Genomic DNA, 122407 nt, shown 5'->3' with positions numbered 1-122407 from the left:
GCAGGGTTTTAATCTGCCTGTCTGTGTCCTGGCTGTGCCTTGGGACACTCCCAATGCCTTTGTTCCCCATTTCTCCTCCCCTGGACACATCCCTGCACAGCCCCCAGCTCTGGCATGGCTGTGACATCCCTGCCCAGCTGCAGGTCCTGGCTCCCCTTCAGGAGGATTTGGGAGTCCCTTCCCACCCGAGACATCAGTGTGGGGGCACAATTTAATGAGTAACAGAGGGCTCTGATGAACAGCAAGAGGAGCAGGGCTGTAAAGCCTGCAGGAGCATAATTCCTGTTTGCAGGGGTCAGGATGATGCTCCCAAGGACACGAGTGACCAGGAAAGTGGCTGATGACCAGTGGGAGTCCCCAGTATGAGAGAAGGAGGCTGGAGTCATCACGAGGGGAGCAACACGGATACCCATCGCTGCACTTCAAAAGGTACAGACAAAGCACTCTATTCCATGATTATAGTATTATTTTGCATTATTTACCAGTTTACTAAGGCTACTAAATGTCCTTCCCCTGATGTGAACCCCTTCCTTCTCTACTTGCTTATTAAAAGGTGGTATTTTTTTACCCTTGAAATAGAAGGAAGGCAGAGGTTACATGTTCAGTGTCTGCACAAAGATTGAGGGAGAGTAACAATTTTCCTCTTCCTTCTCTGGAGGACACAACCTACCAACCCACAGCAACAAAAAGGGCAAGTAAAATTCCAAACCTGGTCCCTGTATTGATTAGGAATAATTAAACAAACTCTCCAAGCAGCCCAGAACTTGATTGGATTAAAAAAAGTGTATTGGATGTCCAATACCAAATAATAAACATGAAGTTATTAAAAAAAGCCATAGAGGATACAGCAAATACTACAGAAAAGCAAAAAAAAATTGTACAGAAAGGTCGACGTCTACAGCAGCCCTCAAAATTATTCTACATGAGAATCATAAAACAATATACAGGTTTGGTTCTTTTTTTCCCCAAATGTCTGAGGGAAGCTGTCACTCAACAGCTTGACTATGACACTACAAGGATACACAATGTTCCAAATTTAAAATCACAGGATATGTAAGAAAACGTAGCATTAAAATGTGAAAAAGTGCAATACAGATTGTACACTGAATTGAATAAATGTTTTTTCTTTTTTTTTTTCAGTTTAACCTTAAAAAACCAACTTTGAACAGTTGTTTTATCATTAAAAATATTCCCCCTCCCCAAATTCAATGACAATATTAACATTCATGGTGTTATACATAAGGAATATTCACAAAGACCCCCCCCCAGCCAGGAATACTGTGTTTGTAGGATGGTATTTCTTTGGGTACAGGTAAAAAATAGGCAAAGGAAAAGGTTCACACCCTCCTTCCAGGCCAGGGTGTGCATTTTTATTCTTTCAACACATATTCTGTAGCTTATTTTGCCCTGAATTGTACTGATTAAAAGTCTAAACATCAGTTATCCAGGTGGCCCACAGTGCCCCAATTAATTTGATTCCCTCCCCTCCCTCAAAGAATAAATAAAGGCAGGAAATGTCCCAGAAATGACAACACAGAGTCCAGGAAAAGAAAGGAAGTGACACTACAGCACCATCCCAGCTGCTCTCCAGGTGATTCCATGGCTCTCCCCTCTCTTGGAGACCAGAAGCTTTAGTTCAGTTCAGTGGGGAACAAAGTAAAAGCAGCAGAACTCCTGTTTGTTACTGGAGCTGCAGCAGTTCCAGCATTCCCTCCTGCTGCTCCCACAGGCCCAGCCCTGGCAGAGCCACAGCAGGGACCCCAAAACACCTGGACCTGCCTGTCCCCGAGATCCCAAATCCCAGGAGGAACAGATTCCCCTCTGAACCAGCAGTAAGTTGGAGTTTCCTTTTGTTCTGGCAGTGGAATTGCACACGAGTTCATCAGGCACCTGGGGGTGGGTTTGGTTACTTTACTGAGCTACAGCCCGTTTCCAGGGAAGGGCAGAGCCAGGCAATCACACATGGAGAAAAGGAAAACCCTTGTCCTTCCCTTTGACCTTCCCTTCCTTTCCAGACAGATGTGTGAACAGCACCTGAGTCACTAATACTGGTTTTCTTTTTACATGGTTTTCCAAAGTGTAAAAAAATACATTTTTGCCTTGTTTCTGTCTCTGGGGAATACTCCAGAGCTGGCCCTTGTTCGAGTGGCCTGGGATGGAGACACTGCACTGGGGCTGGACGTGCTGCTGTGGGCAGGGAGCGTTCCCACAGGCAGGATGTGGTGTGTGGGGATGGAAGGGCCCACAGTTCCCTCCTTCTGGGAGCCCAGGGAGCTCCACCCCAGCCCTGGGGCCTGTGCTGAGCCCTCACTCTGCACTTGCAAGGTTCATGATGCATCTTTAGCTAACAACAACAAAACAGTTGCCAAAATAAGCTGCATGTAGTGTCATCTAAGCATAAGGAACCCCAATTTACAGGAGGAAGTTCTGGCAATGTTTCTAAATGAGACTCTCACTGCAGTTCAGTGACCAGAGACACAGTGATGCTAAAGGGACAAGGAAGGACGTTACAGAAGATGCTTCGTGTTCTTCAGTCTTTCCAGTCACTGGAGAAAGACATGAAAACAACAGGAATGACCCCTCCCCCTGGACCCCCTCCCCTTCCCCAGCTACTTTTCCCCCCACTCAAAATATTGAAACTGCACAAAAAGCGACAAACAAGCCTTTCAAATTACATTTCAATTCAAACAGACTGGTAATCTCACAGTGATGAGAGGAGAAAGTCAGGCTTTTAATAATTATAATATAAAAATAATAAAAAAAGCTTACAAAGAGCAGTGCAGCATCCCAAAAGGCCATGGATTAACTGCCAGAAGGGGACGTAATTGTACGCAGAATAAAAAACAAAAACAGAACAACCCACACTGGCAATGAATTTCCATACACAATAGAACAAGCAGTCAAACCTCAGCCTAGGCTGTGGAAAACAACAGTTTCTCCCTTTTTTTTTTTTTAATTACAATATTTTTTTCCTTTTTATAAAAAAAAGATAAAATAAAAACACAAATAAAATTGTACATAAATGCCAATGTCCAACACTGAAAAGGCAGGGCAATCACACCACTGAGACAAAACCTGACCAGAACAAAACTAACGGCGAGTCCGTTTGCTTTCCTTGTGTCTGGAGTCCAGCCTGGTGTGTCCCATCCCGCCCGGCCCACAGGGCACTGGAATTCACAGGGCCAAGACTTCCCTGCAGGACAGTGACACACAGGTCCCCTCTGGTTGGTTCCTCTCCTTCCCACATTGCTCTCATGTGCTGTCCCTCTTTCTGGTTTGTTGTTTGTTTTTTTTTTTCCTCTTTTTTTTCCTTTTTTTTTTTTTTCCTCTGTACAATTCCTTGCGTTCCAAGGCTGAGTCCCACGACTTGCGGAGCGGTTTGGAGTCACGTCCCGGGGAGGTGGTCACGCCGTGGTGATGGCATTGAGGTCCTTCATCAGTCCTTCCAGGTGGGCCATCTCTTTGGTCAGCTCATCCGGCTCGTAGGTCTGGGGAGAGGGAGAGGGTTACACAGGGGGCCTTGGCTCTCCTTAGGGAGGGACAGGACAGGAAACACAGAGGAATGGTCAGGGACTGCTGTGGGATACGGCTCTGACTCAGGAATAACCACACGTGGATTGCATTTAGCCACAGTTACAGGAATTAATAGCCTTTAAAGAACACTCTAAGGAGTGGCTGAGCTGTGCCAGGGGAGGTTTAGGTTGGACAGTAGGAAAAGGTTCTTCCCCCCAGAGGGTGGTTGGGCACTGAACAGGCTCCCCAGGGCAGTGGGCACAGCACCAAGGCTGCCAGAGCTCAAGGAGCATTTGGACAATGCTCTCAGGGACAGGGCGGCATTTGGACCGATGATCCTTGTGGGTCCCTTCCAGCTCAGCATATTCTATTCTTTGATTCTATTTTCAGTGCAGCTCTTTGGGCAGTTGTGATTCAGAGTCCCACTGAATAAACCATGATCAGCTGATCTGTTTTCCTTGTCTCGACCCCTGAAGGGAACAGCTGCCTTTGAACCAGAGTAGGCAGTTTAGAAAAGTCTTCCCAGCTTAACTGGAAAGCAGGTCAACGGAATCACCTCAAAAGAAATGTTTTGAGAATTGTTACCCTCCCTGAAATCACAGTGTATTAGGCTCAGAGGTCCAGTTTCAGCTGCACTGATGAGCCATCACCTCTGTGATCAGTGCCTGTGTGCAGACACACCATGAACCACGGCAGCTCCAAACCTTTGCTGAACAAGTCCTTCCCAGTTCTGTGCAGTTTTCAACCCTGACCCTGCTCTCAGTTCCTTTCTTTCTAGAGACAAACCTTCTCCTAATTTAAATGGCATTGAACTTCCAGTTTATCAAACATCTGGACTGTACCAGAAAAGTCATCCCTGCCCTGGGTCCAACACGTTATCTGACAATGATAAACAGCAGCAGCTGAAAGTAAACTCATTCCTACAGGCTCTCATAAAAAAATAGAGTTAATTCAAATCACTACCTAACCCTAAACCCCTTAATTCAACTTATAATTTAATTTTCAAAACTCATACTTGAACTAGCAATTTAATTTAACTAGTATTTAGTGTGCTGACTCTACCTTGTACTAATTTATCAATGAACAAATTTATTAATGGCTCTATTTGAATATTACCAATTTATTGATGGATAAACTAATGAGTAAGGGTTTGGTACTGACCAAACAAAACAAATAAAGCAGGAGTGACACCTAGACAGAAGGGCAAAAGGGCACCAGATCAAGTTTCTAGACCAGCAAACGCAGAAAGAAAATCAAGAGGGCAACAAAAACATGTGACAAATGAAAAGGACAATGAGGAAAAAAAGTAAAATAAATTCAAAATAATCATTCCTGTAGCAGTGATCAGAGCTAATACCTGTGTGATACTGAAGACAGTATATGATTCTAGTGATCCAGTAGCTACTGGAGAAACTTCTTGGCTTGCAATTTGAAAGGAAAACAGCACTTCCAGCCTCCCACCCAAAACATCCTCAATATCCTTAATAGATACTCCCAAAAGCAGCCCAGCAGGTGGTTGTACCTTTCCCAAAAGTCAGAACACTTTCACAGGAGAGTCTACAAACATATTTGGGATGATGCTTAAAACACGTTGGCATTAGTGCCAAATGTTCCACGTGCAGTGACACTGGGAATGCTCTGCAGCAGCAGGGCTGTAACAGGACCCTGCCCTGTGCAGAAGGTGTTTCTCCTGTACTTTTTATATGGATTCACAGGCAATGGGGGTGTTGGAAGTTTGGAGCCTTGTGACCCTCTGCCTTTGAAAGTGTCAGTGCAGAATTCCTGAAGTTTCCAAGTGTGACACAAATAAGGAGAGACCTCCCCCCAGTCTGTGAGCACTGCAAGGCCAGGCCTGGCAGTGGAAGTACCTACGCTTTCCGAGTCCTCCAGCATCCGGGTGGTCTCCTGCACGTCGGGGGCACTGGGAACGACCACGGGCATGGGAGGGCGAGTCCTTCCCAAGGTCCCGATGGACGCGGTCTTCACCGAGTGAACAGGGTGGGTGGGAGCTGGAAACAATGGTCAGAGAGTCAGGGAATTGGTTCTTGGGCTTAATCAGAAAGGAAGAGAATAAGAACAGGGGGGAACTGCCTTAAACTGAAGGAGGGCAGGGTTAGATGGGATATTGGGAAGGAATTCTTCCCTGTGAGGCCCTGGCACAGGTTGCCTAGAGAAGCTGGGGCTGCCCCATCCCTGGAAGTGTCCAAGGCCAGGTTGGATGGGTTGGATGGCAGGAGTGGGACTGGTTGAGCTTTAAGGTCCTTCCAACCCAAACCATTCTATAATGATTCTATGATGAAGAAAGATGGTATTAGAGGAAAGTGAACACTTAAACTTTGGAGCGTTGGATCCGAATTTTTGTCCAATTTATTTACGTACAGAAAAAGGCCTTGAAATGACACCGACAGAACTCACTGCAGCCTCTGACACACTGCCTTGGATGCCCAACTCCACCCCCCGCCCCTCAAGGACCTTCCCTGTTAAAACCCCCCTGTTTTGGCAGCGTGTGCCTGTTTTCCCCTCACCTTGCTGGTCAGCAGGGGGGTGCTGGGCAGGGCAGGTCGTAGGAGGCCCGGCCGGGGGGAACCAGCGGGCAGCGCGAAGCTCTTGGAGCGGGTGTGACGGGCGGACGTGGGCAGTGGGCAGGCCCTGGGCAGGGTCCTCCTCCTGGGCAGTGCCCAGGTACGAGCCCGTGGAGCCCTCAGGGTCCTGGTGGTCGGTGCCCGGCGGGGCCGAGGGCGCCGGCAGCGTGTCCGTGCTGGGCGTGTTCCGGACGGACTCTGCAACACACACACTGCAGTTACTGCTCAGAAACGGCCTCTGGGGCACATGGAAACACAGCAGGCTACTGGGAAGCACCTCTTCCAGGGTCACTGTTACAGGTACGAGGGAATTTGGATATAACCCCAGTCCTGTGTGACTGCCCTGTTCTATGGTGAACGATGGCTGTCTGGTAATACAACGAGCTGAGAACTGAATGATTCCACACCCCCACCAAGAGCAAATCAACAGTTCTGCACTGAAACAGCTCCATGGAGTAAGTCCTCAGATAAACCAGCAGAGAACACAAACCTTCGTTCTCCTTCTGCCCTTGAGCATCTCATAGTACTGGCATTTGTAACCAAATCTGTAATTTAAGGTTCACACCAAGCACTAGTGCAGACACAGGAGCCTGAGTTTTTTCTGAGACAGGCTTGAAATCCATTTACCTGGAGTCACAGGATGGTTTGAGTTGGAAGGGATCTTAAAGATCATTTAATTCCATCCCCTGCTATAAGCAGGGACACCTTCCATTATCCCAGGTTGCTCCAAGCCCCATCCAACCTGGCCCTCAACACTTCCAGGGATGGAGCAGCCACAGCTTCTCTGGGCAACCTGTGCTAGGGCCTCTCCACCCTCACAGGGAAGAATTTCTTCCTAAGAATTTCTTCCTACTTGCCGAAAGCTCAAACTCAAGCTCAGATGAAATCCCAGGCTTGCTGTGTTTGCAGCAGGCTCCACGCTGACCTAAGAGAACAATGAGATGGTATCTTACATTCAGGGCGTCGTGATCCTACTTGGAGCACAGGCAGGGAAGGATCTGGATTGTGGGAGCTGTCACTTCACTGGTATAAACCTCTGCCTCTCACATATTGCCTCCCTGTGTCCTTGCAGCCTCAGGAACTGCTTTCATAAGGAAACAACACTTTTGGCTATGACAGCTTAGAAGGTTGACCTTAAGCTAGAAAAGCTCAGATTTCCCTCCAACTCGACATTTTACCCACGTGCAATTTAGCAACAGTGTGGCTTCAGAAATCTTCAGAGCACTGGAGATACTGCAGAAACTACTGCAATTCATTGTGCTTCAGGCCTGAAAATACTGCATGGAAATCACCCCCATTTTCTGTGTCCCTCAGGAAGGTTAACAAATGTCAGCTCTCAGTAGCTAAGTCTGGACCTTTCTCCTCTCTTGGTCTGAAATGGTACTAACCAGGGAAAAAGTTACCACATTAAGTAGCTCAGATTTAATCTGGTGTCTCAGGGCTGAATGCTTTAGCATAAGGAATCCTCCTGTTTGTGGCTGTGTATTAAACACAGAGCTTCCTCTTCTATCATGTGCCTCAAGGATCTGCACAAGTAAGCTCAGCCTATCCAGGATTTTGTCTGCACTTACACCCACGTCCTTAAACCTCGTGGAACACCACAGTGGGGACTGACCGAGTTTCAGGCTTTGATTTCCACATGTTTCGCTCCCGGTTCCATGAAAGCAACACGTCCCTGGTGGTTTGTGTCTCACCTGTGGAATTGGCCCTGTCTGAGTGGGACAAGGCTGTGCCCAGGGGCCAGGGGCTGGGCTGGTGGTGGAGGTAGCTGCGGGTTGGAGAGGCGAGGCTGCCGGAGTGGAAATGGTGGTGGGGGTTATCGAGTGAATGGATGGGATGAGCACTAATCACAGCTGTGGATGAACACAAGACAGAGAAACACTTAACACACACACAGTGCTTGTGGACTGAAAGGCACCACATCCCTCCCTTCCCCACACAGCCACTGCAGGGGAGCCAGACCCTCAGCTGGTTCACAATCCACCTTAAACTCCTGGGTCATCAGACCCAAGTCATGTACAGGACAAAACCATCACCTGATTACAGGCCAAAAAGCAGTACCAGCAACTTAATTCACATCAGGATGCACCGTCTGATTTCAAGGAAGAGAAAAGTTCAGATGAAGAATAGAGAGAATATAGATCTACTATCCACATATAGTGTGTGTGTTAAAAAAGAAACAGCCCTTTGCTTCCTCATATCCTTCCAAGATTTTTGTATTTCAGTAGTCAAAGAAGGAGCTCACTTGGTACACACCATTACTGCAAATTATGCTAAAATGGAAGAGACTGAATTATCCTAAATTAGTACCTAGAGGTAAATAACTATATCTGAGTGCTCCAGTTGGGGGGAAGCCATGGGAAGGTGTCTGCAGGCTCAGAGTTAAACACACGGAATGGTCCTGGTGGTGCTTCCTGAGAAAGGGCCTCACATACCACTGTGAGCTTCCTGTGGAGCTTCTGCAAAGCCTAAATGACATTATATTAATGTTTCCAGTTACTATAAAACACAAACCTACTGCTGGAGGCCCTCAGAGCTCTTGAAAACAGGATAAAAACTCAAAGTCACTAAAACGACCTCAAGCCCTGAGGCACCAGCAGACCTTGCACCTCCTTCCTCATCCCACCCGCCCCAGCCAGCTGTGCCTGGGCCTGGTTTGTTCTCCCTGGGCAAGGCAATGGCTAAGAAAGAGAGGGAATCAGCCAGGCTTTTCCAGGGAACACAGCAGGACTGGCATCACAAAGGGCTGTCAGAGCCGGGGCTGCTGCTGCAGGGAAATCACATCCATGGCTCTATCTGCCACAATTATCACATCAGCCTGAACACAACCAGCAGGTACAACTGGAATTACTGCCTCCCAAAAATGTGTATCATCCTGTGTGGGACTGATACGTAGGTTGTTGAGTGTCTTTGCTGTGAGTTTTTCCTTTGCTACACTTTGCTACAGCTGAATTTTCAAAAAGGCTCCACTCCAAAGGTCAAATATTAAGCTGCTGCTGAGGGAAGGCTCTTGTATGGACTGAAAGATGGTTACAGATACAAAACCAAGGAAGGGGCTTGATGGTGGATTATCAAGACAGAGGAGAGTGAGCAGCAGATTCCAAGTAGCAGTGCCAGCACTGGCTTTTATCAGTTTTCCTTCTCAGTGAGCAGACATGGAAGCAATCAGAGAAATCTTCCCATTTGTCAATAATTTTAAGGTCTCTGGGGTAGGCAAATGCCATTCTGGTGGCCAGGAGCTCCAGAAGGGCCTCACAGGGCTGAGTGAGAGAGCAAAGATTCCAAGGAGCTCGTAGTAAAGTCAGAGGAGGCTCTGAGAATGGCAACTCAAGAGCTACAGGGGATGGAGCAGCTGCCTCATGAGGAGAGGCTAAAAACGTGGGACTGCTTGGGCTGGAGAGGAGAAAACCAGCAGCTGAGAACCTGACAGAGATGGAGCAGCTCTCTGCAGTTCCTGTGGGACAGCTGGGCACTGGCAGAGTTCAGAGGGAACGGCTACAAAAAGCAGCCAAGCCCACAGGCTCTCCCTGGGAAGCACCAGAGTGGGATGGACAGACACTGGACACACTCCTGACTCTCCTCCACTCCTCACCCCAGTGCAGCTGCTCCTTTTCCCCTTTTCCCTTAGTCTAACTCTGCCTTTCCCATAAGGGGCTCCGGGGCCTCCTCTGAGCTATTCCCACTGCAGAAAGGCTGGAATTGCTCAGGAGCAGTGAGCAGGAAGGTGTGGGTGTCCCTGTTTGTGGCACCAGTGTGGCTGGTTTGGGCACTCCCCACTCCAGGAGCAGGAATGGGGGGCTGGTGACTTACGCTGAGGTGGCTGAGAATCAAAAGGCATCATCATCTTGGGCCTCATCCCCCTCCTTCCTGCCAGCGTGGACATGCTGTCCTCGGACTCGTGTCCTGAGGGAGAGACACTGGGGTTACTGACCTGCAGCTCCTGGGGCACCTGAGCACTTCAACCCCCCTCTCTCTAGTCCTGTTTGCAGTTTTGTGAGTCACAACTGATAAAAACAGCTCTTTCATCCTCCACCAGGAGGTGAGAAGAGGACAGTTATTTGGTACTGGAGAAACTCTCCAGGCCCCAATACAAACTTGAACTTCTGGCACTGCAGCTGTGGGCTGAAAGGATGTCACACACAGCTCTCAAGAGTTCATTTCAAAACACTTGTTAGATGATGTTCCAATTACTAGCCAGTATTTACCAAGAGAAAATAATGATTTGACTCCTGGGCACTCAATTTCCTCACTACAACACGTGATCCATCCTTTTTAGGGAATCTTAGAAACTAGGAACAAACTCAATTCACTACTTGAAAAATGAGAACAAAAGAGAGTGACTAAGTAATATCTCAATAAAGTGATTTCACCACTCAGAGTCAAATGTATTTAACACCTCATGGCCAAAGCACTGTTGATCTCTCACCTCTGTAGGAATTCCGCCTCTGGTGGATATTGCTGTCCATGGAATTGTCAACTGGGGTGATGTCTTGGGAGTTGCGAGGGATTGGGGTGTCTGTCATGATGGGATTGGGATCTGGAGACTTATCAATGGGTTTGAGCTCCAGTCTCTCATGATGAATCCAAAGGTCAGGAGGCTTGACATCTTTGGAGTTCCCCTTGTACTTGTGGGAGCCATTCACTGATTTGCAGGCAGCACGTTTCCTGGGAGGGAAAACAAAGGAGATGTTCTCAGATGTTCTTAGGTGTCAGCCTCACCTGTTGAAAGGATTTCCCTCAGATCCTGTATCCCTGAGCAGAACCTTCCCACCGGCAGGACGCTCTGAACTCTGCACACAAGCCCAGCCGACATCTCAAAGCACGTCCTGCAACTCTGATGCCACGAATTTGTCCCCAGCGGCCCCACATCCTGCAGCCCAAGCCTGCACTGACAAAAACTGAATTTGCAGTGCTTGTGGTTGTTAAGAGAACATTCCAACCATGAAGTGAAGGTGCACCACGCTGTGCCCCTGCTCCGGGCTCAGCTCCAGCTAGAGCTGGAGAGGGAGGGTGCAAACAGCCAGTTATCCCAACAGGATGGTGAACACTGAGGATCAATGACAGGAACATCACTTTCAGCACTGCTCAGACTGAGGAGCTTTTCATGGCTGTTGAACAGCAGCAGCAGGAATCTACGGTGAAGCAGAGATTTGGGACAGTGGAATTTGGGAAAAGGAAAATGTAGGGTTCCAGCACTGCCCTCCACACTTGCTCCTCACAAAGATGGGGGAAGGTGTTCCCTCTGGGTGACCCAACTGCTAGAACTGGCTCAGATATGGCTCAGTACCAGCGGGCAGAGCCTCCCACGGAGGTGACTCCCAGCCAGACGTGCTCCCACGTCCTGCCCTGACCCAGCTGAGCCCCTGGCACACAGCAGGAGTGACTCACTGCTGGGGGCTGCTGTGTAAGGGAGGTGCCATTTAGAAACTGAGGTTTCACAGGGCTGTTTCTGCTCTTTGAAAATCAAATGCATCTCTGGGGCACAGGCCCATCTGCGCTGCCCTCTCCCAAGCACATCCCCCAGCTGCCAGACATTCCCACATCCCTGCTCCCTCTCCTGAACAACTTGCATTTTTGCAGGATGGTTCAGCTTCAGCAAAGCAAGTGGAGATTATCTTCCAAGCCTAGCTTTTAAAAATCTGTTTTGCATAACAGTATCTTTTCAAACTTAAAATACAGCTTTCAGCTCTGGTCTTTCAAAGAACTTGCAGAAAGAACCTTCAGGAGCCTCTAAGTGGGAGCACTGCTGCTGTGGGCTTGATTCAGGTGCTCTAAATGAGGGAAGAATTCAGGTACACACCTATATTATGGATTTTGGAGCACTTTCCTAAGGAGTCCAGCACCTGATTCAGATTCCACTCCAGTAATCTGTCTAAAAACTGGATATTATCATGCACAGCTTGTACACCAACTTCACACAGTGAAGGACACGCTGAGAGCAGGAGTGAGAAGCTGCCTGAGCTGTGGAGCTCTCCCAGCTCCAAAGAGATGGACTGGCTCCAGTTTGGAAACAATATTTTAAACAGCAGCTTCTCCTGAGAGAGGGGCAGGTGCAGGGACACACGAGAGCATTGCCCAGTTTGGGTGTGGACTCCTGATGCTTTGTAACTCTGGAACATGGATTAGGAAAAATGGACCTTCACCATCTACAGCCTGGAAGACTTAAAGGAAAAAACACTACAGCATGATCAAGAAAAGATGAGGTGCCAGGATGAGGTGGGACAGGCAGGGCAGGGCAAGGGCTGTTACTTTTTCTGGTGCGAGGTCGTGCGGCGGGTGCAGAAGACGGCGACGATCACCACGACCACGATGGTGATCACCCCCACGGACACGATGATCACCAGGAGCATGTTGCTGTCCAGGGGAGAGGTAGGACTTCCATGGGGACTGTTACTGCCTGTGAGGGTTTGAGATGGGAGAAAGGGGTTATTTATTCCATAGAAAAAGCAAGGAATGCAAACCAAAGGTGTCTGGCATCCTACAGATGGGCAGGATGAGATGGTTGGTCTGCCTGGATCTCTGGGAAGTGCTTATTTTTCTGTCATTTGCCACCTGTGCTTCTGTACAATTGTTGAGCTATAAGAGGATTTATAGATCCATTCCCAACCAGGCCTATCAAAACTTAAGTTCAGCCAACTCAAATAGTTACCATATAGAAATTCAACAGTTAGTCTAAGGAGAGTTAGTCTGGGGTCTTGCTAAAACCCCCATACCACAGGCACCCCCTTGGAGCCAGAAACCACCACACTCAGTATGAGAATCCTACAGGGGTCACTTTGCCCTGAAAGAATAATTTTATCAAACACTACTGAGCGTTACCTCAGGGCAAGGTGTCCCCAACAGCAACCAGGGGAAGGAGGAACAGGAGGGTTTTCCTTCCTAATACATTCCTACTGAAATAATTGTCCACTTGTGCACCACAGCAGCCCTTTAAAACTCCATGGGAAGCAGATCTGCTCATGGGAATGCCTGGAGAGTTTTGCCAGACACTCCAGGCAGGAGCACCAGAGCAGGAGTGTTACAGGACTTACTGAATGGGAACAACTGTGGAGAAAAGTTCTGGAACAGATGCCAGGAGTGTTTGCTGGGTGAAAGACCAAAGGGAAATGAAACACATGGACATGGAAAAGCTTTGCAGCAACACTCACCTCCAAGGGGGGGTTTGTAGTCTGGTCCTAAGTCCACGGGGCGACTTCCCTTCCCTGCAGATCCCGAAGCTGAAAAGGCCGGATATGTTGGAATGTTACACACACACACACACTTTAGCATCTCTACGTTTCTTTTAGAACTTCTCTATGCCCCCATGAACAGTTTTTCCCTCCTTTTCTCTCCCCACAACACGATTTGCCTTTGCACAGCACTTGCACTTCTCCAAGAAAAAAAACTTCTCCAGAAGAACTCTTCAATTGTTTCCTGAGTTATTCTTTTCCTAACTCAGCTCGGGAGACTCTACTAATAGTCATTTTTAAAATGATAAAAAAAATCATTTGCAGCAATGCACAGGTACATGTTGAGGCACAGGGCTTTGCCACACCTGGACTGACAGTTAATCATCCTGAAACTCGAATTGTCCACGTTCCCTTTCCTAACACCCCATTACAGCCAGTGTGGGAGACTGGAAGTAAGTGGAGGATCCAAAGCACAGTAAATGTAATATTAAGGCCCAACCTATCCATAAAAACCTGCTTTCAACCCCATTCTCTTCTGTTCACAAGTGACAACGAAGCCTCACAAAACTGTTTTTGGTGAAACCCGAGGAAACCAATTCATTATTTACATCCAAAACCTGGTTCTTTCCCTCTGTGCTTTCATTAAAATGCACTCAATGCAGAAATTGGTGAGAAGAATACTATAGTGGGGGAAACGTTCAGCAAGGTGCAAAGAACAACATTCCTCTGGTTACAGGAATCCAGAATATTTTGCACATTTTTACATTGTTCTACAAAAAAAAAAAACCCAAAACAAACCTAACCAAGAAGTCAGGCAATTTGGCAGTTTCCCAATCAGGAGAAGGATTTTTTCAGTTAAAAATCCCCTTTAATCAAGAAGTAATAAGTGTTAAAGGATGTGTAACAAATGGAAACTGTGAACTTCAAGTCAGAGCCTGTAAATTAGTCACTGAAATCAAGACAAATGGCAAAACCAGCCAAAGGGAGCAGCAGGAATTCTGATTAAACCTGGGCAGGGTAATAAGGAGGAATGTTCTGTGTGTACAGCAGGAGTTCCAGTCTATAATGATGGAAAAGATGTATTGCAGGACAAATGTGCCATGAAAAAGACACATTGCACTTGCCAGGGCAGAGAGGACCCTGCACCCAGTGCTCTCCTTTTGAAGCACTGCACTAATAATCCTGCAGCAGCAAGGACAGAATTTTACAGCATTTTAAACAGCTCGTGTTTGATATATTTGTGTCTGGATGGTCACAGAACCTGCACTGAAAAGATGGGAAAAAACCCTAAATGAATCCTCTGGATCCCTGAACCTGGCACTGAGGAGCTGCTGGATCTTCCACCCAGCTGTGGGAGAAGGGGGGAATAAAAATAACCAGCAGTATTTTAGAAGGACAATTAGACACCCTGAGCATTTCTAGTGCAGCAGCTGGAGCCTTAACACAGGTGAGACCATGGAAAAAGGGGTGGATAGGAGATGGTTCCTGCTTTATGCCCATCTTTCTGCTTTATGGAAAACAGGTATTTTCAAAAAACTAAATGTCAGACTATAAACATAGTTGGTAACAGTAATTATGGAGATATAGAATAATATACATAAAATATACTGCATTTAGGCTTCCCAAAAACATTTCACTGTGTCCTGTACAATCCTTTGTTAAAACAGCATCATAAAAAAGCAACATGGCACCCATTAACTGATAAGAATAAGAATAAGAATAAGAATTAGAATTGAAAAATCATTATTCATGAAGAACATTTCTAATGAGTTCTGCAAAGACCTGTGCTTGGCCAAGGGTAGTTCAATATCCTTAATAACACAAGCAAAGAGAAGGAAAGCAGGGAGAGAAAAAAACAGACAGAACCATCAGGGCCAGAGAATCAACCCATTGTAGTTTGGGTCCTTCCCAGTCCTGAGGAACTTGCTGGCTCTTTCCTGAGAGTCCCAATTCAGTGATGCTGTCACAGAGCAGCTCTTCAGCTCCTTTCCTGCATTTCCTCCACCTTCTCCTTTCCTACATTTAAGCTGCTGCCATGATTTATAATCTCTGAGTGTTCCAAGAGGAATTATGAAACAAAACTCTCCTGGCTTTTATGATTTATAAATAATGGGATAAGAATTAATCAAATTGTTACTAAAAGAACTAGAAGAATTGTTACTTTAGGATGGATGGAAGATTCTCTGCTGAAATGGGGTTAGAACAGGGCAGAATAGAAAACAGCAACTTTTCCCTAAAACCTTTTAACCTTCCCCAGTTCCCTCCCGCTGCACCTGGGCACGGATGGTGTCAGGGAGAGCAGCTGCTCACCCCCAGGCACCCCAGATCCCAGATCCCAGCTCCCACCTCTGGCACAGGGGCTGCATATGAATTTCCTCCCTAATCCCCTCCTATCAGCAGTATTTGGTGCACAGGGGTAAAAGCATATTTAATAAATTACTGCTAAGTAACAAGTTGCAGAGCCAAGTCCAACCCTCTCAGCCCCTTTAGGATCTCTTTAATTGGAAGTCTAAGCTGTTTGCCAATGGCCTTTTAAACTCATCCCTTCAGACTAATTCTTCCCTTTTTATTGGGCTTGTAGGTTATTTGGAAGAAAGCAAGAACAGCCCTGGGACATTCACCTTATAATTCCATGTAGGAAGCCTCAAAGCTCCCATTTTCCAAACAAACATTTGAAAGCCTGAAGGCTTTTAGGAGCCAATGCCGGGCTCCTCAGGAGAGTCTGGGCTCCAAAGGAGCTGACAGACAGAATCTCTCCTGCACAAAGCTTTCCAGAAGGAGCATCTTTGCCTTTCTTATGACAACAATCCTGGATGTGGAGCTCACAAGCAGCACCTGTGCTAATCAGAATCCGTTTGATCTCCACCCCCTCGTGCCGAGGTCCTGCAGCAACAGGCAGGGGCGGGATGGCCCATCCCTGCAGAAGGGTCCCCACCCACATGGCCCTTCATGGGACCCCTGACTACAGAGATCACTTTATATTCCCAACACCAGCCCACACACAGGACTCCCAGTTCTTCCACTATTAAAACCACAACAGGAACTCGCCCATTTCCAGTCAGAGCAGCAGATATTTGTTTCATTTAGAAAATGCAACAGTGCATGGACAGCAAAACCAGGATGGGTGAAGGATGGAGTGAAGAGAAATGTTGGCTGTTCATTTACCTTGGTCATTGGGCATTTTATCTGAGGACTCAGCTATGGGGCAAGCACAGGGAGGAAAAAACAAGAGAGATCACAAGGCTTGAAGAGTGAGACAGAATTTCAAGTTTCACACAGCACAGGCAGACTGGCTACAGCTCCTTTCTGACCACCAATACTCACGTGGAGAAGTGCCCAGGGCCAGGCTGGACAGGGCTAGGAGCAGCCTGGATGAGTGGAAGGTGTCCCTGCCCATGGGACTGGATGATCATTAAGGTTCCTTCCATCCCAGTTCTATGATATGTTTCCACAATGATAAACTCATAACTTTTTCTTTCTCCCCCCTGAGAACCTTTCTCAAGCTATCTCACATTTGTACTATTTACCACCTACCCACCACCATCAGTTCTTGATTCAGGAGCCTGCTGTGTCCCATGAGTTCCCCCTGCACCACCCCGGTCCCAGGGAGCAGATGTGACACAGTCCTGGAGTGTCACTGTAGCCAAACCTGGGTTTCTCATAACTAAGGATCCAAGAGCAGTCACAGCACCATGAACCAAAGAGCTGAGCACCACCTGCACAGGGATTAATTCCAGGCAAGAGCAAGACAACAGGGAGTTCTGCTCTAACCCAACTCCAGCCTTTCCCAGTCAGTGTAAGCACAGACTGCACGCTCCTGGTGCTCGTCCTTCTGGAGGAGCTGTCGGGATGCAGGTGCCACTTTACCTTTGGGGGTTCTGAACTGCACGGCCTCGGACATGGGCCCCATTCCCTTGGAGTTCCTGGCCTGGATTTTGAAGTAATAGGGCGTGTCCAGGGTCAGCTCCTGGATCTGGTGGGTCAGTCTGTTCCCCACGACCGGCTCGATGACCCAGTCGTGGATCTCGGCGTTCACGTCGGTGCTGTAGTAGATGATGTATCCTGTTCCCAGGGGAGAGCAGGACAGTCACCAGATCACACAGAAAATGAGGGTTAGGGGGTTGCTAAGGGTGTTCTCACTTTTCCCAAGACTAAGAATGCATCCAGCCACCAGCCACCCTTCCCATCTGTTATACAGCAAGAGGAAAAAAGCCCTTTAAAATATCAACATAATTTCTGAGCACTGTTCATTGCACATGGGAAAACTGCTCATTTCCACCTCTTTACCTATTTATAAGTAAAATAAGATCATGCTGTTGTTATCAAAACATTCTCAAAGTATTACTATTATCTTATTAATATATTATTATAATACATTATTTAAATAATGTTCAAACCACAAAACATTCTCATGCACAGCTCAGCAACATGTGTTCAGTAGTTTATAATTATTTTATTTTCAGTGTATTAACCAAGTGTTAATGCACAAAACAGTGTTTTCCAGTGCATTAACAAAGATGGCAATAATCTGAAGAGCACTGAGGTTGTCCTGCACAACCCAGGAAAAAAAGGTATGGGAGGAGTTTATGTTCTGTTATTGAAAAGCACTGCAATTGTAAAAATCAACATGAAGTAAAAGCTTTATAACTTTTTTTACATACGAAACACAAAGCCTCAGCATAAAATATATAATTGAACCAATATAGGTGTATATATATGTAGATATGATTTATTATTTATTATTTATATTGTCTATATGCTATATTACAATTATATAATATATTGTAAATATTATAAATTATATTATACTTACGGTGCATATTATATTTATATATTATTATTTTTATTACTTTATATTATTAATATTTATTTAGTATTTTACATCTATAATATATATTATACACACATATATTTAATATTTATATATATGTATGTAGTGACAGTTCAAAGCACTATAGTGGCACAAGCAGTGAGTTAACTTATGACTGTCCTAATTATTCAGCGGGTTTAACGATGCACATCAGGAACCCAGCCTGGCCCAGCTCAGTATTCCAAATCCATCCCAACCACATCCAAAGGGAGATGGCAGCTGCAAAGCCACATATTCCACAGACAGGCTGCCCAGGGCATGGAATGACATCATCCCTCGGTTTTTATGGCACTACTCAATGCACAGAGTTAATGACTCATTAGTTAATGACTCATTAGTGGAGCCTGGAGCTGTCCCTCAGCCGGGGCTGTTCCCACCAGAGGGCACTCGACCCCCACATCCCAAAAACTGCCTCATTCCCTGGAAAAGGGAAGCTCATGCTTGGTGCACTCAAACTTACCAGTTAATTACTATTTTATTTGATGTTTTAACCTGCTGTTTATGCACAAACTAATAAGCACTGGATGCTTTTGTTCAACCTATGTGGATAACTAAGGCTGCACTTCAGAGCAGACACTGCAAGGGCCTTTTTTCCCAGGAAAATGGGATAATTTTGCTCATTTACCACGTGCAGGTAAGTGCTGGTCTCTGTATGTTGTTCCCCGTCTCCCCTGAGGGCCCTCAGTGTCAGATATTTGTGCCTGCCCTGCCTGAAGGCCCCTCACTGGCCACCACCAGCCAAGTCCTTTCACCTGCACTTCAGATAAAGGCTCTTTTTTCTCCACTCAAACCTTCCTTCCCACAAAGAGGAAACATCTTGCTGCCTTTTCCAAGGGCTCTAATTCAATTCAGTCTCCTGTGCAGAACCTGGGCTCCAGTCCTGCCTAATCAGGTGATCCTGCACCGTGGTTAATTCTGAGCACAAACCCAAACCCACACACTGCAAACAATATGCCATTAAAATCTTATTTAAGCTTAAAACCTGGCATAAAAACAAAGAAAAACAGAAGTGAATTATTTCAGAAAGCCCTTGGAAATGGGAATCCAAACAGAAATTACGGACAGGAATCAGGAATTATCACTTTCTGTACAGTGATTTATCCTACGTGGCAGTGATGCACTTAAAGGCAAATAACAGTTTACTCCTAATGGTTCTGTCAGGGGACTAATAAACTGCCTTTAAGTCTGTTCTGTGACACAAAAACGCCACTAAGATGACAAAGAGCACTGGGATGGCTTCTCCTAAATAAACCACTGATGGGCCAGAGGCGTTATGGACAATTTCTGGAGGCCTGCTATTAGAACAGCACAATCTGAGGAAGGCAAAGGTTATGGAGATATTTAAACTTCCAATTATATTTCTGGTTCCACTCCAATTTCCCACTGCAGTTAGTTTTAGATCTTAATATATTTTTACGAGGTACAAAAGTAAATAATTAATCTGAGCGGCTACAGAGAGTGACAGAGCAGATACAGAGCTCTGGGCAGCCCTGGGCTACAGGGAGGGTGGGACACGGCCCCAGGGTCATGCAGCACCCCCTGGGCTGCCCCCCTGCCCTGCCCACCTGTGATCTTGCCGTTGGCCTCGGAGGGGGGCTGCCAGTTCACGATGATGGTCCGGGGCTTGCCCTCCTTGCTCACCACGGTCACGTCCTTGGGAGGGGAAGTGGGCACTGCAAACACACAGAACCAGGCTGTCAGACCCACGGGGTACAAACAACACCCTCAGCACCCTGGATTTTTGTTTTAGATGAATGCAAGTTATTTTGGTTTGTTCTCTTCGATGTTAGTTTTAGGAATCCACCACCTACTGTCGGGGTCTCACTGATTTACTCCATTCACTGGTGACCTGGAGTGCAGCACCTCCTTCCCAGATGGAGTTCCCCCTTCCCAAGGCACTGCTGTCACCACATGCTGTGATTCAGGACTGAGTGAGCCCAGGTGTTCCCAAAACCACGGATCTTTGGACAACTGAGGTCGCTGACTTCTCACCTGAATTTCTTCGGTCATCAGAAAAATCATACCAACTCGTGAAAGAAATACATTTTATTTAGGTAGGCACATGAAATATCTCCATATTTTCAGGTTTATGGTGGGACTGAGACCCAGAGGTTGTGGACTCCCCATCTCTGGAAGTGTCCAAGGTCAGGCTGGACAGGGCTTGGAGGAACCTGGGCTAGTGGGAAGTGTCTAGTGGGCTTTAAAGTCCCTTCCAACCCAACCCCTTTTGAGTTCTATGACTTCAGAAATGCCAATTTACCATTTAAATCCAAATCAGCAAAGTAAATCCACCAGCAATTTCAAATCTGCAATTGCTGACTGACTTTCCTGAAGGATTATTTGTGATTTGGAAGGAAATCTGCACCACGGAAACATCTGAAAGGAAGAAATATTTGCTGACCACAACTGTCCAACCTTTTTCCTTGGGTTAACTTGGAGTAAATCCACCTTGGATATTGGATATACTAATACAATAATAGTAGCCCTGAGTGCTTGCAGTGCTTCCTGCATTTCAAGAGCTTTATTTAAGTTACCAATTAGAAATTCATCCCTCCATTCCTCTGAGATGGGCACCTGGTATCCCTCTGTGAGGAATAGGTGGGAACCAGGACAGCCAAAGCCCAAAAGTTACTGTAAATATTACCCCAAATACATAAAAAGAAGATTCAGAGGAAGAAAGATCAGGAAATCACTAACACTCAGCCCAGGATCCCATATTTTCCTTCATCATTAGCTGAGGAGCAAGTCCTACACAATGCTGCTACTCATGATATTCCAAAATAATGAGCTCAGGAATTTGGCCAGTCATACAAATCACAAGACCTTTTATGAGAAAATATATTTAGCCATTTTTTTTTTCAATTTTTTTTTCTTAGTTCCCAAGTTTTTAGGTCACATTTGCAAATATTGTCTATAACCACTTCAACTTGGGATTTCCTATTTAAATGCAACGAGACCTCCTGCATCATTACTCGTGTGCTTCTTGAGGTTCAAATTCTCTGTTAAGGTCTTTATCTCTGCAAATTTTATAGTCCCTGCCCTTGGTGCAGAGTTATGGGTGAGGACTGTATGTGTGTCAGCAAAAATAGCAAAGAGAGTGTTTTAACCTGGGAATAGTCACTGGGATGGGAAAGGAGCCTCAGCCCAGAGCTGGTCCCACATCATGGAATTCCCTCCAAAAACCACAACAGTGTTTTCAAAAGCAACTGAAGCTCAAGAATGGTTTATGGGACTTCAGAGTAAGTTCAGAGATTTCAGATTTTATCCAGGTTTTGCTTTTTCTCATGCCTTGTTGCAGAACATTTGGGAGCTCTCACTAATTCTTTGCACGCTTGATTTTTTGGCTGTATTTTAATTTAGCATAAGAACTCCAGGCTCATTTGGATGGGCTTTTTGTCCTTTATAGTTCATCTAAAGAGAAACCTAAGCATAATAAGCAGCAAATTTAATTGCACAAAGTTCATTTAACACTGCAGGATAAAAAGAGCTAATGAGGGGCAGGTCGGGGGAGAGGGTCTGGCCCTCAGTTACTCCGTGGGCCCAAGGTTTTCCTTGGCAGCTATAAAACCTTTTCTGTTCTGAACAGGAATTTAGGGCTCATTTGGATGTCTTAATTCCTACTGTGATTTTTTTGTCTTCATTTGCCTCATGCACCTCCTCGCTCTGTCATAATTATCATCACACAGCAAATTTTAATTATTATTAGCTGAAGTATTTTCTTTGTATTTGCTATTAACGTGCTCTTTTTGAGACGTTTCAAGCACACACTTTATTCTCTCCTGCCCATGAATTGTGGTACATTATTCATCACTTCTCTGTAATTTGATGTAAATTCTCCTGCATGCAATCATCCCTTGGAATTTTGAAGTATGTTGTTGTTTTTTTAATCAGAATTTCTGACTAAACTATTCAGAACAGCCCCCCCCAGTAAGTATCATCAGCAGAATCATTTAAAAACCAGAAAGCTGGCAGACCTGGCTTGATTTCTTTCTGCTCAGCCCTCCCAGAAGCCCAGCAGTACCTAGTTCAAAGGTGGTCCCATGTGCTGTCATGCTCCAGGTGCTGGATCTGCGGCCCTTGGTCACCATCACCGAGAACTCGTACAGGGTGTTGGGCTTCAGCCCCGTCACCAAATAGCTCAGGGTGGTGGCATTGGCAGTCTGAAAGAAAGGCAAGAGTCAGGAACTGCTGAGCCATCAGTCACAGCTCTCAGGTGCCTCCAACATTTCCATAACCACAGCCATTAATTCCGGGAGGTTTCTCCTCTCTCATGTAAATTCCTCAATCAAGGATTAACGTGCAGTTGTTTTACCCTCAACTGGAGATTCTTCCTGCAATCAGCACGAGGTTTAATAGCAGTCAATTATAAATTAAGAAAGGCAATACAAGGTCCAGGGCCCACTTGTTATGCAGTGGCTAAATCACTGTTTACCTGGGGGGCTAATTTACAGCATTTCATTAACTGGGGAAAACAATAAGCCCAGCTAATAACAATCCTGATTGAAACCTGGAGCTGCCTCCCAAATTCCTGCAGAATTTTCAGGACATTCTTAAATATAATAAACAATCAACTAAAGATACACTAGAAAGACGTGAAGAGAACGAAGCTTTACTAATACATAGACTTTTTCCAGAACAAGATGGTTATCTAGGATCACACACAAAAACTACACATTTAATGAACAGAAATTTTAGAATTTCTAAGTAAGAATTTCTATAGAGAATTTCTATTATAGAAGATCTTACTAATTCTTTGCACACTTGATTTTTTGGCTGTATTTTAAAAAGAACTCCAGGCTCATTTGGATGGGCTTTTTGTCCTTTACACTTCATCCACAGGGAAACCTAAGCATAATAAGCAGTGAATTTAATTGCACTAAGTTCATTTAACACTGCAGGTTGTTATACATAAATAGTGGAATTTGTAACTCGGCCATTTTTAAATATCTGGTATTTGCTATACGTGGCTTGAACATCAACAGAATGCACTGGAGGCTGTGGGAAGAAAAAGGAAGGTGTATTTACAGATATGTATATTCCTTACCTTGACCTGCAGTGATCTAAACATGGAATTAAAGAGTTGTTTCAGTCTTTGACAGGGCCAACAACTGGGTACAGCCGCTGACTCCAGAAACAACACCTCCAGCTAATTAATTTTCAAGGTAAAGGCACATTTCTTGGGGGCTCTGTGAGTAATACAGTCCAAATTCTGCAGAGAAAACCCTGATTTGTCAAGTATCAGGGAGAGCCTTTTTCTCTTACGCTGGGTGGAAGTCCAGGAATTGTGATCCAAGGGATGACTGTGGTTTGTGCCAAGTATTTTGCTCCTTCACCAACATCACAGGGGTGGCCAGTCATCAAGGGCTCATAGAATGAATTAAAATTAAATCCTCTATTAACCTGAAACCTTCACTTGGTACACACTCTGAGTACCTCTGGAGTAAATGGATTGTGGCTGACGGGTTGTGACAAAGCTGGACTGGGCACAGCTCCCTGGGAAAGGAGGGAGCAAAGCCCTTGGCCTGGGACAGCGAGGGAATGACAAGTCCAGAGGAGAAATCTTGCATTCTGAGCTGCCTTACCCCCAAAATGCACACCAGCTCTTCCTCTCTGGAATGCCTGTGGGAATTCCAACAGCACTGGAACATTCCATAGTTTATAGTTCCTGGTCTCTCCCGGCTGCAGCCAAGCTCCTTTCACAGGTTAAGTTCTGTTTTTCCCTATGGCTCTGAATCTTGGTATCTTTTAGTCTCCCTGCACATCCCACTGGATGTAAATCACACATCAAGGCCCAGCTGGAGGCTCAGACTTCTCTGCTTTCTCCAGTTTTTAACACCACTCCCAGTTTTTAAGATCCCAGCCTATCCCATGGTACCAAACCCCACTCACTCTCCACAAATAGTACCCTGAACAATTTATTTCCCTAAAAGACCCGAGATAAGGTTTAATATTTTTGGTTCTGCTTAAGAGCTGACTGTTGGATCCCAGGGAGCTGCAGGACAACCCCAGTCCCCAACAAAGGCTCTTTGGAAAACTGATCCATGTTGGTGCAGCAACACAGTTCAAAGCACAGTGGAGCCTTTTAGGAACTGTATCCCATCTGTTCCTGTGTTTACAGGCTCCAGATTGACACAACTCCTGTATAAATAGAGGAAAAAAAGGTTCCTTAAGGTGGAACCACTTGTGTTGGGAGCACAGAGCTCCTTCAGCAGCAGTTTGGGAGTGCCAGTGAGAAACAGGGGGCAAAGGGAGAAAATCTGAACGGATGGCTCCAGCATCCATTGGGATGAGAGGGATGGATGAAACACCCTGTGCTGAACAGATGCAGCTCTGGATCCTGGAGAACAGAGGTTCTGTGCCCAAGGCTGTGGAACAGTCGCAGGATGTGGGTTCTCCAGACATCCTGGGTGCCACATGGTTAAAGCAAAGACCCTCAAACTTCTGTCCTTTCAGACAAATGCTTTCTACAGGGAGTGATTCTGAACTATATTCCATCATTACATATTGGCTTTGGTCCACAATAAAACTTATCACCCACTGGCCACCAGCACCAGGAATGGTGGGAATAGTTCTTTTACCACTGAGGGTGGGGTTTTTTTAAGCAATTAACTACAGAAACTGTAGCTTTCTTTAAATCACTCCTGAGACATCCTCTGCACATGACTCAGGAATGTGGGCTTGCCTTTAGAGGAGGAATACACTCATAATAATATCCTTTCATTTCAATAAAAAAAAAATAAATCTGGACCATAACAAGTCAGCTCTGCAGGAGCGTAAAGGGGACTCCACTGGTTGGGTATTTTAACAACCAGTTCCTCTGAGCCTCATTGTAAATGTGAAATTTGCAGTCAACACCTTTGAGGCCTCCAGATAACCCTGAAAATTAATAAAAAAATCCAACCAACCAACTAAAAAAACTGAAACCCCAAATCCAGTTTCCAAATCAAAACAGATGAAAATGGAGGAAGGTAGGGACATCATGAAGTTATTGTTGTGTATTTTGCATCCATTGAGTTCCCAAAGGAAAGGTTCGCTATCGACTCGGCATGAACAGAAAAGGTTGTAAAAGGAACTGAAAACCACAGGAGTCAATCTTTTCCCTGCAGGACTCACCCCCAAATTCAGGTTCTCTGCTGGCTGGGGAAGAGGCAGAGAGTCAGTAACACAGACCTTCCAAGTGTCCAACTGTCCCTGTGCCCCTGGCTCCAGAGCAGAACACCCTTCTGGAAGTGCTCTTCCATCCACTCCCACAACCCCCAGCTCCAGCTCTCTCACCCACAGAACACAAAACCAACCTGGAACAACCCTGCCCCTCCTGGCACAGCTCTGCAGGGTGTTCTTACCCTCAGCTGCCACCTCGGCACTCCTTGTCCCTGACCCCCAAGGCTGCTGGAGCTGCTGGAGCTGCTGGAGCCAGTACCTTGTACTTGGTGTTGGCCGGGATGTTGGTTTTCCAGCGCACTGTGTAGTACCGAGCGTCCGTGATCTTCTGGTTCTTGGGCAGAGAGTTGTCTGCCCACGTGATCCGGATGGTGTCGTGGCTCAGGATGGAAGCCTGAACTCCCACCGGGGGCATCATGGGAGACGGGTCTGGCACTGGAGTGTATGGAGCATTAATAACAAACAAATCAACCTCGGAAGTGTCTGGGGAATCGATGGGCAAGGAGTCGGGGATTACAATTAAAACGGGAGGAGGCGGCATTTTAATGTAAACCAAAACAAAAAAGGGGAAATGCAGGGTAGTGCAATGAGATGGAGGGTGAGGAATGGAGAAAAAGAGAGAAAAGCCAGAGTTAATAGGTGACATCAGACTGGTCAATAACATCACTCTTGCATCTCTTCCCTTCTATAGACAGTAAGACAACACAGACATGCTGGTATAATACTTAATGGTATTAGTGTGCAGTGCCCTCAACCATGGCCTGAGAACCCCAAAGACACAGCCATTTTAACTTCATTTTCCTCAGGATGTCCACTGAGTCCTCTTCCAGAAAACCACGAGGAGAACAAAGACCTGGACTCCTTCTGGATGGGGAAATGTCCCTTCATACACAGGGAGCTCCTAGCAGCTTTTAAAGCATGTTATGGGCATTGAGTCCCAAGTATCAGACAAATATACAGTAACTGTGAACTGCAACTCTATAAAATGTCTAAGGATTTTAGTCCTGCTCTCCAGGACTAAACCAAAGTGCTGCACCTACAGTAAACCCCTCGCTGGTGTCACCAGAGAGCACAGCGAGCCCTCACATGGCAACACCTCACCTGCAAACCATTTCCTCTGCTTAAACTCTTTCAAAATTAAAACTTCCACCAACTTTTTGGTGTAAGTGACAGCAGAGTGAGACTTAGATAAAGCAAACACACATCATATTCAACATCTCAGTGTAAAACACCAAAAAAGCTGTATTTGCCCCTAAACCCCAAAACAAGGGCTGTGCCTTTAGAACAGCACCCCCAGGCTCTGGGTTCACGTAATGTTAATGTTGGGAACAAGAACATCTATCAGCAGCTGACAGGTAAGTTCTGTAGCTTCCAAATGGCCCCAGTTTTAGGTGGTTTAATGTGAGACAAGTGAGGCAATCCCTGAGCAGTGAGGGCAGCCAGTTAAAGGGATGGGGAGCGCTGGGTGGCACGGACAAACCAGACTCTTCCATCCCACACCACCACATTCCAGCAGCTGTGCAGGACTGGGAAGAGCCCCTGCTCCTTACCGGAGTGGGGCCGGGTCACGGCGCTCTCGTACAGAGGGATCCCTTCCCCCACGTTGTTAAAGGCCTTCAGGGTGATCACATAGTGGGAGCTCGGGTCTAAAGGGAAAAAAGAGATTAGAATATCAAATGAATCCTATTTTCTGCTTCTCCATACCCTCTTTGTTCAGTATTTTAATTTTTAACTGAAATATATGAAATAATTTGATTTAATTTGAACTGCAAGTCTCCATGCAGACCTTCTGTTTGTGTTCCCAGAATCCCAAACTGGTCTGGGTCGGAAGGGACCTTAAAGTTCCTCTCATTCCTCTGCCATGGGCAGGGACACAACAGCTCTCATCAGTGGAAGTCTCTAGTCACAGCAAATCTCCCTTAAGTACAGCCAGAAGAGCAGTGAGGAAAAACAACTTAAAATGACCATTTTACGCTGCTCTACTACAAAATAACTCCAACCTCCGATTTTATGGAACTTCTCAATATTAATATTTCTTTGGCTTTCAGGCTATTTTACCCACCACAGAGAATTCTGTGGAGGGGTGAATCTATTTTCCTTTCCAAGGAGCTGCCAGTGAATCTTGGTGACATTTTAGCTCCTCTTTTTGCCTGAAGCCACCTGTTCTGCAGCTCCAGCTGGAGAATGAGGGGCCCCTGCTGCTGCTCAGCATGGAAGGGGTTGTGACAAGGGCTGCAGGAGGTGACAGGGGCAGGGCTGGGGATCCCCCTGGCTCACCCAGGTTCTCGATGGTGTAGTATCTCTGTTTATAGTCCACCTTGATGGTCTGGGCGTGGGGGGAGCCGATGCCGTAGCCGATGGCGTAGCCCCTCACCACCACGTTCTGGTTCTCCGGGGGGGTCCAGCTCACCACGATGCTGGTGACCAGGGGACGGACGTGCAGGGAGCTTGGAACCTCAGGAACACGAGTTTCTGTCAAGGAAAAATGATGGATTTCAAGGCTTTCTCTCAAATAAAGGTAATTCCACGAAGAATGTGAGGTGGGAGGGCCAAATGAAGCACTTCTACTCTGTGTGAAATGAGCACGTTCCAATGGAAGAGCTTTGGTGTCCAAGGGAGAGCAAAGAGCTCCAACAAACAGAGCTTTGGACACTTGTATTTAATAGATCCTCTCTTTAAAAGAAAGGGCAGTTGTACTGAAGAAAGTATCACATCTGCTCAGGGTAGATTTTCTGGATGGTTGTGCATCTTCTCACCAATTCTTCCAAGCATGCATTAGATTTATCCCATCCTTCCCCTCCACAAAGCAATCTGTTTCCAATTCCATCACATTCCTTACTTGTGGGCATTAAAGTAATTATACTGAAAATCCTGATAACGAAAAAAGGTTCCTGAGCTTGTTGTAGCATTAAATAGGATATTGCAAAGCTCTGAGAATGCACCCTGCATTTGTCCTACACTTGTTGCTGCCTAAATCCCTGTGTTCACATAATTCACAAAATACAAGCAGAAACTACACAGCCAAACTAAAAGATCAAAAAACAGAGAGTCTATATCAAATGGTCAAACCCTACCCCCAAAAAGCAACACAAATCTCTTCCCAACCCACGGAGAGATGAAATGTGGGTCCTTAAAACCAGGACTTCCCCAACATGCCACAGTAAGCCTCTCATGTTTTTACTATAAGGTTTTTCCCCTGCTGTTGATTCGAACCTAAAAGCAACCTCACAACTGTCCCTGCAGTGTCCACAACTTTGTTTTAACTTCTAGAGATTAAATAAGACTTTTGTCATCCCACTGGAGCTGCCGTGTGCCCACGGATTATAAACAATTCTGTGCAACAGCAAACTGAGCTCCCCACTCTAAAATAAAAACAAGGACTTCTGCTTCCTGCAGGGATTTAATTTTAATGAACATGCTGCATTTCTCTAAAACCATTTAATAAAGCACCACAAAAGGATTATTTGGATCATAATACAGCACTGCCCTGCCAGCCCAGGGGGTTTCTGGCCTCCAGCTGACACAGCCCATCAATTAAAGTTCACAAATATTAAACACAGCAAAGCTCCAAGTGCAGCCTGAGAGGTGACATTTTTAACTGCACAGAAGCTGGTGCACAGGGGATAAACTTTGTACAACTGTTTAACACCTCCTGCTCTGCACTCCTGGGGCACCTGCACCAACACAGGATTGTCACACTCCAGCTCCCCTGTACCTTGAGGAGACTGTCAGGTGAGTTATTTTCTATTTAAATTCAAAAAGCAGCCATAGGAATGAAAAGAAATTATGCCTTCCCTGCCTACTGAACCCGAGAAGTGCAAGATTAGCTGTAAATACATTTGCATGGTGTTAAAATTATCCACATGAGCTTCCTAAAGAAAGAAACTCAAAAACACACATCATCTCCCCAGTGTGCACATACAGAAAGTTCTCACACATGTACACAGAATGATCTGAATACCAGGTTAGGTTGTCTTAACTGTGAATTTTTTATTACTTTATTCACTGGAAAGAATATGCAGAAAGAAATTCAGATTTCCTGCAAGGACTGCAACATTCCAAATTTAAATGACAAAGTCAACAGAGAAGGAAAAGGTTCCTTTCTTCTCCCTCCTTCTGCCCTGTTTAAATTTAAATTTAATCCTGATGCTATCCTCTGGCAAAGCATTGTTAACTCTAATTCAGGGACCTTTTCATTACCTCCTGAAGTGCCTATTTACAGAGCTCTGCTCCAGTTTGGGGACCTCGTGGCTTCTCAAAGCTCCACAGTTGTGTCATATCCACTTAGGGGAAGACAGACACACAGATCAAAGTGATTTCAACTCTGAAAAGTCATTTGAAATATCTACAGACCTGAACTGCACTGTTAACACTGGAGCAGGGAGAACAAGGATTAAGTTGAGCATCAGCTTTGCAGAGCACAGAGACTGGAGCAGGGGCTCTCCAGGGCTTTCTGAGCCGACTGTGAAGGATCTTCCAACAGTGGAGAGCAAATATTGAAACACTTTCATTATTTCATCTTGCAGCTGCCAGGAAAGCTGAACTTGAGGCCACACAGATGTGAAAGACTCAGTTGGATCCTGTGGCACTGAGATGGAATGACCCTCTCAGCTCCTTCCACAAGGCCAAGAGAGAGTGGCCCCCAACAAGCAGAAGGGAACTTGGGTGCAACTAATTTTGGAAACGGGAGCAGTGCACCCAGAACCACCAGCTCCAGGTAGGTAGTTCCAAAGAGATTCCCCCCCAGCCATCCTTTAAAAATAGACCTTTCTTCCATTTTACTGGCTCTTGGTCAGATCTGGGAGATACTCACAAAATTGCTCCTTTGAATTCTGCCACAATCAGGTTCCCACTTGTAAATTATTCCACTGTAGGAAAGACCAAACGTCTGGACCAACTATCAGAGGTCAAAATTTGTCACAGAACATTTCCTACTTTAATTGTTAAACTCAACACTGGGAAAACAAGCTGTTACCATGGTTCTGTATATCACACATCATGAATCCATGGATTTGGTGGAAGAGACTTCACTGCTGATGGGAGATATGGTCTGAAAATTTAATCAATCTGCCTTTTCTCCTCAAGTGGCAAAATAACAGCTACTGTGGGTCAAAGAAAGCACAGCACCAATGAAATATGGGGGTAGGACTGCAAAGGGCTGTGGGGGACAACGTTTTCCTTTATTTATTTCTTTCCTATTGTGGCATCTCACTGTCACTCATAATGAGGTATTTTACACTTAGTGCCAACATACAGCACCAGAAAGTGTAGAAGCAGGGTTTGATTCCAAGCCATTTTGCTGACTTGGCAAGAATTTTCTGTTAAATTAGAAATCAATTTAATAAAAAATTAATCATAAATGAAACCCATGGTACAATTAGAACACGGTAAAACAGACGGGTTTCCCTTTACCAAAGGCAATGAAATTCCAGTGTGCCCTGCCCCTGAGCTGGGATGGCTGTGAGGCCCCTGAGCTGTGATGTTTGTGATGGTTGTGAGGCCCCTGAGCTGTGATGGCTGTGAGGCCTCTGAGCAGTGATGGCTGTGATGCCCCTGAGCTGTGATGCCCCTGAGCTGTGATGGTTGTGATGTCCCTGAGATGTGATGGCTGTGATGGTTGTGAGGCCTCTGAGCTGTGATGGTTGTGATGCCCCCGAGCTGTGATGCCCCTGAGCTGTGATGGTTGTGATGTCCCTGAGCTGTGATGGTTGTGATGGTTGTGATGCCCCTGAGTTGTGATGCCCCTGAGCTGTGATGGTTGTGAGGCCCCTGAGCCATGATGGCTGTGATGCCCCTGAGCTGTGAGGCCCCTGAGCTGTGATGCCCCTGAGCTGTGATGCCTGTCATGCCCCCCATCCCAGTGCTGCTCTCACCGTCCAGGTCGCTCTCGAAGGTCTCCGCTGACACCCAGTCGGTGGCGGGGCCGGTGCCGTTCACGGTCATGGCAGCCACTCGGAAGCTGTACTCGGTGCCTCGCTCCAGCCCTGCCACAGGGACAACCCCGGGGTCAGCACAGGAATTCCCACCACGGGCAGCAACCCCAGACCCGACCGACACACCGGGATAACCTGATGGAAACAAACCTTCCACCCACCCTGCCACCGGAGCGCCGTGAGGTCAGGGCTGGGAGGAGCCCTCAGCCAGGGGACACCAGGGAGGGGACACCCGGGGCTGGGATGGTCCACTGTCCCACAGACTGCTGGAAGGGACTCTGAGGTGCTGTGTACAGCCAGCTTTAATTCACAGCTCTTAATTAGTTTTAATTACTAATTACATCCACAACTAAACCTAGGGGTGGCACAGAAGCAGTAGGTGAGCAAACTGTGCAAACTGTTTAGTCTATGTAAGTGTCTATAATAAAAAATGGTAATAATAATAGTAATAATAATAATAAAAATTGAAGCAATGTGAAAATGCACTCAAAATTTGATATATGGAACATCCAAACACATATGGATATATGGAACATCCAAGACAGGCTTTGTTGTGACAAAAATATACTCGAGTTACAGGAACATCTCGGTTCTGAGAAGACTGAGACTTACTGTCATAGCTGGAATTTCTGAGAAAAAAAATCAGAACATCTTATTAAAAACTGCGTGTTCCTCCTCTAGAATTTCACTATTTCTTCTCTTTTGACCAACTGTTCATTTACAGAGATTTTAAAAACGAACAAAATGTTATCTTGCTCCTGATCTCACGCACTGCTCATTTCTGCTAAACAGGATTCTAGTTCTGGTAACAATATATAATTTACACTAAGTGATGGCCCAGACTGGATTTTTAAGTGTACAAAATAGGGGACGTATTATACATTCACGCTAGAAAGGAGGAGAAAGGTTGATTCCAATGAAAGTAGGTGGGATGATGTGCAGGGTGGATCAGGTCAGACACTCAGAGCTGGGTTATTGGTTATCACTTGCAGTACTCTCAGCTCCTGTTCCTCTGGAATCCTTCCCCACACGTCATTCCTGGCACTTGGGCAGATGCTGCAGGCAAACCCCATGCCTTTTATAAGGAATCATCCAATCCATTTAGCAAATCCATGGCAAAATCAGGTCAGCAGCCCTCAGTTCTCACCTGGAGCCCACGCGACCTCAGAACCCACCGACACCCGTCTGAGATGTGACTCAGTTTGACTCCCAAGGCAAGGCCCTACAGAACCCTCCCTCTGAGCCCTCTAAAGGCCCCTCCAAAGCCCCCCCGATGCCAGGCCCTGCTCACCCTCGATGAGCTGGGACAGTTGGGTGCCCCCCACGCTCTCGGTGACGTCGCTCTTGCGCGAAACCTTCCGGTAGCGGATTTTGTAGCCGGTGATTTGCCCGCTGTGGGTCCCTGTGGGAGGGGGCTGCCACTGCAGCAGGATGCTCTGGGGAAGGCAGCACAGGAAGGCATTGGGAAAGAAGTTTTTAGGAAAGGCTTCTAAAAAAAGTCTCCACTCTCAATGACCAAGTGTTTAATTCTCTCTTCTGAAGTGCCCAGGACACTGCAAACGTGTGTTGGTGAGTGCACACACTGTAAACAACAGTCAGTCAGCAGCAATTCAAGCTCTCCTCCTTCAGGCTTTTGTGCCTGATTAAACCCCTTTCATCAGGAGCCTTTGGTGCCCTGTCACTGTCTTACTGCATCCCATGTCCAGCCCACCACTGGATTGGAGCTCCCACCACTTCAAGCCCCACGCTCAGATATTCTCCTGCTGGGCAGCTCACACACAAAGAGCTCAAAAGCAGCGTGGGAGGAAAAAGACCCATAGCAGCCCTGAAATGTGGTCAGTCTAAGACCCACCAGCCTTTATTTACCCATTACCAACAGGAGATTTGCCACATCTTACCTTGGAATTCCGTACCTCCAGCGTCAGATTCTGTGGTGGAGCACTGGGGACTAGAAACATTAAAGGAATTACAATTCCAAAATTTTCAAATATGGTATTTCCATACCCAACCACTCTCTGCTCTCATTCATTATGCAAGTAAGTACAAACCCTTCTGGTTTAAGACACTTTATAAAGGACCAAATCCTCCCAGAGGTACTTTCTGACACACAGTGACTGGTTGAGGAGGGTTCTGTGTTTTCATCACAAAGAACTCTTTATTCAAGTCCTTACTTATCACAGCTATCTAAATAAAAAATGTTTTGTATTTAAAGGTTTATCTCATAAACTCTCAGAGATGAGATCTCATTCAGTACTTTCCCAAAGCAAATCTTTAATTAATACACTGCTTGATTTGGGGAACCCACATTTAGAATTCTGGCCATGGTTTTTGTTATCATGATTTTCTGTAACAGGAAAAGCTCAGTCACCACGTTCCTGTGACACTGAGGAGGGGAAGGACACGATATAAAGCCAAACTTTCCTTGCTGGTTGTTTGAGGCAGTTGGTGCCTGTGTTCAGAACAACCTTAAAGTCATGGGTTGCACAAAGAATTGTGAAGAATTAATGCACATATTGCCAACTTGGTGAGAGACAATCAGCAGGACACCAGAAAGGACCTGTGCATGTAAATGTAATCATAAAAATGCATCTCAACACATGCACGGTGCAGTTTGGCACAGAATGGTTTGGGTTGGAAAGGACCTCAAAGCTCATCCTTTTCCATCCCCTGCCATGGGCAGGGACACCTTCCACTAGCCCAGGTTGCTCCAAGCCCCATCCAACCTGGCCTTGGACACTTGCAGGGATGGGGTAGCCACAGTTTCTCTGGACAACCTGTGCCAGGGCCTCCCCACCCTCACAGGGAAGGATTCCCTCCCAACATCTCTTGTCAAACACTTCCATAGGAAAAGCATTGCCTGGTGCTGCACAGGACACAGAAACCAGGCAGGCAGGAGCACCAGGACACGCTCAGGGCTCAGAGACTGGGAGAGAAATGCCTTGGCCGGGCTGTGATGCAGAGATTACATTTCCAGCTGTAATCCCTGATCAGGAATTCCATGAGAAGCAAAGCAATCCTCACGAGCAGCACATAAACCTTGGTTTGAATGGTAATACCTGCAGAGCCACCCCTGCAACAAGGCACCAGAACAGATTAGGAGCAAAGACCTACATCAAAATGCAGATGTTGTTAAATCACAGCTAAAGGAAGCTTAGGGAGAAAATCCCTGCAGGGAACAAGAGATTGCTCATGGACACTGCAATAAGAAAACACAGGAAAAAAATGCACATCATTTCCTCAAAGATTTGGGAGCTTGCAGGGGCAGAGCAGTGTGGTTAAGTAGCAGGTTATGAGATTGGAAGAAGTAAGATGACATCCTTCAGAGAGCTTTAGAAAATAAATATCTGCAGGTTAAATGTGAAAACAAGATTTAGAAGAAAGAACTTCAGGAAAATGTCAAAATGACATTATAACTAATAATGAATTCTTCAAACAAAGGAGTTGGAAGCCCTTTAGAGAAATCAGAGTTAGCAAATGGTCAGGGTAGGAGAGAAAAAGACAAAGATAAGGCCACACAACTCTCTTTGCATTTGTAGTGTGGGAAAGGAGAGGCTTCCATGACATCCTTACATGGGACTCCCAGGGTCTCTCCAACTGAAATGTCAATATAAGGGATTCTGGAAGAGTTGGACGTGAGGAACAGCAGCATCTTGCCAGGGTGAGGTGCAATCCATCCAGGGTTTCTCAAGGAACTTGGGAATTAAACAGCTGCATGACTTATGTAACCTCTCCCAAGCTACCTTGATACTGGGAGATGGTCAGTGTGATGCCAGTACCACAGTGGGATCCACTCAAACTCCCAGGAGTGTCAGAAACCTCTGTGAGGCAAATAAACTGAAGCAACAATAAAGCATGAAATTTAGAGAGAGTAGGAGTAATAGGAGGAATAATAGTATGTATTTCTCACTTCTCCAAGGGAAATCCCACATCATAAACCTCCTGGAGCTCTTGAGGAATGAGGCAATGAGGGGATGGCACAGAAGTGCTCACCAGAGAGAACAGCTGCCTAAAATAAGGGCAGAAGCAGGCTGGAAGGGACGTGGTGGGAGGTGAGCTGTGGAGCTCCCGTGCCATGATCTGATGGTGAAGAACTGCAGAAGGACCTTGGGATGTTCCCACCTCAGGGCTCAGAAGCAGCCAAAGTCAGTCAAATGCAAGTAATGCCTCACTTGTATGTTTGATACCATTACAGTCCTCCCTACCTCCATACTTAAAAGTACACAGGAGAAAAAAAAGTTGGAAAAAGGCTCAGAAAAGGGCACTGAAGGTGGAAACAGCTTCCACAAGAGAAGTGGGTAACCATTCCTGTGACTTGGGAATCTGGAAAACGAGTGAAATGAGGGAGAACACGGCAAAGGTCCACAGAGGGAGGAGGGGGACAGAGGGGGCTGTGGACACTGGTTATTCCCCCTACTCAGGCAACAAGTAACACTAACACAGAGCAGGGACTGAACAGACAAGAAGTGGGGATTGTTCAGAGGAAATTTATCTGTAGAATCTTTGTCCACTTGATGTTGTGGATAAAAGCTGGTGTGGGTTAAAGAAGATGCTGACAGGGTTTTATGGAGGAGAAACTGAATTAACAAAACACAGAAATCACCAAAGAGACAAGAAGTGCCCCAGAAACAAGCTCAGGTCCGGGAGAATTCGAGATAATATGCCTCTCTGCTCCTCTGTTCTACTTCTGGTCATTCCTGAAGAGATGACTCCAGGCTCCACTTACTTTCCATCTGGTTGTTCTCATATACAAATAAACTTCTCTATAAAAAATATGGGCTAACATTAACTCTGATCACTCTACAGTTGCTTGTGTATCTCTGCTGGCTCACAGTACCTCTTGATTTGCCTTATAAAAAATCCTGGCACCAGGTCCTGCTTTCACCACTATATGCAACAGATTCAATAATACCTGTGCTGGAGTGCAAACAAAGACAGGCAACATTTCCCCACAGGAAAACAATTAAAATGAAAACACTCCAAAACCAGAAGTCTGCTGATATATAAAAATGTTGGAGAACCTAAAAAATAATTTGGAGCTGTTGCATAAATTTATTTGTTTTTCTGTCTGCTCTCAGTACTTCATAGACCCAGCAGTCCATGAAATAAACTGTGGATGCTGGAATGAAGAACACCATTGTTCCATAATCCCCATCCCAGATACTTTTGCAGGTGCAGCAATTTTCCTTCACCCAGTCTGAAAGGCCTCTGGGGAATTCTGACCAAGAACAGCCACACGCAACGACAACACTACTAATAAAACAGGGCAACAACGAGCAAAACCCATAAAAGTCTGGTTAAAAATTCACTGAAAGGAAATTGCCGGATAATTCCTGCAAAACCGACATGGAATAAGGAGCTTTACCATCCGAGAGGGTGCGGACGACAACGTCGTGGGTGGAGACGCCGGGGCCGTGCTTGTTGTAGGCGACCACCCGGAAGCTGTACTCGGTGAACTTCTTCAGCCCAGTGACCGTGTGGGACAGCCCTGCCACGTCCACGTCCTGCCCAGAGCAAACAGACACCCAGTCAAGCCCAGCACCAGGGCTGCAACTACCACCAGTGTCCGAAGAATTCCCGTGAAACACACGGGAACCCTCGGAGCAGCACCTGCAGATCAAACCCACACTTATGAACCCCCAGGACTTGTGAAGGTGCCAACCGTGAGTTTACAAGGGAGAATTCTCCCTGTTCTGTTTAAATCCTGGACACTGGCTCCATACATGGAAAGGGATCTGGAAACTTGACCATTAGCAAAAAATTAGGACTATAACTGGAATAGTGGGATGCAGAAGCAGAAAAGGCATCAGGTCTATTTTAAACTGATGCAAAAAAATATTTAAAGGCTAAGGAAAATGTATTCTACCCTTTGCTTTTTAAAGCTGGAATCATACTGATATGCAATGGGATGGGAAGGGGGCTGTGATGAGGATTAATCCTCACTATTCTCAGGTGGCAGCCTAAACTTCTACGGAACACATCGGATGCTTCGGGGGAATCATCAGAAAATTTAATCCATTAGATGCTCAGCAGCATCAAAATATCAATCACTGGATCCAAGACCTCAAGAAGTACGAACAGCTGAGATTAAGGATCATGCTAAACCCAATAGTTTACCTAATTTACTAAAAACCAGCCTATAAAAGTGTGCAAGCATCTTCTCTATCATCTGGACCAGAACTGCTAAATGATGACACAGCTGTAATTTGCCTTCTCTTCCTGAGGTATGATGGAATTCCCCAAAAACTACTTGCTGCTGATGAACCCACCAAAATAAGGCATCACACACACAAAAAAATTAATTCCAAGACATACACATTTCACACTGTAATTTTAAATTTAAACATTTCCGTGTTTGAGTCTGTCAGAAAACCAAACCCTTCCCACCGTGTTTCTAGGAGTTCAAGGTACACCCATCACACAGGCTGCTAGGGGTGGTGTATCTGTACCTGCTCGGTGTCCTGCCCCTTCTCCATGTAGTAGAGTTTGTAGTTCTGGATGTCCCCGTTGCCCGAGAGCGGCGTCTCCCAGGTGACGGTGACGGAGGTGGGGGAGCCGGAATACGCACGGATGTTGGGAGCCGGGCCGGGCAGTTGGACTGGAACACAAGAGTGGAACTCTGCTAGTTCTAGAGCCTGGCCAGGGATGGTTATTGCAGTGACAACCCCACTGTTCATCACCATGAGGAAGAGGTGGGTATTTTTCCCATCTCAGCACTACCCATGGATTCACCCGTGGAAAGGTGGGACCAAATGTCTGAAGGAGATCCTGCTCCCTGGGTCCCAGTCCTTTTGCCTGGAATGACCCTAATAAGTGAAAGACTTGACATTTGCCTAAAGTTTTCCCTTCTTCCTTTTTCAGCCACAGAATATTCTGAGTTGGAAGGGACCCACGAGGATCATCGAGTACAACTCTTAAGTGAATGGCCCATACAGGACCACGACCTTGGTGTCATCAGCACCATGTTCCAACCAACTGAGCTAAGTTAATGACAGTTTAAAAGTATTACTTTTATAACAGTTTAGAGAATTTAACAAGGAATGCCTCATCAGTTCCTCTTGATCGTGGCAATAAATCCAACAAACCCACCCGCCTGGAAAATCTTTGGAAACTATGGTCTGCAAGGGCAACTTTTAAGAGCATCAACTTCTTCTGGGAAAGGCCATGAATGGGGAAAACAAAAAAATTAAATCAAAATCAATCCCAAAGTGAGGAAAACTCCAACCATTCCAGCTCACCCTCGGGCTGCGTTGCCACCTTGAGCGGAGCCGAGCTCTCCCCGGGGCCGTGCCTGTTCTGAGCCACGACTCGGAACACGTAAACTGTCTCTGGCATCAGGTTTTGGATCATCACTTGTGTCTCTCCAGGACGACTCGTATTTTCAACGCGTTCCCTTTAGGAAGCAGAAGGTTTAGGCAGAGAGACAACCACTGATTAGTAAGAGGGGTTTGGAGGGGGAAGGAAGGAGTCGCCGTGTCCCGTTCGAGCGTATCCCCCGTGTTAGTGACGCGCTGGTTTACACCGTGCTCTCTGCACAGCACAACAGGAACGTGCCAAAACTGCTGCTGACACACTGCTTCGAATTTTGCAAACTTCTCTGTGCAAAAAAAACAAATGCAGTGAAGGAACAGAATAAATTACACTCGACAGCACCAAACCCTCAGCAGTTCTCTGCTATTCCCATAACAGCAAGTGATAATTCACGGTGACAGTTTATCCTGCAACTCTGAAGCCAAAAGAAAAGCTATTTAAGCAGCACAGTCTGGTGAGATTTGGGGCACTTCTGTTAATATCATGGGGCTGCTTTTTGTGTGTTCTTCAAAGGAGCTGTTTTAACGTGTTCTTGTTCCTCCAAACTTCACTGGGTTCCTCCCTGGTGTCTGGATTTGTTCAGGACACCCAGGGCACGGCCGTGGCACCCACACTGGATCCATACAAGGACTGGAGGCAATAGGAGGCAACCTCTCCTTCAGTGTGACCTGTGAGTGCCTCACACTTGTGCTGTGCACATGGAAGTGGCCCCTACTGAACCTAAGTGGATACTCCAACCTCCAGCAGCAGCAGGGAGGCAGATCCAGGCTACCAGCGCCCTGTTGATCTGAGAGCACCCATGAAAATAATGCACTTTGCATGGGAAGGGGCATCTCTGTCAGGCCAACACTTTGCAGGCTGGAAGCCATAATCCAGTCAGGAGAACACATGTTGTGTATGGAGGCAAGTGGAAGGGTCATTGCTTGGCCTTCAGTGACCCTCCACCGACCCCCCGGGCTCCCGGAGCCCAACACTTCCCCCTGCGGAAGCACCATCTCACCCGAATGTAGCCCAGGAAACTCCATCAGTTCTTATCAGGATGGAGGGGGAGATTAGAGCATTAATCATTAACTAATGACAGCCTTTATTTCCAAGACAGGCCGCTGGCACCTGAACTCTTGGAGCTGCGTTTCAACAACAACGGCTCCACACGTCCATCCTTCCCTGGAAAGGAGCTCCTGCTCCCTGAGAATGTGAACAGCAGTGCTACAAAAGGAGAAATCAGAAACTTCCCATTGAGAAAATCAGGGGGAAGGTGCCTGCTGGGAATTCAATCCTTCCCCTTTGGCCTGCCAGGCTCTGTTTGGCTCTGCAGGGACAATGACTCTCGTCCCATTGTCACCTCCCATTAAAGCATTTCTGATGCAGAAACCTGGGAAGAATCATTCCAGCGTCTCTCCTTCCCACCTCCCAGCCATCCTGCTTCAGTTTCTATCATGGAAATATGATGCCAAAATCCCCATTTTAAATTTATTTCTTCTTACATCAACCGGTGCGGTTGATTTAGCGTAACTTGGCTGAAAACATTTTGAAATCCCTGTTGATTTCTGCATTATTACATTGCATCTACAGAGAGGGAAACAATGCACTCACTGTAACTAAACATCTATTTACACTCATTTTCTAGAATGTTCCCCTCCATGAAGCTGAGTTAGAATGGCTCTGCATCAACAGCTGAATTTATTTCAGATTTTTATTCATTTTCATCACTAATTTTTCCACTTCTAGCAAAACGTTTTCCTGAAAGCACCTTCCCTGATGGAGTTTCCTTTAAGATGAGCCGTAGCTACAAGGATGGGATCTGAAAGCCCAGACTAAGTGCCAACGGATCCACAGCTGTGGAATGACATCCAGCTCCCACTGACATGCAAAATATTGCATTTTCTGCCTCAAGGGTAAGTGCACTCCCTGATTTTGTCCGGGGAAAAAAGATAATCAGCAAACCAAGGTTATTGTTTAAAATTAGAAGGAAAAAAAAAAATCAGAATTATTTTACTAGAAAGACTACATTTACCAAAAATAAATAGACACGTCAAAGTACTGCAATTTTCAGTAATAACTAGAAATGTGCCTTCACAACATTATGGTAAAAATATGGTGATATTAATCTAATTAAGTGCTGCATGAATCTCTCCTTTATGCCCTTTCCTGGGGAGCCTGGAGCACCTTTTCCAAGTGCTGCTGTGCCTGATGGGATAACAGGTACAGGGAGATGGGCTCCATGAGTAACTGCACTACCCCTGTTCTATGAGTCCAGTTTAGTCCCAGCTAAAGAGCTCTGTAAACTCCAGTTAAGGTTTACAGCAGCTATCAAGCACCTCAGGGGAGAGCCATCAGTTCAGCCCCCAAACACGGGTTTGTCTGGAAATGCCAAGTTTAAAGTTGCACTTCCTCATAAAAAACAACGCTCAGGGAATTATTAAAAAGAGGATATTGCCTGTGCCAGCCCTGTCAGCTGTGGAGCCTGGCAGGGAGCTCCAGAGACGTTCTGACAGTGTGATTACACACAATTAAACCCCATTTTCTGCCTTTGAAGCACACTACGGTGAACCGTGAATTTCACAGTATTTGAGTATCTCACACGTGTAATTTACCCTCTTGTACCAGCAACGTGCTGCTTATTTCTTTTATTTTTGTCCAAATCTTGAAGTCTGGAGTTCTTCTGCCCGAATGCTTGGCTAAAGTTTCACAGAATTCAACCTCCCTGCAGCACATTTCAATTTTCACACCCTTTCCAGGGTGGAATAAATCCCTAACATGAGGATGAAATAACTCTGTAACTGTGTAAGTTTACTTGGGGTCCTCCAGAGGTGTGACAGTAAAACCATGAGACACCACTCCACTCCCACATCACTGCCTCAGCAGGAGTCTCTCTGATGTCACCAAGCCAAGGTGGGACAAGGCACCGGCTGGTGACATTTGTGCAGCCAGAGAAGCAGAAACATGTCACCTCCACAGCCATTTCCACACTCTGAAATGCTCCTCTTGGAATCATGGAAGGGTCTGGGTTGGAAGGGACCTGAAAGCTCATCTTGTTTCCACCCCTGCCATGGGCAGGGACACCTTCCACTAGCCCAGGTTGCTCCAATCTGGCCTTGAACAACTTGGATATTCCCAAAGTAAGGAAGTAGTAAAAAACCAACAACTGGGAAGCAAAGAAAATGTTACTAATTGCCTCAATTAATTGCCACGAGCCTGGACTAGATGTCTATCCACAGAATTAAGGAAGAGCAAAAATTCCCCACTAGCAGCAGTGTGTTTTCCGTTCTCTTCCAATGACTTTGTTAACTTTGAGTCCCATGCTCTCCTCAGTAAGGAGACAGATAACTTTCCCTTGGGTAATAAATCTGATAAGCTAATTTGCAATTAATTAAGCACTGCTCCAAATGATTGTTAGCTCCAGCTTCCTCCAACTTATCACAACAATTGAACAATCCAACTTATCTCAACACTTTGAACCTGTAACGCTGAGCAGTAGATCCCGTCAGGAAGGGAAAGGGGTAGATCAATATTATCCACTGGGATAATATGTCAAAAGCTTATGACTGGGAGTAATTAATCTAATTTCTTTTTACAGGGATTATTAGGAGGGAATCAACATTTAACCAACACCTTCGATGGCATTCAGCCAACACCTACCACACGTCTGTCCCTGGGATCAGAGTGAATTCACGTGCCTGTCGCTCCCACCAGCACGTGGCTTCTGGAGGATGTTCCTGTGCCCACTGAGGTGGCACTGACAGCAGTGCCAGTGCTCCTGACGAGCTGTGACAGCCTCTGCTGCTCTCACCTTCTAACAGGCTGCTAAAAGCAGGTAGCAACTGTTTGCAGTCAATCAACCCGTGCCTGTAAAAATTCCTACGTGCAGCAACAAAGCCAATAAAACTCAGGGCGCAGGAGGGAGGGGAACACAACCCCTCCCATCGCAGGTTGGACACGTCGGGTTACAACATTTCCAAGCAAAACCAGAGTGAAGAAGAGTCTTTACCTGTTGATCCCTTCCTTGGTGTAGAAGATGGAGTAGGTGAGGTTGTCCCCCTGAGGGTCTGACACTGGTGGCCTCCAGGTGAGCCTGATGAAGCGGGTGGACACGAGGGTGGCCACGACGTCCCGCGGGGCCGAGGGCAGGGGTCCTGCTGTGGCTGGTGCTAGATGGTCATTAGTGGCACTGGTCAGTGAAGTGGGAGGCAATGTTGGGATGGCAACATCTTGTCATGTGCAAACATTGGGGAACATGAAGGGCAAACATCACCACGGTTTAAAAAAAAAAGAGAACAGGGGAAAAAAAAACACAAAGAAATAAACAAAACCACGATGGGAAACAAAAGAAAATGAACACACAAAAAAGGCCATTAAACTGAAGGCTGACATGCAGGCAGAGGTAACTACTGACCACTAATGGGGTATTACAGGACATCACTTGGAGCAAGCAGACCAAATCTCCATTGTAATGAAGTGGCAGGGGGGAGGGAAGGGTGAAACTGGGGATAAAATCCGACCTCAGGAGAGGACGTACCAGCAGCAAACAATACTGTCATTGCTTTGTAAACCACATGTGATACCACACCCTTAACAGCAAAAACCCAACTCGTATTAATTATTCAAACATACACCCAGTCCCAGTTTTGAACATTAGCTCATTAACATGCAGGATTCATTTATACTCTTCTCAATCATAAAAAAATGACAGACTGACACACCAAATTGCTTTAAGTGCAAACTCATTCAGGTTGTGCAATTAAACCCTGCAGTCATTTCATCTGTAGCTGCTTTCTGGAGTGGGTGGGTTCTGCCCCTGCCCAGAGCAGTGACAATCCCAGGGCACTGCACCCACAGCCTTTCACCAAGGGTGCTGCTTTCCTGCCACCAGCACTCCCATAACACCTCTTCCATCCTTTACAGCAACACTAACAACATAAACAGCTCTGGCTACGGATTATTCCCACCATCTCCAAACTTCTCAGCCTAAATCACGTCGTGTTCCTGTGCTGCTACTCCAAGCCAGGATAAATCCCAGGGATTACTGCATTAAAAGGTTGGGAGTTGACAGCACAAGCTGCACTGTACCAAGAGCTGCTCTCCAAATCCTATTAAAGCAATCCATCCAGTAAATCTAACACTGATACTCTGAGCAGCTGGACCCCAATTACCACCAAGTATTACAAGCAGCACAATTAGTAACAAAACCCCAAAGCTCAGGATACCCTGAGTTTTTATGGATTTTTAACTATTTATCAAGCTTAAGCCACCTGATGACTTTTTCCACACGGGAATCCACGCTGCCAAATACATCTATTCACTTATTAATTATGGGAACTAACTAAAATGGCTCTGGTTTTCCAGCAGAGCTGTTGCTGAGAGCTGCAGCATCTCCACCAGAACATGTGGACTTGTGTCTTGATACACAAGGAGAAAACCTCACAAACAACCTGACTAAAGGAGAAAACATTGTCTGAACGACCCAACCTTCAGGCAGACACACTCACGAGTCTTCCATCAACAAAAACCTGATTTTAAACTGTCAAAAACCCCTTGTCAAACCAAGCATCAGCTCACACGTAGGTCTGGAATTGGCAGGACTCTCATTTTTCCTCTTCTATTTCTTAGGCAACTCCTGACAACAACCTAAGAACAAACCCTTGGTTTTTATCAGATTTGCACCACACAACCACAGTCCACAGGCAGAGCTCAGACAGAGCCCAGAGCCAGGAACACACAGATTTTGGTATTTAAAATCCGGATCACACAGAGACACACTCAAGGGTATCTTCTTAATTATCCTTCCCACACTCTAATAGCTAAAGATCCCAATTAAGTATTCTCCAGCAGCCCCTCCCGATCAATAGACACCATTAATTTCACATTCATTGCAAAATCTATTTTTATCTAAAACCCCCTATTTTTATGTTCCATAATTAGATTTCCTGCAGAAATGCACCACATTTAGCTCTTCTGGACTTGGCCAGAGCCCCATTCCCCCAGGGCTCCCCTTGCTGGTGCAGATCACTCAGTAGAGCCCTGAGTGAAGGGCAGGGGATCTTCCAACAACCATCCCTGCTCCTGAACAACAGTTCCAGTGCCAATCCAGGACCACAGATGTGGTCCTGGTTACATCAGCCAAGCTCCTCCTGTGTTTAAGTCCCAGCCCATGTTAATATTCCCTTGGACTGGAGACCTCCTCCCTGCCCCAGCCATCACTCCTTGCACACTTTCCACAGAGGAACAAGGAACTCTGCAGAACCCTCCTGGTGCCCATTGTTTTCCACATTGTCCTTCTTGACTGACTTCCACTTCACTTCAAATTCCAAATTCCTGTTCACTTTATACTTCAATTGACTACATTTCCCCTGCAGACAGCTTTAATTTCCCACCCTTCTATTAACTAATTACATTCATAATATAATTTAAACCCATGAAAGAGTTTGAGGAATAATCTGTAGGGAAGCTGTTCTGTTATAAAAACAAACTAGTGTTTTCCAGCTGCATCAGCCAAACACCCTCTGAAGCACCATCTCCTGATCCATCCTGGCAGGATCTTTGATGCCTTCACACATTTGTTACCAATGCTTCACATACAAAGCCCCTCTGGTTTTAATAAGAAAGATACTCCAGCACAACAAATTCCTTAAGGCACCACTGCAGTTGCTCATTTTGACTCCAGAAGGCTGCAGGAGATGCATTTCTACTGTATGAACTTAAAAAGAACAAATCCCAGAGAACACCACCAGACAGTTCCTCAGGACAGTTGTGGCTTTTCAGAGCTTGACATGCCAACCACGTCATCTCCCACCTCACATTCAGACTTTATTTTCTCTTACCTATCTTGGCAATATTGTCAGGTGATCTGCTTCAAATTACACGTTTTTCGTGCAAAATGTGCACCTTACCCATCTTTAAAAATCGTTCCATTTGGTTACAGTGGAGTATTTTTTAAATTCATCTGCTGATCTAAAAGCCATCCCACACACTCGTGTATTTGTCTTCCCCTATAATGAAATGGATCCATCTTTTACTTAAGTGATGCACACACAGTGCTGAAGAACCTGCAGGCATCGAGATGATGAGTCTGGGAGAGCTGCCAAGATCTCCCAGATCAACAGACACCCAGATTTACCCTCATGCAAGGCTCGAACTCAGCAACGCTCCCTCCGACACCATTACAGGGAGAACAGTCACGGACCACAAAAACCTGACAGCTGAGAAAGAAACTGCGAACCAAACACAGCACAAAGGACCTGCAAACCCACCTGGAGGGGGGCAGTGACAGGGGGAACTCCCCCAAACACTGCAGGTAAATACCAGCTTGGCAGCAGTTTGGTGCTGGCTGATAATTCTGGGACTTAGTCAGAAGACTGGGTTGTTTCCTTGCTTTTTTCCCTGTTCTTGCTCAGAATGCCTGGAGTGCCGTCACTAACTGATTTGTACCCAGCCATGTGAGCAGAGTGCTCGGCAGTGCAGAGCTGTGTTAATGAGTAATTACACACAATTAGCTGTAACGCCAATAAGGAGCAGCTTTATTACCCTGAGCTTCCCAGCTCGGTGGAACACGGAACGTGCAACACAAGTCTCCTCTTTCTAATGGATCTTTCAGCACTTTTTAAAAAGTAACTCTGGAATACTCTTTGCAGAACTACTCCTACGCAGTTTCACATGAATCTCATGTTTAAAAACAGCATGTTCAGCAAGTGACATGTGGTTTGCACAGGAATTTATCTCTTGCTGTGCAGTAACTGGGACCAGAAGGATGTCAGAACTCCTGAAACTACAGGTAGTGGAGTTCCACTGCTGCATCCCCCCACTGCAGGGCAGAGTAACTCTCACTGCAGGGCAGAGCAATTCCCACTGCAGGGCAGAGCAATCCGCCCCAGAGGGGGCAGAAAAATGGGAATGAGAATTTTTTAACACCATACTTCCAGCCAAGACAAGCCCAGCAGGAATCCCAGGGATCCAAGGTAAGAGAACATTCCAATTGCTAATCCTCAAGTCCCCTCTGCCAAGCTGCTCTTTCCAGGGCTCCTTCTGAGCAGACATCAGCTATTGCAACTATTTTATCAAAGGATTTTGCAGGGTGTGCAAATACCCACAAGGATTTGGACTCAAATAAATGAGATTAGAGCAGGCCAAAGTTGTGGGTTTGATCCCTGTAAGGGCCATTCACTTATGAGCTGGACTCGATGATCCTTGTAGGTCCCTTCCAACTCAGAATATTCTGTGATTCTGAAATAAATACCATCAATAACTTCTCTAATTGAATCCCTCATTGGCAAAGGCATAAAGTTTTAAGGTCACCAGCACTGGGCTGGTGATGTGGAAGAGGCAAAGATGTTGACCAGCTGGATGCACTGGTGTGGTCCCAGCTTTTCATCTTACAGGAAAAGTGTCCCCCCGGTGCTCCCAGTGTAGTTCACCACGGTGGGATAACAAACAGCTGGAGCGTGCCTGGGGTGCTGCTCCATCATTATCACCTCAGGATGCTGATGGGATCTCTGTCCAGTGTGCCACACCTGAAGACTGCTCACTGGAATGCCCCACTTTTTAGTTAATTATTAGAAATATTTTCCATGTTGTCCAGCCCCTCCGGTTTAGATTTCCTGTTTCCTGTGGTACGTTATTGGCACAGTCAGGGCTTCCTCCTGTTTGGCAATAACATCCTAATTATGCCCCTGGCCACACCACACAAAGGAACAGGGATGTTATCTGTCATCTGCCCCGGCAGTGCTGCCCTTATCTGAGTGACCCGGGACAGTCCAGCTCCCCTGGGACCTCCCAGGGCACTGCTACCACCCACCTCGGGAAGGGGGTATTGGAATGCAGGAACTGGGATGCACAAACACTTGGAGAACTGGTTAGTGACCATATTTAGGCTATTCTTGGCCATATTCAAGTGTTTGCAAAGCCCTGGTTGCAGCCCCTGTCCAAGGAGAGCATCAGGGATTTGGGAACTGTGGCTGAGGCAGCAGGAGAGGCACCAGAGGGTGATCCAGGTGTTCTGGGAGCCCAGCACCCACATCAGAGAATTCCAGAATATGCTGAGTTGGAAAGGACCCACAAGGATCCTGGAGTCCAACCCTCAGCCCTGCACAGGCCCATCCCCAAGCAGCTCTTACCCTGAACACCCGACAGGGACCTGAGAGCACCTCCCAGTCCAGCTCCATTCCAAAGGCAGCAAGATCCAAGACCATCTGAGCAATGCAGGAGCAGGAATGGGTGGGAAGTCTTTCCTGATGGGAATGAACACTGTAGCTGCACCCTCTGAGGATGCAGATGATGCAGCAGAGGCAAACCTGGCCAAGGGCAATGAGCTGCTGAGAAACCTGGGGCATCAGTTAACACACACAACTGCAGGAGGAAAGAAAGTCCTCTTTGGAAGGACTTCAGAGTGGATTTTAGAGCTTTTAAATGTGAACAAGTCTTTGATTTCAGCAACGAAGACCTACCACAACTAAAACCAGCAAATTACTATTTTGCCAAAAAAACCTGTTAGAAAACACATGACCCAGGATATTCAAATCTCAACATCTTTAATATTTCAGCTGTATTCCATAAGAAAAATAATACCTCAGAGACACCACTATGCTTAATTTTGACTTGGGGTGTTCATATAAACCTGGTTACTCAATAAATAATATTTTTCCCATAATTCACTATTGATTCCAGAAAGGTAATCTAGACTTTCAAACTCTTTCTTTTCCCTAATGCACTTGCTCCTATGTATGGATCAGTCCTCCCCCTCAGGAACAGAAGGATTCAACTTGGATCAGAATTAAGGAGCTGTGATGCTTCAAAGAGTCAGACTCAAAAAACACTGATTTTTCTTACCCTCCTAGTATTTACAAATAACAGCAGCATTGGGCTGCAATGTAATATAACATTATAAAATAACAAAATTAGTAACTCCACACTATACACCTTCAAAACTTTGCTTCCTCTCTTGTTTTTCCCCCGTGTTTTTACCTGCATCAAATTGTAGTCCTTCTTCAAATGCCAAATTCACAACTTTCCAACAGAAGGGACATCACCTTGTCATTCCCAGCTGTTCCCTGTGGGATACCATGTTCAAAGAAAACCAAGTCACCTGGCCCTAGTAAGTTCTCACAGGACAAATGGCCACAGTGCTGAAGTTGATATCAATACAATCAATAGATCAGTTCTAATAACGGAATTAATTCCTTCCCTTGGAAAACCTAATTAAAAGAAGTCTATCAGACTCCTGTTCTTCCACTAAGAGGTGCTTTCAGGCAAAACTGAAACAGTGACTAAACAGTCATGGCAAGAAGAGTGTATTAAAGTGACTTCTCCTGTATAGAATGAACACATTTCCTGAATCCCCTGGAGTTCATAATGACAAGTACCCTGTTTACCTGTAAGACACAGATCTACATCTGCTTGACATAACACCCCCCCCCAAATTTAGTGTTTTGTAAACACAATTATGCTTCATGAAACAATTTAAACTGGAGAACTTTGTGTGTGTTTTTGCTACGTAAGGAAACGTGTCAGAACGAGAAACACGAGAACGCCTGGACCAACACCTCCAGGGAAGCACAGCTGGGCATGGAGCCATGTCCCTGGCACTGCTTGGGGGATTCAACCTGCAGGAACACGGAGCTGACCCACAGCACTGCTCAGTGTGTAACCCTGGTGTAACCCAGGGGCTCAGAAATCAAGCCCAGTTCTGCTGGTTTGTACCGCAGGGGTTTGGACATCACCGGCTGGGACCCACTGAAAATCCACCTAACCCTGACCCTTGTGCACAGAACCATGGAATCCCAGAGTGGTTTGGCTTGGAGGGACCTTAAAGCTCATCCAGTTCCACCCCCCATCATGAGCAGGGACACCTTCCACTAGCCCAGGTTGCTCCAAGCCCCATCCAACCCGTCCATCCTTGGACACTTCCAAGGATGAGGGGATGAGGCAGCCAGAGCTTCTCTGGCCATACTAGGCCAGGCCTGCACCACCCTCACAGCCAAGAATTTCTTCCCAATATCCCATCTAACTGCCCTCTGGCAGTAGGAAGCCATTCCCCCTTGGCCTGTCCCTACTTTTCAAGGAGGGACATCATTATCCTCCTCTTTTTTGTGCTATCAAACTTTTTGCTGCTATTCCATCCTGAATAAACTAACTCCTCTTCCACAGAAACATTTCACCTCGCTCAAGGAAGAAGCTTGAGGACAAGAACCCAACACAGCACTTGGAATCAATTTTGTCCCTCACAGACTTAGAAACCCAAACACAATCCCCCACCCAGAGGAATGGACCCTCCCCCAAACAACATCCCTCATATTCCTCATAAAACAAATCAGAGATGTTTGCTTATTTATTTCCCTATTCTGACACGTTCTGCCCGAAGCAGGCAGGCAAAATGCCTTTTTTTAATTTTTAATTGCCTTAGATTAATTTACATCACCACTGGGAATGAGAGCTGTTATTTACTCTTCACTCAGTGCACACTATTGCAAAAAATCCACTAAAAATACATAACAAGCGAATGTTTAACTAATACTCAGTGATTATGATTTTTAAGCATTTATTTGGTTCCATTTTCTGAAGTAAATGGCCACTGCTGGGCACTGAACAAATTGGGATATATAAATATAGTGATAAACACGTCCCGGCCGTGAGCCCGTGTTTGAAAGGAAGTCATAAAACCCCTCCTGATAACGAGCCCCCCTCCCGCTCTCATTTCACCATGAAATGCTTTGGTGGAGAGGAAGCAATTTGATTTTTTCCTGTCTCATAAAACAACCATTAAAGAGGTGTGATGGGCCTTGCTGACGCATTCCAGGGAGCCTCTCCCTCCCACCTGCCCAGGAACCCCCTGGCTCTGACCACATCCGGGAGGATGGACAGGAAAAAAAGCCCTGCATGGATTTTGGTCACAAGACTCAGGTTATAAAAAAAGAAGGAAATAAGCCAAACACACCTCTACCTGTCCCCCAGGAGTTCAAAACTCACTGCTTTGAACTGGATTTTGTTATCGGAAAGGAATTCCAACCATAACAACACGTTGTAAAACCAGGGATATAATCTTCAAATTCAGTGGTGAATATTCAATTTTTTAAGAATTCAATTTTTTTTTTAACAACTGCTCCTTGAGAAAGGAGAGTCAAAACCTCAAAACAAAACATACCTATAGAACTATAAAACTGCCTGGAAATGCACCCAAGGAACCCTGCCCAGGGTATCCTCTTACTGTAAATATTCATAAATTGAACTCGTATGCAGAATTAAGAAATCTCTTGAGAACAGCAGAGCCTGAAACAACCTGCTGTAATTTGACTTTAACAATAACAGGAAAGCAATGATTTTATTTCAAAAGCAAACGTGTTGTATTTGAGCAAAGCTCTTTATGGAGCAGTTATTAATAAAAACACCACGTGCTTTTGGACAGGGTTCGTTTTTGCACCAGTATATTTGAAGATTTTCCATATTTAAAGATTTCAAGATTCTGAAGTTTCCCTGGGCTTCTGCCAGTACCTCATCCTGTCACCTGGAGCAGGTCCCTTGCCTTCCCACATCTCCTTCCATGGGATGCACAGGGATGCTCAGTTTTCACTCTCTGTTTGCACACCCCAAGTAACGGGGCCATCAGGGCTGGAAACGCTACAAATATCCCCAATAATCCTCCAGCCAGGCAGGTTTAGGACTGAACCACTGCTGTGCTGGCAGAGCAGGACCAGCACATCCCTGGAAGTGTCCAAGGCCACCCTGGATGGGGTTTGGAGCAACCTGGGATAGTGGAAGGTGTCCCTGCCATGGCAGGGGTGGGACTGGAAGGGCTTTGAGGTCCCTTCCAACCCAAACCATTCCGGGATTCCGTGACTGTGACTCAACCAGGCAGGATGTATTTTCAAGGCAACAGGCTAAACTGAAATAAATGAACCCAGCAGACAACTCCTGCTGCTCGTGGATCGCTCTGACAACCCCTGATTTTCAACTGCAGTCCCTCATTTAAGTCACTGCAACGCTCCCTGGAGTTCCCTCGGGATCAGACACCCAGCTCCCTGGGTGGAGCCCCTGCAGGGCTGAGCCAGCAGCACACAGGGGGTTTTCTCCAAGAAATAACCTGGAGGTGGAAGGTGATTTCCCTCAGTTTGGGAGCTGCTGACACTTGAACAACTCGGCAGCACCAACTCTGGCAACCTGGAGGTGCAACAGATGAGGCTGAACAAGCTGTTTGTACATCAGAATTGTCCTTATTTCTGCCAAGCTCTCTATCAAACTTATTTAACTACTTATTAACTACTCATTTACTAATCATTTAACTACTTTTTTCTTATATGAACTCTATTTTTCTTCCCTTCAGGTTTATCTATCCACAATTATTGTTTTTTTAAGGGAGAGAAGGTTCCCCACAAACCCACCTTTCCTCTTCTGGTCTATAACCACACACAGGGCAACACTATTAGATGTGGTATTGGATTTTTTAATTCATTCCAACTGGATTTCTCTGCTAAAGGCCACATGTACCTCCTCCTTGCTCCCCATTTAGAGGCCACCTCAGACCCTCTGTTTTTACAGGAACTAGAGGAGGTGTCAGGATGTTTGGGAATTTATATAAATGACATAGAAGCCAATCTTACAAACTAACTTTTTTTTTTTAGTTTCTATTTTTAAAGCTGTAATGTGTTTTTTTGCTTCTCCATATTTCTAATTCTAACAGGAAGAGCAAACCCCATCAGAATCATTAAAATACAACTGCCTTCCCCAGCACAGAGGTTGGGAATTTGCCCTGCACATCCCAGCACATGGGAATTCGAGGTTATTCCCTGGATGTACATGATGGAATTTATAGCAAGAGATGCAACATTTTAGATGTGGATTACTGTGGTCATTTGACTACTGTTCAAAACACCTGAACAAGGAGATTTAAAAGCAGCTTATATGTAATTTGGTGCTGAAGAAGAGCAGGAGAGAGGACAGGGATGTTCCAAGAGGGAATGTCCATCCCCTGTGACCCAGACCTAGGTAGGACTTCCCTCCTTCTCCTGTATTTTCCTATAGTGCCTTCAGTGATGATCTGTCACCAGGAAAACCACACAATTAAAGACTTTGGACCCGTTAGTTTCTTTTTGGGGGAAGAAGGTGACAGGAGAGGGGAAACAACCAGGAAAAGCCCACACAGGCTCTTCCATCGCAGCGAGAACGGTGACATCCTGCAGCCAGTTCTAACACCAGACATACATTATTAAAAATGAGATTTCTTTGTTAGATTTATTCCATTTCCTTATGGTATAAACCCCATGAGCCTTTCCAGGTTATCTTGTCAAGGCTGCTGGGGGAATAAGTGACACCAGGAGAGGCTTCTCCCAGCTTCACATATTGGAGTGTACGAGTCCTATTACACATGTGACCAAACTGTAAACCAATCCTCTCCCTCTTACTCCAAATGGCATTCAGCTGTCTCTGCTATTGCTGTATAATTTAGCAACTTTGAAATATAAGCAACCAATTAAGGCCATATCCACACGTTTGTTCTCTCCGCTGGTGCGAGACTGACAAAATCTGATATTTTCCTTTTCCAACACGAGCCTGGGATCAATTACAAATTAAGGGTATTTCTGTCAATCTTCACAACCCTTGATATGAGGAATAAAGGCAGAGGAAATGCCTTGGGCAGGCGTGACAGATATCAAGCTACAGCTAATCCTGCCATTGCGCTCATCTAAAAACGAGAAAAGCACAAACCTCTAAAAGCAAACAGCCATCCAGATACACTAAAGCATCAAAACCCTGCAGTCAGTGCTCTTCCCCCTGATTATGTGCATTTTCCCCTATAACCAGATGCAGGCAGAGGAGCCATCAACCATCACTCAACAGCTGTAGCTGCTCCCACTGAACACACTCGTGTTTCCGGAGCGGCACCGCTTTGTTCCCAGTGAGCTCCCTCCTGACAATACACTGCCCAGCCAAGCTCCAGGAACACATGAAATAGGAGTGTAAGCATCACTGGAACTGGTGGGTTTGCTCAGTGATATTGAGGTAAGTGTATCTGCTGATATTACCCTTTCTGGTGGCAAAGAGATTTTTACTGGAGTGAGGAACTCTCTTGGGAATTCAGGATTAGCCAGAAGAGACAAAACGGACTCAAAACCTTCCAGCCTCTTTCCCAGTCGTTGCACAGCGTATACACATCCCACCTCCTTCCACCCACACAATGGGACAATAAATATGGAATAAATACAGGTGAAGGACAGAAAACACGGATTAATGTGTGTTGAATGTTTCTCATAACACCTGGAAGCCTTTTGCTCCTCCAGGTTCTTGCTCTGCCCTCACCCAACACTCCTTACGTATTATTCCTCTTCGCGACATGACACAGAATTTAAACCCAAGTACCTTTTAACTATTAATTCCCCTCATGAAAACCAAAATTACAGAGGTGACAGTCCAAGTGTTTCGAAGCTCAGCTGCATAAGTAGCATCACCACAACCCATATTTGTGCCAAGCAGACTTAAATTGAAGTCACGGCGCACACGATCCGGTGTGAATTCCATCAGGAGCTTTCAAATTTCTTTGCCAAGTCAACTGTAAATACAGTCATAAAACAAGAAATGAAAACTAATAAGCACAATCAAAGCCTCCTATAAATTCTGTTATGCCTTCCTGCAACTCACTGCACACTGGCAAACATTAATCTATTACTAATTTAATCTAAATTAGAGCAATTTATTCAAAGCTCATGCCAGCTTTAAACATGAATAGGCTACTGAGTGCATGATATGAGAACTGTTTAGTTTCTCGATTCATCAAGTTAAAATTCAGGAAGTTTGAGATCTAGGGTGGTTTAATCAGTTCAGCTTCTCAATAAGACTATATATAAGCAGGGCCCATAAAGAGGGAATAAATAAAGGTCATTTATTAAACAGGGATTGAGTCAAGAAATGCAACTTACTGAATTCAAATAGCTTCCAGGCCATTTTGAACAGACATGCCGCCATGAGAAACACAAATGCTGCCTTTCCCTGAGGAATAATAGCTAAGTAATGTAAATTAACATCAAAATTAAACCAGAAAAAAAACTCTTTCAGCACTAAAGAGGAGAACACACTGCTGTGTTTACAGAAAATTAGCAACCAAGTGTACACAACCAGCACAAAATATTCTCAGAGTTTGGCTTTGGGTTTGACTGTTTGAAGTCAGTTTGTGATTTCAGATGCTGTTTATGTTCCTGAAACACAACTCTACAAATGAGACTTCCAAGCTGTTCCTCCACCATCTGAGGCTGGTTTGATTCCCTAAGACTGGGACTGAGGCAGTGACTTGGGAATACTTTCACCTCCTGTGGCACCAGCACTGCCACTGCTCCTCAAACACTCCATTTTCAGTGGGAGGGTCAGAATTTTACATTTGTTGCTCTTAAAGCTTTTCAGGGACAAACCTTTACGTGTGCTGAGTGAAAACCCACGTGGATATTGTGGGCATGTGACAGACAGTGCAGAGAAGGAACTCCCCTGCTCCCCTTGTCTCTTATGATGCCCCTCACGCTGCATTTTCCATTCTCCTACTTATGGATCTTCCCCCCCTGCGAGACCAGCTGGGTCTCTCAGAGTTCCCCAGTTTGCAGTCCAGCAGAGCTGGGTGCTCTTAGCACAGACCTGTTGCCACAGGATGGTGTGGGTTGGAAGGGACCTTAAACTTCCAGTCCCAATCCAGGTCCATCACCATCTCCCGCTCCCCCGAAATCCATGATCCCTTTCCTTTGAGTGCTTTTACCTCTCGACAGAAAATGTGAATTTTTGTCTGCAAGGCTTTGCAGCCTCACTATTCACTTTTAGTCTACAAATCATTTCTTCCCTGGTGGACTCTAAGATTCATGAAAGCCACTCCTGAAAACCACAGGGACCTCTTTCCATTTTCCTTCCATTAAGACACATAAAATTGTACAAGACAGAAAGAACACAAAGACATTTCTGTCTGAGTGCAGAAACAGAAGAGTCTGCAGGAGGAACACCCAGAGTCCTTCTCTGTTATTCAATGAACTCTTTTTATCTTGCTCTGGCATTTCATCCACAACACCCTGCAGATTTGTCAAGTACTTCTATAGTCTCCAAGAACTCCATAGAATTCCATAGACTGAGAAGGTTTTTACTGGATTACCTTGACAACAACACTAAATGTCTTGATTCACAATATGTGACTCAAAGAAACACTAAAAAATCACCTCTGTCAGAAGTGGGAGCCCGAGAAGCTACATTTGATATCTGTGAAATCATCCAAAATGGGTCCTGAAATATCATGTGAAGTGTCAGCCTCGGGGCCTGACCCAGGCAAGGGTATCAGTTATATTTATGCAATTTTTTACATATGGCAAATACCCAAAAGTGTAACTGGGTTTTTCAAATCAGAGCACAAGCCTGACAGTGCCAACTTTTGGATTTCTTTCAGCAGAAGCCAAAATTCATCAAAAAGAACTTATCTCTGCCTCCTACAATGGAATAATGGAACTTATCATTATGGAAAACACAGAATAATTCATATATCCTGACTTAAATACGGCTTTTGACATCACATTTGACATCCAACTAGAGCTGGGAATCTTTTGTTGGCGTCAAGGTAGGGGAGCTGAAATTCCCTAGGTCCCATTCCCTATGTGTGGAATGGGACCCACGAATCTCCGAGTCTGGGTCAGCCTGAGGTGACCTCAAACAGTCCAGTGCCACTTGCAGGACAGAAATGACACATTTGCAGCACAATCTGAGCTGAAATGTGCTGGCTCCAGAACCCTCAGATCACATTTCTGATGTTCTCCACCACGCTGAGGGTCAGAGAAGCCCCCAGCCCAGCCCAGCCCAGCCCAGCCCTCCCCACCTCCTGCCAGTGCTCTGAGCCTCAAGACAGCTCACAGCCAAACCCTGACAGAGAAATACCCACAGAAAATGAAATTATTCATGCAGCAACGGGCCTGGACAGAATTCAATTGCACAAAGAAAGCACCAATTTAGGTCAATAAATGATGTCTTTAAAACTCCCTCAGAATTAGGATTCACGTAATGTAACTCAGTGGAGGAATTAATACCATACAGAGCAACTGAAGTGGTGTCAGACTTTAATCAAATGTGGTTTGTAATGTCCAATTGCCACCAGCACCAGACATTAATGTGTCTCCTAAGGAGATCAGTAGGAAATGCACACCACAAAATTGTCCTGATTTGGCTGTCACATTAAAAATACAGACACAGAGACAAAGAGGGTCCATCCACACAGTTCAGACCCTCAGTGCTTCTGAAACACAGAGGTCTGGAGGATCTCAGGAGTTCATCTGAACCCCTTGCTTGAGCAGAGCCACCCTTGACCAGGTCTCTCAGAGCCTTGTCCAATTGTGTCTCAAATATCTCCAAGGACAGAGATTTCCAACCTTCCCTGGGCAATCTTGGACCATCCTCACCGTGAAACCGCTTTTTCATATGGGAAATTCCCTTTTTTTTGCAGTCTTCCACCTCTACCTGCTCTGTCCCTCCACCCCTGTCTGAGCAGGAAGACACTGTTCAGGATGAATCAAACTCATTTCTCTCAGAGTCACAGCACATCCCAGTACATGGTTCCCAAATTTTCTTGGTAGGTCTCCACTGGCTCCACTATGCCAATGTCTTCCTTGTTGGGAATCTTAAAATTGTCCTAATGTGGCCTGGCCAGGGCCAAGAAGGGGAAAGAAATCACATCCCTTGAGCTCCTGCCCACCCCACTAAGTCCCCTTCCTGCTGGTTTCCAGCCTCTCCCACCACCTGGAGTCCCTCAGGGCTCCACATTTGTTGGGGCTGAACTGGGAAGTTCAGCCCAGTCCCACCTCCAGCCTGGCCCATCCCTCTCTGCCAGTGTACTGCTGCCCCCCCATTCCAGCAGGACCCACAGCCCTGCTCCAGGTGCTCCCCATCCCATCACTGGGGAAGACACGACACCTCCCAGTCCCAGGATCCAGCCCTGGCTGATACCCCATGGCCTGGGCTGCTGCTCATCCTTCCCCCCACTCCCCATGGCACTGGGAGCTCTCCACACATCCCAAAATCCACCTGATCCAGTCTGTATGTGCCCAGTTCAGCTTCAGGGATACCACTGCAAAGAGTGCCAAAGGCAAAGTAAACAATCTCCACTGCTCTCCACCACAGGGCCAATCATTTCATCTTAGAAAGCCACGGGAATAGTTGGGCAAAATTTGCCCTTGGTAAATCCATGCTGGATTTTCCCCACCATCTCTTTCATATGTGGCTTCCAGGGGGATTTGCTCCATAACCTTCCCTGTAAATGTTCCAGCTCCAGCTGAGCTTTGTCTTTCCCAGTTCTGGCCTGCACATCCAGGCAATATCCCTCATTTCTCTGCCTTTAGTTTCAAACTCTGTGTACTTTCTTTTTGTGTTTGAGCCCAGTTAGGAGCTCCTTCTTTATCCCTGCTGGTCTCCTGGACACACATGCTCCAACTCCTGCACTTTGGAGGAGACCATTCCTGTGCTTTGAGAAGACTGTCCTTCAGGAGCAAATGGTTTCCCTCTTGTCCATTCACACAGTCTCTCATGGGAACCTACCAAAAATATCCCTGAACAAGCCAAAACCTCCTGTCTGGAAGTTCCAGGCTGTAATTCTCAGTTCCACCTCCACTCACCAGCCAGACACAGGCAGCCTGCAACAAGGAATTCCAGCCTGCTCCCAAAACTCCTTCCCCTGCTCCCACCCCAACACACAGCACAGTGAAAAACCCACACACAAACCAGGACCTGCAACCTGCAGTTGTGTTAAAGAAGCTTCACCTACTCCTTGCCCTCGATGGTCTCCAGCAGACACACACACACTTCCATTCCCTGATCCCTGTGGAAAAGCTCCAGGCTGGCTCATCACTCCAAGTTGAAAGTACACTGGAGTCAACCCTGGAGGGTGACCCTCTTCCTTGCTTCCCTGCCCCCTCCTTCCTAAAGAACCTTCATCCACCCCTTGGAGTTCTCCCGAGATGTCTCTGCGATCCCAAAGGCCTCACAGCATTGTAACTACTAAAAACCTTCTCATTCCCTGTCCTAGTTTCCCATGCTGAAATCACATGCAGGATACCCTTGCTTGGACAGAAGCCTTTGTTCATGAAAAAGTTAAGTTTAAAGAAATGGACAGTTCCACCACAAACAAGCCCGACGTGGTGTCCTACAGGACACCAGCAGCGTATCCGATTCACTCCTTGAGATCTCACTCCTGTACAAACTCTCAAAACCTCACAATATATGGGGAAAAAAAACAACTTCTGCAGTATAAAAGTACAGAAACCCCACAACAAACCACACTTGAGAGTTCTGGAGGTGACACAGTGCATTCCAAATGATGTTTTGAAATTGTTCTCCACATAACTGGCATATTTGTTTACAGTCTATGATTTTCTTTACACAGCATTCAAGCATCACTCCTTTTTTTTTTTCTGAGTGCCTGAGTACTTGTCAGATGCCTTTCATGGGGGTGACAGGGAACCATCTGCCTCTCTCCCTATCCCTACTGCCACCTGTTCTTTTGCAGTCCCCAAAGGCAGTGCTGAGCAGTCCCAGATTCCCTGGATGGGGTTGGGTTACAGGGCCTGGCTCAATGTCCCCTCGTGTCACCAGCACTTCACCTCCAGCAGGGAACCCCCAACACCTCCACCACAGAGGTTTTCACAGACCACACACAGTAATGCTGGGGTAACATGACAAGAAATAGCTTTGCTATAATGGAGTGAGCATTGGTGTATCTGGTCCATAACTGGGCTGGCCAATGAGGACTGGAAGCAAAAAAAAGCTGGTTTTGTGTAAAAAAGGGCAAGGAGAGATTTGAGGGTGCTGAGAAAGTTCTTCCTTCTCACTGGGATATGCTGAGTTCTCCATGGGGGCATCTGCAGGACATCAAATCACTCATCTCTCACTCCACGAGGCAAAGAGAGGAGCAGAGACTGACAAAGTGCAGAGAACTTCCCTTCCTGGAGGGAGCTCTCAAACTCCCCCTAAAAAGCAGAGCCACAACTCCAGTGAGATTCCCAAAGAAACTGAGTGTCCAGGAGAAGGTCAGTATCTGAGAAACAGGGACACAACTTCAAATCCCAAAATATTTGGAAAGCTCTTCATCTCCCTTGCAGAATTCTACACCTGAAGTTCAGTACAGGGGATAAAGAGGATTTAACTCAGACCACTGACCTGAATCCTCCTCCCTCCTCCCCTCCCAACCTTCTCAATTACAAAGACTTGTCCTAGAAATCTCTCCTCTCAATGCCACAATTCTTTTACATACTCCTGAAAAAGCAAGAGTTGTGGACTCTGCACAGCCAGTCCATTTCCAAGTACAGTGTAAATTTATTAACAGAATTACCAAAGTTGAAAAGAAAAGCCCCTCCAATAAGCCTTGCAATTTAGCCAGTCAACTCTTTGTTCTGTATTTTCCACAAACAACTTTTGTATGTACTAAAAGTTTTTCAGAACTCAGTCCAAACCCAAAAAAGCCCAACCTAAAAGCAAGTTATGTCTGAACAAGGATTATATTAATCTTTTTGTAGCAGCTGAGAGTCACACACAGACTGGGCCGTGCCCAACACACACACACACACTGGGCACCAGGCAAATCACCAAACTCCTGCTCCCTGAATGCCAGAAATCTGCCCAAACACAGGAAACCTTTCCTGGTAGCAGGTAAATGCTTTTCCAAACTCCCTCGGGCTTCTCATTTCCATTTAACTCATTAGAGATCAATTTGATAAGCAAAAGGGCTAATGAGAAATAGGTTGTCAATAGGCAGAGTTTGCCAGCTCCAGTTGGGAAGGAGCAAACAGAACAGCAAGGGAAGGGATGCACTGCTAACTGGGAAGAACTTTTTTCACATTTAGTCAACAGTTTTTCACGGCAATTACTTTTCAAATTGACGAAGTTGGTATTTCTCATCACTAGGTATGAAATAAATTTTAAAAAAGCTTTCTGAATTAATGACTGAAATGTTCAGAATAGTTTTTGCTCAAATTAGTGTTTTGAATTTTCATACCAAGGTTGCTGTCACGAAAGAACTCCTACATGTGATACCTTCTCCCTTGTTCCCTGAACACTTTGCTGTTCATACACTGTGAGAAGGTAATAAAATATCTGTATTTTCTCCAACTGGAAATGCCAGTTTTCATGTATCACAGCTGAGACACGGCACATTCATTCCTCATTGCACTCCTTTTTATGCCACCACTCCACAGCACAACTCCAAGTACTTTCACAGCTGTCCCATGTGGTTTTCCCAGTGCTGGAGAACAACACCCAAACCCCCTCAGTGTCCCAGGGGTGCATTTCTAAGGCACTGCAGAGCAGGGAGCAGAGCCATACAACTTCAGGGGTGTCTTTACACCCAAATGAGAGTCCACCACTGATCCACATCCTTTGGCAGCATGCAAAAGAGAAAGGACAGCATTATAAGGCAAAGCCCTTCAGGATGGCAGGACGAGCTGCCAGAGCAGGACAGGAAGGAGAAACCACCGGGCAAAGGGCAGCAGAGGGAAGGGAAGAGGAGAGAGACCACAGGAACTCCAGGAATAACAGTAATAGTCATTTATAAACCACTGCTGGGAACTGGGTGCAAGTACAAGCCTGGGCAGGGCTTCAAAACCCAAGGCCATTAATTATTCAGTATTTTTCAAACGTGGAAAATGTGGAATAACGGTTCCGCTTGACAGACCTGGAAACCACTCAGGTGATTAACACAGAGCAGAAATTAAATCACTTTTAATAATTTTTCTGGTAACCTGATGACAGTGGAGCAGTGCTGGATCCGGATGCCTAACCCTGCTCAGAGCCTGGAATCCCAAAGCTCCATGGCATTAAAGCTGCTGAACCCAGGAGAGGGCACCTTGCATTCCCCAAATAATTGTGGGAAGTACCTGCAGCTCTTCAGCCAGCAATGAAACACACCCAGACCCAAACAGGAGTGGAGAAGGAGCTGTAAGAGCACAGCTACTCTACAAAACAATTAGAAAATAACTGGGAAATCTCTCCTTATGGCCCACTCCTGACAGCTTATTCTCTGCACAAACCCAGGGATAGCAGACTCACACCTGTTCAAATTCCAAGTGCGAGGTTCCCTCAGTCCTCCAACCACACCTAAGACTGTTTCTCCTAAATCCTCTCCATCCAAATAAGAAATAAATTAGAATTTTAAAACCATCCCCCCCAAAGGCAACATAAAAGTCCCCCTAAACTATGGGTTTAATGTTTTCTTGTCTGACTCGTCTTTCCTCTCATCCCTCTCACTCGGTTTTCTTCCTTGGGTTCTTAGAAATTATTTTTAAGAACTGTGTGACCTGAAAGAGCCAAACAAGCTGATGCCTTAGTAATGATATTTGTACTATCTTTCTTTTTGTCTTTAATCTTAATTACTCTCTTTCACCATCCCAACCATGCAGGGCACTGCAAGGTGAGCGTTGGCAGTAACTCCACTGACTGGAGCACAATAATAAATATTTATCTTAAGCTGCAGCTGTAACTCAACAAATGTGCAGCTGTAGTTTGCAGAAATGACAAAGTCAAATATTTTTTACACTCAAAGCAGAAAAAAAGCTTCTAACACTGGAATGACTTTGATGTAAAATACTTGATTTGGGGTGGGCTCCATAAGTGCTGCTTTTTCAGGTTTGTGATTTCAGGGTTTGTTTCATTTTGGCTATTCTGTTATTTTTAAATCTCAGCCTGCAGCCATATTTTAATGGTTTATAATTGCACTAAATATTTTCCAAAATACAGGGTGAATCCTACAGAATTCCTTAATTCCCCCTCAGTAACTTTAAGTGTACACAAGATGATGCTGAATCACTCACAGGATTTTAGACAATCATCCTGCTCTAGCTGAGTTACAAATATAACCCATCATGTGGAAAATGTCCCTTGGAATGTCCCTCCCCATCTTTTGGCTCTCTGCTGTCCCAGTTTATCTTACCAAGGTCAAGGATTATCAGCTGGGCTCCAGCCTGTGCATTCCCAACATCATTTTCTGCAATGCACTGGTAGAATCCTTCATCAGACTTCACCAGACCCAAAACTTGCAGGTTATGTTCTTTCTGAGGAGCAAAGGGGAAAAAAACAATGCTTAAAAAAAAGGGCTGCAATTGCCAAAACAATGGTGTCATTTGGGCATTTTTACTGTGACAGGAGGAACTTCCAACAGGAACAGGGTGTTTGGATTTCACCTCCTTTGCACTGAATCCTCAGGTTAGAGGGTATCCAAAGCAGCAGCAGCTCTCACTGGTGGCATCATTTTCAAGCATCATATTTCCCAGCCATTTTGGTGGTATTTTAAGCACTGACTGAAGTGCAGAGCTCCCTGTTTCAACCCCACAACCTCAGGTACACCCAATTATACAGCCATTAAGTTCTCAACTAGGCCTCAGTAATGACATGCACTACATCTAAAATTTCCTCTGGAAGTACCCGTGTGCCAAAACTCACGACCCACAGCTCAGTTATATTTGTATTTCACCTCCTGCTTGAAACTGTGATTTTTATGGAGCACAGACAATGCAGAACCCACAGTCAGTGGTCGTGGTGAGCCTGTACTGGGACAGTGCCTTTTGGCACTCTGTCTGTCTCCTGTGGAAAACCTCAGCTATAAAGACATCAACTCATACAACATAAGCAACATGCATCAAAGGTTTCAACAAACCATTTCTCTTCCAGGCCCTAAACATCAAAAGGGCAAAAGCAGGAAGCAGTTCCTATAAAAGAACCCAGTTTCCATGAACAGACGTAGGAGAACTAACAGGTCAAGAGCTTAAAAACCCACATAATGGACACAATTCACTTACAACAATTTTGAAGTAGTCACTGGGGATCACCACGTCTCCGTTCTTGACCCACTTCACGGTGGGGGTGGGTTTCCCGGTCACCTCACACTCGAACACGATGTCCATGGACTCGTGAGCGTAGATGTTGGCAGGTCGCTTCAGGAACTCGGGGGGAACTGCAGGGAAAGGGCAAGATGGAAAGGGGATGGTGTCAGCACCCAGAAGAACACACCTCACACACAGTCTGGCACACAGGGGTGGCTGTGGGGACTCCAGCAGCAGTAAAGGTTTGTAGCTCAGGGTTTGACAGATGCTGGTACAAACTCTGAGTTCTTTCACAATTGCATTTGGGCCAAGTTGGATGGGGCTTGGAGCAACCTGGTCTGGTGGAAGGGGGCCCTGCCCATGGCAGAAGGTTGGAATGAGATGACCTTTGAGGTCCCCTCCAGCCCAAACCATCCAGCCAATGGTTTGAATTTGGAATGGCCTCTTTGAGAATACAAGAAAGAAGAAATCAAACCAAGATGCATAAAGTGTAAAGTTAAATCTCAGGGAGTCCTCTGTTCTCAGTACTTAAGTCAACAGAAAAAAAAAAAGCTAAAATTATATTAAAAAAGACTTTTAAACATGAATGGACACAAAACTTAAGATGAAACTTTCCTCGGGCACCACTGCTCTGTGTTCCTGTGAAGAAATTCAGGTTATCAATCAGCTGCTGCTGCACTGATCCAAAGAGCTTCTTCTCTGGTGTGTGTAAGCCAAGGAGACTCCATGTACAGGTGCATCCCTGTGCCTCTGGCCCACACTGACAACACCTCAGACATCTGTGAGTGAAGCTGTGTATCTGGTAACAGCAGAACAGACAGGCCCTTCACTAACAACCTGCACCAAAGGTGGTGCCTCTGGGCCTTGGCTGCCTTTAACATGTCCTTAAGTCCTCAGAATGAGAACAATTAAATTCAAGACTTTTAAAATCCATAAAAACTCAGAGATACAGAACTGTTTGGCAACACGAGCCCCAGGTGACCAATGCAGAGACATGACAAAGGCTGTCTGTGAACACACATGTGCCTCCAGGGACCCTCCAGCTGCATGTGAGGCCTCTCCACTCCTTCACTCAGCAGGCCCTTACTGTGTGAGCATCCCCTGCTACGAAGAACACCCACCTATTTGTTTGTTTTCACTACACTTCCCGACACAAGGGCATTTGCTTCCTTGTGCTGGCAGCTCTGATGGTTGGAGTTCCAGGAAAGCCCAAAGCAGCCTTTTGCCCTTTAATATTTAGCAAAGAAAGTCAATATGGAAGGGCCATGGAGTTTAGACAAACAGTTTACACACTTGGCCTGTCAAGGGGATTTATTTCATGCTGAGATACGGAATCCTTGTTTTACTTCTTCCTTGAAATGATGGCAAAGGTCTGTAAATGGATTTAATACCTTATAAACAAAGAGATGGAGATGAGCAGCTCCCCAAAAATCCCTCAGTTTTGGATTATAAATTAATTAGGAGAACACTAATAAACAGAAATATTTATTTATAGAAAGAAGGTGGTTTAACTCTCAGATAAGAGTGTAAATTTACACAAAGCTGCTCAAATTCTCCCACAGGAGCAAAAATCTGGGGTTGAGCCCAGCTGCCTGTGACTTCAGACATGCACTTCACATCCACTTCCCCCAAATGTACCAAACACTCCATCAATCCCACCTTAATTCAGGTATTTTTGGGCTTGCTCTCCAATGGTTATCCCCCTCTACAACTCCGACACTGAAAACTCTCTTCTGAGTTTATTTGTCACAAAACTGCTATTATTTATTCCCTATGAGAATTATTTTTTATTTTTTTATTCCTCCCTGGCATTTATCCTCAGCATTTTTATTTATTGCCAGCTGCACCATTCCTCCCTCCCTTCCCATATCCCTTGATTTTGCCCGGCTCAACAAGTTGTGTTTCCTCAGAACCCTCTGCATTCATCTCCCAGCCCGCCGAGTTTCAATCATTTACATGTAATTTCAGATGTGTCTCACCAGTGCCTTGAAAAATGGCATAAATAGGGTGTCAGCACTACAGCAAATCTCTGCCCCAATCCATCCTGCTGCCTGTCCCTTCCCAGATGCATCATCCTGCTGCCAGCCCCAGACAGATCATTGCTCGCTCATCGTTAGCCGGTTTTAACTAATGAGTCATTTTGTTCCAGCCTGCTTGATCAATAGTTTATGTTCTCATTTCCTTTCCATCTCTGTCTCCACATGTATTCAGACACACACACACACACATATCGATTCCTGCAATGCTGGCAGAGCTGGAAGAAGGGAATATAAATATTGGAAAAGTTCGTTTTTCCACGAACGTACGAAATGCTTCTATTTTCATAACATTTGTTGCAGGTGGATTTTAATTCCTTGGCCACGTATTAAACTTGTCACAGGAACCCTGAGGGGCACAAGCCAGCAACATTCACTGTCAAAACATGAAACTTGTCTAGAAAACTCATCATGGAATCCCAAAATGGTTTGAGTTGGGAGGGACCTTAGAGCCCAGCCCATCCCACCCTCTGCCACGGGCAGGGACACCTTCCATCAGCCCAGGTTGCTCCAAGCCCCATCCAACCTGGCCTGGGACACTTCCAGGGATGGGGCAGCCACAGCTTCTCTGGGCAACCTGTGCCAGGACCTCCCCACCCTCACAGGGAAGAACTGAAACCCAAAACTGAACCCAGTAAAGTTCTGGGATGATTTCTGTTTTCTCCACTAATATTTAACTTGTAATGAAGACATTTGGAAAGTACTCAAATATCTCTGGCAACTGGTATGGCTTCAATCTGGGACATCATCCAGAAAGGGGCACTAATATTGAATCATAAGATTCACATTTTTTGCCACAAAAAATGAAAGTTAACTGGATATCCTATTACCTGCTCTCAATTAGTTTAGATTTAGGAGATTAAGAATTTGAAACACATTATTTTTTCAAAGTGCCTTTGCTTTTCTGGCTTATGGAGCAAATGCCAAGCTGCTTACAAAGGGATAATAACACAGAAGTGCTCGTTTTATCAATTACTTCCCAGTTAATGAATTAATAAATGTTTTTCAAACACACTTCCATAGTTTAGCTGTGTCAGTGTTTAGCATTAACACAATGCCAGTACAGATGTTTGTGGTAGAGAAGTTAAATTGATAACCAGAGAGCAAACGAGCCAATTACCATATAAAATAAGGTTTGCAAGGGAAGATCATGTGTTCTGTTATTAAACAATTAAACTTCAAAGACGACTTGGCAGCTCAGCCCCCTCTCCACGTTAGCAAACAACTACTGGAATGGCAAGATGCTGGCACAGAACTTCACACACCCCTAGAGAGCCCCTACCAGGAGTATCTGCCACCCTTTTATAGAGCAAAGAGAAAAAATATTTTAATCACAACAGTGATCAAAAGAAGAAAGGAAAAAAAAAACAAACAAAAACCAAACTACATCAGCAGTTGATTCAAACTTCTAAGCTACATCCCAATAAAGGTGAAATATTCAAAAAATAAAATGTTTTTTAAGCCAACTGGTCTAAAATAAAGAGAAGGGCTGAGGGACTACACAGGAATTGCACCCAAAGTGATGTGGGAACAGGAGTGGATGATGGACGTGGATCCCATTCCATGTGCGCAGGTGATCAGAAGGAAATGGAGATGGATTCCAGTGCTCAGCAGCTCCTGCCTGTTCTCTTTCATTGAGGGAGAAATTCTGAGCCTTTCAGGGGGCACTTGAAATAATGTTTCAGTTCAGCTTTCGGTGCTGCTGCAGATGAGACAGAAATTCAGGACATTCCTCCTCCCCATCTCCAGAGGAGGAGCTTCCCTCCCAGTCCCACAACCCCTGAGGGAAGAACCCAGGTCTGTGGTTTCCCAACCCCAAACCTGACACTTCAAGCTGAGCTGTAACTACACATGGAAAAGAAGAACTCAAGTTTTTCATCATTAACTACTCACAACTTTCACCCTCCTTAGTTACAACACAGTGAACCTGCTCCTACAGCAACCGAATGAGAACGCTGCTGTTCTGGATCAGAACTCATTTAATGCACATGAACCTTTCCCAAAAGTCAAATTCCCTCCCTGCTGTTCCCCAGAAGGAAAACCCCAAAGCAGAGACTCCTGGTATCAGACTTGAGCCACAAATCAAACCCTGCAGAGGCAGAGGGGACCCCAGGCAGGCAGGGCTGCTCAGACCACCGTGATGGGAGAAATATCTAAAAGTCTACAGCAATTTTTTAAAAAACTTCACCCAAACCAGAACTAGGCATTCCAGCTCTGTTCCCGGCACAGGAGCTGCCCCAGTGTCTCAGTTCCTCACGGATTTCAAACACTCTGTTGTGCATGAGGAGCACAGGAATGGTCTCATTTGCACACTACAGAAACAGGGGTTGCAAATATACTTAAAAAAAAACTTATTCTCTCAATAAAAAGCACTAATAAATAATAATAATAAATAAGCTGTTGGCTCAAGCACAGCATCAGACAAACCCAAAATAAATACAACCTAGTAGTGAGTCCAAACACTTTAACAGTCACAGAATCACAGAATGGTTTGGATTGGGAGGGAAATTAAAGGTGACCAAGTTCCAATCCCTGCCATGGGCAGGGACACCTCCCACTGGACCAGGTTGCTCCAAGCCCCATCCAACCTGGCCTTGGACACTTCCAGGGATGGAGACACTTCCAGGACTATTCCTGTGCACTCTGAAGCAGCGTCAGAACTTCAGTAACAGCCTGAGGCAGACAAAGCACTGAAAGGCAACAACTGAATTTCCGAATAAAAATTGTCCAGGACAAGACTAAAGGAGCCATTTCTGCTTCCTCAGCCACCTACAAATGCCATCAATCCCTAAAAATTAGGAGTGTGTTTTCCAAAGCCACACAATTAAATCAGAGTTCCTGTCACTTCTCCTCATCCCCTTCCCTCTACACTTCTGTCCATGACAAATATATCATCAGCCATCAAATACAGAAGCATTTTCTAATTCCAAAAGTTTTCACAGACCCCAGACAGCAGATAAACTGAGCAGACTGGGTAAATTTCCATAGTGTATCTCAAACAATCACAACTGAAGCATTCCTGGTGAAATGACTGCCATGTATAACCACATTTCTATGGATGCTGGGGGCAGAATCCCTATCTTGTATTTCAGTTAACAATTTGAATTACCAGTGGTATTTAAACTGGACATTTTACCATAAAACCCATTTCAGATCAGCCTAAAATGGTAAGCCCAGAGGAATTTATTTCCTCCTCCAGGGAGAACAAGTTGTTCCATTAGGATATGCTACAAATCCTATTAGAATCCTTATTAACTTCATTTTCACAAGGGCAAGTTTGTTTCCAAGAAGGATGGAACTGCAGTGTGACCATCTCTCTGTCAATCCATCCCCTCCTGCCATTCCCCCCAAAACACAGAGAAAATGCAGGGATTGATGTTTGACTGCAGAACTTTTGACTATGTTTTAATTCTTTGAGCTAATTGTACAAATTAGTTGGGTTTTTTCAAGTGTATCCTGGAAAAACAAAAAGAGGAATTTACACTTTAAATGGAAATGAGGAGTCATAATGCTCTTCCTTAAAAAACAGCAAAAGTATATGGATAAGTACTCTGAAAAAAAATAGGGATTTAAACCCCAAAACTATGTTGTAGGCAAGTCAAAAGTCTTCCCAACCTCCGAGCAGGGCTGTCATGTCCTTAAAACACACTTAACATGCAGCTGCAACACTTGCACAGCAAACAAAAGCTGACAAAAAGGAGTCTTTCAAAGTCCCCACAAGATGCAGAAGTGTCAAATGAATATAAAAAAAGCAGCGTACCGAGACACAAAAAGGTTATAAAAATGTAAACTCCTCCACGCACAGCGATTTTCATCGCACCAAAACCAAAGCTGCAGCTGATGAACAGGAAGCTTCCGTGGCAGTGAAATTATGTAATTAAGTAAATGGTTGTTTTTTAATATATATTTTAGAAAATACATATTTTATAACCGGTTCTCTGCCTGTGGCATCCTCCCAGTGGGAATTCCTTCCCGCTCCTCTGCCAGATGGAGCAGAGGAAGAGGGAGGGTTTTTATGTTCTCTAATGACCTCGTTAACCTCTGCTCATCAGCCAAAACGGCCCAAAATGAGCATTTAATGGTCCATGTTTTGCTCCCATGGACTGTTTGGTCCTGAAATGCCCGGATTCAGGGGTGGGAGAAGGGCAGGGGTGAGTTCACGTGAGAACAAATATTTCACATTTACAGCGAAAAGCTTCCATTCAGAGATTGCCAAATATGAACTCTGCTTCAGAGGCAGCCCCTAAATAAACATTTCAGAGGCAGAAAGTTAGAAAACCCTCCATATGCAATGACAGGACAACCAAGGAAGAGGATGATGATTAATAGTACAGAACAATAATAAAATAAAATTATACTGATCAATTAGGAAGTAGAATAAAAAGCATATAATTCAATAAATGCACATTTAACGGGAGAAACAATAAATTGTAAATTTATGGAATAGGAAGTAATAGCAATAAACTTTGCAGAAAAAGGCCTGAAAAGCAAGGACTTGATCAGAAATATGACCATGGACAAGGCTCCCAGTGTCATACTGGAGCCCAAGAGCAGCTCCCAAACCTCCTCCATCCAACACACACCAAGGCCCCGGCCGAGCGCGTTCCTGCAGCACCACATCTCAAGGCAAACATGAACTCTGATTTACAAGAGAGCAATGAAATTGCTCCAATGAAAATTGGCTCCAAAGGAAAAATGGAACAGCTGGATTCGGGCACTTGAGCAAAGGCAGGATTACACAGCCATGGAACTGGATACCTCAGACAGGAGCTTAACACAGAAATAGCCACGGCTACACAGAGAGAAATACTGGATGTGTATATGCATGTATTTATGTATCATTCTTGCACAGGAAGAGCTCCTACACAGGACTCACATCTCCAGCCTTGCCCTGTCCTAACTAATATTCCAAGCAATTAATTGCTCCTCTTCCAGGCTGGGATGAAAACAGGTTTTTCTTCGCAGTATGAGCTTTAGCAAAATAAAACTGTCCCTTACAGCAACTTGTACACATGCAGGAGACTCTGAGTCCAGCAGAGCTCTCATTACAGGGAGCTTTGGACTGCAGACCAGGAGAGGCCACGTGCACACTCCCACAGTGGAATTGTCTGGGAAGTTCTCCAGGTGCAGGAACACACGGTGAGTTCTCCGAGCACCTTGTGCCTGAGCAGTATTTTATGGTTTTTACTTGCCTCAGCAGTTGCAGCCCAGTTCAGACACTAATTCCATGCTGGCTCCAAACCTCTGGCAGGATTGCAGCACCATCCACACACCCCTCATCCTGTCTACACAAAACCAAGTGTAAATGCTGTCCCTTGCTGTCAGCCCTGCTCAGCAACAGTGTGAAGTGTTGGGAGAACCCACCTTTCCAAGGGGCCCCTGCCATGCCCTGCTCCCCCAAAATCACACCCAGATATCCAGGGAACCAGAGGCTGCCCATCCACAGGGAAGGGCACATGGTGCTACACAGCAGCCAAGTGCAGGTGTCCAGGAGAGAACAGAAGCAAAGCATAAAAGCAATGTATCTCCAGACATTCTCCCAGCACTCAGCAATCCCTGGAGGAGGGATTTCCTAAGAAAGAGGAGATACCTTTTTGTTTCCTCATCCTGGTTAGATTTTGCCTTTAAAAAAGCTGCTATTTGGATCCAGGTGAGCCTTCAGCAGCCCTAAAGCTCCATGTGATGTTTCCTCAGAAAATTTACCAAATTTTGCGTGTTTTGGAGTCAAACCACCACGTGATGTCTCCTGGTGGTTGCCAATGAAGAGAAGTGAGCACTCATTTCCTACTGCCCTCCTCCAGAGCACTCAGGATTTTACAGAGCAGAACCAGTTTCACATGGTTCTGAGCAACCTGGTGCAGTGGAAGGTGTCCCTGCCCATGGCAGGGGTGGAACAAGAAGGGCTTTAAGGTCCCTCCAACCCAAACCAGTCTGTATTTACCTGTGCAAGCCACTGTGCAGGACACTGAACTCCACCTGTCATTTAATTCTTTATGTTTCAGAGGCTCTTCTCCGGCAGCATTTGCTCTCACAACCCCAATGCACTCAGGACAGCAAAGTCTGTCACCCAAAATCTCCTCTTCCAGTTCACCTACAGAAACACTGGACAGCCAGTGGGGATCCAGCTCCACTGCTGGAACCAACACCTTATTCCCACTCTGATTTTCTATTAAACAATGAATTCATTCCCTTTTATAGCAGGAGGACATTCCCTCTGCCTCCCAGCACTGGCGTTCCAGGCTCTGAGTGAGGGACACTCTCAGAGGGGTTCTGGGAAAGGAAGGGCAACAACATCCTTCAAAAGGTTCTCAGTAGCAAAGTGTGACTTTGCCACACAAAACACACATAAATGGATTCAAACATCTAACACCATTTTGTTACAATACTTGTCAATTTAACTAGTCCAGACACGGGATTTACTCATCCACAGTTTCCCTGATCCCCCCTAAAAGATCTCTAAAAAACCTCCTGTCACACTGACCAAGTATCTTCTGTCTGATTTTTCCACTGTGCTAATTTAAGTGGTAGGTTACACAGCACACTTGGGAACTCAGGATTTCACACTTCATCTCGCTGAGAAATGTGGAGTGAACACCATCTGCTCTTGCTGATCACTCACTGTTCACTTCAGGGATTTGTTCTGAATTATTTCACTAGCTCTGCAGTTTCAGGTAGGACCTCCCTCCAGCTCCCTCTATTTGAACAAATAAAATATAATTTAGGACAAAAGTTTCCAATTTTGCAGAGAACACAGACAGCGAGAATTCACTTTTCTGCTCCAGGCCATTTTCTCACCCCTTTCTCTTTACACTCCATCATCTCTGACCCTGTGCTGTCCCTGGCAGGCTCCCAGCTCTGACAGACTTGGGAAAAACTATCACAAGATTTGTATGTTATTAGCAAGTGACTGGAAGCTTTGTATTAATTTACTTGTAAATAAACATGAGAATGATAATTTCTTTTCCTTGTCATTAGGAGATTTCTGGTGAGGTTCTGGAGGTGAGGTTCTTTCTCTTTCCAATATAACTTTAAACTGGTGTTGGATACTCACTGTGAACATGTGCTGGGTTTTTAACCTTCTTGGCTGTGCCTTTTCTTTTGGTAAATTTTTAGTAAACTCCCTCAATGTTACAGAGACCACCCTTTATAAGATCAAATGCTGATGGTGATGATTGCTGTCATCACCCTGGAATGGCAACCAAGTTTACAGCCCTAATACCCCAATAATTACTCTAACAGCCCTAATAAATTTCAAATTTGAGTCTGGATTCTCCATGACTACAAAGCACTAGGTCTCCTCTGGTGTATGAGTTTGGCAGCTGGGCAGAGGTTGATCAGGGCATGGAGAGGGATGAACACTCACCAAGATGATGCTGCTGAGCTCCATTTATCAGCAGTGAGACAGGGAGGCTGTGGCTGGGACTCCTCTGTGATCGTGTAAATACACCCAACCAACCCCAACAGCACCTGGGGAGGGGGGGCAGCAGAACTTGGGGAAACTCAGCTCTCCCTCTGAGCAGTTTTGGGTTCTTCACAGACCTTCCCTGGGTGCTCTGCTCCCACACAGACCCTTCCCAGGCTCAGCCCCACACTCAGGGTGTGTCCCAGCTGAGGATGTGCAGGAAAGTGCAAACGAAATGATTCTCCCTCATGTGGGAGTTAAAACTACCCTCAGACACCCCAGCTGTGGGGAGACACTCCCAGCAGTGCCAAAGCCTGGGATGTAAAATTCCTATCTGCTTTTCCTGTTCTGCTGTGCTCTGCAAACTGCCCTGGGCCTGGAAGGACTGTCCCCGTGGGAGATCCACTGCTGGAGCTCCACAGGGTGCAGGAGCAGGTGCAGAACCAGCACAGCCCTCCTGCAGCTGTCATTCCAACGTGTCCCAGGGTGAGGGACACGGGGTGGGTGCTGTGCAGCACCCCAGGGACTGGGGGGTGATGGCAGTGCCCCATGCAGCCTGAGCCAGGGGAGAGGATGTGCCAGAGCTTCCTCTGCTATTCCCTGCATGGATCAAGCACTGAACTCTGGCCAAGGATCGATGCAAAGCTGCTTTCCCAAGACTTTTCAGTGGTGCCCAGTGACAGGACAGGGAGCAACAGCCACAAAGTGAAACACAAGTTTCACCTCAACATGAGGAAGAACTTCTTCCCGTGGAGGTGGCAGAGCACTGGAACAGCTGCCCAGGGAGATCATGGAGTCTCCCTCTCTGGAGACATTCCAAGCCCAGCTGGATGTGCTCCTCTGTCACCTGCTCCAGGTGACCCTGGTTGGACTGGATGATCTCCAGAGGGCCCCCCTTCCAACCCCAACCATTCTGTGATTTTGGGACTTCAGAGTATTTGGACCCACCAGTGAGTGTTTGCTCTATTCCAACCTAACCTGCCATGGTTTTCCACACAGCAGGTGAACAGACAAGTGAAAACTTACACCATCTGCAGACCAATGAGGCACAAATTTGTTTCCATCTCTGTGAGAGTTTTTGCCTCAATACCTTATGCACTATCATCTCCCCTCCGGTGCTTCTAGTAAAGCCCCTCTATGACCAGTTTTTATTTTAGATACCAAAGATTTATTTCCTTTTTGTTAAGATTGGGCCCACCCTTCATCTAAGGACATCCTCTGCAAACTTCTGAAGGCACAGTCTGGGATTAATGTTCTGGTACACATGAACTTCCCAATTAAGGAGGAACTCATGACAAAGAACAGATGACAAAATACATTTCTATATTAAAATGAGACAACCAGATCATATGTAAAAGCTTGTCAACTGTAATAAACTAAACCAGAGCTCACTCAGTGCTTATCAGAGGGTATTACTGATTATCATTCAAAGCAGACCTTCTCAGCAACTTCGAGGGTGATTTTTAGAAGTAAAAACCTTAATCTGGGCATCAATAATGTAAAACTGTTACATTCATTATTTCTCTGTTTTACTAAGCTCTCCTTCCCCAGCCCTTCTAGGAGAAATCATGCCTGTTTGACCCTGAGCCTCCTCCAAGTACCATGGAAACATCTGAATAACAAGAACGCTCATCAAAATTTAAACTTCTTACAGCAGCGCCAAAGGCAATGAAATTTTTATTGAATTCCAAAGCCCTCATTTTCCACACAAAGCACAAGAAGCAGCAGACAGCCCCGTGCATGACACAGGCCTGGAGCCTTTAGGGTCTTGCTTCCAATTTCCAGCTATTTCCAGCTGAAACCCTCAATTCCAGTCACCGGTGAGCAAAGCTGCAGAAGTGTCTGTTCAGATCCCTCCTGTCCCTTCCCAAATAAAACACCAACAGGGACCCTCCACCTCTCCTGAGGCTATTTAATGAGAGGATCTGCAGCACTGTTTTGATCACTGTTACTTCAGGACTTAAGGATATTTATTGTGGAGATATATATATATATATATATATATATAATATATATATATATATATATATATATATATATATGAACACCTACACAGCAAGGCCAGGACAAAATGAACTGATATTTAATTTAAAAACTTGTGTGATATTCCCCCTTCTAGAGTTCCTTTCAGAGAGAAGATAAGTAGGAATGCAGACAAGTTGTTCACTTTTAAGGTGACTTTTAATCCCATACTGCTTGGTTTTGGTTCTCAACCAAAAGACCAAATGGCACAGTACTTTTGGTTTTAGAGGAATGAGCAAAACCACACAACTTCCTGTTATATATATCTATATATATTGTATCTATAGATATATATAGTGTATATGCAGATACATATATATTGTATCTATCTATCTATATAGTGTAGGTATAGTTGAGGTCTCCATCTACAGTGAATGACACCCAAATACCTTGTTAAGGAGTTTATAACTTGCCAAATCAGGAATATGGCAAGTTTTCCACCACTATTTTCCTCCTTGAATTGCATTCTTCAAAACCTCAAATCCTAGGTTTATAACTGTTCAGATAATTTCGATCAGTGAAGATAAAAAATTTTAAAAAAAATCAAACTTTATTCTTAAATTGTTCCTTTTGTCAAAGATGCTCAAGAGAAGGGAGGTGCCTGGAGAGAGGAGAAGGAATTGGAAAAGGGAATGAATGGTCCTGGACTGAACAGAGCCCTGGACAATCAGATGCTTTCCCATCTCTGCCCCTCTGGTGGGATTGGGTGGATGTTTAGGAAGCAAATCCCATTTCTGAGGGGTGACTGTGGCCCCTGGGCCCTGTGATTGGGGTCAGGGCTGGACAGAGCCACTCGTCCTCTCCGGGGTACAAACCAGTCACAGCTCCAAAGGGACAGACTGGGAGATGCATGTCCTGAAAAATCAATGTTTGAGTGTCTCACACGGGGCACTAAAACAGCTGGATACATTTCATCTTAATTTTTCTGTGTCCCAGTCAATTTTTTAAATGGATTCAATACCACTTCATTTCAGCAGAGTGCAAAAATACATTCATTAGTGGTTATGAATGATTCAGGTTCCATGGAGCTGAATACCAAAACAGGAATAAATATGGATTTGAACCGAGCATGATAAATAAATCATGGTACTACCCCCTGAATAAGGAAAAAAAAAATCAAACATTGGGTATTTGCTCAATCAAGTAGTGCTCTGAAGTTTGAGCACTGCACAAGGCAGTAGGATCCTGGGGAGAAACAGCAGGAGAACATGTATTTTAGGAATCTCCTAACTTTATCCCATAGCAAGGGGAAGGAGGAAGTGACAAATTAAAGACAGCAAGCCCTGACATTTCCTCAGCTTGGCCTGGTTCCCTGTGCAGCCTCACAGCAGGGCAGAGCTGCGGGCTGAGGAGCAGCCAGAGGCCACAAAGGACACAGATTTTAAGATAATTTCAAATCTTATACCATTTGTTCACGGAATACAGATGACCTCAGCTCACTTGGGGAAAAACCAGACTAGATCTGAGAACAGCAAAAATAACTGATGGGATCAACTCAGCCCCTCTCACGTTCATCAGGGCACGGTGTGAACGTTCAACTCACAGGATCCAGGCACATCCTGGCACTAAAAAATTACCTTTTTTTCTGATCAAGTTAAAAAAAAAAATACAGAGAGTTAATGTTTTTCCATTTCTTTGTCTTGTAAGGACACAAATTCTGTGGCTGCCTTTACACATCAATTCCCATTTATCCAACTGCTTTCATTTCCAGCTCAGTGAATGCAGGCCTATCTTCACATCAAAGATCCTTCTAATTTACAAATCCCCAAAATAACCTTAATTACAATCCACTTCAAGACCAGTTTCCGTGTAAGGAACAAGCAAACAAGACTTTGCTGTTTGGGAAGAAATAACTAAAAGGATCCAATAAAGGCCCATAAAAACATGTCCTGGTGTAGTGGGGGAATAAGGACAGACTGGTTCAGCCTTTCCCACGCAAGCTGGGAAAAGAAAACTAAATAAATTAACAGACTGGTTCAAAATAAAGAAAAAGGGATGAGCTGAATACAAGATGTTTATGGGAGGGATGGGAGCAGGAGGTGGATTAACAGGAAAGAAATCCATGGTGGATTGATAAACAATGGAGAAACTGCTCAGAAAACCCCCAATCTGCAAATGGCTGGAGAATGAGATAACACAGGGGAAACTACAAGTATTCCTGCCCTTTAGTTCACTTCTCCCAGGTCTGTGCCTTTGGACACTGTCAGGAGGGACTGGCAACACGGAGCATTTCTCCTGGCGCAGGAGAAACCTCGTTCAGCCCTCACATGCCCTGACCATGTCACAGCCTCTGGTTGAGGGAGAGCACTGAGCAGGACTGGGAATGCTCAGGAATGCTCAGCCACCCTCCAGCCCTGACAGCAGCCCCAGGACCAGAGCTCTGTCCCTGTCCATCCATCCCGTGGGATGCTCCTCTCCTGCTCCCACAGCAGTGGCACCTTCAGTCAGAGCTGGAACACTGAGATCCTGAGGGAAGAGTCAGCTGGGGCAGGTTTGGCACCAGGGGAGAGCCCTGGCAGAGCTCAGCAAGGGGCACAGCAGTACAGACCCTCCTGAGGCACAGCCTGGGGCTGCAGGGAACAGACCCTTCCACAGCTTGGACACTGCACCATTTAAGCTGGAATCATGGAATGGTTTGGGCACTTTACAGTTCATGTAGTTCCAACCCCCTGCCATGGCAGAGATGCCACTCACCAGAGCATGGTATGGTGAACCTTAAAAACCACTTCACTGTGCCCAAAGATCCAAAGTTACAAATTTAAACAGGAGTTGAGTTAGTGCAGGGTGTATTTGGAATTATATTTCTACTTCTCTATGACTGAAAAGAAACATCACACCACTGTGCTGTACCAAAATATATTCTGATTGCCCTTTCTAATTTAAAAAATGGATTCTAACCACTTAAATACATAAATATACAAAATAAACCTGGGGCAATCTTTATAAACTGCACAATTAGTTGCACAAAAATCCTCTAGTTCATCTCTCTGCTTTCCAGACGTACTGAAGTTGGAGTCTGGGGATGTTTCTCACCACCCTGCACAGGTATAAATTTGCCAGCTTCTTTTGCCTTTACTGTCTTTGCTTATCTTAAAACACAACCCAGCACATAAGTCACTGCTTCCAGTTATAGAGCAGGGATTCAGAACAGGAATTCAGGAAAGCACACCCCAGTCATGTCCTTTTTTCTTCAATAAAATCCAGCAAGTTTGGGTTTCCTCAAGGAAGATAAATCAAGGTAGGTATTACAGATAAGGAGTATATCTCAAATCCAAGGGAATTTTTGAATTTTGTAATATTCAACAAAATAATTCTTCCTGGCAAACAGAAGCAGACTGCAGAGCATCCACACATTTAAAACACAAACTAGGAACAGGTAATAGATTAGGAAGGTGTAAGAGTCTCCAGGAGTCACACTGCAAATGAGTAAATCAAACAGTGACCAGAAACAAACCCCCAGAGCCTCCCTAGAGAAAAGCTGGTGAGTAACTGAAATGACCTCTGAGATCACCAAGTCCAACCCAGCACTGCCAGCCCATCACTACACCAGGCTGCCAAGCACCACATCCAGAATTCAGATACCCCACTTGATATTCTTCTGCACTCTAAAGAAATTTCTCTTTTACTTAGAAAACAACTATCAACAATTATAATCCCATGTGAAACTAAGGAAACCGAGTTCAAGTTTTGCAAGAGAACCAGCTTAAGATCTGAAACCACAGTATTCCAAGTTCTCCAACTCCTGATCTGACATGTCTGTGACTGATATGATGTGCAGAGCTTTGCTGACAGTCACAACAGTCCATGGAGAGCACTGAGAGGCTCCAGCAAAGCTTTATTCCTTGGGAGCTCCTGCTCTTGCTTACAATCAGTAAAATTTTACACAAGTGAAGAGGTTAATTGTTGAAATCCTCAGTTCTCCTGCGTGTAATCCTGTGAGTTGTTGCCTGCACTATTCCAGCTGTAATCAAAGGCAGGAGCAGGGAGATTAGCAACTCTGAAATCACTCCTATAATGGTTAATCACACTAATGATCGTTTAAGCAAATTAGCAGAGCGAGAACCACGCAAGTGCAGATTAAGGATGTGACTGGAAGGGAATCGGCACCGCAGCTCCTCCAGCCCCACAAGCCTGAGCTTATGCAACAAAACCTCCTTCCCAGCTCCACAAACCCTCCAGTGGTTCTCCTCCCTTCCCACTCCATGCAAATTCCTGCAGAGCTGTCCAAAACAAAGCTTCAAGTAATTATCTGAAGCACAGTGATTTGAGCCTTATGTTTTGTTCTGCAGCAAAAAAAGAATATAACAGGACAGTGGTCATGAACTTTTATTTTTCTATTATCCTCTCACTAGAACCACCTCCTTAAGACATGGATTCTTCTGTGGCATTTCACGATGTGCCACAGGAAGCATACAGGCAAAAGATAAACACTATAAATCAGAGCTATGTTATTGTTGACATTGTCAGTAAACAAAGTTATTAATTATACATGTACTGGGAGAGCTGAAGAAAAATTATTTGCCCAAAGGAGAAAGGAATGGCAAAATTATATTTTAAAAATTCTCCCTAAAGCATCACACAGAGCTTATATAAATCATTAGAATTTAGTGAAATGTGTGTTCCATAGCACTGACTCAACTCCCTGAACTATGAGCTGCTATAAACTCACCTCAAAAGAGATTTTCAGTACAGAAAACTGGCATATTTTAAATTGTTCTTCCAGTCTCTTTGGCTCTTCACTGTGCACAAAGCCTCCCTCAGCATCCCAAAACCCCCCTGTGGGCCAGCAAACATCGGCGGCAGCATCCCTGTCACAGCACCATGGAATGGGATGGGTGGAAGGGATCTCAAATTCCATCCAGCTCCAATCCCTCAGAGCCCTGGCCCTGGACACCTCCAGGGGTGGGGCAGGCACAGCTTCTCTGGGCAGCCTGTGCCAGGGCCTCCCACCCTCCCAGGGAAGGACTGACCACAGCTCTGGGTGTGACCATCCAGCCAATTCCTGTGGTCCATCCCACAGTTCCATGTCTCTCCAGTTTAGAGACAAGGATGTCATGCAGGACAGTGTCAGATGCTTTGCACAAGGCAGATGACATCAGCTGCTCTTCTCTTACCCACCTACACTGTAACCCCATCGTAGAAGGGCCACCAAATTTGTCAGGCATGATCTGCCCCCAGTGAATCTGTGACCAATCACCTCCTTACTCTCCATGAGCCTCAGTGCAGTTCCCAGAGGGATCTGCTCCATGACCTTGCTGGGCACTGAGGTGACACTGGCCTGTTGTTCCCTGAGTCTTTCAGAAAGGATGAATTCCAACTGCACAACTGTTTCCAAAGGCTGCTAAAACTCACATCTCCTTCAAGTACAACTCCACTCTGCAACATCCCCATGGAAAAAAATACACTGTCCTGCCCAAGGGAACTGCTCCTTGTGTTTACAGATCTGGGCCCTGACTGATTAGAAGCACTTTTGGGGAAGGTTTTGCAACTTGCATGGCTACAACCATTGCAGGCAATACACTTACACTCCTTCCTAAAGAGAAATCCTTACCCAGCCTACATTCCATGTATTAGCTCACCAGGGATGGGGAGGTTCCAGTGGCCCTTTCAAGTACTGTAACTTCTGATGAACAGCAAAAATCCTTTTATTCCAATTGTATTCACAGGACAAAGTACTTTAGTGAAACTAAACCCATCTGATGGAAGTCAGAGGCACATAACCCGGGGAATGGCACTTCCAGAGCACAAGGGTGCTTGGAATTACCCTACGGGAAAGCAATTTATAGCCTCACTTGTAAAATGCTTTGTTTAACGTTACACTGAGACTATACTTAAGCTCCTAAGAATGTGAAAAAGGGAGATCACAGAAGAAATCTTTGAGTCAGCACTTGAAAATAAACAAGAGCAGCAGAGCTGCCAGAAATCAGGACTGCTTAGAAGAATAATATAAAAATACCCTTTTGCCATTTATTAACCATTAACTAGCCTGCCTTGAGCCTGGATTCCTTCTATCCAGCATCTTAGATCCTTTTCCCACTTCCTTACAGGTCTCCTTACAGCAGCCCTCAGAAAAGGGCACCTCTAAGTGTCACTGAGGAGCATAAAACAACTTTATTCCGCAGCTCACACCTGCCCCAAAGGCCTCCCCACCTCCTACAGAACAGGGTGTGCAACTCCCACTGACACCACAACCAACAAAACCCTGTTTACTCCAGGAATCAAAACTCCACAGTGATTTTCTTTTACATCATTCTCCTCACGAAGACAAACTAATTAACTGCAAGACTGCAGAGGGAATAAGCCACCACAGATAACAACCCGCCCCCTTCCCACAAATTACTGGATTGTTTCATCTCTGTAACTTTGGGATAAACTTCCCTGCCAGGGACCAGAGTTGGTATAATGAGACATCCAGTAACAGCAATAATCTGGCTCCCATTAGAGAAATCAATTATCTGGTGGGATGAGAGTCAGCTTAACGATCATAAAAATTTAACTTGAAAGAAAGTGTATGTTCACTTTATGGTTGGGGCTCTCTCTGGACGGATTTATGGAATGCCTGGTGTTCTTCAGCAGTTCCACTTTAACATCACCCTCAGTTTTCATCACGAAATTTGGTGGTGAGAAAACAGCGCAAAAGTTTCTGTTGAAATGGATCAAAAAAAAATTAAACCCCATGAATTCAAAAATTCAATGTAAGAGTTTGAGTCAACCAACTAAAATGGAAGGATGACCCTGATACACAGAGAAAAATACTTGCCATTTAGGGCACAACTCCTATAAAAAGAGCTCTCACTTAGAGGAAAGAAGGCATTTTAATGAGCTGCCTCTTTCACACATTCACATTTCTTGGAAGTCTTTAGCATGTGCAACTTAAAAATTACTACTGAATCTTTCAGCTTTTAGTTTGCAATTGAAATTCTGTCATCTCTTTTTGACAGGGAATAAAACCACTACTAAAAAACCTATAGCCTAGTTGAGATCTACTGTATCTTTGAATCTTTCCAAGTATCCAAGAGTGCTTGGAACCATGAGCCAGCTGGGCTCACCTTTCTTCTTTCAGGCATTGGCTTCAAAAGCAGTAAATCCTGTGTCGGGTATGGCCTGTTCCTAAATAAAACGTCCATTTTCAGTTTGGAGATCAGACAGACACGTCTAAATATGAAACCTGGGCAAAACCTTGCCTTTCCTGTCACTGCCTGTCTGGGCCAAAGGCACCGACAGCAACCTCAGCCTATTGTTTTAAAAGCCATTTTTGGGGAAAAAAAGTACTTCTTTCCCCAAAGCAGCAGCTGGTTGAAACCCCTGTTAATATGATCTTAATTTATTAGAAATTCTAGCCGAGAGAGAGCCCAGCTTTTACAATTCCCTCCGTTCAATATCGCTTTCGACGCTGTAGATATTTAAGACACTGCTGCTTAATTTAGGAACGTTTTCATTATCCCCAAGGATTACTCAAGAACATTTACAAGGAAAACCATTTGTGTGAATTGTATGGGTTACTGATAATTTGGTTTTGTCTTTCTTAATGGTATTTTTTATATATATATCTCACAAAGGGGTTCTTTTTGAATTCCGAGTGTGCGTCATCTTCCTGGCAGTTCTGGAGACATTACCTCCCAGTCCACATGCAATTCCATTATGGACCCTCAGCCCAAAGGATCTGTCCTCCAAGTAATAACCCCTACTCATTTTGGGCTGTTTTGCAACTGTTTTTTCAGCACCACAAAAAACTCTTTGAAAACTATGCAGCACCTCTGTAACATAAAGCAAGCCTTCCCAAATATAATCAGACTGTCCAGGGAATTACAGATGTTTTATGGAAAAGCACCTCACGATTCATGGTTGTCAAATACTCAGAAAAGACACTTCTCTAAAACAAAAGGGCTCTCCTGACACACGATCACCATCCCCAGACCACTGCGGGGTCGCTCCACACAGCTCTGGGATGGAGTCCAAGCCCAGACCTGCCACATCCCTGGTCCTTCCTGCCAGCCAGCAGGAAGTCCTGGCTGTGGGAAGAGCACGTGCTGCTGGGTCTGGATGCAGTGGGACCGTGACATTCCCAGTCAGGGGTGATCAAAGAGCGGGATCGATGCCAGGGGGACACATCCCATGCCAGCACCTCCGGAGCAGGTACACCCATTTCCAGTTCCTCACCCCAGCCTGCCAGGGGGTGGATATGCCTGGAGAGCTGGACATCCCTCACTCATCCCTCTGGAGCCCAGTTTAAACCAGAACACAGCTGTTGTTCCAATGGGTGCCCAGTCTGGGGCCTCCACACCCCACGGACCAGGGGATGGTCCATACACGGGTCACACATCACCCCTGTCCTCATCACCAGCTTCCATGGATCATCCTTGGCCACAGGAATTACACTGTGATCACATGCACAGCACAAGGCACCGACAGCAGCTCTCTCTGCTCTACCCTGACCCCAGGAAAGGTGGGAAAACCATCCCAGCCCTGGGCTTCCCAGTGTTTTTCCCCCTTGGACACGGCAGCACAGCAGAGATGAGGGCTTGGCAAGGCTCCCTGAGCTTCTCCCACAACAGCTTTCAGTGCTCCCTGACACCACCACTGAATGTTAAACACTTGCACTGCTACCAGGGAATGAATCCTCCCTCAGATTCCAGCACAGCTCATTCATGAGTTTCAGAAATACAATTAAACAATTTTTTGTGCTTCTATGAAGAACTGTGGCAAGCTCTCTTCAGCAAGTTTTACTGTCCTGTGGTTCTGAAATATGGCAAGAACTGGATAAATGTTTCTCCTGGTCTTTGAAAAACATCAAGACAGACAAAAAAAAAATTTACAACAGTTCAACTACAGAAGAAGATTTAGCCACTGAGCAGGAACTGAGAGGTTCTGCTGAGCCCAAGTCCTGTGGGCAACAGAAATCAGATCCCACAGTCTTTGAACACACAACTGTGATTTTTGCATCGTGCAAAGAACATTTTATTTTTATAGATGTTTACATTTACTATTAAAAAACTACACATGTCCTGTAGATGGGCTCTTTTGGTGTCCAGGTAAACCTGAACAAGTGATGTAGCTTTAAAATAATGCTGCCATCTCCCTCCTACCCCATGTGTGTCTCTGAATAGGTGTTTGTGACCTTTTCACTGGCAACATCATCCTTGAATACAAATGGGACAGAGGCAGAAATTCCTCAGAAACTATCTGTATACATATTTAATTGACTTCACAAGCAAACTATAGAACCCTATAAACATTAAACTACACTTAAGAGCAGCAGCAAGGGCTGTTTGAAAGTCTTTTTGGACAACACACTGAAGTGCAAAGGTGGTCAAAATGACAGTGAGTTCAGCTTCCCCTCACCATGCTTTTGTTTCATATCACTACAGAAAAAGATCATTAATAGAAGTCTCATTACATTTTCAAGGGTAAGAAATAACTCATACAAAGCCAAGGTGTTCTTTTCTCTTCCAACAGCTTCCCCAGGCAGAGCAGTTCTGGGATAACCAGCAAGGACAACACTCTGTCCCCCGTAGGAGCCTTTGGCAGCCTCAGGTTTAGAGCAGCATCTCCTGAATCTCTAATTGGGCTGCAGCCTCTTATCAAGATACAGCTCTGAGCTTAATTAGAGCCAGAAATCGATGAAGCTCATTGAGAAGGTATGAGAAAGGTTTGGGCAATTTTCGGTGATGGTTCAAATTTCTGCCCTGGAATTGTTTCCAATAATAACAAAAGCTTAATGCAAAAATAAGAGTTACCCAGACATATTGCTCTGCTGCTGCAGGATTTAATGCTACAATTTCTGGAGCAGGGTGGCACCAGCTTTTACCAAAGGAGCTGCCACAGAGAACACTGGAAAACAACTCCAAGATTCTCCACGCTGAGGCTCTTCCTTCCGCAGCTCTTTTGGTTTCATTTTATGACCAACATTGCAATTAAGGTATTTTTTACTAGAACAAGGATTTGCCATTAGCAACAGCCTTTTCAGCTCTACTGAAAATATTTCCATTATTTCTTTTCAAAGCAAAAACCTGATAATTCTATCAAAGCACTTCTTCTGCATTTGCTTTTCCCCATACAATTTGCTCTTGCAGCACAAACAAGGCAGTGATCAGCCTATTGCCATGTGCAACCCCTGATGTACCACTATAGATACCCAAAATTAAGGTTTTCTTTTTCTGTTTTTAATTGTAATTACATTAACACAGCGAGTCATTTAAGATACACTGTCAGACACTGAATGCTGTCCTAGACAGCAAAAGCCGACTTTGTGCTACTCCAAAAACTCACTGAAAGGGAATCACATGGACAACAATAATAAAGAGCAGCTCTGCCTCCTCCCCCACAAACACAGGGATTCATTTATTTTCTAGACTTCAGACCTGCCATATCAATTTAATAAGGGGAACAAAAATGGAAATGTTTTTGGTTTATTATTTTCTGGTTCATTATCAACTGCAGTAAATATTTCAACAGAGGGAGAGAAAACTCATGATCCCCCCCCCTCCAGCACCAAGGCAGGGGCAGGAAGCCCATGCTGTGACCTGACTCCAGCCCAGCATTTGCAGCAATCCCCAGGGCACTGGGCATGGCCATCAATTTGAAATATTTCCCAGATGAAACGTGAACTCACAACCTTCCCACATTTCACTGCCGCTCCGGCGCGGCCCCGCCGCCGCTTTCGGGCTGGGCAGATTAAACACAGCGACGACCTGTTTCCCCAGCTCCTCTGTCATCACTGTCCACCCTTATCTAAGGGAAATGCTGCAGATTCTTTCATGGCTGGGGACAGCAAAACACATTTTCCCAGTGCTCTCAACTCATGGCACGTGTTGTAAACAAACCTGGTCCCCAGCACGGGCGGCGAGGGAAGAGCTCTGCCAACAGCCAGGAGAGATGTCACTGCAGACACCAAATTCCTGCCTCCCCCACGGGAGGAGTGCTGCCCTGGCCTGGCCTGGGACTGGGGTGACACTGGCTTTTGGCACCCAAGGAAAATTGAGCAGGTACAAAAGTGCACACAGAGTTTATTGTTTGAGATTTGGCCCTACAGACTGTCTCAAATGTGGGATCCAGCAGCGTTCAGCTTTAGGGGGAGACTCTCTCAGCTCCAGGTCTTCCCCCACAATGTCCCGTGTTCTTTTCCATATCAAACCACTCCTCAAATGCACAGTCAAAGACTGGGTGTGTAACCAACGGGTCCATGAAACCTCCAATCACTGAATCCTACAATGGTTTGGCTTGGAGGGACCTTAAAGCCCATCTTGTCCCATCCCCTGCCACGGGCAGGGACATCTTCCACTAGACCAGGTTGCTCCAACCTGGCCTTGAACACTTCCAGGGATGGGCCAGCCAAAACTTCCCTCCAAAGTGAATGGAATTCTCTTAACTCCACCTCCCAGCTCCACAGGGTAGTAAAGAGACTGAGGACACAAATTAGTACAGTCCTCTCCTGGACTCTTTAGTACTTTTCTAGTCCAGTACTCCTTCCTAGTTAAAGTCATTTTTCTGATTCAGTCCTTCTGTTGCTGTGTGTAGGGAAATTAAATCAAATCAAATTTTTAAACCCCAACATTAGGGCAATAGAGGGCTCCTCTCACACCTTTCATTTATGACCCAGGGGTTCAACAGATGACAGAGTGAAATGCATGGCATCTTTAAGTGACACCAACAGGATCTAACTCCATTAGTTCAAGGTACCATTTATCCAGATTGAAAACGGTGCCAAATTTAACAGAAAAACCCCATGAACTCCCAGGGTGATGACTTTACACACCTGGATGCAGCTGGCAATAAGCTTTCTGCAGCCATCTCCCACGGACCCCAGTAAAACACAGGTATTTCCTGCCAGCTGAGCACAGCACAGGCCTCATGTGAGATCCCTGAGGGTACCCCACCCCTTAGGGATGGTCAGGAATTCCATCCTCACTGCCATGGAAGAATGAGTATTCCAGCAACCAGCCCAAGGCAGCTTGTTGGGACCACACCAGAGACATGTGCTGCCTTCCAGGGTTTCACATCCTTGCTAAAGGACAGAGAAAAGCTGCTCTTGGAGCACAGTAACCTTTAATGAGCATTCCTTTTACTCTGGTACAATTTAACCTTACAATTGCATAAAGCAAGTTGTTTCAGGTTGGAAAATTCAGTCAATCTGTCCCTGGCACTGCTGGGAAATCTCAGGGAAGAGACACCCCAGGACCTTCTTTTCACTTTCACTGCCCCAACGCTGCCAAGCAATGGCACCTTCCCCAGCCCTCAGCACAGAGTCCCACTGAAATGTTCACAGAAGGGAGAATGGATTGGCTGCCTTGGCACAGCCCCAAATGTGCTGCTGAAATCTCCCAACAAAAAACCCAGGGGCTTCAAGGAGAGAGGCAGAAAAATAGGAGAGACAAGGGAATTAGTACCCAAAAAATGGATTTCTTGTCTGAAATTCTGCCAGACTAATTTCCAAGAATGGCAGAAGGAGCTTAAATTAAGCAAAATCATGCTGTTATTAGGTATAAGAGATGACAATTTCTCTAGTCCAGAAGGAAATGATACAGTGATCAGATAACAGTTACTCAAGCCATTCAACCCTTCACCAAAGTACAGTAATGCAGAAATACAATTACTCCCCACAGTGACCTCTCAAAGGAAAGGAGAATTAAGATTACAACTGAGAAGTAAAATCAGAAATGCCACTATCTAAAATGCATTCTGTAGCATCTTTAATATATTATAACACTTAAGCATGAAAGGATTTTCTTTCTAGTGCCAGGTATGGAACAAAAACTCAGCACAGAAGAACTGGCAGAACATATTCTCAATCTTTACAACCAACTGAGGAAATCCTTTACATTAGCTCAGATAAGGAGCAAAAGAGCTCTCTCCAGCTCACTTTCATCCCCCAGTGACCTGTCTGGATGTCCTACACTGAGGCCATAATCTCACTCTTATCCATGACTTGCTTAATTGCATCGTATCATTAATGTTATTAATTGCTGCCACTGCCCATAAAACACAAAGCCAATTCTGTAAAATACAGAGGCTGGAACTGAATTAAACCCAGCCCATGGTGGGGTGTGAAACCATCAGCAAGTTCTCTTAAGCCTCAAGCATGTGAGTACTTCTAAGAGCACCAAATCCTTATTTTTTGGCCAAGACATAAGGTAAGAAAACACGGGGGGTTTTCTGCATGACCAGAATTTGTTGGCTTTCTTTTTGGTCCCAGAGGTTTTATCTCTATGTAAGCCTTTATTCATGGTTGTTCAGTGATTCAATTTATCCCCTCAGAGCAACGCTGTAGCACCAGAATCCTGGTAAAACAAGTCAGTTAAGCTCTTACAAGGACCCTGCACACACAAACCCCTTGTGCATGCCATGAAACTTCACCTGAAGAATTTTAAACCCTTATTAAAATCCAGTTAATAAAAATAATTTCCTCACAGAATGTAAGAAAGGCCAAGAAGGCAAACTTCCATCTGTATTTTTCCCCATCCCTTACCAAGTCTACTTTCTTTGCTTACCAAGTCTGCTTTATTTTTTGTTTTTTTAAAGTAAGATGTTTTAAAGACAGCATTATCAATATTTCAGTGCTGTTTCTGGTAAGAACAGCTTGCAAAAGTAAGCAGAACAGTTATACACACAATAAACCAGCACATTACTAAATATCTCAGCTTTTATCTTCTGTCAAGCTCCTTGAAAACAACAGTATATTTAAGGATTATCAAAAATACATTATATATGTCCTTTCCAAAGACAACCTACATTGTGGTACTACAGGTCAGCTTCCAGATGTGATCAGCCACGCTGTGGTCTTTGTCCTCCTTTAATAAGTGCATGACATTTGGTATTATATAAGCACATAGAGCAGCTTTGAACCATGCTCAAGTTGTGTTATACAATATTTGACTATTTATGGAACTGTAAGCAGTCTGAATAACAAATCAAAATAACACACCAACATTTACAACAGGACTGGAGGGTGGTTCCTCATCGTGGGTTGGGTTTTGTTTATTTTTTAATGGGGCACCAAACCCTGCCAGGGTTAAACAGGGTCTGTACCAGAGCCCAGGACTCCTGAGGGAAGTCTCCAGGAGAAGTGCTGTCCCTGGCAATGAGGTCTCTGCCCTACCTTGCACCGTGAGCTCTGCCTGGGCCGCCGCCGTGTCGTTGCCGCTCTCAGCGATGCAGGTGAAGGTCCCGGCGTCCCCCTCGCCCACGTCCCGGATCTCCAGGGAGCCCCCGGCCAGCAGCTGGAACCGCCCGGACCTGGGACACAGACACACAGGTGACTCCACGGACACCCCCTCCACAGGGCACTCCTGGGTGCCAGGTGCACAAAACCACCTCACAGGGAGCATTTTTAATTACACCGTCAAGTTCCAACCTCGGCTTCACGTTGCCAATGAAGTTCAACCCCATCAATTCCACAAGAGCAGCTCATCTTTTTTGCACTTGCGGCTTCAGTTGTTCTTAATTAAATGTGAGCCGAGGTATTTAGTCAAGAGCAGCCAGGACTGGAGAAAAATGAAGTATCATAACCACATCATTAAAAAAAATGCATTTTGCAGATGCAGCTGGAATGACTTATTGCTGAAAGCTGAGTGAATATAACATGACAGACTTTACAGCACAAGGAACAGTAATGCACATTAGACAATGTATAGTAATTGAATTTTTGCGAAAAGAAAAGCCATTTCTGTAAGATGAAATATTGCAGAAAAAGATACAGGTTAAAAAAAACACAATTCAAAATATAAATTCATCAGGTGACAAAGTGTCTGTACAGAACTTCTCCCTCTGACTTGTGAAGGGGGGGGGAAGAGTTTCTCATTCAATCCTTATAAGCATCTGCTGTTGATGCTAAATGTAGGAGACAAATGTGGCATTTGATCTCAGTGCAGCACCCTCAGCCTCCAGCCACATCTGACCATCACTGCCCTTTACACCACACCACAGATTTGTTCAAGCCTTCCAAGATCCTTCAACACTCCAAGTTTCCACAGTAAAATGCCAAGAGCAAAATGCCAAAAGACCCCAAGCCAAGACACAAATCGTGCCTGGATGCTGACCCAGAACCTTTCTTAATTCCAGTTGGAAGAGCCTACTTGGGGCCTCCTGCCTGGCATCCTTGAGCCACAGCTTGTGGGCAGGAAGGGATTGAATTCTGCCAAAATAGGAACTAAAAATACATTACCACAATTAATTTTGGTCCCTACAGAGAGTGGCCAGTGTGCAAAAACCAACCTTGTTGAAATTCCTAGAATTATGTTGGTAGGACCAATCCTCACCTGCTTGGAAAAGGAAATTGTTGGGACACAAAGATTTTGGCTCATCTCACTAATTACCACATAAATATTGATTTATGATACTTCCATAACTGCTGATCAAATGCCTGATTCAATGCATTTAAAAGCAGAGCAAACAAAACCATTACTGGAATTAAGTGAGAGGAGCCAGACTTAAAAGCATCCAGAGATGTCCCTATCCAGGTATTCCATAAGGAAAGCCATCCCATTCTCATGAGTAACAGAAGGACCACAAAAGGGTTGGTTTGGAAGAAGTGCAGAGAATTTGAGTGAAGATATGAGTTTAAAAAACATATGAAGAGCTTCCCAGATGCTGAGAATGTCACTGAGGCTTCTGTGTGTGGGAACAGACAGAGTGAGGCTGCACTAAAACCAGGCCTAAAGAAAAACACAGGAGTGAGACAAACCTGGGCCTTGACACATCCACACAGGAAGTTTTCTACCTTCTTTTATCATGGAAAACACCTGCTTTGATTATTTGTTTGTCAGTTTTGGCGAATTAATGTGAGTAGCAAAGAAGGTGCTGAGGGCTGGGCTGAAACCTGGGAGGACTGAAGCCAACAGGGACATGTGCTGGATGTGCCAGGGACAGCCGGGACACAGGCAGGGAGGGAGCTGAGCCTGTCAAGTCCCAAAGGAATGGTAAAAGGCTATTGGAATAACCTCATGGATAACAGGATTCTGAGGATATCAGTGCCTTTTTCAGGATATCCACCACTGTTACCCATCCCAAAGCTACCTGGGCCTTAGGCTGCTCCTTCTCCCACTGCCAGCCTCTGGAAAAGTAACATCTCCATGGTGAGGCACCAGACTGCTGTGGTTATGAACCAGTAGTTAAGACATTGCTATAACTATTAAAAATTAGTGGTGTTGCCACTTAGGTAACAAAAGTTTGTCAGAGGGGATCTCACAAACCACCTGTGACCCAGTGGTGTTTCCATGGATTCTCCTTTTGGCAAGGAACAGGGTTATACAGTGCTCAGCCATCACTATGGTGTGCCATGTTTATGCTCTCTGGGATTATTTTCCTCAAGAAAACCCAGAGTTGAGCCCAATCTACCAACACATGATCCATTACAAATTCAATGGGAGAAAACAAACTCCTCAGTGATTCCCTGTGTGTGCATTAGCTGTGGAAAAATCCTGGGCTTAAATGAAAACTGCCTTTGCAATAAAGTAAAAACATCTTAATTTTGTAAGGACAATGAAGCATTTCCACAAAAGAGTGAAGAAATCAGATTTCAGGCACTGGAGACAAAGAATCAGCCTAATATAAAAGTGATAACATAATTTGAAGTGTCATTAAAAACAACAAAGATTGATCATTCATATGTCAGGGAAGAGGAAAATCAAATTCCAGCCTTTCACATGCATTCCATACATCCCTCACTCACATACCCCTAATACACAATTACTGAGCTGCTCTGGATGCCTCACTCACAGGCTTTTTGTGTTTCATTATCACAAAATACAGTGAGTCTTTATTAATTTACTGTAGTCAAACTGCCAGTTATACCCTCAGGTTTGGGCTTTTTCCCCCCCTCTTTTAAATTACTATTCCCAAAACATCTTATAATCTATTTGCTGTCTTGGTAAAGTACAGCAGATAAAATTAGACAGTAAATTAGATTATTTTGTGGAATCTACTACCAGAAAAATCTCCATAATTACTCTGCTATGTTTAACCTTTCCTGAGCTGGGCGAGTGTAATTCACTTCGTCCCAATCACTCTGAGAGCCCTGCAAACAGTAATTGTGTAATAATTAAAATATCACACATTCCTGGGAAGCACTGAGGAAGAAAAAACCTGGAATATGGATGTGATCACACAAGTAGAGGCAGCAGCAGCATAAAATGAACGTGGCACACGAGACCTCAGCTGTGCCACCTCCTCGCTGTGGGGAATTATCACCTGCACAACCCCATTTGCTGCAGGGTTTTTACAATGACATGAAGCTCTGCTGAACTGAAGAGCCCCAACCCACTGCAGAGTTTGCTCCACTTCAACAGCCTTGTTAAAGTGTTACAGCTCCAGCCCTTCCAATGGTTTAATTTTGGGTGCACCCTCTCACCTGCTGCAGCTTTTTAAAGAATTTGTGGCACCTGCATTTGTACTTTCCCCCCACAGAAGTGTCCCAGTATAAATCAAGGTACACCACAGAGATGGTGGAGCACATCCTGATCCACACATGGGCAAGTTTTCAAAGTAGATCCTCTTCCAAACTTTTCAGACTCTTGCCTGTGTCCCAAGCTCTGAAACCCCCCCCTGGCAGCCACCTGAAACTTCACTTTCCAAGTTCAGAATTGTCAAAAGCACGAAGTGACTCTACCTTTGCTGAAGAACAGACCCTCCCACAGCAGGATCCTTGCCCAGACCAGATATTTAAACAAAATTTAAATTTTATGAAAGGGCTTTTCTAAAATTTTTAAGGAAGGCTCAAAGCTGGCTCAAGTCTGAAAAACTCTAACCAGTAGAGACCATTTCCATCCCAGCCCTGTGTGTCAGATAATACTGACACTACAGCAGATCTCACTTCAGGAAGTTCTGCATAAAGGACCCAAGATTTATTCCAATATTTACATGAATTCCTATTTTGGCAAGAAACAGAGATCTCCCTGTCCCTTCCTTCCACCTCACTCAGCATTCTCTACATCCCTGGCAGAGATATTGCTCATTCCGAGTTTATGGAGGAAATCCAGCTGGAAAAGCAGGATGGATATTCCCACTGCTGAACCACATGGATAACGGGGAGGGCTCCACTGAGGTACCAGCATTACAGACCCACGAGCCCAGCACTCCCTGCCAGGGGTTAGACACGAGTCCAGGGGCTTCCTTCAGATTCTGAAGCTCGAATTTGGAGCTAAATCTCAACCTGGAACAGGGTTTGGCCTTTTCCTTTCCTTACAATCAATGGAGTTTTGAGAAAATTCCAATCTATCAAGGTTACCAGCTGGACTGGTGAGCCAGTTCCGTGGAAGGCTGTCAGCACAAGTCCAGCACCTTCCCAGTGCCTGTTATTGGGTCTGATTTTCCACCCTGTGCTATTTTCTCTCTGGAATTGTGCACACAGCAAGGGAGGTCTCAGAGGAGCAGCCCAAAACAGCAACACCTTGAGCAGGGCACAGGGCTGGGGGGAGCACTGAGACCCTTCCTCCCAACACTCCCTTGCTCTTCAGCTCTGAGGAACCAGAACTTCCCCAGGTCCCAGGTGAAACTCGGGTCATTCACACTCTTTGATGGACTTCTTTATGAAGAGCCAAAAAGTCAGTGGTCCAGCAATTACATTTCTTTAAAATCTTCAAGTCAGCAAGTTCTGAATGGACTCCTTGAAGTTCTAAGAGCTTTACTACAATGAAAACTCTGAGCACTGTGTTCACTTCAGTTTCTCACCCAGCACTCAAAGCTTCCTTCTCTTCCACTCTAATTAATTTGGGAAATATTTTATCACAGCAAACTAATTTCACAATATATTGCATTACAGGCTGGCTGTCAGAACAACTGCCAAGACTGTCATCATTCAAGTTTACTCACATTTATCCATTAACATAAATCTTATTGCAGTCTTCAACAAATAATTCATCACATTTAATCACCTTCCCTTCTTTTCAGGTCTTATAACACGTAGTTAATTCCAAAGCCCCACCACTCTCAAACCTTAAAAATAATCTGTTTTTCCCAGAAATGCAAGCTCCTACCCATATTCTCCTTAGCAATGCAGCCTGAAAGGTAAACATTTAATTCTCCTTTAGATTAATTACCACAGTTAGGACAAAAGTCAAAACAAGGTTGTGTGTTAAATCATTTCACGAGGGGTCAAAATTAGGGACATACCTGCCCAAAACATCCAAATTTTGTTTCCTACATAGAGACATGTGTCAATATATATGTATATACCTACATATATGTATGTTAATGTCTGGTCTGGGTGTATGTCTAAACAAAACCCATCATTTCAGAGCTTTTCCCAGAGAGAAGGTACATTAAAACCTGCCCAGATAAAAAGGATCAGTTTTTACTTTGGCTACAGAAAAGCCATGCTAAGAAAACTCGTACTTTTATCACAAAAGAGGATTTCAGTACAAATTAAATGTGATTTAATTTGTAATTACATTAACAGACCATGCATAACAAGCTAAGGTAGCTATTTAGCAGCAGTAACTGCAGGCTTTGCTCCAACAAAGAATCTTAATTCTGGAGATTTTCCAGTTATTCTATTCAAACAAATAATACAATGGCTGTTGGGGTAAATGGAGTTTAAGAACTCTTTGTTTTCTGCTGGTTGAATCTCTTCCTGTTAAGCCACAGTCACCAGTGTCAGACTTAGGAGCTTTGGCACACTTTAGGGAACAATGAAGGAATCTTATTCCTACAGAGGGGAAAAAGATGAAATTCCCTCCTTTATCCACCTTAAAAGTAAAGTCTGTGGTGAGCACACATTTCACTGACAAAGAAAAAAAAAAAAGCTTAGTGTTGCAAGAAGAAAAAAGAATTAAAAAGTCAACTGGAACCTGTTCTTGTAACAAAGGGCCATAATACTAAAAAACACTTAATATTCTGGAAAATCAGGTCAGACCTGGTTCAAATTGTGTGCACATAAAGATCAAGTATATTTAGTCATGTTATGCCTCAGCCCTCCAAAACAATTTCTCACTCTGAATTCTGAGAATTGAAAATCCCTGTGCAGCCCTCAGGAGTCATCACAGGCAACCTCACAGAAGAGCTCTTAAGGGAATTCCAGCACTGTACTCAGGTGAGGGTTGGAAAATCTGGGCTCTGTATTTCCAAAACCCAGGAGAAAATAAAAGGAGAGCTCTCTGGTAGGTGAGCTTTAACCTCCCTGTGCACTGAACATGCCATAAACCCAGAGCAGGATGGGGTGGGGGGCAGCAAAAATTCATAAAGGTGTGACACGACACCACTTTACACACAAGGAAAACAAATTAAGCTCTTACCAGGCACGTTTATCCTGACATTTCATCCCACTGGGCTGTGCAGCTCTGAGGAGCCTGCAGCAGCCTCCAAAGGCAAGTGATTTCTTACATTTATGACGAGAAAGGCTCTAAATCCTGGGCCATCAGCCTGACACGGCACCAGCTCTCAGGGCACTGAGCTGTTGGTCACCCCAGGGCTCCCCCCAGCCACGACAGCTCAAATTACGAGCCCCGGGACCTTTTTAATTTAAGAGTTGCCAAAAAAAGAGATATATTATATCACTGCTGCTGCAGAGACTCGTGCCCTGCTCTGGCTGCTTTCTGCGGCAGCCACGCCACAATTTCCCTCTCCTTGTTCCACGATTAACCTGGGGCTCCGTTAATCTCCCCGCTGGCTTTGGGGGACACGGAGAACATTCAAGTGCCTGGTTGTAATCTCCTGGTTCTGGTAAGTACGTTCATTAGAGGCACAAAAATGGTCTTGATAAGATTTGTTCTGCTTTTTTCATATAGATTTTCCACCACATTATTTTGAGTGAATACACCAGCAATGACAATGTGTTTTCACTGGATGCATTTCTGAAAGTCCACACTGTTTTTTTAATCATGTCTAACATTTTAATACTCTATTTTCATGAGAAATCATGTAATTGTGCTTTAAACATTTATCCTTAAACTCCCGTGGAACATTTTGACACATAATGGACATTTTCACTGCAGAAAGTCAGTGCAGGGCTTCACACACATAATACACCAACACAAAGTTGTCTTTGTTTTCCTGCAGAGTCCTTATTCCCTTAATTGCTTCTTTTATTCCAGTGGCAACCTAAAGGTAATACATTCTTAATAACCTTCCTGCTTTAAGTAAGATTTCTTGGTTTCAGATGGCTGCAAAAAAAAAGTACTGTGAGACTGTTCCACAAATCTCCTGAACTACATCCCTTGTCCCAGCACAGCCCTCCAGCACTTGGGAACCAGCTTCTTCCCCTCTGGTTTAAAATTCAGTACAAAGGAAGGTGGGCACTAATCCAAACCCCTACTCTGCTGTGAGATAAAGGTAAGGATGTCAGCCACCACTCACCCTTCTGTGAGGAGCTCTTCCTCATTTCTTGTCCACCTGATGGAGGGAGTTGGGAATCCCGTGGCGACGCAGGGGAACAGGGCGCTCTGCCCGCTCAGCCTGGACAGGGCCGACGGCTGCCTCAGGAACGTCAGGGGCTGCGGCTCCTCGGGCTCTGCAAAGGTGTTGGACACGACAGAACACCAATAAAAGCCCCCACCAAAACACAAGGAGCCAAAGAAAACCACAAATGAAACCTCCCATTCCTGTCCTGCATCTCCCCAGGATCCCATCACCACCCCACCCACAGTCTCTGCTGGAGCCTCTCCCAGCCTTGTTACCATTTCTTCCAGACATCCCCACCTTTGGGATTCTCACTCTTCCAACTCCCTGGGAAACTGTTTCAGCTCAAAGCTACAGCCCTGAAACTGGAACTTGCACCAGCGGGCAGAGATTTAGTGAAGAAAGGTTCAGGTCTGGGTTTGTCCAGCCAGCCTTGGGAGATCCCCTGGCTCCATCAGGGAGCTACTGAGGAAGTGCTTTTACATGCTGGAAAATGAAATTACTGCAGCAGAAAGTCATCCTAAGTGGAATAAAACAACCAGCTAATGTGCACACAAGTAACACAAGCTTTACATCCCACCAGTTTTCCATCCTTATGAAAGCGGGAATCCTCTGAATTAGTTTTGCACTGAGTTGGGATGGAGAGGGATTTGTTTCTTTTTTCCCTCCACCTTAAGAACAAGCACAAGCCAAGTGCACATTTCCTCAGTGTGTTACTACAGTTTGTACCCTCTGTGTCTACCCTGAACCAGAGCAAACGAGCTGTACCCACAAGGTACAGCTTTGGGCTGAGTTAGTTACTCCCACTGCTCACACTGCACTAACTGCTGCACTCAGTACTCAGATGTGTGTTTGAAGGTGTGATGACAGCAAAGCTCCAGAACTAGACAAGCCCTCAAATTATTTTTGGCCACCTAAATAGGGCAGACTCTTCTGCACCTCCTCTGCTTCTGCTCTCTGAAGCACCTTCTGTGTCTCATCACACTCAGACGTGGCTGTGTCTCACTCGGGCCCGATGTGATACTCGCAGGCATTTCTGAGAGTTGTTGTTTTGCTGTTCTTCAGCTCAAAATACTAAAAATAGCACAGGAATGTTCACAGCCCCGAGCTCAGGGCACACACGTGCTCCAAGGTACAGCCTGAGGAGGCTGCCAGGGATCTGAGGAACAGAACGGGTGGAAATCCCGTCTCAGAGCCATCCAAGGCAGGGGCAGACAAGCTTTGAGCAGTCCTGGATCTCACCATCTGTTTGGGGCCCACACAGGAATCATTGCCCACATTCCCTGTGAGCAGGAACTGCTCTGCCTGCTCCAGGAACAGGGATACACCAATCCTTACAGGAGGAGAGGAGCTGGGACCGTTCACCACAGACACAGCCCATCATTGCTCTGGGCTCCCAGAACGGACTTCAGCTCCCAGGTGAGTGCAAACTGCATCCAAAAATCAAGTGGGTTTTTTTTCCCCTTGTATTCCTATGTTTGAAAGTACCTGCTATTAACCAGTAGAGCTCAGAAATGTACCCTCCTGCTCAGTGACAGCCTGGTATAAGAAAAAGTAGAACATTTAAGAAGCAGAACATCGTCCATGGATGTAAATCCAAGTGTGTGTTGTGTGTATTTCAAAGACTGGGAAGCAGAGCAGTGGGGTCACTGTCAGGCACATATCAGATAACAATTTAAAAAGGGAATAAACTGAATAAAGAACAGATTAATTCAAATCCTTCTTTCAAATACATCTCAGACCAAACAATCAATTATGGGGCCAATCAAGATTAAGGGAGCTTTCTCTTCAACAGCTTAATCCCACTTTTTAAAAAAAGCCTGCTGGGAGGGATTTCACAAAACTTCACTATTGATACATTCAGATTCATGACCAAGCAAAGAAACAGCATCATTTGTATTCCCTAACAGAATTCTATTTAATCATCTTCAGCAAAGCATTAAAAAAGCAAGTAAACCATATCTAGAGCCAAAAGAATCCAAAAGATCAATGCAATATGGAAGTTTATCAAGTAATCTCCAATTGCCAAAAATCAGAGAAGTCTTAAGCACTTGAAGGGCTGCAGAAACACAAAGGCAATCTAAACTACAATAATTCAATTAAGTACCTTTTCCCAAAGTGCTGTTCTTCAAAACCTGTATCCTTAGTTGAAGGAGAAAGGGCTTTGCTTTGGAAAGGCCTCAAATTCCTACTTCAACCATGATTCATTTCCAAACCTGGCAAACACCCTGATTTCAAAAGAGAGCTGCAGTTGGAAAACTGGGGTATTCTACAGAAATTTCAGCCTTTTAGGTAGAAAAGTGCCACAGTCACAAGCAACAGAACTGTTCATTGGAAGGGATCCCTGAAGGTGCCACCACCTGCTGCCCACACCAGGTCAGGCCAACCATGACATCGCCCAGCCTAACCCTGGAGGCCTCCAGGATGGAAATTCAGCAACTCCTCCAGCAGTTCTCCAGGCAGGAACAACTGAATCAGAATTCCAACATGAAGATGAATTCAGAGGAGACAGCTTTGGAAACAATTAGGAAACCCCATACAAAACACAGCCCCTACATCCCCAGTTTGGGAATGCACAATGCACATTCCTGCCCTACTAGTAGTGACTTTTCAAACCTTTGTGTTGGAGCAGCTGGTGACACAGCTCTGTGCAAGTCACTGGGAACAGAACACACTCAGGGTACCAACACTTGACATCAGCGCTGGACTTCTGTTCTTATAAAAATATCTCAACATTTCAGCACAACAGGCATTGCTAAACCTTCCAAAATAAAGTCATCTTCCTTTGGGGAGTTGGAGAATTCCTAAAAGGGCCCATTGTTAACACAATCGGAATTTCCTGAATATTGGGACAATTAAAAGCCCCTCAGCTGAAGCATCCCGAGAGTGAGGGACTAAGCACCAATTTCTTTGGGAAAATTCAGCAGGAGTTGAAACACGGGATTCAACCTGAGAAACTCAGAAATCCCCACATGTTTATACTCAAAGAAACAGCAGATTCCCCCTTTGCATCATGTCACAGTGGAAGTAAGTGCAGGACTCCTGAAAACAGGGACTTTAGAAAACAATCTATCCCTGAAATCCCTTAAAAGCTGAACATTTCAGTGTGGCAAGAAGGCACAGGAGAGTCTCCAGCCCTTCCCCAACCCCTGCAGAGAGCTCAGAGCCCGCAGAGGCAGAAGGAGCCCCGTGTCCCAGCACGCCCGCGGGTACCTGGCAGGACTGTGAGCTCGGCCTCGTCGCTGTACTTGGGGCCGGCAGAGCCCTCCAGGAGGCAGCGGTACAGCCCCCGGTCGCTGTCGGAGGCGTTGCTGATCACCAGGGCCCCGCTGGGCAACTGCAGCACCCGCTGGTCCAGCGGCACCGGCTGCCGGTCCTGCTCCCACCGCACGAACGGGGCCAGGTCGGCGTTGGCGTCGCAGCTCAGCACGGCACTGCCGCCCCGGGGCACCGCCGTGGGCTCCGGCTGGCTCGTGAACCTGGGCAGGCCTGCACGGGAGTGAACAGAGGAACAAGTCAGAGGCATTCGGTGCTTCGTGATTCCTTCTTCCTTCAAAAAGGGTTAACAAACAATCCCTGGGATCAGAGGCTTCAACTGGATGTTGAAGGATGCAAAACACCCACGGACCAAAAACACTGAGTGGCTCTTCAGTGCAATGGGGCAGAAAAGGGATGGATTTTCCATCCTCTCTCCAATTCTTGAGCTTCCTACTACAATCTGTCACCATGTGCTGCTTATCAGTGACACCCTGGTGCCAAAACTCCATCTCCTCTAGTCCTCCCTGTCCATATTCACTACCTTTGATTGCCTAATAAAGTATCTAACACATGTACTTCTTAAGTTAAACGGTACTTTCTGTAATTTCCAGCTTGGATCCTTATTTGCTTTCCAAAAATCCCTCAGGGTTTCTGTGATTTCTTTTTAAGCATCCGATCTTTGCTCTCCAGTTTCTGCAGAAATCTTTGGAGAAGCAGCATCTGATGTCACATGGTCAGGTTTTGCTCACTTCAATGAAAAACTTCTTTACTTGCACAGGCTCATCTCCAACTGTTACAAACTTTCTCCCCTCTCAGAATAATACCTGGAGGCTCCTTCCACAGCTTCATTCCTCTGAAAAACTTTCTGTTTCTAGTTTCCCCTCCCACTGTATTTCAAACCAACTTCTGGTCCTTTGATCTTGACCTTGTTTTGGTATTAATTATTTTGCATCTTTGATATTTATCCATTACTTCCTCCCTCTAAGGTATTCATAGGCATAAAAATCACAACTTCTTTCTTTCAACTTTCCTCCTGCTTAATGAAGCTACAATCTTCAGTTCCTTGCCCTCATTCCCCAACGTCCTGTGCACCTTTAAAGGCACAGAATGGCAGGATAACCTGGGCAGGAAGGGGCCCAGCCACAGCAGAGTCAGCTACAAGGTCAGAGGGTTACTCAGGGAGTTGTCCAGTCAGACCCCAAATATCCCCATGGATGGAGACTGCACAGCTCTTGGACAACCTGTTCTACCACATGAGTGCCCTCACAGTGCAGAACTTCCTCCTAAATCCAGTCAGAACCTCTTTTGCTTCCATGCCCCCTCCTGTCCCACCATGCCCCACTGGCAGAACGACACATTGAGAACAAACATCCATGGAAATATTACAAAACTGAAAACACCTTCCCAAATCACTGAGCCATCTCAGTGGCTCTCTGCACACCGTCAGGTTACAATTAATCCCAGAACCCACCAACTCACCTTCTTTTCCCTTAAATCCTCCATCCCTCTGTCCCAACCCAGCACAATCCCAAGGATATCCCTGGACCTGCCTGACTTTGCACACTGTGCTAAGAAGTTCCACCCCTGGAGCATTATTTAACTCCTCCTGTGAGAGCCTCGAGGCCACAGCAACAGTACCAGTGTCTCCTGCACGTGCCACACTTGCTCATTTTGCAGGTAAATACGTTGTTTTACAGCTCCATGGCTGATCAGGCCGTTAAGCAGGGTCTTCTAAACCCTGGTCTCTGAGGCATCTTTCAGGAAATCTCCTTTTTGATAGAACCCATTAAAAGTCATAATTACCTCCAATTCTTACCTATCTCAATATTCTCCTTTATTAAGACACCTGCACATTAAGGCAATTCCTTGCCCAGCCTGGAAGGGGGTCCTGGATCTCCTCCTTTTGCCAGGGGAGCCCCTGAGCTCTGTTTTCACCTCCCTTCTTTGCTCCACAAACCACCACTTGTACAATGACCTCACTGGCAACTAAAAGCACAGGTGAGGATGTTCCTGGGGGATTAAAGCCCTGCAATTTTTTAACATCAAGCTCAAATATGCCTTAATTTAACCTCCTCACAAGTACTATTCACTTCCTGGACAAGACAGGCTTTGTGCATTCTGTTGTGTGCAGGTGCTCCATTGAGGCTGAATAAGCTGTATTTAAGATGGTTTCATTACTCACCAGCAATGAAATTACAGTTCATTTTCCAGGTCATCCTAAACGCCACTAAAACCTTTATTTCATCATAGTCCTGTGTGTTTTTAAAATATACATTTTAAACTAGGCTATAATTTTGTCCTAAAGAGTAATTTTCTCTTATTCTACAATTATTGGCAATTTGCACTGCTTAAAAGCCTCCACTGTGGAGGAGGAGTCTTTGCTTTAGCCAACACACAACCACAAAACAATAATGATGGATTACAAAAGGCACTCCAAATACAGGCCTTAATTACTATTAATTCAGAGACCTGTTTATAAATACAGGAGCAGGTCCCAGAGCGTGTGCCAGAGTGCAGGCACACCTCCTGCAGCAGAACACAACCAGAAAATACTCTTCCCTCTCCCAGTCCAGGACCTTGCCATTACAGACCTGCTCTTTTCCTCTTCAAATATCAATTAACAGCTTCTAAGTCTGAATTTCCATAACTTCCTATAATCTTTTTTGACTGCATTACCACGTAAGCCAATTCAGTCTTTCGATTTACACTAGAAACACATTCAAAACTATTGTAAAAAATAACTTTTTAAAAAGTTGGTGCCTTTTTTCTCAATAGTTTCTATTTCCCAAACACTTCAACCAACAAGATTAAGCAAGAAGATGTAATGACAGAATCCCAGAATGGTTTGGGTTGGGAGGGACCTTAAAGCTCATCCAGTCCCACCCCTTGCCATGAACAGGGACACCTTCCACTATCCCAGGTTGATCCACAATCCATCCAACTAGCCTTGGACATTTCCAGGGATGGAAGGTACACTCCTAATGAGGGAGCAGCCCCCACTCCTCACCCACACATTGCAGGGCAATCAGTTGAAGGCATCATCCCATCTTTTGGCAAATGAATGCAATGATAAATGACACTTTGGGGTTCTGATATTAAAGACAATTTTTGGTGTTTGTACACACGTTAATCATTCTGTGTCAGCTCACATACATTATGTATCGATTTCAGGACACCAAAGGAAAATACTACTGACCCAGCAGAACACAGGTTAATAAACTCAATTTAGGAGGGATGATTTTCCTTTTGGAATGTTCTCTAAACACAGACAGGAGAACACATAAGCAACAGTGTGACTCTCACAGCACACAAGGGAATGAGATGCATCACAGACTCCACACTTTCTGCCAGGACAATGCAAATGGGAGGGAGGGGGGAAGCCAACTCTGTCCCTATTTTCTCCTTTCCTTTTGTCTCTCCCCTCCTCTCATCAAAGCCCAGAGCTATGGCAGGAATGTGAATGAACAATCTATTAATGCAAATGTGGTGCATTCAATCAGCATTCCCAGTCTAAGCCTTACTGAGATTTGTGGCCCATTGTCTCCATTTCTGAAAAAGATGTGCCTAGAAGAGCAATAATTCCCATGCTCCTGGAAAACACAGATGGTTAAAATTCTGGCTGTCGTCTGCTGCCGTCAATGGAGCCAGTATTTCATCTCCTGCAGTTTGCACAAGTGGAGGAATTCACTGCCCTGATGCCAATCCAGCCCAGCAGCCTCTGTGACTGTGGCCAGTGCCAATCACTTCCAAGGAGACTGAAAGAAGAAAACCTTCCATAATCAACAACTACTAAATAACTCACAAGAGTGCTGTAACCAAGTTCAGAGTCCTGCCTTCCCTCTAAATCCCATCAGCAGCCACTAGAAATGCTTCATTTGATTTAACATGGATGCTGCTGCCACACACACATTTAAACCCCTTGAGAATCCTACCAACCTTTTGGGATCAGTCCTGCCAAACCAACACTGCTAAAGAGAAATAAGAAAAAGAGCACAGGTTCCTCGTCCTTAAGGAACAAAAAGCTGCAGAGGAATCCCCTCCTCTCTGTGGACCTTTCCTACGTGGTCACAAGGTTTTTCATCATGTGAGTCTCTTCTACTGCCCCTGCATAGACTGGAATTTAAGAGAACACTTTGTATAAGCATTAAACAGCTCTAAACACACACCCATTACATGTTTGTGCAATTAACTGCTTCCCAAGGCTGGTTTCAGGCCTTTTTTGTGACATCTCGATGTGCTCAACAAATGTTTTCCCTGTCACTCCCCTGGTAATTTCTAATGCAATATGGAAAAAGCAAAGCACGGGAGCAGCCGACAGGTTTTCCAAACTCCTTTCCTCCTGTACCCCAGCTGTGAAAATCCTCTGATGTCCAACATTACTCTCACACTTTTCTCATCATTCACCCAAGTCTGAACTAACTCCAGCAGCCCATCTCCCAGCACTCCCACCCTCCAAGTTAAACTGGTCTGTCAGTGATCCCACAAACCGCTCCCAATTTTAAGACACTTTAATTTCTCCCCATCCCTGTCTGCCTAAGCAAATTTGAGCTCATGACAAATCCAGAGCTATTAGTCCCTTATCCAAACAGCCTCTGGGGAAGTGTGAAGATTTCAGGCACACAAGAGAACAGAAACACGATTCCCTATTGTTAGGATGGCTCCAACATCTGTTATCCCTCAGCAACGCGGCGGATCACAAAGATGCTGCATATTTTGTTAGTGCATCAGCTTCTCACCCCAACCCTGTTAAAAAATTAATAAGTCCAGCCATCTGTGGACACTTCATTAAATTATCACAGCTCCTTCTCCCCAGCATTATTCAGCATCATTTGCTGGAGTGGCAGAGGTGTGAAACGGCTTAAAATACACTCTGTTAATAGGACATATTTCATGAATCTCAGCAGCAAATGGATCAGACTTTGTAATTACAAAACACTCCTGGAGAGCACAAGTCCAGCACTACCTGAATTAGGGTGAGACCAGATGCTTCCAGTCCTTTCCACAAACACCAACTAGCACACCATTCTCCCCCCTTGCTTAGGCAATCCAGACAGGAGAGAACAAAACCTGGCCCAAAATCCAGGCAGGAGAGCTCTGGGCAGGAGATGGCTCTTAAAATCCAGGCAGGAGACAGAGGGCAAGAGTATTCTTACATGGATTATAACGTGGAGAGAAGAAAACCTACCCAAAGTCCTTGTTGGCTAAACAAAAGCAGGAGGTATGTGGAACACACAGCACGAATGAGAAATTTCAGTACAAGAGCAGAATCCTGACCCTGTTACACACAGCCCTGGCAGCATGAACACCACGGCACACACTGGTTTATAAAGGTATCCCTTGGCCAGAATTAGGGAGAGCAAAAGGGAGAGGACACATCAGTGAGACACACAGACATATGTACCTACACATGTACAATAATGCACAGAGTGACCTGGTGGGACCTCAGAGCTGCTTTGAACCAGCACCTGAACTCCACATCTCCCCAAGTCCCTTCCCAGCTCAATTATCCAACGACATGATGATCTAGAGAAGCTGCACAGAAAACTGTGGAGAGATACAACAAAACACTGCACAGAATACTGTGCAAAGAGGAGCAGAATTAAACGTGTCAAAACAAGTTTCTAACAGGGAAACTTGGAGCAAAATTGACCATGCCCTGGAGCACCGGGTTGGATTACAAGAATGTGAGGTTCGGATCAGCCCCTCTCAGACTTGGGTCTGAGCTCTGCCACAGAGCCACAAACTAAAAGCAAGACTAAGACAGAATCACACAATGAATAGTTTGTGTTGGGAGGGACCTTAAAAGCTAGCCCATTCCACCCCCTGCCATGGGCAGGGACATCTTCCCCTATCCCAGGTTGCTCCAAGCCCCATCCATCCTGGCCTTGGACACTTCCAGGGATGGGGCCAGCCACAGCTTCTCTGGGCAACCTGTGCCAGGGCCTCCCCACCCTCACAGGGAAGGATTCCTTCTCAATATCTACCATACATTCAAAAACTTTAAAAGGTGTTTGGACTAGGAAGACACATCAGAACATCCTGACGTTCTGCCTGGCAAAACAATCAAATGCCAGTTCTATCCAGGTGATATCCAGAAGAGATCACTAAATTCTTCCAGGAATGAAATGGGAGCAAGAAAAATGACTGAAGGAAGATTTTCAAGAACAGAGGTCACTGATGACAACCACAATTACAAGAAAAGTAACAGGGGGATGTCAGTCATGGCACATGGTCAGGCTCAAGAAGTGCTGCAAGGAATGGTGCAGGAGCACAGAAAAAACAGCTCTGCCAAGAGAGTAGGGGAAACAGTACCACTGAAAGTGGAGACAGGACTTGCAGTTAAAGGGGCCAAACAGAAAAGCTCCAACAGCAGCAGGAAAAGCTGCAGTGCCCACAATGAATTTGAACTCCACAGACTCTGAGAAACACACGAAGAAATCCTAATGCCACGAGAAATGAACTGAGGGCATGCAAACTATGGAGTCATTTATTTGCTACTGCTGAAGATCATTCTAATAGTGAGGCCAATGAAGAAACCCTGTGGGATTTCAGGAGAAGCCCTGGAGATAAGGCACACAGATTGCCTCATCATTTAAGGAACTTCAGGTCTTCATCAATAGACTGCCTAAAAATAAAAACCCTACAGGCTCACAATTACTCTTTTTAAAACAAAATCGAGAGCCATAACAAAAGAAGAATAAGATCCAAGTGTTGTGGTGAAAGAAAAGAGCTTGACAGGTTAAATAATTTTAGACCCAGGCGAGGCTATCAATTACGGAAGCTCATGTGAACAAGCCATTCAAAGAAGATTAATGCACAGAGAGGACTGTCAGGATAAATTTATCAAGGAACTGGAAGAAAGGAAAGATCTGAAAAACTTTTGCAGGCAACTCTATAGACAGTGACAAAGACAGCTGGTACCTGACAACAGGCATTTAGAGACAGGAAATAACCTCAACAATTTCTCTGAGAAATACTCGGAGCGCGTGAACAGCAACGAAACCCCGCAAAAATCAAGTGCTCGAAGGCTGACGGGACAGGAGACGGGAACACAAAGCAGAAAGAACTTCTACAGACACAAACATGCAGCTGACACAGATGTCTGAAGACAACAGGGGTGTGTGGCAGAATAAAGGAGGAGCGCTAAAAGGCGTAGAAGGAGCAAATCATCCGACAAGACTGCGGCTCAGAGGAGGGATCCAGAGGGGAGTAGCTCAGGTGGGACTGTCACACTGCCGCTGGAATCAGCTGCTGGCAGGGGAGCTCATCCCATCAGGGAGTTTTTTTAAAGCTTTCTCCATATTGAAGCCTTTCTTTGCTTCATTTTAATCTGTTCAGTTAAAGAGCAGAGTTGACTGTGTTTTAAGCCAGGACTGACCTCAGAAGCTGTTGGAGAAGGAAGACAACACCTTTCCAGAAACCTGGAAATTATCTAGAGACATTTCCCCATATTCCCCCTGAAATAGGGGGTTATAGATGCAAGTGGACAGGGGCTGTAGGGGGTTTAATAATTTTTAACATCTTTATTTCTCGTATATTTATGTGAATGGTGACACACATTCGATGCTTTTAAAGATGTTACTGAGAACTAACCTCATGAATTCAACCACAAGTTTCATAACTTAATTTTTTCCTTATTAACAATAATTTCCCTCTGTGAAAATTATTTTAATGACCTTAAACAATTATTCAATTATTCAAGACTTCCTTTTGAATTTTAATTATGGAAAGATAAAGAATTAATCATAGACACACTTCTGCCTCGATCCTTCTTACCCTCCCTGCTTCTGTGTCCCCTTTCACTTGGGAGGGGGTGACACTACAGGTTGTTATCATTTTCAAACACCATATTCAGTCCATCAAAAGCCTGAACAATGTCAGCATAAAGACTCTTCACTGTGACACTCAATAAAGCTGAAATATGTTGCTGGATCCCGTGCTGGGACAGGCAGGGAGCGAAGAACACAGGCTGCAGATGTAACCACCACCTGCCTGACAGGCTGGGATTTCGGGAGCAATCTCTGCACAAACCTGTCAAACAGAATCCCAAAAGGGATTGCTGGTGCTGACATGGAGAGATAAATAAGGGAAAATACGGATTTGAGTGAAAATATTAACACAGGAGGAAAGTTCAGCCAAGTTTCCTGTTCGGGGTGTTGCTGCACCATCGACATGGTCTCACTTTGTTCTCGTGTCTCACCATCCAGAGTCAGCCCAGGGGACAGCAGAGATTTGGCACCAAAGCTCCTTCCACAGAATTCATGTTCTCCACAGATTAACTCCATTGCCTTCCATATTTTCCAAAGCAAAGGTCAAGATCTAAGTGTACACTGCAAAGAGCTTCCACTTCTTGTGATTTACAGTAAGTTTGCATTACTGTAAGTCATCACAAAGACAATTCTGTTGATCAAATGCACACAGGATCCTCTCTCTGCTCATTACAAGACTTGCATTGCACTGAATTTGAATTTCATTCTAGAAAGCACCTATTAGTTTGCTTTTCTCTGAGCAGTACTGTTACATCATAAATAAAGCAGAAAGCTCAGGCACGAGTGCTACAGATCTCCCTGTGCCCCCTGTCCTGCAGCTTCAGCAGAGGATTTGTCACCCTCCACCGAGCACAAATGAGCTTTAACTGGCTCACTGACCCACAGAATTAGGGACAGGGATAGTATTAGTCAGAATAGGTTGTTTGATTTTGTTTGATATCAGGTGGCATAAACTTTAAATACAAACGCTTAAGAAAACCTGCATTTTTCAATAGAAACTAGATTTAATATCATTCAACTGGGAAATTAAGAGTCTCTCCACCTCAGCTGTAACTTGGTCATTAGACATCAATGAGGAGTTTCCAAACAAGCAGGTCCCACTCCCCTGCTGGGGGCTGTCCCCCACCATCCCAGCGATACGTTCCACCCCGGACAATCCCACAGGCGGAGGCTTCGGATGGGGCAGGAGGCTCTGAACTAAATCAGAGCTCCATGTGCTGCTCTCAGGGGCTGGTGGAGAGAACACAGCACTCTAAAAACAAGGATAAATTGACTGGAGAGACAAGGACTTGAAACCAGGCTCGAGGAACCACATGAAGCAATTCCTGGCGTGCACACCACAGATATACAGGAGATGGACCAACTGCTGCCCAAGGGGCAAGAGACCCTGGATCAGAGCAACACTCTTCCTCTCCAGAGTCCAGATGCCCTGCTGATCCCTCCAACACTTTCAGATCATGCAGGAAACAGATTTAGTTTGTTACATTTCTTCCAATTCACTTTTCAAGAGTTATTTCGGCCACACACAAATCTCGAATCCTGTCCTGCCATACCCCATAAAAAGAACTGAATTCATCCAAATTCTGACAGAAACACTGCACCCTGAGCCTCCAACACCACGGGAGGGGTCCAGGAGTCCTTCCAGAGCAGAGTAAAACATCAACATTGTTTTGTTTTGCTGTTTCTTTGAGTTTTGTTGAAACAGAAGAGCAAAGGACACAGCTGATCCACCAGAAGCCTCTCACAGGCAAACCTTCCCAGGCTGCACAGCCAGGAAGTGAAGGCTCAGTATCACCAATGACCTCAATCACTTTGGTTCTCACCTCCCACAGTTACTACTCAAGAAAAGGGTAAGTAAATGACAAAGCCTACTAATGCATTTTTCTAACCTGGGACTGAAAATCGTAAGTTCTGAACCCGAACCTTTGCCTTCAGTCCAAGCACTAACACAGACCAGTCCAAAGGTTCACAGAGATATTCTTTTTTCCCTACTTGAACTGGACAAATGTGGATTGTAAGAATTGAAAATGACACATAAGGTAGAACATTTATTATCTTAAATGTCTAAACTCTCACACTTTCAGTAACAGCTGACAGAACCTGTACAAACTGCAGCTGTGTTAAAACCAGCTTTCCCATTTACCTGTCATGAAGAAATGCATTTTGATCTGAGCCAATTGAGGGAAAATGCAGATGCTTTTTTCCACAAAAAAATGTATTTGTGCAAGGAAAATTTATCACCCGTGTCACTTACTGGTTAAGTGCTCTTAAGTACCCTCCTCTAAAGTATCTCTGCTCTTAGGTTTTTCCAATTCCAAGGTACAGAATGTTCTTTATTCATGAAGATCTGATCAAGAGCATATCTTTTCCCCTCGCTCTTACAGGAAATGTGCAATATTGGGTAAAAATGTGCTGTTATTTCCCACCTAATCACATCTCCGAGGAGCTGGGACTGTTTGTCTCACCCTTCAGGGAGGGCACAGACACACACAGAGCCCAGGAAGAAATAAAACACTGTTCAGTTGTGACCATTCAAAGTTTGGCAACCACAACCCATCTGTGACCCTGTGCTCTGCAAGCTCAGGTCCATCCAGATCCTGCTCTCTCTCCCACCAGCTGTGCTCAGGGAATGTCCTGGATAATCACCTCTTGGCCACAGCTTTACCTGCTGCTTGTCATCCAAAGACAGGCAGTATCCACTCTGTAATGGATATGAATTATTTATCTCTACCTGCCCTCCTCATTTACAGCATCTAGGCACATTATAAAAAGCAATATTCTAATTCAATTTAGTGGAGAGAAATTCTTTATTGGCCCACTGAGAAAAGGGCAAACCTGCAGATCTTCTGGAGATGGTGTAATGAGCTGCAATAACAGCAGGATGAGGCACCTGCATCTCCTGGCTCTGGCTCAGTTAACTCCTCCCAGCTCTTCTAGTCAGCAATTTGGAAGCCCAAAGCTGGACACATGCAAATAAACCTTGGAAAGGCAAGGCAACCAGCTAAAAACCAGAGTAATTTCTCAGGTGAAGCTCATTCCCTAGAGCTGATGCATCAAAATCCCACTGGCCAAGCCCAGCTCAGGGGCTGGACCCTCATCCCTGCAGGGTCTGTGCTGACCTTTGGAGACTGGAGTTCACACACAAACACACTCTGGAGGTTTCCAATGACCCATTTTAGAGTCTGACACTACGTGGCAGGAGCATCTCGTAACAGAGGTGATTTACCTGTATTTTTTCTAAGAGGAATTACAAAATTAAGGTTTGGAAAATAACGTTTTTATTAACATTTAATTGAGAAAGGAGATTACTTGGCTGAGGTAGGAGAAAAAAAGTCCTAAGTTATCCCCAAGGGCTTTCAGAATTAAACTTGGACACACCTGAAGTCAGTACCAAGGCAGGGACAGCTGCCTTGTCACAATTCAGCAAGTGGCACTTAAAGCTCAAAGCCAAGAATTATCAAATGCAAAGACAAGTGGAAGAAGAGGAAGAAAACCAGCTGGACTGATTTGGGGGAAAAAGATGACAAGAGGTAAAACAAATAATTTAGTGAACAGTTAAATGGATATATAGAGCCAAAAAATCCGTATGAACAAACTCAGTGTCCCAGTAATGCTTCCAAACTTCCAGATCCTTGTGTATCTGTTCTCTCAATAAAAGCTTTAGGAAAGCTTCAACCAAACCATAGTAAATAGTGACTGGGGAAAATCATCTTGGGAATGTTTTTCAGCTCATATCATTGTACTTTTTATTAAAATACACATAAATTTATTCTTTCCAAGATGAATTACAGTCACAATTGCCCAAAACTTTGTAAATGCATTTTTAATCCATGTTTTGCAAGAGCTATCCCAACCCTTCACCCTTCTTAGGATCTAACTGGCACTTAAGTATCAAAGACAGATTTGCATTTCAAAAGCCAATTAAGAAAACACACTGTACCAAGGCACTGATTAAAGGGCTGTGGCTTTACATAAATTAGGCAATTTCTTTGACTTTCCCTAGTTTGAACCCATTGCAACAATGAGGAAATCCTGCTCATTATAGGGACTGTCTGACCATCACACCTCCCTCCCTCCCCTGCCCTAAGAAACAGGTGATGACAACCTCATCCTTCATTTGCTGGCAGGAGCCAAACTGGGGAAGCCCACACTTAGTGGGAAAGAGAGAGATGTGTCCTGAAACTGCTGATCATTAAAGAAAGCTAACACATTTCCTGCTGTTTGCAGCTCCTAAAAATCAAAGATTTACTCCTGGAAGTCTGGTAGAACAGCAAACACCTCACAACTGAGGAGCAGTAGCACACAAATCCAAGATACAGACTAATTCAAGTGCTGAATTCCAGTGTTCTTTCACAATGTGGTATTTTATCGTATCTCTGACTTGTTTTTTAAATCTAAAGAAGGCAAAGATCAGTTTCTTTAGGAGTCTCAGCTGCCACAGAAACTCTGATTTCTCACCCCTCCAAAAACCCAAAGGGTGAAGGCTTCTCATGGATTATCATGCACAGAAAAGGTTCTTAAAAAGCACATTGGTGACCTGCCACCATCCCTTCCCTGCCCACACACCTCCACAGCACTGCCAAAAGCAGACACTGGGTAAGAACCCAAGACAGTCTGTCTGTAACAACTCCTTCAGCCCCTGCCTGAGCACTCCACTTGTGTTTGGGCTTGTTTTTCCCACAGTGGGTCCCTGAGCCCCTCTGTCACCTCACAGCCCCTGCACCATCAGTCACCCTACAGCTGCAGTTTCCAACATCCAAACCTTTTAGATCCATCAGGTTAGGATATACAGAAAGCCCTTTCAATAATCTGAGGAGCTTATCTCAGTGTAGCACCTGTCAGCCCTTCCTGCAGGACTCAGGAATTGCTCAGCACCATCCACTGGCTCCTGGGGAAAACAGTGCAGTTCTGAGCCTAAACACTCCAACCCTGTATCCCTTCATTTCTCTGATGAAACACAACATATTTTTACTGGATTTCCCTTGCCCTGGCCCAAGTGACTCACCAGAACTGTCCTTTTCAGGCAGTGAAGTTATTTAATGAGTAAGAAGCTGTTCAAACATGCAACCCACGTTTCACACTATTCCCTTTTAAAGGGATGAGGTGCAGCACCACACACACACACAGCACAGGAACCCAAGATACCACTGCTCCATTAAGAGGGGAATTACCTCCCTCCCACTGGAATTCTGAGGCCAAGGAGAGATCTTACTATGAGAACTATCCCCACACTCACCACAGCCCAGAGCTTCCAATTAAAACCAAGAGGGCGGGAAGGAATATTAAAAACCACTGTTAAAACTGAGGGATTCAAATGAGGACCAGAAAACCAAAACAATTAAACCAGAATTTAAATATTCCATCACTTAGTCCAAAGCCTTCAGCAACCAAACCACCCTTCTTCCCCCAAGTACAGGACTGAACTCAGGGTAGTCTGGCACAGCTCTTGGCACTTGGCCGGGTTGGTAAATAGGATTTCACACCCTTCACACCCTTCACACCCCACATCTGACCAAGCTTTTGGAGCAGCAGCAGGAGGTTGCGGAGTGCAGCCAGAGGATGCTCTGGGGCAGGTTTCTGATGGACAGGATGGCATAAGGCAATACAGAACACGTGTCACAAGCATTTCCTCTAGTCCTGGACAAGGGAAGTACAGTTTTTATTGCAGGGAACTGATCGATAATCTCATAACGCAGCTGTCAGGCCAACGGGAGTCAAAGGGGCAACTTGTTCTGTTATGGTGAAGATCCATATTGCCTTGGGTTACACTGTATTTGTTGTGTTTTCTAGCAAAGATTTTTTTGAAAACAAAACTCACCACAACTGCCGTGTTGTTTGTTGTGGGTTTTTTTTTTCCCAAGGACTAAAAGGCTCTCAAAGATTCCATCATTTTAGAAATGTCCAATTAAAACAGCACCTTCTCCGTGGACACCGCGAAATGGAACTGGAGATTCGGAAGGCATTTTGGCTTTACCTTCATTTTTAACCCCATTAACCTCACCTAATGATCACACAGAGCAGGCTGATGACAGAGGCAGGAGGCTGAAGGAGCTCATGTGGAAAGCAGCAGAATTAATCCCGACAGCAGCCATGCAGGGAGGTGGGAATTGCTGAGAGAAGTGTGTGAGAACTGCTTTTATTGTCCTCATTGCCAAGAAGCTCAGAAACATATTCCTCATTTAGAGACTCTCCAAGTCACTCCTTCAAGGTATAAAAACCCCATTTCTTTTGTTTCTGACGCTGCTGATGTTTCCCAACAACGTTACAAGCCACGGTAATGGAAACAACACCAGAATATAAACGATGGGAAGCAGCAGCTCTGGGAGATGCCAGAGCCCCAGTCAGGAAAAATTCATTACCTTGAGACATTTATTAAGCAAAACAAAAAAAAAAACTGTTTGAAAAAGGCTGGCAAACATCATTAGAGAAACAAAGGAGAACTGCTTCATAGGCTTTTTCTTAGTTACAGCCCTTTATTTACCTTTTCTTTTTGGTTGGATTTGAAGTCTCACTCTTACTCAGGAATTGCAAGTTATGCTGTTTACAAGGCACACACAGTCTGACACTCCCAAGTCCTGAGATATAAGCAAATGACTGAAAATAGGCACTTTCCATAGCCATAATCTTTACTTTTATGTGCAAACTTCACTCCTTTACTGCTTTCTACCTCCTAAATAAAAGCTGTCACCAGTCAAGTCTAAAGGTTACTCCAAACACCAAGGCTGAGGTTATGACTTGGCCTTTTTAATGGAAAACTTGAAGCATTTGGTTGGTTGTTACTTTTCAAACTTCCTTGTTCACAGCTGACGCTCAAGGAACAGAAAAACACAACCCCAGCCCTCCTTTATCTGTCTTCAGGCCTTTCCCTACCTGTCTCCCAGTCCTGTCAGGATTGCACACCTGCCATGAGGAGCTTCCCAAATGTTTTACAACAGAGAGCAGAGAAAACATGTAAGTAGAAGAAGTTATTTTAAGGTTGTTTATACATAAAGAAAGCAAAACCCTGCTTTTTCCACCCTTCTAAGCTGTGGTAAATATTCATTTTGATTACAGGCACTCGATACTTTCCTTAATCCATTTGTTCCTTCCCTGATCCTCAGCATTTCCTGAGAAACCCCTCCCCTCATTGAGGTGCTTTGAGGAACACAAAACACGCCAACTTCCAGCTCGGAAATGAGATGCACAGTCCCACCTTCCCTGATAACTGATAAAACCATCATTTCTTTTGTTGGAAAGCGCTTTCCTCTTTTCCAAGGGCAGAGCACCATTTCCAGCCACACTTGCAGAGCAGAGCCTTACCTGCCACGGTGAGCTTGGCCGTCCTGCTGACGATGGTGCCCAGGCTGTCCACGGTGGCCACGCACTGGTAATGGCCCTCGTCGGGCTTGTTGTGCTTGGAGTGCACCACAGAGCTGATCAGCAGGGAGCCGTCGGGCAGCAGCTGCCGCCGGTCGTCCGACACCAGGTTGAGGAAGGTCCCGTCCTTCTTCCACTCGATCCGGGGCGCGGGGTCGCAGTGGGCCGAGCAGTTCATCACCACGGCGGCCCCCCGCACCGCCAGCACGTCCCGCGGCTCCTCCAGGAAGTAAAACGGAGTGAAGGTTCTCACCAGGGACCCTGGAAAACGCACACCACGCCGGTTTGGGGTTAGCTTGCCACGTCTCCGAACAGAAAATGCACCCTCCTCCCAGGATCCCACGATGAGCACGAGAGCCGTCGCTGCTCGCAACACCCTCTCCCCAAACATATTAACGATACCTCGGGCTGTGGGACAGCGTTTTCTGCTCTGACTATTTACACAGTGGACTCGCACATTCCAAGAAATTTTCATCCCTAAAACATGTTTTCCTGCTCACATGGCAACTCTTGTGTACTCTTGAGGCTCTGCTCTCAGCCTTTTTGGGGTGGGTGCCATTCACAGCAGTGCAGTCGTTCGGTTTGCGTAGCAAAGATTAGGAATCACCAAGAATAATCCAGGCCTCAGGAGAACGAGTCTCCAGTTCTGAGCTTAACACATCTTGAAAGTGCCATAAAGCATTTTTTTTACTCCCATTCCCGTCCAGGATAAACATGATTACTTTTCCATTTTAAGTATTCCCAAAAGAGTTCTATAATTAACATCTACTTTGCATTAAGAAGTGAATTTTAATTACTGTCTTTCTGGTGTATTTGGTCAAGCAGAAAGACTGGCTGCCAATATCACTTCGACTTGTCTTAGCTTAATCATCCAGAGAAAATAGAAGACAAATTCTTCCAGGGAAGAACAGTTTTCCACATAGCATAATGCTGGAGTGAGAGAAAATGGAGTCTTTTGGTTTTTAAAGCCAAGCTTAGAAATAGCATCAAGGCTATACTCATCTCAAAACCATTTAATCTTCCACAGTATGGTTGATAAAGAAACACTGAATTATGTTACAACCACCTTAAAGACAATTCTGCATTTAATAACAAGATTTGTTTCATTAAGTCACAGAATAATTCTGGATTTGGAGGAAAAGTACAACTCTGGAGGCGACCTTTCCTTGCAAACAAAGCCTGTTCTGCAGCACTGCAGCTTCTTCAAATGCCTGGTTGTTTGTGGGCTTTCTAAAATCGGATTTACCTTCTAAAATGACCTTAATTAACAAATTGATACGATTCCCTCTGTCGCTGAACTACGCAGTGTCTCTGGTCTCCAAAGAGCCTCCAGCTTCCCCAGGGAGGGACTCCAGCCTTCCTGCACTTCCTCCAGCCCATTGTCCCTGCTACTCAGAATTCACGGGAACTCGGAGATAAGGCAGGAGTGGTGTGAAAGAAACAACAGATAAGTTATGCTTTTGTAGCTGATATCATTCACATACTCCTTTATCTTCAGGAATTCAAAGAGGAAATAAGGGAAAAAAATCTAGAAATACTGACATTTCCCTAGTGACAGTGTCAGTCTTGGGCTGGAGACCTGTTAGGTTGGGATCCAAATCCTTGAGATTTGTCTTTCCTAGACACAAAAAACCCCAACCCCAAAAAACCAAATATGCACAACAAAAAATCCAAAACAAACCACAGAATTTCTAGGAGCTGCTCACATTACTCTGGTTTGTACAATCACACCTGGGTGTGGATGTTCTCGAGTCCCTCTCTCTGCAATCCTGAGTTTCAGTTCTCATACACCAAATGGCAGAGAAAAAACAAGAGTCATGAGCAGCAGGAAAATCTTTAACCTGTTTATCACTATAATCTCTTCCAGTGCCTCAGAAACCTAAAGGTCCTTTCTAAAATAAAAGATTCATCTCTACACCCCTGGGTTTTCCAAGGGAAGGATTCCACCCAAGCTACTGACCATTTTTCCTGTCTCGATTACAAGATTCTGTAAGTTTTTCCCAATATAGATCCAGATCCCTATGAGAACAAAATACACTCTTTGGAGCTTTGTTTTCCTCTGGCTTTCCAAATAAACTCATGAAGCCTTCGAAAGGGTGATGGCAGCCTTTTGTTTGCCCTGCCTCTGGTGCAGGTTGGAGCAGATCAAATCCACTGATGGGGTAAGATCCTCCTTGCCCTGGGAGCAACAAGGTGCCCAAGGAGAGAGCACTGCAGGGTAGAGAATGTCAAGAGAGAGCACATCAAGAAGGAAGAGCAGCACAGAAGGGATTAGAGACCTTGAGGAAGAATGGGAAGCACGTTCTCAGCCGGGTTTCACAGGTCACATGAACTCCTGCCAAGAGCCCTGTGAAGACACAGCACAACCTGTTTCATCCCAGGACACTACTGAGCTCCTGCACAGAAAGTAGAGGGTAAAAAATGTGAAGGGTTGGTAAGTAGCTGTGTCCCATCTTGAAGGGATTTAACCCAGAACTGAGCCCTTTCCAGCCCCAGTCTCTGAGGATTTGCAGTTCAAGGTCAGGGCACTGTGGACACCCCCTCTCACCCAGCTGAGCTCAGCCCCCTGTGTACCCCAATCCAGGCCAAGAGTTTGTACAGACTGGACCTTAATAAAGTTCTATTTCTGCCCACAAGCCCTTTCTCCCACTCCACCAACCCGTGGATTACTCAGTTCGATGACCCCACATTATCTGGGACAGAATGGGTGTATTTTGAGCAGGGAGGTCTCCTCTTTCCATGCCCTTCCCTTGGCAGGTGTACATACCCAGGCATGTGCACACCACTGCCTTGCTGGTGTTAATACTGGCCCAGAAGTTTAGAGATAAGCCACACAAGTTTATCTTCCTGCCTAGAAACAGGAACAGTTACATCTCACTCATTCCCAGAAGGTTTGGGTTTTTTCCCCCCCAAAGACAGTGGCAGGGACCCAGCTGTGCCCAAACACGAGGGAGTGACCCGGCACAGACAAGATCAGGCACAGCCATGGTGTCATTTCACACGTCCTGGAAGCTGCCCAGCCCTCCCCTCACCCTCCCACACCCAGCTGGGTTCAGCACTGCCGACCGACTCCATCGATCCGTGATCCCCTCACTGCCACAATCCCTCCAGCCTGTTCTCGGAAGCTGCTGTAAGGCCTCTCCTTTCCCATTTAATGTTTGACTAGCTGATTATTCCTGCCTAATTCTACTAACTTGCACTTGGCACCTCCAAATTTTTCCTCCTTCCAAAAAAAGTTTACCAGTTTTGAACTCTGACCTCGTCCTCCCTTTTCCAACTTTCAAGCGGTGTGAAAATGTAACAGATAGAGCTTCCCCTGTCAGCCAGGCTGGGAGTGAGGGACAGCTCATACAGGTTTCCTCAGAACACACAAATGCAAAATCCCCACAAAGCAGCTTTGGACATCAACAACAGAAGGACGTGGAGCTGCTGGAGCGAGTCCAGAGGAGCTGCTCCAAGGGTTGGAGCCCCTCTGCTCTGGAGCCAGGCTGGGAGAGCTGGGGGGGTTCACCTGGAAAAGAGAAGGTTCCAGGCAGACCTGAGAGCCCCTTCCAGTCCCCTTTAGAGGGGCTCCAAGAGAGCTGGAGAGGGACTTGGGACAAGGGATGGAGGGACAGAAGAAGGGGCAATGGCTTCCCACTGTTGGAGGGCAGGGATAGATGGGATACTGGGAAGGAATTGTTGGCTGTGAGGGTGGTGAGGCACAGGTTGCCCAGAGAAGCTGTGGCTGCCCATTTCTGGAAGTGTTCAAGGCCAGGCTGGACAGGGCTTGGAGCAACCTGCTCCAGTGGAAAGTGTCCCTGCCCATGGCAGGGGGTGGAACTGGGTGAACTTCCAGGTCCCTTCCAACCCAAACCATTCCAGGATTCTGTGACTCTAAGCTAGGGGGAAAAAAAAAACTTGTTCACTCCCCCCTCAATTTTTCCAGGAATTGAAGCCAAGTTGATTATATGCATACATCCCTACCTCCTCCTATTTAAAACACTTTGGGGGTTTTCTAGTCTTCTTTCTAGCTCCTCAAATCCTCATAATTAACCACCAGTTCTGATACTGCTTCAGCCAAGACAACTCCCATCCCCCAGAACTGATCTGACAACATCCAGCAATGAAGTACTTCCAGCCCTTCCTGCACCACCTTTAGTGCAGAGTAACATCTTTACATCTTTGAAAGGCTTCAGGCGAGGAAATGTCTAGAACAGTAAACACCAAGTGGCTGCTCAAGTGGGAAGAAGTTTCCCTTCATCATCCAGGTAATTTCTGAAAGACACCACTCCAGTACCAACCTTAAATCACTGGGATGTGTCCTTTAACAGCTGCCTGACACAAGCTCTTCAGAAATTATGGCACTTAGGAAATAACTTCAGACTGAGCCACTCTGGTCTCAGTTCCACTGAGTCCACATAAATCACCTCCACGTGTGTCCCAAGGTTTCCCTACCACCAGTGCTACAGATTCAGCCTTAACCCACTGCTCCCACCAAATTATCCCGTAGAGATGTTCTCCTGACAAGCAGCATCAGCTGCTTTCCAAGTAAAGGACTTCAACACCAGGTTTCACAGCACATTTGGAAGGAAACCACATCCCATTTTAAAGGGCCAAATGCAATAACCATCCAGAAAGAGAACAGGAAGCACAGGCAGAACTTCAGAACCCCTTTTTCCACACAGGATGATAAATTAAGGCAGCCAAACCCCTCTTTCATCAAAATGACCCGACTTTAGATTAGCAGGACACCAGGGTTGGGTTTGGAAGGAGTCAAACAGGGCTTTGATGAAGACAGATTACTTACTGTTCCTTGCTGAGGACAGATGTGGCAATAGGGGGATGACACCTGTCCTTCTAAGTTGGACTCTGAAGCAATTTAAGAACACAGATATGACCCCCTTGAAGTGTGACAAAATCCAGCTGGACCTGCAGGAACTATTAAAAAGCCCTTTTCACGTACTGCAAGTCAATGATAAAAGCTCCAAGGTCTCTTGCTGCAGGATTGCCCTTTTAAAAGGCTTTTCACCAGAATTTAATTAACGTTCCCAGTGGCCCCTGTAATCCTAAAACCACTGTGTCATGCCCTTCCTAACCCAGATCATTAAGAATTAGCCAAAGGTAGCTCAACTGGAGATGTTCCCCACACTATCCCTTGTAGGCACCAGCAAGAGCTCACAAGGAATTTGCTCTGTAGGTTTGTTCACATATTCATTGCTAAGGAGCACGTTATCTGTGTGGGCAAATTGCCACATGTGTTCAGCCCCAAGTAAAATGTAAATACACCACCTTGGTAATTTTTTTTCCCCTTGACAACACTGGAAACATCCTGCACTCCCCAATTAATCTATGATATTACAGTATACCACAGCAGAACCAATGTTAGACAGAGGTATGTTTTCTGCTTAATATTACATTTTTCCCTCCTAGAGGATAGAGGATTAATTAGATCAAATTAAACTGCATGTGACAGCAAAATACACCAGCCAACCAAACATCCTGAGGATCTGGCTCTCTATAAAAGCCAAAGCCCAACCATGGAGGGTGGCAAGTTAACCAAAAACCAAGGTCACATTTCTAAACTGTATCCCCTTAATGCTGTTTCATTTCCTTCTTTACAAAGACTCTGAAGCCACAAATTATATGAGACAAAAATTATATCACACTTAAGCATCAAGAAAAAAAAGGGAGAAGTGTAAGAGCTACCCCTGACTGCAGAGGTACAGCATAAATCCTGCTGTGCTTCCATAACTCCAGCGGCAGGCTGACAGTGGAACCTGGGAGAGCCAGTGATGTAACATTATAAGGTAAGTAATGCCTTGTATAAATTTCAACTTTCCCAGACTTAGTAGATTCCTTTCTCCTCCAGCACAAGCAGATTTCCTCCTCGGATGATTTAACACACCATAACAGAGATATTCATCAGGAGGAGTAACTCATCTCTGCCCCCGCGTCGTTGGGAACTGGGGGCTCGGAAGGGCGTTTGAGGAACGTTGTGGTGCCACAGACTCCTCCCAGCACACAGGGGAAGGGGCTGTTCTGAGATCCCCAAGGGACAGAGATCCTGGTGTGATGCTTGGAAGGAATCCTTCCCTGGGAGGGTGGGGAGGTCCTGGCACAGGTTGCCCAGAGAAGCTGTGGCTGCCCCATCCCTGGAAGTGTCCAAGGCCAGGTTGGATGGGGCTTGGAGCAACCTGGGCTAGTGGAAGGTGTCCCTGCTCATGGCAGGGGTGGAATGAGTTTTGAGGTCCCTTCCAACCCAACCCAGTCTGGGATAGTCTGATGTTACCGAGTTGAGGTTTTTGACACCATTGTACCAACAAGAAGACAAAAATGAAGACTGTTACCAATTATATCAATTACTATAACACAGAAAGGGACAATATGGTCCAAGACTTTGCCTTGGTAACTCAGGAGTACCCCAGCCTTTCAGACAGTGCTCAATAAACAAAGAACCAAGTCAAGCAAAGCAAACCATCTTTTGCAACAATGCTTTTACAGCTTTGCTTATACTTTTAGTTACCTTTCACTTGTTAAATAACAAATTATTGTTGGCTTAATCTTAACTGATCTGCCTGATTGGCCTCGGGCACAAAAATTATAATTTTTAAAAATCAGCCCATTAAAAAAGTGTGCAGAAATAGAATTAAGGAGTTTCCAACAGCTCCCAGTGTGTCTGCAGTGAATCACTGAGAGGAAGCCCCACTGCATCCACTGCAGCCACTCCCTGTGTAAGTGATACCATCTCCTCATATATTATTAAATAATGGCAAGAAAAACAAGATAATGATCAACAGCCAAATCCAAACACAGATTGTAATCTGCAGCATCAGATATCTTCAGAGATGCATTTATCTGGTGCTCAGTTCCACCGCCTCTCCAGCACCTCCAGGGACTGGACACTTCCACCTGCGTTTTGAGTGCCTGGAAGGGACTTCACAATGACAGTGCTGGTGCTGAACTGTCCCAGGTCCTGTGCCCTGCTCCCCTCAGCCAACAAGCCCCTGTGCCCCTTTACTGCAGGGAAAAGTGAAGGGGAAAAGGTGGCACCAGCCCCTCCTGAGCAGTGGAGCCACTGGAACCACTTCTCATGGTGCTCCTGTGCAAACTGTGCCACCAGGGAAATGCTCCCCATGTCCTGTCCAGATTCCCACTCTCATGGTTTCCATCTCACAAGGATTTATTCACCTGCCTTAAACCTGCACTCCACAGACAAGGAAACAGAAAACTGCCCACTGGCTGTGCTTCAGAAAAACAAGTCCTGGTGCCCTTTTTATTCCTCCTGGTGAGGAATACCACTGCGATCAAAACTGTGCATTTCTTTCAGGTTGTTCAAAAATATCCTTGGGTTTTACAGAACTCACACCCGGGAACTGCATCCCACAAACCTCTCACCTGCTGCAAGGAACATCCTTTCAAGGCCATTTTGCTTTTATAAATCAAAGGAAACAAGTCAGACCATCTAACACCAAATGTTTGAATTAAGCTAATGAAGGAGCCTCTCTGAATGTCCTCATTGCAAAATTCCTTCTCATAACCATTTCAGGAGGAGGGTTTAAAGGATTTTATCCACCTTATCCTTTTTTTTTTTTTTTGGTGGAATTACCAAAGCCATTTCTGTCATTTCAAGAAACTATCAGTTTTTAATATCAGCGCTGCTTCCTTCAAAAAGCACCTCACTCCCAGGGGACCAGAGCTCAATTATTTATTTAATTTTTAATTCTTCCAGTGACCATTTTCATTACTTTATCCAGCTGGGCTGAGAAAAGATCCCTCCAGCATTTCTCCACAAGTTGACTAGAGGGCACTGTAAAGACACCTACAAAAGGGAGAAAATGTCTTTCTGTTCCTCCCTGTGAACAATAGCACTTTGACTTTTCCCCAGAAATAGCTCCCAGATGTTGGCTACTGACAATGCTACAGTTGTT

General features: G+C 45.2%; 1 protein-coding gene across 1 annotated transcript; it reads right to left on the bottom strand.

Moving 5' to 3' along the window:
• Nucleotides 1-764: 764 nt before the first annotated feature.
• NEO1 (neogenin 1) lies at nt 765-114888 on the bottom strand. The gene is made up of 28 exons (XM_025894859.2): nt 114441-114888; nt 99328-99603; nt 96073-96226; nt 88883-89019; nt 63304-63458; nt 62439-62559; nt 42525-42684; nt 38464-38618; nt 37675-37823; nt 36591-36729; nt 33127-33176; nt 32520-32664; nt 31169-31279; nt 27573-27767; nt 26846-26941; nt 25555-25778; nt 22156-22294; nt 19700-19807; nt 17132-17326; nt 16430-16462; nt 13244-13312; nt 12345-12492; nt 10522-10760; nt 9906-9998; nt 7790-7948; nt 6039-6293; nt 5386-5522; nt 765-3488 (listed from the first exon to the last, which is right to left on the bottom strand). The coding sequence occupies exons 1-28, from the start codon at nt 114886-114888 to the stop codon at nt 3405-3407; spliced, it is 4374 nt and encodes a 1457-aa protein (XP_025750644.2). The 3' UTR covers nt 765-3404.
• Nucleotides 114889-122407: the final 7519 nt, after the last annotated feature.

Source organism: Manacus vitellinus, unplaced genomic scaffold (genome assembly GCF_001715985.3).
Source record: "Manacus vitellinus isolate BGI_N305 unplaced genomic scaffold, ASM171598v3 scaffold_16_pilon, whole genome shotgun sequence".
NCBI lineage: Eukaryota > Metazoa > Chordata > Aves > Passeriformes > Pipridae > Manacus > Manacus vitellinus.
This window is presented reverse-complemented; position numbering and strand designations above follow the sequence as displayed.

What these genes read in the sequence shown, in the direction of transcription:
- NEO1 (XM_025894859.2), bottom strand. Translation starts at nt 114,888, where the DNA reads ATGTTTGGGGAGAGGGTGTTGCGAGCAGCGACGGCTCTCGTGCTCATC. An exon ending in CGTGACCCGGCCCCACTCCG is followed by an intron (nt 25,779 to 26,845) that starts GTAAGGAGCAGG and finishes TCGATTCCCCAG; the next exon opens with ACACTTCCGAGGTTGATTTG. An exon ending in GCAGTTCAGAACCCCCAAAG is followed by an intron (nt 16,463 to 17,131) that starts GTAAAGTGGCAC and finishes CTTGCCCCATAG; the next exon opens with CTGAGTCCTCAGATAAAATG.